This window comes from Serinus canaria, chromosome 1A, assembly GCF_022539315.1.
Source record: "Serinus canaria isolate serCan28SL12 chromosome 1A, serCan2020, whole genome shotgun sequence".
Lineage (NCBI taxonomy): Eukaryota > Metazoa > Chordata > Aves > Passeriformes > Fringillidae > Serinus > Serinus canaria.
Window position 1 is genome coordinate 62,062,452 of NC_066314.1, and position 144,179 is coordinate 62,206,630.

Below are 144,179 nucleotides of genomic sequence, written 5' to 3' on the forward strand. Positions count from 1 at the left end.
CCCCTCCAATCTCAATAATCTCAGTGTGCCAGAATTTGTGCAATTCTTGCAAACAGTTTAGAGAATTATCAACCCTTCACAGTTAAATAGACTGAGAAATACAAATGTTAGGTATTATATAGGTTTCTTATAGAAAAAAAAAAAAAAAAAGAAAATGGAAACTAAATGATAAATGTTTTGGTTCTCTGAAAATGGTTTGTCAAGTTTCAGTTTTCCAAGTACTGTGCTGAGGTAACATGAGAGGATTAACTAATTATTTTGTTCTGTACAAAAGAGCATGGAGAACATGCTAAAAACATTAGCTGTTCTCTTATTTATTTATTTATATTTATTTAAATATCCATATTACTTCTTTCCAGTATAAAATGAAGAGCCTTGAACTTGGCAAGATCATGCCTGGGTAAACAGTTTTAAGTAGTCCTTAAAAACAGAGTATGAAAAGCAAACATCCTGGTTTCTGAATTAACTACAGAACAAAAGAATTTCTGTTCTTTGCCCTCTTGGGGCTTAAGCAATTCTAAACCAAAAAAGTCTCACTCAAGAGTGCACCTGCACATACCCTTGCATATTGCATGGGTCCCGAGTACAGTGGATATATTCTGCATAGGCAGGAGCTGTGTGAAGTTTGCTCTGAGGACAGAAAACCCATGTCTGTTTCAGTTCCACTACACACCAAAAGAAGAACAGTGCCTCAGGCCAATTCTTCCTCCCAGAGTCACAAAGATTTTTAGCTACAAGTGAATGAAACCTTCCCTTAGGGCTGCAGTCTCTGATCAGACAATGGGTACAAGATAAACACAGCACTGTTACATTGAAACAACTGCTTATTTTACAGTTTAGGCACACACCAGTCCACTGGAACTTATAAGGAACTTTCTATTTGTTTTAGATAAATTTTGGTGCCAGCTGGAAAGCAAAAGTTCTCAAGTATAAAAGATTATGAGAAATATAATATGGTCATAGGTTTCAAAAGGTGACTGTAATTTCACTTATTGATGTCGTACTTCTGAACGGGTTTTATGTGTCCCACATAAATAGGGACAAACAAATGAATATTTTAAAATCTCCAGCTAATAAAGAGGGATACGAAGCTGTTACACTAGTGAAACATCCTGACATCCCTTCACTTGCAAAAGTATGCAAAAAAGATATTTAAGACAGGAGTTATCTTTGTCTTCTTCTTTTACTTTTTGCTCTGGGTCTTGTATGGGAATGATAGGAAAAATATGTTTCTAGAAAGCAGAATGCTTTTGATTTTCTTGTAAATACTGGAAGTAAGCAGAAAAAAACCTCTCACTATGTTGTTTGTCAGGCCTAAAGTAAATCCCTCTGTCCTCTTTAGAGAAATAAAACTGCTTCAAATTATTATTCTGATTTTACCATTAGCTTCTTCACTGGTACTGGTAACTAGTTTATTCAAAAATGTCCAGGAACAACATTTTATCACAGTACATCATTGCACTTTTGTTCTTATAAGATAGTCATGGTTGGCAAAGTTAACATTGAGAGAGGTGTTCTTTCTGTAGGTACACTGCACAATATCAGGTATTTGAGCTCTATTAACTGAGTGAGACTGACATGCTGGGACACAAAATCTCTTTAAAAGCTCCTGAAAAAAATTAATTTCACACCAAATACCATGTTTAAAAAGCAAGGGTTTTTTTATTTTATTCTAATAGAAATAACCAAGATTATAATAACAAATTTTTCAAAAGCTCTTGTACTTGCAAGCTAAAAATCAAACAGAAGTGATTTATATCTTGCCTTCTTCTTTCTTCTGTTGTCCAAGTGAAAAACCATCACAAAGAGTAAATTTCTTCATTTTACTAGAAAAAAAAGGCATTATGCTGTCAAGCTTCATATTGAAGGCAAATGCTTATTTTACATTTCAGTAACCCAGAAGAAAATTTTATGGTCTCCTCCAACTGCACATAATGGAAGAGTTCTGTGCCATGTCAAACCAGATCCTACAGCTGCAGTTCCAGTAAGAATGGGCTGTAAAATCAAAGTGAGAGAGAGAGAAAAATATCAATACAACTTTCCTTATAAATGATTTCTAAACTGCAGATAACAAGTTGCATAGACAAATAAACACCACAGATTAAATACTCCTTAACAAATATAGTTAAAATACAACAGAAATTCTACTGAAAAATGTGATTCTCTGCTACATAGTTCCAGTAGCTGCTTACTACATTTAAGTAACATACAGCAAAGTATTCCATAATAAGAAATAGTTTCAACTCTTTACATTAGCATAAACACTATTATTATAAAGGCATGATATCAAATTTAGAAACCTTTTAAAATGAAATTACTTCTGTTATTTCAATGTATTCATAACTAGTGTGTTTGGAAGTAATATTTTTACTGTAAGCATTACAAATATATACTGACTGCAGAAAAAATATTTCCTATGAATTGCATTTTTATGAATGATTTAAAATATAATTAGTTAAAACCAGAAAAAATATACCACAAGGTGTTTTAAGCCTCCTAAGAACTAGAAATATTGCCAGATTAATTAAATATCAGGTTAAAGGTGTTTTTCTTCCCCTTAGAAATGATATGGGAAACCAAACTAAAACATATAGATCCAGTAGCTTCTAAAATAGCAGTTTAAGTATGCACCCAATTTTTTTTCCTTAGCATGAGTGCCACAAACCAAAATAAAATGAAATGGGTATACCAAGTAACAGTTCTGAACGGTTTGGGCTAGATTTTAATTTTAGCTTTTAAGTAACATGAGTCTGATCTGAGGAGAACAGATGCAACTCGAGTCAAAAATTTACCTGGGGGTGTCCTAAATGATGAACCAGCAATTGAGTAGTTGTCTTTCCTGGATATCCAGTGGTTGCAAACAGATTTTCATTCACTCGGGACCACCTATGAATAAAATGAATCCATCCATGAATAAAATGAATGTTCTTTCCAAATACCCCTGTGGAGTTCTCTCCTTTGGGAATAACTGTGAAGATGTCATGTATTCTACTAACAGCAGAGAAACAGATTTAGTGAATTAGCCTGTAAATGATTCCCTACCCACAGCCCCATATGCACAGTGCTGTAAAACATACAAAAAAAAGTACCACATGAATGCTACTCATATATACTAAATGTGGGTCATTCAGAAATTTCAGAAAGTTTATACAACCAGTCCCCCTAAAAATGACTTAGTGAGATACAACCAGGTTACTAAACTCACAACTGTTTGTATAGATATCGACTTCAACAGATAAACCCCATAAAATCAAAACATTTATACCTGAATAATCTGGCTCGGTCAACATGGACAGGTCTCTTATCCTGTGGATAACTAAAACAGACATTCAGGGTAAAAAACTGTTCTGTAAACAACTATAGCTCATACTATAAGTACTAAAATTACAGTGAAGGGGGGACACATTGTCTACTCTCCGTGAAGCAGCTGAGAGAAAACCAGAGCATTTCTGCAGCTTTAATCTCAATTTGGAGTAGGAAAACTGAAGTAGTTGTCCAGTTCATTATGGATCAATAGGTATCCGCTTATCACTTGGAATGAAATTTTAACAAACACATAGAGTGAGAGGCAAACAGTAGTGAGATGCTATCTCAAATGGACAAAAAGACAATGTTACATTTTTTACACAAAATATTGATAAAGATGAAACAAAGAATACCAGGGAGTGGTTTGTATCAATATCATAGTTCCTGATGATTGTTCATTTATTTAGCTTTTGCATTGGGCCTACAAAGATGAGTAAGGGGCTAAAGCATCTTTTACAAGGAAAGGCTGGAGGAGCTGTGTCTGTTCAGCCTCGAGACGAGATGACTGAGAAGGGACCTCATCAAGGTCCATCAGTATCTGGGGCAGGGGGGTCAAAGGGATGGAGCCAGGTTCTGCTCTGTGCTGCAAGCAATAGGATGAGAGGCAGTGGCACAAACTGATGCACAGGAAGTTCCTGAACATGAGGAAGAAATTTTTACTCTGCAAGTGACCAGGCACTGGAATAGGTTTCCCAGAAGGGGGTGTGGAGTCTCCCTCCCTGAATATATTCACAACCCTGTGCCTTGTGCTCTAGGATGACCCTGCTTGAGCAGGAAGGTCGGACCAGCTGACACACTGTGGTTCCTTCCAACTGACCCATTTGTGATTCTGTGACAGCCATGCTTTATTAGCCAAGTAGTACCTGCATTTCCCCAAGAAGAGAATAAAGACACCTATGCCATGGGCATAAAAATACCTGGAGCGAGTGATATCCCAGATCAGCCAATCACTTCCAGCAACTGCTCCAATTTTAAAAGTATTTTTTAAACACCAGTCTGCTGACATCAGTGGTGTTTGTTCACACTCCAGGGAGAGAATGGCCTGCTGTGTAATCAGGTCATAGAATCGTATTGTCCCATTCTTCTCAGCCACCATCAGCTGTTAAAAGAAATTCATAGAATGTGGTAAACTTAGCATGTAATGGAAATTAAATTTTTTCTACTCTATAGAAAACCTAGAATACATTCAAACAAATATTAATAATATTAAATGAATTACAGTTCTTCATACCAGAAAACTTTCTCTTGGACACTCTGTAACCAATAAATAAAAAACACTTTATACTATTGCTACACTGTTATACATAGTGATTACATTATTTTATTTCTATATGTCTATAGCTATCTATGTGTATAATTTTGCTGGTTCGAAACACCAGTTCACAACCACCAAAGCACTGTGCTTTCACACAGAAAAAAGTTATTATTTTAACATTTAGCAGCTTCTGTTCTGAGAACAAAGAACCAACTGACACACAGTGCTGCAAAAAACAAAGGGTTATCAAGCACTGGAACAGAGCTGCCCAGGGAAGTGGTGGAGTCACCATCCCTGGAGGTGTTCAATTACTGTATATGGCACTTAGTGCTATGGTTTATTTGATATGATGGTGTTCAATCAAAGGTTGGACTCGAGCATGTTAGAGGTCTTGTCCAACCTAAATGATTCTATCATTCTAAGCAAAGTATTAATTAGTGTGGCTGTAGAATCTATAGAACCACTCTTACTGATTTTATATGACATCTCTTACTTCATCCTATAATAATTTGCAACATATTTTTTCTAAACTTTTTCCATTACAGCAGTACACTCAAACAGTTGTTTTTTAAGTATTGTAGAAAAAGCTTCCTGATTAAATTATAGACTCATAGAAGGGAAATTAAAAATCCTCTAGTTCCAATTCTCTGCCATGGGCAGGGACACTCTCTACTAGGCCAGATCACTCAAGGCTCCATCCAACCTGCTCTTGAACACTTTGGGCCACCCATTCCAATGCCCAGATGATGACATGAGATTCTTCTTAATGAGGAGAAATGGTTTGCAGATAGTCATGAACAATTAATTAAGAAAAGCAAAGCAACATAAAAAAATACTCCAGTGATACCAGTTTGTTTGGAAAAACAGAACTGTCACCAAAACACGCTTTCCTGCAAACTAAAGGTCATGGTGCAGTAAGCATTTTGACCTGCAATAAGCTTTTCAGCAAGAACTAAATCTAGCAAGTTTTATGAGCATTTGGAATGGGCTTTTCTTTAAAAAAAAAAAACAAAAAAAAACCCAAAAAAACCCAACCAAAAAAACCATGTGCCTGTCTCTGATAATAATCAAAGAAAGACGTGCTAATAATATCTAAGACTGGCATACTATTGCAGTATTTTTGGGAAAATCTATTAATTTTGTTGTGCTAACAAAGTCGCTCAGTAGCAAACAGCAGCTAACCCATTAAATTCTGATGCCACCTGAATCAACAGTTTTCTAGTTAACAGTTTCCTTTCTTAGTAAGGGTGGATATTGATATTGGTGGAAAGTGTTGATGAGATTAGAGATCCTCCTTCCCTACTGCTGTGTAAATATTTTGGTATCTTATTTGACTGCTTTTCTCTGTTTTAAGTATGTGTTTTTGTGGTAACCCGAACAACCATTTGTAGCTGCTTAAGGCAGTTATTGATAGGCACAATAGGAATAATAAATCCAAGACTGCAGGGACTAGACCATTAATGAAACTGGATATTTGGGTACTTACCAGCTGATTAATCCTCCTCAGTACAATAACGAGATAAGTATAAAATCACAGTCTATTGATTTGATTTTTCAGAACACATTTCATACACTTTAAACAAGAACAACAACAAAAATGTCTCACTAACTTCAAACAGATACTTTTCAAAGCTTGGCATGTTCTATAAAGAGTCTGTATTATTGGTGAACTGTGTTACCATGACTGAGAAAACTCGAGCTCTTCTCTGGTCAGTTAATAAGCAATCAGCAGAATAGTTATCAACAACTGATGTACCTAATCAAGAAGGACTATTTCTGATGGGAGGAGTAAGGGACTGAGGGTAAAATGACAAGAATGGCAATGAGAATTCTTTCACAGTCCCTTCACATTAGTAGATCCAACCAATATCCAGTTACAGTGTAAACTAGGTCCTCAATCTTTAATGTCACTACAACATCAAAGGTGCACTTTAGGTGTGTCCCCCTTCCTGTTATTTTAAAGGTGGTGAGGGAGAAAACCACAACCTTAAAAGCCTCCTCAGGATGCCAGCAAACACTCATTCCAGAAGAACGTAAAACAAAATGGGCCTTCTCATTTCCTTCCAAATCCCAGACCCTGGGGAGAAAAGAAAGACAGACAAAAAAGTAAAGTACTAAACTATTGCCATTTGACTGCAAACACATTAACTTTCAGTGCCTCAATATGTTCACAGAGGAAGTGACCAAATGAAATAGTGTTCATGCTGTATCATTTGAAGAAGTCATTGAAAGTGGCTAGTGCTGCAGATAATATATTTTAACACTGATGAGTGAGGCAAAGCCTCTATTTAACTATTCAAATGATGTGACATTTTAAGTTATCTAGACATTAAATTTCAGTGAGATGTTCCCATTTTTTCATAAGTCAACACTACAGCCTTTGTACTATACCATAAATAGAAGTGAGCCAGTACAAAGCACAAAAGTCAGTGTTGGCCCAGTTGATACAAGGACCCTAAAATGAGGTACCAAACAACTTAAATCATCCATGTTGCCATGTAAAGGGCAAGACCCTTAATTAAAGTATTTTGGCTGCCTAATATAAGAGTTTCCAGTATTTCCTGGTAAGACAAGATTGAGTAATGGAAATATAAGAAACCAGAATTTAAGCAAAGACAAACAGAAGGATCGATGGCAGAGGTAACACTAACCAAGAAAGGGTCTTGGAGAGCTTTCAACAGGTAAATTGCATGTGCCAGTTTTACCTTTTCCTTTGGAAACACCTACAGTACATATCCGGCAGCTATTAAAAAATTAAATAATCAACAGTATGTGGTCACGGTGGATGGACAGGAAAGTGTAATGCTGAAACACCAAAACTAGGTTAGGTGATGGGTGAGTTTTCTTTGGATGTGTTCAGTAAGAGTGGTAATGAGCCATAGAGCTACTTTGTTTCTAAAATGCAACAAAACCAAAACTGAGACTATTTTACCTCCCAACCACTGCTCAACTCCCTCTTTTCCTACAAAATCAATAGCTCAGTTGTAGGACAAAGACATCACAGTTGTGAACATCAGTCTGAACCACAAGGCTACATGTTATTTATATACATTTGGACACTGAAACATACACATATATCCTTCCTCTCTGACATGCAAAACCTGAGAAACGGCCAATTTTTAAAGTAGTGTTCTGCCCAGTCTTTTGAGCTAGATGAGTGGCTACGTACTATTATTGTTTATTCTAGAGGATTTTTGCTGACTTCCTCCAGACTTTTTCAGTTTATATCTCACCAGGGTGCTTAGAGCCTTATATTTAAGAGATTTAAAAGAACTCTTAACCAATACATCATAAGTCTAGACAAAATATATGGGAATAAAGTAAATATATTTAATGAACAATGTTGTTTTCTTATGCCAAACCACAATAGATCAAATATTTGTTCTCCCCGTAGAAAACACAGGGTCTCTAATCTTGAAGAATCAGTGTGCTTACTAAAAAAAGTCAAAACAAAAACCTGACAAGTGTTTAAAAAATGAAATATCTACTTGATTAGGTAATTTAGAAACATACAATACTTTCTTCTACTGCCAAAAATTTTGCCTTGTAGATTTGTCCAAGTCAAATCAACACTCCCCATGTGTATTTACTGTGCAGGGAGAAAATTATGATACAAGAGAAGATGGTGAATCATTTTGGCAAAAAGAATGTGCCATTATGTTTCCTTCCCTGAAGTGAGTGATGTTAATAGGTGTTGAGACAGAAATTTATGCTTTTTACCTCCGTAACTGTTATTTATAAAGTTACCAAATTTGTATTTTTTACTTTGTAAGAATGGCCAGACTGTTAGTAACAAACATTATAGGGAGGAGAAGGGCTAAAAGCCTCTTTTATATTTTATTTATTGATACCAAAGATAATATTTTTAGTTTTGGGGAAGAAAACCCCAAAACCCCCAAAACACAAACCAGGCAGTACATATCAAGATAGATCCTTGTGTGAATGCATCCTGTCTATACAATTACATATGTGTTCAATTAACTCTTTTCAGTATTTCTTTGTGGAAAACCCAAGTAAAAAACTTGCAAACCCCAAAAATTTAGCCAAACTGATTTTCAATTCCTAAATTACTCAGTAATCATAACCAAATCAGCTACAGATGCTGCCTCCCCATTTTTGTTCACATTCCTATCAAGTAAATCAATCCAAAAAGACTGAGAATTTTGTCTCCCATTTCAAAGCTCTTGAAACTTTACTAATACTACCATGATTTTATACCAAACTAAAATAACTGTATGTTTCTCTCCAAACATCCTTATCTTTTTTAACCCTGCAATGTGTCACTCTCTTAGTTCTTCTCTTCCAACCATCATGGCATAGACTTGTCACCGAGCTTGTGGCATTTTTTTCCTGATATTTAAAAAAAATCCCCAAAAAATTTATTGGAGAAAAGTTTGAATAAACACAGTTGAAATAAGTGCCCAAGTTTGATTAATGTGTAGTCTCAAAAATAACATCTTACCTTCTCAGTAAAATAATTTTTTTAAGTAATAAGAACTGAGAAATTATTTACTGCAATACTCAGAAAACTTTAACTAACTCAAATACAGATAGTTGCAAATGCTGTTAAAGAAAATTCTTGAGATACTAGTATCTTTCTCTTGTCACTCAAATCCTGTAACTAACCAACAAATAAAAACTGCAGTTATCTCACAGCTTGAAGATCTAACTTTAATACATTTCTTTCTAACTCCATCAGACATATTCCATGTGAGAGTAAAATCCTATCACTCTTGAAAAACCTAGAGAACTACAGAGAAGGGCAAGATTCTTGTTGCTGAGATCACACAAAGGTGAAGTTGTTCCTCACTGAGCACAAGGAGTGAGAAGATCTCAGAAAAGAAACATGAAAGTGCAGAGATTAGGAAATACTGCAGAGAATACAACCAAGACTGGCTTTCTCTAAGGTCTGCCAACTCCATATGGATTTGGCTATCACAGATCTGGAGGGTACCAGGCAGGACATGAAAGGCTGAAGTGGAACTGTAGAGATTCCTCTGTCTGGTCAGAACAAGAGAAAAGTATAATATTTAACTTTTTATCAAGTCTTTTCACAGAGGAAATGTACAAATATTCCTTCAGAAAGCTGACCCATGTTCACCATTTTCTTTTGGTGATCAAAGGAAATGTCACTGTTTCTAAAGAATTAGTGATTAGAGTATTTCAGATCTTGGCATTAAAAAACATGTTATCTCTAGCTTCTTGTAATATCTACTTGGATATGCAATCAATAGATTGATATATTTCTCACTGCTGACTGTGGGCTGCAATTATACCCTGTAGTGTTGGTAGAGGCAGGAGATGCAGTGCAGTATCTCCACTAATACACATTTCAGGCCATGCACACTTACAAGTAAGTCCAAGAAATACACATTTCTACTACTACTACTACTGAAATATATTTAAAGTTATCTAATGCAAAACCAGAGACCATGCAGCATTTTTGGAAAAAAGGTGACATTTCAGTTCTGTCCTTTCAACCAGAGCAAAAAATGGCTGTTAAGAGCTATCAGCTTATTATTCCCAGTGTGGATATAACACTAAATGCTTCTGTGGTATGACTGCTACTGAGAAACTCAACTGCCAACTCTGCTGATGGCTTTCTAAAATATAAAACTTCTAAACAAATCTAATGCAATGATTTTTATTTAAAAACAATTTATAGGCTAGACTACATTCTAGGGCTGTGTTACTCTTAACAGAAGCTATTATGTGTCACAAAGAAAATTACTCCATCATCTTCATAGTTTGAAGACTTCATAACAAAAAGTTTATTAAGGTCGCACTGAAATAATGTTCCAAACATTTGATCCAGAAAGCTTTTGCTTGTTTTTTTTTTTTTGGTTTTTTTTTTTTTTTTAGCTGACAGGAGACCAGTTAATTCTTGCACTGTCCAAAACCAGTTGGTTAATGCATCGTGGCTGTACAATGTAACAGAATTGTGTAAGACTACATACAGGGATGCATACAAGTGTGCAAATTCAAAGACTGGACTCTGAAAACAATTCAAGACTTCTTTATTTTCATAAATTATAATGCAAAACTAGCTTGATAAAATGTAACCAGTATACATCAGAAAGAAGAAGTATTTTGGCATGACAACTTTTATAAAAATTTTGACAGAAATCCATACTTGACTGCACTAGGAATGGGAAGACGCAAATAGAACATGGTTTTGGAGGTAGAAATAAGTGATAATGACAACTTTTCAACATAGCCAAAAACTGAAATATTTATTGAATAATCAAGGTAAGATTCAAGTGCAATGTGTGCTGGCAATACATTAAAGAAAACAAGAACCAAAAAACCCCAAAACCCCAAAAAACCCATTAGCTTTCCTTCATATTGTCTAGAGAAAAATCTATACAAAATACCTAGGGCATGAGAGTACCATGTAAAAAATATGCTACAGATAAATCCCCTTAAAACCAGATGAAACACTACAAAGCATTCTAAAACTATAGTTAATTTAGCTTTCAGTGACATCAAACCTTGCCCCCTAATCCCTGGTTAGAGAACAAAACTAATCCTCTCATGATCTGGCATTTATTCTACATACAACAGAGAAGGCTGAATTCAGAGTGACTGATGAATTCACAATGAATTCACTTCTCTATGAAGTGATGTGAGCCATGGCTTAAGGAAATGAACAGAACTCAGAAAGGAATCAAAAAGCAAGTACAGTCACAGATAACGTGGAAGATAATTCAACTATACATTCTTTTGCATTCAAAAAGAGAGCAAGAGGATGTAGTTTAAGAAATGGTTAAAAGAAAAAGAGAGAGTGAGGGAGAGAAAGGGATGGATGAGTCTTTTGCAGCTTTTCAAAATAAAAGCCATTCCAGCACTCGATGACCAGAAGAAATTGCCATGCTAGTATTTTTAAGGGTCTGACACTGTCAGATCTTTCAGTTCCACCTGAGGAGGGAATATGAGGTGATTACCAATCAGATTGAATTAACCTTTTGATAGTCAAGAGGTTCATTTTTAGCATGGATATGAGATTAGAGGGTTTTGATAGGATGGTATTTTGCATTAAGTAATTCCAGAAACACCAGGTTTTAACCACCAATAGTGGAGGGTTCCAGTTGAACTTGTGGTGTTTTCCAAACATTTCCCACAAATTTTTTGGCTTTGTTAAGTATCAGAACAAAATAATTTTTACATCTGAATCTGTGCAGACTCCAGGACTGTGTTTCATTTTTAAAATGAAAAGCCAGTAGTAATTTTTTTTTTAAGAGCGGTACACAGGGAGTCGCACTCACACACACACAAATCCCATTAACAAAGTGGGATGCACACATTCCTACACTTGATGCAAATGTTCAAAGAAGTGTATACTGCCTTACCATTTCAAGGAATTAAATGAAATATCCCTTAAAGCCATCATAACACAGATGACCACTGCAATTATTTTTAGTGCACTTCTACTTCACAGCTGCAAAAAAGAGTTGTGAGATCAATGCCAATAAAGACCATGTGCAAGAAACAAGACTTCCTGAGTGACACAGCAGCAACTTAAAGGTAACAACTTTGGATATAACCAGTATCCAACTTACTCTGTCTGTCCTCCAGCCAAAACAACTGAACTCCACTCTGAGATGTCAGTTGCACCAGCTTGTGGCAAGACTATTTAGTGGATGAAAACTGAAAATCTCACTTTCCTAGATGAACTTAAACCTAAACTTTCTCCTGAGTGAAAACCAGGGAAGACCTAACCATGCTTGTATATAGTCAGTACATACTAAAAAGTTGTTTTAAAACTTTATTAAGTCTTAAAAGTGGAACTCAAGACTTGCACTAATTGTTCTAGTACTTTATTCCACAGGCATTAGCAGATTTTGTATCCTAAGAACAATTTCAGGAGAGAAATTCAGTACAGACAGAAGAATTATTCCTCTTCTTACATTACTAGTGAAGCAAATTACAGAGTAAGTAAAGAATGATTTTGGTAAGTCCCAAGGAATGCATTTTCCATTAGTTTTGAAAGTGTAACCTTTAAATTCAATAGAAAAACTCTTCATGCCCCACATGCATGAATGGAAAAAATACGAACTCAAGTAGCCAAAAAAAATCCTACTTATTTCCCATGGCTTTTAACCAAAGACTTTATGGTTTATGGCATAAAATGTCTTTCATAGGTACTAAGCTGCAATCTCGTTAGTATATACTAATTACATGCATTTTATTTCCCTTTAAAATAGTATCAATTAGATAGACAACTGGTTTTAAAACAGTTTTCTTTCATCCCAGTAAAGCTGAGCGTTTCATAAAAAAACAGGAAAAGGCCATAGAGTCAAACAGGTTTTTACTGAATAAGCCAAATATAAATTTAGATTTAACAAAGAAATCAAGGATAGGAAATAAATCAGAAGAAGATACAGCTAAGTCATACATTTCTACTAGTTATTCCTAATGCTTTTGTTGGAAATACTGACTAGACATCTATGAAAAAGCTGCCAACTAATCAGAGTAAAGAGAGTCAAAGATGGTGCTTTCCCAACTCTCTTGCTGCCCTACTGCAATGACCTGAAAATCCTGCATAGCCCTCCTGCTCTCTCCAACTGCACTGGAGGGGTAAGAGGAGCAGCTTAACACATTCTTGCACACTACTAGAGGATGGGTGACCTTTTGACAAGGACCAACTCCTGAATCAAAAACCTTCACCCAGTAGGCTTCAAAGCATTCAACCATGCTTCTCTTCTACTTCCAGTAATAAGTATCCAAACAGCTGGGTTTGAAGCAGCTGTAATCATGGTATTTTGAGCTGCCAGTACCACTGTATTAGGATGGTGCTGTCTTCAGGCTATGTCATCCCACCCCCTGGTAAGGCTAATACATTTGGCTTGATGGACAAGTTCACATACTGACTTTCACTGACTTTAAACTTGACCCACCTGTTGACAGAATACATAGAGAAGGTCTGTAGAATTCAGCACTGAGCTGTACGTGTCTGCTCTCTCCTATTCTCATTTTATTCTTGTCCCAGAAGGGGGAAAATAGTGTATGCAAATCTAAGACAAAAGTTTTCTTAATTTTGAATCTAGCTGATTCAAAATATTGCTTTGAAAAAAGACAACCCACAAGTCACAACAAAAAGCCAGTCCACAATCCAAATTAACAAGAATAGTCCATTTCTTATCTTGTTAGTGAACTAGTCTTTTTAAAGGACCATGAAGGCACACTAAAAATAAAAATATAAATGCTTATTAATTTAAGTGGACATATAAAACATTCACAGATAGAAGAAGTCCAATACTAGTTTTTCAATAGTGTTTTGAACAAAATGCATACCTGCAGGTGTGATCATCACTTACACTTGCAATTTCTTGTCCTTCGTTGGGAGCAAAGACCAGATCATTAATGTAATCTGAGTGGCCATCAAATGTCTGCCAAGCAGAAAAGAGAAATACTTTTACCTTAGAGCTGACTGTTCCACCAATGTATTTAAATGACCTGCTAATGGAAAGATGTGTGTTAAGATAAAACAATAATTTTAATAGAAGGTAAAAATTTTAATAATAAAATTTTTTTATCAGTAACTGGATTTCTTTAAAGTATCTAATTCACGTGCAGATTCATACTGCAGGTGAAAAGATCCCTCCCACTACTCCTTGTAGTTAGCACAGAGGTCAGTTTGATGCTTTTGCTTGACAGATCTGTGAATCACACTAAAGCTTTTTATCATTTTTTCAACCACTGAATTTAGAAGGTAGAAGATAACAAATCTCAGAAAGGAAGAGGAGAATGATCAGGCAATGAATGCATGATCTACTTACATTAAAGAACACTGATCACTGGTAAGTCACTCTGATCTCTGAATCTCTCATTAAATACACTTATTTTTGTGTTTTTGAAAGAAATCTCACAAAATTTTAAGCCAGGCAAATTTCCATGTGTAGATGTATCTGTTACTGTTCCACCTTCTTCTATTCAGTCTCTCAAGGCACAGCTGCTTTTGTTTTGCCCAGCAAGGTATCATAAAAATGAGACAAAAATATCCTCTCAATAACAGCATGAGACTGAGAGATTGCAGAGGTAAACAAGGTCGAATGAAAACAAGTTCCACAGTCTTCTCAAAGAAAAACACATCACCTTTAAGTGTAGCTATTCTGAGGAACAAATGCAGAACAGATAAAAAAAAAAGAAAAACTCAAGCACGCATAATAACTAAATTCTCCTCTCTAAAAGTTTTAAGAATGCCTCATCAATTCAATACAGAAACATTTTCAGCAGCCAACTGATTTTTTTCCAATACTTTTTTCCATTATTTTATTAAAGCCTAATGGATTATACTAGAACTAATAGGCCCTAAGATGATGCTAAACTATTTAGACAGAATGCCAAGTCTTTTGACAATTTTCAGCATTCTGAATTCAAATATCCTGCCTCATTTTACTTCTACAGTTCTGATGAAATATGCTTTTTATTAAGCAAAATTTGAAACAGGACAAGGAAGCCATAATTCATTTCCAAATGAAAACCTCAAAAGAAGAAAAAGGTTTCACGAAGATCCATCAGTCATATTTTACCTTTTGTTTTTTTGTTCTGGGCTTGATCCAACCCATAAATTTTGGATTAGTTGTGTCGACAGAGTAATGGAAAACTCAAGTGTGCTTCAAGTTCCTTGTTGATAATTACATCAAGACAGTCTTTCCATGGGGAAACCAGAGTAAGGTTACTCTGTCTATCCCTCCAGAAGCAACACGTACTAATTGTTTACTATAGGAGACAAAATGTTCAGAGATTACATCCTGAACGTAGTCACATACTTCCTTCAGCTTTGTTTCCATAGTCTGGACCTCTCCTGAAGATCCCATGTGTCAAGTTTGCACTGTATAATAGATCAAAATTTTCCACATGTTCATCATAAGTTCAACCTCAGGTTTATGAAATAGGTTTTCTGAGGTATCAGTTAACTGTTAATAAGAAACCACTGTATCAAACATTATTGAAAGCCAGATCAGCATAGCTCACTCAGAATTTGTGAACATCTGGAATTTTGCATGTACTTTAAATCACAGTTAAGTGTTACTTTTCTTGACAAGAAATCTCGAGTATATTAATTGTCCAGATATAAGAAATTAATTGATTGCCAGGAAGAGTTTTCCACACTTTGTATTAAAAAAAACCCCAGAAGACAGTCTCAAAGACAACTTTTACTGACGTAAACACAGTAGCCCACATTCTTTCTTTCTGTTACTGAGTTCCTCACCAATAGGTAAAAATATGTATTCTTAGCTGTTTTCTGATTATTTTTAACATTAGACCAAGCCTGACCCATATTAAATACAGTATGTATTTTTACTTTTTCTTCAGCCAGAGTACATCCTTAATAAAGTTCTTGGACAGCTAATTTCAGTGGTGGAGCTGGCATAAACAAAGCTAATAGTTTTACTGTTAAATTCAAGCCAACACTTCTCATTTGTATTGCATATGCACCAAACAATCATAGAATCATTAAGGTTGGAAAAGACCTCTGAGATCACTGAGTCCAAACACAAATTCAACACTGCCAGGTCCATTCCTAAGCACCACATCTATAAGGTGAACACAGAGATCACACTGCTTCCCTGGGCAGCCTGTTCCAATGCTAGATCACCCTTTCACAGAAGAATTTTTTCCTAATATCCAATCTGAACCTCCTCTGGCACGACTTGGGACCATTTCTTCTTGTCCTATCACCTGTTGGCTGGGAGACTTGTAGGCTGACCCCCACCTGGCTACAGCCTCCTTTCAGGTGGTTGTAGAGGTTGTAAGCTCCCTCCCAAGCCTTCTTTTCTGCAGGATGAACAACCTCAGTTCCCTCAGCTGGACTTTCCCTCCCGACCCCTCACCAGCTCCACTGCCTTCTCTGGACATGCTCCAGCACCTCAATATCTTCCTTGTCCTGAGTGGCACAAAACTGAAGAGAGGATTCAAGGTGTCAAGTACAGAGGGATAAACACTTCCTTCCTCCTTCTGACCACTCTATTTCTTGTGGCCTTATTAAATTTAAAAGCTAGAACTTAGACGTTGAATTTAGCTCACTAGAGTCTGTACTACCAAATTTATCCCATTGTTTCATTATTTCAACTAATTATCAATCCATTAGCTAATATTAAAGACACTTTACATTCTGCTAAGTTAAAAGATTTCATTCACAGCTTAACATTAAAGCTTCTTGTCTGAAATTCACAAAACTGCAGATATTACACAAATAGATAACTTTAATATGGAATGACAAAGGTCAACTCACAAGATGAACATAAAGAACTTTTAGAACTAATTTGTCAGAAATCCCACCAAGCTGACTAACTATGCCAGTCATCCCACTGCTCAGTGGCAAAATCATGTATGACCAACACTCAAAGAAGGAAATTAAAAATATGTGCATGTATGAAGCAACACAAAAAGCATTTTCTTTCAAGACATTTCAAGACATTCTTTCACGACATTCAAGACACAGCATCCATCTTTACTTCTTATACCCTACCTTTACTCATTCTATTATCAGTATGGCCACATAACTGACATCCACAATTCACTTAATTTGACAAACGAGTATGAGTATGACAAATCTCATTGTCTTACTAATATAAATTAACACACCAAAAATAAAAGTTTATTTTTTCTCCTATATACCCACTAAGCCACTCTCATCAAAAGAAGCAATATCATATTCTGAAGCAGTAAAAGCCAAGGAATACGCTCTCACAATCTTTTTTTTTTAATTATTATTAATTAGCTTTGCTTATGGTTAGCTAAGACCTCACAAAAATCTTTATACTGGATAGCACAAACACCTAATTAACAGTAGTACCTGGATTGGGACATTGTTTCAAAGGAAGAATTTTGAAGAAAATCAGAAGATCATGTAGGTGATAATTACAGTTATTCCCACTTTAAAGACAGAAAGGTATTTACAATACAATATTATCCCTAGAGATGATGGACCTAAGATCTGCCACAAGTGGAGCAGAAGGATAGTTAAAGATTAGACTTCAATAAAAACTAAATAATCTTTTAAAAATCACATTAGCTGCCCTTACCTTAAATTCATTCTTGTCCTGCAGGTCTGAAGTAAAGAGCCTTAACTTCCTATCAGAAGCTGCAGTACAAAACCTATACTCAACAGACAAAAAAAAAAGCATTGTCAGTCAATCAACATTGCAATAGTTGCCTTTTGATCAGTGTTCCTTCATCTTAAAAAATGCAAAGAAAAAAACAGATTTTGAAAAAACCCAAAAGCATCTATTTTAACTTTTCTGCTTTGGCCACAAGCAGAATTATAACTGGAGCTTATCTGCAAAATAGTGTGCATCAAGTGCCAAGAATACTTATTCAGATATTTTTACAAAGCTAAATCTGGATAAATTACCAATTACCTGAAATATCTATCATAAATGTTGCTGAAACTTTTCTTGGAAGTTAAGTGGTAAGGCACAAAAAACAACCCTCGTTATGAGTGTCTTTAAATACTGAAATATAAAATTCAGAAACCAATTTAACATATTTTAACCTAAAAGACACATTTTGACTGTACGAAAATTGAGCAGTAAGCAACTATGATAATTTTGAAGAATCAAACAAACTACTGAGTACATTTTAATTCAGAAATTTACACTTAATAGCTAACTATCTTTCTAGATTTTCTAGATTTACACCTTAGAGGCTCTTACAAATAGTATCTAACCTACACTGAAACACAGCACATATGCAAATCAGTGCAAATAGCTTTATAAAGGGGGCCATTCAAATGATCTCACATTTACTAAAGCTCTTAAAAGAAAGAGATGCATGAAGAAAGAAACTATATCTGGGTCCATAAAAATAATGAAAAAGATATTATTTACAGCTTTTTCAGTAGTGAGAGGGTCAAGGGGGATAACAAGGAGGACAAGCAAATGAACAACAAAAAAAAGATTATAAGAATAAATACTCTCCTGAAAAATTCAGAGATTCATCAGTGATTTCTAAGGAGTTAGATTTCACTCATAAGCTTTGAACAGTCCAATATTAAGGACTTAGGGAAAACAGGTAAGAGACAAGGATTCACTGTAGTTTTTTATTGTTAAGTACCTTATCTGGGGAGGTATAGCATCAAGTCTAGTTTCAGGACTCCATGCTATGGCATCAACTCTGATTCCATGGTGAAATGTTCTTAGTGTCTTATATTGCATGCCTTCCACTTCTGCATCCTCCTCCTATAGAAATATTGCAGTTAGCTGATTCAGAACAAGGTCTTGGTGACTTCTAACAAATCAGATTGCTACAAAATGAAAAGGCTTTCAAAATTACACATATTGGGATCTTTTTAGATCATAACACCTTCAAAGTGAAAACCTGGGGAAAAAAAAAGCATTAACTTGAAAGCATTAACTTGAAATATTTAAGTACTTAGAAATGCATTAAAGTATGAGTAAATTATGACTGATTGCAGTCTCCAGCCAGAGGCCAGTGAAGAGCAGAAAAATCAGAACCGAGCTATGAAGATGTTGAGCTCATTCCCTGTACAAGCATTATCTTCACTGATACAACGAAGGCCACTTAAAGCAGCGTGGCAATTTAGCACACACTGCAGTGAGAAGAAGCTATGGGAACAAAAGCAAACATGTAATTTAATCTGTCTTCTCTCTGAATTGTTTTTACACCATGGAAAAGTGCTGTGACTTCCAGAGCATTGCTCTTCAAACAGCAGGAGATAAAAAGGTGCCCTCTGTCATCTAATCCTAAATACAAGCTTGCTTATTCTTACCACTGGTCAGGACACCAGATAGCAGGAAAACTGAAACAAGAGTTGGGATTATGGACTCTGTCAGTAAGCTGACCTCTGAAAAGCTTTTAAAAGTTTTCAGAACATCCAATGGAGCACCTCAAAGGATATTCTTAAACAATTTTCTCTATGTGACAATTCTGCTTTAACATAAAGAACCTCTCTGTACACCCTCTACATAATGTAGAGGCCAAGCAGAACCCAGCTGAGGATGCATGAAATTACCCACAGTTTTTCAATGCTTCTCAACAGGAAGAAAGAATAACATTTTCCTCTCCTACTCTGAAATACTCATTGATTCCACATGTGGAAGGGAAGGGAGGATATGAAAATTATAAAAAAAACACCTTGTGTCAGTGGTTGTCAAAAGTTTTAATTACTTCCTTTTCAAGACCTACACCAGAAATAAGGTAGTGAGCAACACAAATGTCAGTATGTTTTTGTGGTTAGCACTAGGTCCTCTTCAGAAAATTTCCAACAGTAAAACCATGGGGAATAACAATAATAATAAAAATATCAGCTACACTATTAATCATAGTAGACAAATTACAAAAATAATAATGTATAATAAAGAAGCAAGATGAAGGAAAAAAGCTTAGAAATTCCAAGCAATTGTCTTCAATTGATTGTCAAGCATCTAGGCAAAAAACCCCATCTAACGAAAATCATTTAATCCAGTATAAAAATATACAATACTCACTATTTTCCATTTTAAAATTTTTCACAATATAACTGTAAGTAACTTGAAGGTAAGAAATGTTACTGTTTCCAACAGTCTCTGAGGGTGATCCAGTAAAAACAATTGTGTGAAAAAAAAATTAGGTAAGTAAGTCTTTCTACAGTTCATCCCTAAAAAAGAAATACCAGCAAAAGCAGCACAGATATATCAGTGTGTATTTAACATTTATTTATTTATTTATTTATATTTTCCTGAAAAACACGTATCCTAGAATTGTTAGTGTAATAAAAAAGTACAATTCTCCCTTGTTTACCACAGGGAGAGGAAGAACAGGAAAGTGACCAGAGTCTTCCTGCAGTAGAGGTGCTGGCAAAGTCAGTTTCAGGGGCATCTAATAAAAACAACTAACCTGAAATCTGCAAGTCCCAACAACCACGTAATTGTTGCCACCATAAGCAATAAGGGAAGATGAATCTCCACTGTCAAATGGATTGAATTTTACCACGTGCACATAATCCTCACAATCCACAGTGTAAGAAGTGTTTCTAGTAGAATCTTGCTTCATTTTCAGCGACCTAAGTCAAGGTATCACGGAACTGATGTCTTCTCCAGGATGAAAATCCACATTCCTACACAAAAATTTTAAAAAACACAGATGACTCATTCCATGAATAAAAAACGTAAAGTATTCGTGGCAGAGCAAATAAAAATTCCCTATATTGTGTTCAAGAACTCAAAAGTTGCACTTAAGCTTATTAGATATAGCCTGTTTGTTTTGTCATTCAAAATATTTACTACACTAACATACATTCAAAACTGTCTCACAGACTTCAGCAATAACTGCAGATCTTGTGCCCCCTTGCCAACCCAACACCAATACAAGAAACCAAGTAACCGCACACACTCCAGAAGAGTAACACACAGCATTTTAGCATTTTCAACCAAAGGAGAAGAAACAGTATGTCACTACCTTCAAATTCTCTTTACAGAGTGTGAGTCTAAAAACCGAGTTAACCAAGGCTGCAAAACTGTAAATGAAAATACTGTCACGCATTCAACCAGTTTTCATGAAAACCAGGTTTCTGGGCTAGAACACAAGAGGCCAAGATACACAATTGATTTCAGAATCAATTCCTTTTAGTCCCAGTACAGATTTGACATTAGTTTATGTCTTTTTGGGAAATCAGACATTTAACTACACACCATGTGAAAAACCAGCTTGAAATCTCAGACCTTTGACAGATTTTGGTGTGTAAATGATCAGAAGGTCTCAGCATCCAAGACTGAATGCTTTGCTTGGGAGCCAGCCAGGTCTGACAGAGGCATCACTCAAACACAGGGAAGGTCTCCCTAGTTGTGTGTTTGTGTATTAATTCCTACAATAGTCCACTATATTACTGTAAATACTTTAGCAATTTATCTTGCATAGCTTTGCTCCTAAAGCCAAATGCAAGTTTTAATTCTATCAAAAGTTTTCTTCCTCCAAGGCTTCCCATGAACACAAGCCATTATAGAATCATAGAATGTTAAGGGGTTGGAATTTAAGATCATGTAGTCCCAAACCCTGCTGCCACAGGGATATCTTCCAATAGACCAGGCTGTCAATGCCTCATCCAACCTGGCCTTGAACACTGCCAGGACTGGGACATTCACATCCTTCTCCGGCAACCTGTTCCAGTGGCTAACCATTCTCACCGCGAAGATTTTCTTCCTCTCATGTAACTAAAGCTTTCCCTCTCTCAGTTTGTCCTACCACTACAGTTCCTGACAAAGTCCCTCTCACGCTTTCCTGCAGTGCCACCTGAGATGCTGGAAGGTGCTATGAGATCTCCACTCCAACTCCTCTTCTCCAGCTTGAACAACTCCACCTTTCTCAGCCTGAATTATCGGCCACCAGACCAGCTTGAAAACACCAGAAGTATTATTACTTTCATTTCTTTAGGCAGCACGATTAGGGCAAACGCACCGCGTGGATGCGCGTTACCTTCCCCCATCCATGCACATCCTTTGCCCTCCTACTCCCTCCTTTTCCCTTCGGGGCCCAGAGGCTACTCCCCAGCCAGGCTGCCCGAGTTCCCCCGGGCCGGGGGTGCCCCAACCCCGCTTCACACGAACCTCCGCGTCCCCGGCTCCCGTTCCCGCACGGCCCCGCCGTTCCCCAGCAGCGTCCGCCCCGAACAGCGGCAGCGGCGCGGCTGCTTCCGGGGCAGCGGCCCCGCGCCCATTGGGCCGCGCGGCGGATTTGAACGCGGCCACCGCGCCCCGGCCCAGCCCAGCCCCGCTGCAGCGGCAGCGCTCGGCCCCGCGCTGAGGGCACCGCGGCGCTGAGGGCACCGCGGCGCTGAGGGCACGGCTGCGGGGCCTGGGGCGGCCCAGCCAGACTGCTCGGCTGCAATGGTAATGCCAAAGCCAAATCCGGCTTCTGGGTGTTAGGGGCGGCTCCGCAGGGGTTTTGGCTTGTTCGGGCTGTTTCGCTGGGATCGACGGGTATGGTCCCTTGGAAAGCTCGCAGGGTAGGGAGTAAGGAAAGCCTTCGGAGAGGTTTTACTCTGCCCCATGCTGACTTGCAACCCACCTGTTTCATCCTCTGTGACCCCCATGTCATGTTCGCATTGTCGGGTGGGTTGTCCCCTTCAAACGTTTTGGAGAAGTTGCTGTTGCAGTCGTGCTTGTTTCCCCATGTCTCCTGTCCTCCCTGCCCCTTGGCCACACTTCCTCATTTTGTTACAGTCGTGCCAATAACCAAAAACCAAACGGGCTGTGGGCTCTGCCTCAGCTGTATGGGAAAAGGTCAAAGGTTGAGTTTTGTCTTCTGGAAGTAAATAGGATGGGTTTTGCTCCTGTACTGTCACTGTAGTGTGAACTTTGTTTCAGAAAATAACAAGTTTAAAGGCAAACTTCTGCTACATTGTCATGTACCTTGTCTTGACGAGTGTAAGAAGGTGAGAGAGACCAAAGCATGAAGCAGTCCAATTATTGCTAGAGAAGAATTAAAAAACCCCAATTTAAAAAAAACAGGGAAAAAACTATACTGGTAACAAAAGTATTTAGAGTCGTCTGTGTTAGTAACTCTTAGAAATATTAAATCTCTTTTTTTCCAGGTTTAAAACATCCTCATAGACACTCATCTGTATGTATAGCAAATGCAGAAAGTACTGAAGACACTCTGAGGCTGCTTTTGAAGACAAAGACTCATATTTGCGATAACATTCCTTTATGTTGGCATAATATACAAGGAAAGTAAGGGCTTCATGAAGGCGTGACATGCATAAGCACTTTTAACCCCTTAACTTCATAGTTGCTCTGTCACAGTAAGGCAAGTCTGGTTTAGTTGGAAGAGTTTATTCTGGGAACTTGGTCTTTAAGAAGATACAACAGGGTTTGCACAGCTTGTAGGGAGGTGAAGACCTGCATATTCCTCTGGCATAGTTATATTTGTTTTTCTTTTGATTGTATCTATCTTCTAGTCTGGACAATGGTTACTTTCCAGCAAAAGATTTTACACTTGGTCAAGTGTTTCAGAAGACAATGGCCTTTATTTTCCAACTCTGAAAGGACTACTGTATGTGGAGCAGACTGCATGTTGATGGCATTACAACTGTCCATGGCTGAAGTCAATAAACAGGTTAGCATTCTTTTCAGTATGTTCTTGGTGCTTGGCACACCTCAGACTTGGTTCTCTGGCTGCACTTAGTGCTTAGGCACCAACTTGAAATGACTTTTTTTTGTTTCCTTGCTGTATGTTAAAACAAGGTGTATCTAAGGGCCAGATGCAGCGAGGCAAGAAAATTATTATGGTTAAGTGCACTATTGAAGCAGGGCTTAGAAAAAGGATCTGCAAGACAGATGGGAGGATGGAAGTGCTTTATGTGTATATTTGAGCTCCAAACAGAAATACACAAACTAGTGTATTTCTGCTGACCACATCACTTCTGTTTATTTCCATCTTTTATTTCTTTAGTGCTATAGATCAGGGTGGGAGAACTATGGCATTTGGGGTGCATTTTTTTTCTGAGTGCTCCAAAAATATTTTTGAATGACATATGAAGAAGATGATTCCAAAACTGATTTGGTATAGTTTGTGTGAGTTGCACTTGCCACAGTATGTTCTTGACTGCTGCTTTTCCTGGCACTTGTCAGGTGAAGACCTATATGTACCTGTAAGGAGGTGTAGCCCTAAAGTGTCTCTGAAAGAAGCATGGCTTGTCAGAGCTGGAGGATGTCTGAAACATACTAGAAACAGTTGCAATATACAATCAGGCCTTTGCCTGTGTCTCATCTAAGGAGACCTATTGCAATAATTTTTTTAACAACCTAAAGATACCTTTTTAGGTTAATTAACCTAATTATTGATGGAAACAATACTGGTTTTGGAAGACTTACTCGAGTGTTGCATGGTAAGTCAAGCTCGTAGCACAAAGCTTTAGTGTAAGAAAACCAAAACAAGCATTTCAAATCAGTAAACATACCAGAAATAAGAGAACCACATCAATGTGAAATCCCTAAGCCAATAAAAAACCCAAACAAACAGAAAACCTGTTCAGTTTGGGTATCAGAAAAAGTTTTGAAGTCTGAAATGTGCAGACTGGGGGTATCTCTTGTCTAAACATTAAGTATAAAACTGGTTGTCATCCCCCATTGTTAGAAACATTACAGTAAGGATACTAGAATGCCAAGATACTACATTTGTACTTGTTGGAATGTAATATATTCCAGCCAGGAGCCTGGTGTCCTCACAATACCTGTGTAGGTTAAAATGAGAAAATCAGTGTGCATCAAAATTAACTCTTGGAAAACTGGTGAAAGACATTAATGCAAAACTACATATGGAGGTGATAGCTGTTTGTCATGTTTGTTGTGATTCTCAATGGAAAACTGCAAACAGTTTTCCAAAGCCACCTCTGGAAACTAAAATGTGGTGTTCTACTGTATGCCAAAGCTTACAGACATGAAAAGGTTATGGTTCATTGCTCCCTGCTTTCCTCACAATAAGTTTTTTTCTTCCACTAGAGGTAATTAGCTTATTCTACTTCATCCTTTTTTTTCCTCTTCCAGAAAATATTCCTCTCTTCCAGAAATATCTTTTCTTTCAGAGATGCTCTAAGAAAAATTATAGCAGTTATTTTCAACTAATTAAATTTTGAAATGTTTAGCTTCTCCTTCAGATCTGAGGAAAGAACAACTTTTCAAAACCCTGATATGTTTTTTCTGGTTATACTAGTTGGTCTAATAAGACACACCTTAGCTTGCATATGTGGATTAAAATTGTTTTAGCATTTGCATGTTCTGCCTCTGAAGCACAATTTCTTTAGATGGTATCCATTTTGAAGTTCACAATCTTAAAGCAAAATCTATCTGGTTTATTTTGTCCAGCATTGAAACTTCAAACTAAGATGCAGAGTATTACAGTTGTAGGCATGTCCCTTGTTAGGTTTCTGATTTAAATACAATAATTTTGAATTGTTAGCACCTGTAGAATGGAAATTTATTTAAGGAATGTCAATTGCTTCAATAAAAATAATTTCATTAGCAGGTTATTGAGTGGCTGTATTGAGAAAAACCCAACACATCCAACCTATCACAAACAACCAAAATGCACTTCTCTTCCTTTAGGAGCCTGGACCATTTTAATGGATTTGGTATTTTAACTGGCACCTGTATTTGCAGTGGAAATGAAAATTACAAAGCTTTTAGGAGAACTCTAGGGAAGCTTAAAAGCTTTATAATTTATTTCTTAAATTTCAGCAGAATAAGGGTAAGGGTAAAAAGTGTGATAAACCCTGATCAAACAGCAGGGATGAAAGAAAAAAAAATATCTATGCTCTGAATCCCTCTGAAAATACTTTGGTTTGTAGCACAGTTGCAGCCATGTGGCATAAAGACAAGTGTCATAAGGTCTGTGATGGAAAAAAATACTTTTTACCTAGATTGATTGGTATAGATCTAAAATCTAGGAACATTTCCAAGAAGAACCTTCCTCAAGGTCTGAAATAGTACAAACAGTTTTGAAGATGAAGTTCAGCTGAGAGTAATTGCTTTAAGTTGACTGTTTGTACCTGTGGATCAGCAGGGGTAAAAGATGAGTTATTAGGTCAAATATTCACCTGTCATTTTTAGACTATGTCTGTTTAGCTAGTGGGATGGGAAACTGAAATGTATCAAACAATTATTTTTCCAGAATCTGTGAGCTTAAGTTGTCAGACTTAAATGTGTTGTAAATCTCTTCTAGAATGAGAACTTAGATACTGGAGGAAAAACTGCTTCATTGTTGATTTTAGAAATATATCTTCCCTTTTGAAATTTGTGTTTGTATCTTTCAGATTTTGCATAAAAGCAGTTGTGGTATGTGGTTTAGTTCTATTCTGTGCTTCCATGAGTGCATTTTGCATGCTGACTGAAGAATGTTGTGTTCTGTTTGGTGTCTTGTATTTCTTCAAATGATTTCCCCAATTATCCTGTTTCCATGTTGGCAAATGAAGAAAAATTTGGAGTTTTACAGTGTTACTCCCTTAAAACTGTTCTATTTGTCTCCCTTTTGACAATGAGATACTCCTGACTAACTTTGTAGCAATTTTATGTGATATATTGCTTGTAATATTTGTGATGATTCTGCTAAGAGAAGTTGTCTTGGCCATTCTTCAGCATGATTAATTATTCACAGAATCACAGAAGTGTTGAAGTTGGAAGGGAGCTCTGGAGGTCATCTTATCCAGCCTCCCTCAAGCAGGGCACCTTCCAGGTGTCTTTCAAATTGTGTCTGAGGATGGAGACTCCATAACCTTCCTGGACAACCTGTGCCAGTACTCAGGCATCCTCAGAGTAAAAAGGTGGTTCCTGATGTTCAGAGGGAACCTTCTCTGTGTGTTTCAGTTTGCGCCCATTGCCTCTGCTCCTACCACCTGGGCATCTCCTGGCTCTGTCCTCTTTGCACCCTCCCTTCAGATATTGGTATGTATTGAGGAGATATTCCCTGAGCCTTCTTTTTTCCAGACTAAACAGCCACAGCTTTCTCAGCCTTTCGTCATGAGTGCTCCTGTCCCTTAATGATGTCTGTGAACTTTGTTGGACTTCTCTCCAGTGTTTCTCTGTGCCTCCCTCATACTGAGAGCCCAGAACTGGACACAGTACTTAAATTTGGTCTCAGCAGTGCTGAGTAGCCTTCTTTACAAAGGACAGGCTCTTCTTTAGGAAAGAATTTGAAGTAACAAATATTTCCATGGATTTTTTTTTAGAAGAAATTATATATTGAGCCTGTTCTACAGCCTTTCCTTATCTCTGTGTAATCAAATCCTATCTGTAAGTTACTTTCATGTATTTTTGTTTTGCTTAACAATTGAGGTTGTTTTAACTGTATTAAAACTCTTGCTACCTAAGTGTTGATGCATCTTTCCTAGCTTATCAATAGGACTTTTTCTTCCCCCTCCCACCCCTCTCTCTGTAGTATTACAGGTGTCTGTTTTGAGGAGTAAAAGAAGAAGCAAGGATGTGTGGAGTTTTGTTTTTGTTTGTTTGTTTGTTTGTTTCTAACCAGCAGGGTTCTAAATTGTCAGTCTTTTGTTTTTATTGCCACTATAATTGATGGGGTTGGCTTTAGAAAGTGTTGGTTTGTTGTTTGGGTGAGTACAGTTTTTGCTTTGCCTATTCTGTGATTTTGCTGTTGCAACTACTGCTCCACTGTCCCATATGTGCAATAGCTCTATAAACAGAGTATCTACTCTCTTAGGCCCTGGTGCTTTGTCCCTGAACACTTCTCCTCACCCACTAAAGAAAAAAAGTGTTCAGTGCCCATGCCATTGTCATTTTATTTATTATTATTTTATAATATTGCCATTTCTCTAAGCTTGGGCTATTGACCCGTAACTTTACTGATTCTGCACTTTGCAACCTCATGATTGTCTGATGTCTAAGTGTTTGTGTTCACATGACCCAGTTTCTCAGTCTGTGCACAGTACTATCAGCATGATGTGGAACTTGTTAAAATGCTGCTTTTTCCTACCCTAATGTGCTTTCTGTACCTCAGTTTGTCAACTCTGCTGGGTGAGAGTGTAGGGGAAGCAGGGAAGGCTGAGCAGGACTAGAAGTGACAAGAGTGCAGAATTGCCCAATGTCTTGGTTTGGAAATGCAGGTGTCTGCTAAGAAAGGCAGGAGCCTCCCCTGAACTGGAAACTGTAAACCCCCTCCAAATTGTTATAAATTTGAAATTAGGGGCGGGCTCTCAGGCAAAGATATGGGAGCAGGAATAACAGTTCCTTTATTAGGGAAGAAAATAAAAAAATAAAATAAGCAATGCAGTAATACAAAACAACACTGACAGAGTCAGAACACAACCTGACACCCTGTTGGTCAGGGTGCTGGTAGCAGTCCAATTGGAATTGTGGCTGCAGTCCTCCTGGAGTGTCAGGTGTGGTTCTGTTGGAGCAGGGATCCTGTAGAAGGGTGGAGTCTTCTTCTGAAGATCCAGTGGAAGAGGTAGGTGTTCTTTTGGGAAATCCAGTGGAAATGCTGTTCTGGTGTTCCAGAATCTCCAGATTATATCCAGGTAGGAATGCATGGCTCCTCCCACTGGGTGGGGCATCTCACAGTGGGTTGCTGTAATTCTTATCAGCCCTGCAGTGACATTCAATAGCCTGTTATCAGCAGATGTCTCCCTGGAGAGAGGATTGGTTGTGGAAGAGATAAGGAAAACTGCTCACTTAACAGAAGACAACTGCCATACGTCTAACAGATGGTAAATGGAATACAAATTGCTTGACAATCTTGGACATCCAACTGAAGGACAAAGCCAGAAAACAATGTTGCAGTCTGGGAGTGTGCCTGGAAAGAATAGACCCAACACAGAGATGGTGCTTAAGCACAGCAGTCTTTTACACACATATTCCTAAAAGTGTTGGTGAGCCTTTGTTTGGGAAAGGTGGAAGCCAAAATTTTGATACTGAAATGCACAGCTTTCTGTTTTTTGAAAAAAAATTGCTGTCAAAATAGATATTAATTTGCTATGTAGTTAGCACTAGAAAACTTACAATACCTTCAAAATAGTAAAAAATGGTGTCTTTAAGCATGAAATGCTGCTAGTGGATTTCAGACATTCTAAAACCAGAGTCCCCAGGTAACTTAATATGATGTATTACCAGGAAGTGAGGGTACTTTATAATACTGTATTGGTTCTATTCCTATGAAATGAAATACTTGCTCTGCCTATAACAGAATGAAAATATGGGACTTTTTAAACTTCCTTAAGCTATTAGCCAGTTAACAAATGCTTACTGCAAAACACCACAGTATTTTTAAAATTAATTTTAAAACCAGAGACTTGACAAAATGACTGTGTAAGTAATGGAATATGCCATCACAGTAAATGCTTGATCACAAAGGTTAATATCTGGAATGCAATATTTGGATTTAAAATATTTTTGCAGTGCTAACATAAACTTTGCTAATCTCTGCAGCCCCTTGATCCGGTGAGGAAAGGTTTTGATTTATTAGATACCTTATGAGGTTGTACTTTAACTTGGTACTCTAGAAGGATTTTGATTCAAAATAAAGTGAGAAAACAACATTTTTTCCCCATCAACTGCTGCCTTGATCTGTTTAAATTGAGTTATAATATGATTATATGTTTAATTTTTTGAGGGGCTGAAATGAAAATCAGGTGCTTTTCAGAAAACACATGCAGTTTTAACATTCTGGTGATATGTAGAATAATATGTAAGTTCATAGTGCTGATTTGTCATAACCTATGCACAAATAAGAAGGCAGAAAAGTGCTCTGAAGCTAATATATTTGAGTGTTCTTTTGTTTTCTCTTCTTGGTCTTTGCCTAGGCAACATCAAAATAGTTGACTTTCAGGATTTTGGAATTGTGTTTTTACTGAGGTCTATTGAGAAAGTTGTGCTAAATGTGTTAGAACCCAAAGGAGGGATAATTTGGGCTGGAACAACATAAATTTTTAGAATTTCTCATGTTTTCTTATTTCATGTGTTCTGTTGCTGATGGTATTTATAAGTAATTATTTTTGCTTAATGTGGAAATGTCATGAAATAGCTCCTAAACAGCAAAGGTTTAACTCTGTCACTATGGACAGGCAAAACAAGGCTTGTTACTTGGTCACAGGGCATTTATCTCACCTTACATGGTGAAAACCACGTTTTTTTAGCTGCCATGTATTGGGGAGTGCTTTAGATACCAGAAGTGTGGAGAAAAGTTTACCAGCAGGAGCTGGGAAGTGGTACTCAGTTTAAAGAGCAGGGTGTAGACAAAAATGAGGAGGACAAGCTGTGAAAGAGAAGGTGGTAAGAGCAAGTGGTTGGATGAGATGGCAGAGGGGCACATGGAACAAAATCTGATAATTTTCACTGAAAGAGTGTAGTCTATACTGCATAGTTAATGTTAATTACAGTAGTAGTAACAGAGGGATGTGCATGGCTTTCATGTTTTATTAGAACTGTGTTGCAGCACTGTCAGTGTTATGATAAAGTATAACTATTAGCACAAGAAAGAAAACCTCCTTTTTTAAAATTGACGTATGTTTTCCCAGTTTACTGCTTGAAACAAAGTAAGGGAGCCATATTTACTCCCTTTGGGAAGTAAATGCCTGCCATGCTGAAAGGTATTTCTGCAAATAAAGAACTTCGTGCAAAAAGTAGTCCTGCAACATTCACTGTATTTTCTCATGAGTGAAGTTTAATATATATACCTGGTAGTTTAAAGATCAGGAACAAATACCGACAGAATATGACAAAATTCAACTGTCAATGTGAAGCTATAAGTAAGACTTCATTTCTGATCAATTTGAATTGTAATAATTTTCAAATTTATGTTTGTTGTTTATATATTTGCAGCTTGCTTTAAATTTCTTTTCAAAACTATGCTGAATATGCAACCTTTTTTTTTTCCCCTTTTTTTTGTTCTGTTAGCACCATGGAGACTTCACAGTATCACTTAGTGATGTGTTGGAAACGTGGAACTATTTGTTACATGACAAACTGGGATTCTATGAAAACATGAAAGAACCTGAAAATTATGCTGATGTGAAAAAAGCCTATCATGCCTTCTTAGCAAGAAGCAATATGTTAGATTTAATAGACATATATCAGAAGTGCTGTAGTCTTGGACTTTTAGCTGAAGATGAAAGCATAAACCCTGTAAGTATTATGTTTGTTTGACCTCCTATGTTGTTTTGACATATTTCTGGTTCCAGGTATGGATTTACGACACTTCTAATTATATACAGGAGCTCTGGATTATTCACAACTTTGGGGAAGCCCTAGAGTTTAAATTCCCAAGTTCTGTGAAGGGATTTTAAATTGACTCAAAAATTATTTCTTTATTGTCCTTCTGGATAGTGAGGTCCCACAACTCTTCTATGAATAAATGACTCCTTGTCATAAATTGGATTGAGAAAGAAACAGTAGAGATTTGATAAAACTGGAACAAAGCTTAGTAAATTAACATGTCATGGAGTTTTGGTTGTATGTTGATGTGCAGCCAAAATATTTTTAATGATTACTGTTTTGAAAACACCATGCTCTTTAAACAAAACTTCTGTATAATATATGTATTTGCATGTTAGGGGTTTTTTTTCAGAAGTTCCAGTTCAGCCGCTCAGTTATAGCTCTGTTGTAGTTTATTGCAGGTCTTTTGTTTATCTGGGAGTTTTAAAGTGTTTTTCTTTTCCTCCCGCTTTTCATGGGGAAGATAGAGAACTTAGATGGGTTAATGAGCTCTTCCTGAACTCAGCATAACATATTAATGTTCTCCAAAATATAAGCAGTGCATTTTAGTGCAAGTGTAGAACATAACTGTTTGAGATAATTTCTAAGTTATTTTTAATCTTGCACTTCATTTCTCTAATTGAACAGTTGTACTTCAAAAGACTAAAACTAAAAGTAGACTGTAAGGGCTGTGGTAACCTCAAACACTAGCAAAGTGATGGATAGGTATATACCAGGTTTTAAACCCACTTTTCCTTTCTAGTCATCTTCATGTTTAAGTTTATTATGATCTTTTTATTAAAGGTTCAGCTGTTGGAATTTATTTCTGGTGTAATGAATGCACAAGAAAATAATGGTTCTGTTCTTTCTACTCCTACACAAATCAACAGACAGGGCCGGGAGCATGTGAAGGTAAAAATTATTTTTGTCTCTTGTAATGGTCTGTATCTATTGAAAAGATGAAATATAACATTGTTTTATTTTCCCATGATTGCTATTCAAATGTGGCTGCATTGAAAAAAACCAACCTGCATATCCAAACTCTGTATCACTTGAGTATATTATAGGTGTGTATGGGGCTATGTGCTGAAATTTATGTTCTGGAGGGCAGTCCAGCATGACAGGCACTTGATGTAGAACAAATTTTTCTACAAATACACCATCACTCCAACATTGTTTTGACTGCCCATTAAATAACTGAAGTACTCTCCTTCGATTTCATTTTATTAGCTTGTAGTCCCTTACATATGGAAGAAATCTGAACAGCCACTGTAGTGGTAGCTGGAGCAAAGCAAACAAAATTTGGCTGTTCCAATAGAGGACTTGAGGACTCTTTCCCTTTACCCTTTCAACCACCAAAATAAGAATCTCTGGGTACTTTCTAGCATTAGCATTAGAAACTTTCTAGCATTCTAGCAGTGTTTGAAATGCTGGAGCTTTAGTCATTTCCAAACTTGCTTTCCTCATAATAAATAGCAATTTCAAAGCAATCTTTGGGTATAACTCAAAATATTTTTGGACAAGGAAATATTTTCTGAAATGAGGTTCTCCTATAAACAGCACTTCTACCACTAACACAGTGGATTTCTTCCTGCTTTGACTTGTGCAAGAAAAATATTCTTTGCTCTTTTTTCCTCCTCTGAGGACTGTCTTTGCAGAATGTCACACGGACATGTGGTTTTGTAAATATATATTTTGTTGTATATGTACTGTGGTTGAGAAGATATTCCATAGCAGGTATACATTTTCTTGTTATATGTTCTTCTTTTAATGGCCTCTTTTTTTGATTTTTTTTTTCTTTGCTTGCAAAAGAACTGCAAATTCTTCTGTTCTGGGGCTGTTGTTCTCACAGGGTCTCAAACAGTACTGCAATGTTATATATTGGTTATGTGGGTGAGGCTGGATCACAATTTATGTCCAAACTCAATCAGTGGAGTTTCTTTGGTTGAAATTCCCTAGAAGCCAAAATAAAAAATTACTGAATCTGTGGCAGAGCTGGCAAGTAGCTTAAAATCTTGGTATTTTTGAAGTTAATGACAAATTCTTGCATGGTTTCATGGTGCTAGTATTTGCTTTGAGGTAGAAAAGGGATCTCTGTGGGGAGGTTTCTAAACAGAAGTTTATAACCAATTTTAATAACCCTCTAACACCTTGTGACCATTCAATTACCTTGTATGCAATTCTAACTTACCATGTTTGATTTCATCAAGACTTTCAGAATCCTCATGCATAAAGTAGCATTTTGAAATTATGCAAGGTGAATTCTTACTCTTCCAAAAACTACATCAGTACGTGTCTAATTAACTTTAAAATAAAATGAAACATTGTTTACAGCAGCAGGAGGACCAATTTGTGTGATGTTTTCTCATGCAGGTGACAATCATGGCAAAGAAGTCTGTCTGTTCATACTTAAGCCTTTTGGTGAATTCTAAGGACGATCTGGCATTGGCTCATATTCTAAATGTTCCTGACAGAGGACTTGGTAGAGAAGCCTTCACTAACCTGAAACATGCCTCACAGGAGAGAAACATGTCCATTTTTCTGGTATGTGTGTCAAATTACTCTTCCTGGAAGTCAGGACTAATAAATTAGATCTCTAAACAGAGAATGTGGCTTTAATCTAATAGGCAACACTGATGTTTGCAAGCTGAGTCAAGTGCCACCATAAACAGGATTTTAAAGCCAAAGAGACAATAGATTCTGTGGGGAGAAATGGTTTCTTGTTTGGCCCTGGGATCCTCGAGGTGGACAGAAAAAATAGTTTCTGTGTGTATCTCAAGAGTTCTAAAATGGGATCTTGCAGTAGTTGTCAGCACAGAACCATCTCAAAAATAGTTGAAACAAGATAAATAAGAATTCTTTCTCCAAAGAACCACTGTAGTCTTATACTCAAAATAGTCATTAAATTTTGCAGTGTGACCTCAGTACAGACAACAGCAGTCTGAGTTAAAGACAGTATGGGTATGTAGTCACTGAAGCAGCTGCATTCTCAAACTTTTATGGTTGAATGGATATGGAAAAGTTGTGAAATCTCACTTGCAGTTTTAATTATTTTAGCTCCTGATGCTCTGTTAACATTGCATATAAAACTGTATATGTTTGGACTGGATTTACCAGGTCTTCTTCACAGTTGCCAGAGAGGAAACTTCTTTACTGTGTAAAGAAGTCATCTTTTCTGGCATATGTGTCTTGTAGAAATCCTGAAAATGAGAGTATTTTCTATTGGGAAGGCAAAGTCCTATGAACTGTGTACTCGATCCATAGGAAATCTTTAACACAATGACAGGAATACTGGCAGGTTTACATTCTGTGCAAGAGTAATTCCAGTTTTTTTCTTTCCAGCCCTAAAAGCTTTATGATTTAGCTCTGTACTCTGAAATTAAAATTTATGTGTAGAATTAACATTACTGCATCTGTGTCAAGTGCATTGGATTGTTATCGTTACTTTCACCTTCCTGGACAACTGCCAGGGGTTTTGTTCTTACTGTTGCCTTAAAATTTTGGGGGTTGTACTCTGAGGTATGTCTTTGGCACATCTTTGATTTACTGCATATAAAAATATATGGACACTTTCAGAATGACAGAAGTGTTAACTGTCATTATTTTTGATAAGACTTGAATATACATTATTTGCATCTCTGAAAATTGTTATAAACTGAAGTCAATGTTTACATGCTAATGTTAAAATTGTCCTTGGGTCATAGAGAGCCCTTTGAATATAAGAGCAGTTTTTGTGAGGCCAGCAGGAGCATTTGAACAGCCACAACAAAAAAAAAGCTTTGTTTGATTTAATAAGCTTTTGGTCCTAAGCTTTGAAAGGCTAATGTAAACATCAAAGTAGTTTGGGTTATTTTTACTTTGGCTTGTGTTTTTTTTTTAATACTATTATTCTATTTAGTTATTGATCTTGCAAATATTGAGATGTACAGAGCTTGCAATTAGGAGCTGTTGTTTGATTTCAGGGAAGCTATTTCTGCTATCAACCAGCTTTTACACAATTTGCAGACCTGTAGGAAAGGCTCATTTCAATGTATGTACAGTCCATGGCTGTCTATAGTTTGATATTTCTGGCTATTTCTCCTAATAGATGGCAACATCTTTTATCCGGACCATAGAACTTGGAGGAAGAGACTCTGCATCTTCTTTGTATGGTCCTTTAAGAGCCCATGTAAAAGGGCTTTCCAACTTTGTTAATTTCATTGACAAGCTGCAGGAAATTGTTGGTGAAATCTTAAATACAAGGTAATAAATTTTTGCCTGGGTGAGCCCTTCCTTTTCTTGTGCTTGAATAAAAAGAACAAAAGCAAATCAAATAATGTACTTATTAAAGAATCCAGAGTAAATTTTTAAAAATTAAACCTTATTTGAAAATGTAAATGAAAAAAAATGGGGGTAAGCTTATGAATTTTTGAGGGTTTTTTTTTTGTATTGAATTTTTACCAAATCTTTGTATGTATGGTGGTTTGGTTACTTCCCTAGCTGTAAATGAAGTTACAAAGATTTCCAGCTTGTGAGTCTGGTAAGTACATAAACTGATATGTGCTTTACTTCTTGCTACTTAATTCCTTCCTTTTGGCCATTTCATTCTGTTTGCCCTTATGTAAAGGAGTCTTTATTGCTGCTAACAAACGACAGTGTTGGTTATTTAGCCTTTTCTTTCTTTCATTTTAGCTATATAAATGAAGCATAAGAATTATTTCTTAGGGAGTCTCTGGTGGAGTTGCTGATTTTGATTGTGTTTGAAGAACTGAAGTTAGTCTTTTGGGCAGGCTTATAAATTTGTGATTAATTAGAGAAGTGTAAATGTTACACAGGGGTTTGAATTGGTAAGTACTGGCATTGTTACAGAGAGAAGAGCTATTTTCTTAAGTTTCATAGAAAATAATTTTGTCATTTATAATCAGTAATTTTTCCATACAAAACTTTGGCAAATCAGCTATAATGGTTCTGTCCTTGATACTGAGGAGTCTTTTTTTTTTTTTAAGTTTGAATTACATCTAATCCTCACAGTGGAAAACAAAATGTTATAAGTAAGCATTATTTAAGTTAATGTTCAGTTTCCATTGAAGCTGGAAGTGGGAAGTATTTCTGAAGTTGTTTTGCAGTTTTGTCTTACTTTTTTGTTCTGCTTTTTATTCTTTCATTTCAACATCCTGGATGCCAGGGACATACTGTCTGTGCTGGTGATTAAAGAAAACTATTTGCTCAACATATAGTATATTCTATTTTTCCTTTGGTTAAAACATATCTGGCACTGTATATTGATAAAAAATGAGAAATGGAAAAATATATATGCATGAACTTTTTAGGATGAAAAGACTATCAAGTGAATACAGTTCAGAAAAGTGTAGCATAAAATGCTGTATCTTATTAATTACTCCTCTGTTTAAAAGAGAATGTTTAAATGTGAGAAAAATTGGAGTAGGATAGTTGCTGGGAGTTATCAGCTTCTCACTGCGTGAATTCTCTAGAGCTTGGAAATGCTTTTTAACATTCAGATATTTATTGTGTAGCTTTCCCTGCAGCACCTGCTGTGCCATTTATTGTGGGGTATAAATCTTGTTAGTGTCAGATTCTGTGCATTAAATTGGCTGTATGAATGTAAGTATTGCTGTTGGTCTTGCTGACCAGGAGTGGAAGGTGGCTGTGCTGTGTTGTTTATAGCACCTCTTGAGCTACACATGGCCTTTATAACCTCACATTGTAAAATATGTTTTTCATCTGTGTATCTATAGATGTGTTCAAGTATTTGGTATGTCACATGGATGAGAACTGTCTGTGTGTCCTGCCTGTCATGTACCAGTTTTTGGGAGTTCCAGAGGATGCAGTTCTGTGCAAAAAATTTTCTCTACTTCTGTTGCTGCTGCAAGTAAAGACCAGATTAGGGGAAAAGGCAGCAATGCAGCACAATCCTGAGTTACTTAATCTATAGAAGCCTGCTGAGAAATCCAAGAGCAAACTAGACAACCTGTCTGTAGCATTGCTCTTTCCCTGATGCAGAGATTAGCCAACCTGCATTAAGCAGGTTTCTGTATTGGCTACGCCACAAGAAAAATGTTGTGTTTTTTTATTAAATGATTAGAAATCCGTTATTTTGTTTTAATTTTGTTTCCAGAGTGGACATCTAATGAAACTTGTAATTGCCCAAAATACAAAGTAACCAAATAAATGGTGGGTCACTGTGGGATGCATGTTGAAAAGAGGATTTCTTCATCTGCCTGACTCCTTTTCTTTGGGAATCTAGAAACCAATTTGAAGGGCTTGGATTGTGGTGGGAAGTGTTTAAGAATATTTTGAATTTAGGAGATGTTGTGCAACCAAGTATCTGCTAATCTGCAGAGAGTAACAAAAATGTATTTCTCATCTCCCCATCATTCAGCTAAGAAAGTGAACGGTAGATGGAATGAACAAAGGGAAATCTGTCAAACAGAGTGGAAGTTTAATGAAACTATGATGGTTTGGTTCAAATATGGCACTCCTGATAGCAGGAGAAATGGAAAGACAAAATGAAATTTGGTAGTTTCAAGGTGTAGTCACTGAAGACAATATTCCTACAAATCTCTAGCATGTGGGAACTGTTTGCCTCTCTTCATTCTCTAGAGGTCTAATATTAGAAGACATCACTAATCTTTCAAGAATCAATAGCATGAATATTCGTTAGCATTTGGGAGTGCTGTAAAACTTGTAATGCTAAAACTATTTATAGATTTTTCCATATAAGACTTGGACAATGTTAATACAGTAAATGGAGAACTTGGATATTCTACTTTTTTACACCTACTTCTTGACAAGGAGCATATCAATGTTGTATTTGTCAGCAAAGTGGATGATTATTATACACCTAAAGATCTGAAAATTCTTTCCTGCTGGTATAAATGAAAAGCTGCACTTTCAATCCATTATTCTGGAAACCCTTTTCTTTTAGACCAGAAGAACTCCTGAAATTACTTTTCCCAAGTTTGTTTAAAAAGTGTGACTTAAAATTGGAGGACAGGCGCTTATTTGTCACGTTGGTTACTGTGCTTGATGGTTAGTACAGGGGAATGTGTGTACATATACATACACGTTAAAAATCCTCGCTAATTTTGTGGAGTAGCAAAGTTGGGAGGTTGGCAGCATGTTTTCCCCTCAGCTGGGCGCTGCCCTCGGCGCAGGCAGCGGCCGCTGGGTGTCACCATCGCCCAGCGCACACCGGAGCCGGGTCGCCCTCACCGTGTCCCGCTCGCTCAGGAGCGGCTCCGTATCGCGGGCCCCTGCAGCCTCCGCAGCCTGCTGGAGCTTTACACAGCTCGCCTCCTCCGTGTGGATTTGTGCTCTCTGCTTCCCCTCGACAGGGAAAATGCTGTTTCTTATATGCTTCCTTTGGGAAGGTGATTGCATCTCGAGGCGCAGTAGAGAAAGCACATTGGACTCTATCTAGGCTTGTGCTGGATGTTTGAGTTAATTGGAGTGTGTTCACACAGCCCTGGAGGTTTGTGGTCTAAAATTGCTGGAAAGTTGTGCAAACACATGCAAAACATTGTATATAGGATTGCTTAAACTTAGGATTATAGAATAATTCAGGTTGGAAGGAACATCAGAAAGTTTTTGATCCAACATCCCTCTCAAAGCAGGGTCAATTATGGAGTCAGCTCAGGTTAATCAGGGCTTTATCCAGACAAGTTTTGTACAGTCTCTATCCTTGGAGGTTTTTAATCTCCCTCTTGGCAGCCTATTCCAACTGCTTTTGTCCTTATGGTGAGAAGTTGTGGGGTTTTTTCCTTATATTGAGTTGGGACCTCTCTTGTTTCAGTTTATGCCTATTGTCTTTTTTCATTGTCTGTCAACATGAGTCTGGTTCCATCTTCTTGCTTGCCACCCCGTAGGTATTGGAAAGCTGTTAGTAAATCCCCTGAAGCCTTCTCTTCTGCAGCCTGAACAAGCTGTTCCCAAAGCTGCTTCTCACAGGGCATGTCTGCCTGACCAGCTTGGCAGCCCTCTGCTGAACTTGCTCCAGTTTATCAGTGTCTTTCCTGGACTGGGGGCCCAAAACTGGACACAGTATTCTAAATTTGGTCCAACGAGTGCTGATTAGAGAGGGATAATCACATTCCTCAGACTACTGGCTACGCTACTGTTGATGCAGCCAAGGATACTGTAGGTCTTTTTTGCTGCCAAGGCATGCTCCTGGCTTGAAGCTTGCTTGCTGAACATGCACCAAGGTTTTTTACACAGAGCTGCTCCCCAGCCTGTATCATTGCAAGGGGTTATTCCTTTCCAAGACTTTGCATGTCTTGTTGAATTTCATATGGTTCCTGTCCACCCATTCCTCTTGTCTGTTTAGGTATCCTTGTGTGGCAGCTCTGCCCTCGAGAGCATTGACTGTACCATCCAATTTGGTGTCATCTGCAAACTCGATGAGCATGTAATTTTAGAGAGTCACTGCCAAAGATAATAGGAAAAAAACAAGTTTCAGGATAGGCCCCTATGTTACTCCATTGCTACAACATTTTTGCTACCTTCTGAGCATGATGATCCAACCAGTTGTTAACTCCTCTAATTGTCCATCCATCCAGACTGTAACATCATGAGAGTATTCTCTGAGAGTATTGATAAGCTTTGCTACAGTCAAGGGAAATGGCACCCACCATTCTCCCCTGGTCTGCAAATCCAGTCATTTTGTTAAAGGGAAAAACAGATTGGTCTGGCATAATTTACATTTGATAACTGCATGCTTATAGTTACTAGCTACCATAATCCTTCATATGCCCAGATATGTGTTCTTAGAAGACTTTGCATTATTTTCTTGAGGAACATAGTGAGTCTGATGAACTTGTGGTCTCTCAAACTGTCCTCATGGGTTTAGGTTTTAGGTTTGTTTGGTTTTGCTTTTGTTTTTCAATTATTTTCTTTTCTCCATTTGTCAGGGACCTTACCTGGTCACCCTGACTTTTCAAAGGTGATATCAAGTTGTCTTATAAGGGCATTTGCCAGTTCTATTAAAGCTCTTGGATACAATCCAATCCATTTGGTTCAATGTTTTTGAACATACTCAGTACTGTCAAGTGAAGCCTGATTTGATCTTTATCCACTGCTGGCAGCTCTTTTCTGAAAAATTTCTCTAATCAGTGTTGGTAAAGACTGAGGCAAAGAAGGCACAGAGTACTTGTGTTTTATCTGAGCCCACACTGTTGTAAAATCTGCCTTTCAGCAAAGGTCCCTCATTTTCTTAGTTCAGCAGGTGAAGCTCCTTTACATTCCTTGTAATTGTCAATTCTAGCTGAGCTTTGGTTTTCCTGATAACATCCCTAAATGCCCAGGTGATGTTTCTAGATCATTGTAATGTGTCCCTTCTTCACCATTGTTTGTGAAGCCCTTTTACATTCAAGCTCTGTCATCAGTTCACTGTTTAGCCAAGCTGGTCTGCTGATATTTCTGCATATTTTCCTAAGTGTTGTGATGGAATGGTCCTGTGCTCATAATATTATTATAGTATAATATAATTTATGTTATTATAATTAATAACAGCTTGCCTGAGCGCCTTTGCCTTTTAGAACTTTCTCACAGGAAATTCAATGGCTGCTCATCAAGATTTATTCTAAAAAGCATACTTGTTTACTTTTATAGCAACTTTGTCACCAGACTTGGGTAGCAAAGCTTGGGATGGAGAATATGAAGAGTCACTCTAATTTCTTCCAATGAGCTGAATGAGAAATTTTAGCCAATACAGCAAAAATAGCAGTAGCATGATGGAAAAATACTCTGCAACAGGTTTCTTTTCTTGCGTGTTTTTGTTATGAATATAATAACCTGTAAAGCTCCAAAGGTTCTAAGGAAGAGTCTTCACTTAATTTTGATATCTGTTAGAAAATTAGATTAATAATCATACATGCATTACTGGAGGTGGAATTTTTGAGTACTCTGAGTGCTCTGATATAGTTTTTTCCTTTACAGATGTTTGAAATCTAGATAAGTTTAGTGGTATGATCTAAATTAACATGGTGTGCCAATTTATTTAAAATTTATGCTTATAAGAAATAAGCCTTTAGATTTGCTTTAAAAGCACATTTACTGCTCTGTTAAAAACATTTGTATAGTATTTCTTCCTAGACACATTTTGTCTCATTCTTCTACCTAGTTAGATTGGGCTCTAGTTGACATCTTGCTGACTTGTTTTGAGAATGGAATTACTGCTACTCTCTTTCTATAGCTCTAAATTAACAATTGCTCAGTTACCCAATTTTTTATGTTCTAAAGCTTCTTTTAAATCCATAACAAGGAAAAAAGGCTGTGATCTCTTCCCACCCTGTGATTACTGGGTGTTTGTGATTTCTTTTAAGACACTTGCTCCCACTACCTATGTCAGATTGCTATATAGTTGTCATCTATTTTTTATCTCTGTTGAAGTTGAAATGAATGAATGACAATGTTGACCTTAATATAATAGAATTTTGACATGTTCTTTTCTGTTCTTGGAATAGACTTCAGGACTCTGTTCTGTTTTTTATCAGGTTTTGAATATTGTCCATATCCTCAACATTTCTTTCCCTTGTTTTAGCTATTTTAGTATTTTCCAAAAAAGATGTATTTTCAGAAAATAAAAAATTGCTTCTGCATCATAACTTTTCACACCAAGGCCTGAGTTCTGAAGAAAGAGCTCTTGCCAATGTAATTTAGATTTTTGGTAAGCAGAGGAGCTTGTTGATATGACAATCTCAGTGAGAACAAAATAGACAAGGTGTGCTAATTACTTCTACATAAGAAAAGATGGTTTGATAAGGAAAATGAGATAGAAAAAAGTAAGGTTGGGACTCAGATGATGTAAGGCAAAAAGGGTTCAAGGGGGTACAAGATCTGGCAATATTTTTAGTAGAAGAAACCAGTGACAGAAGATCAGATTTGCTAGTGCCTGAGTAACAAGTGGAGTTTTTACATTGCACTATTTTTTTTAAAACTCTTTAGAAGCCCTAGTGCAAATAAGGCATTTCTAACATATGATTAATTTTATCTATATGTAGACATTTGTTTTTCTTTAGCTATGAGACAGGTGAATTCTGCTTGAGTTGTCTACCGTTTTAGTGCTCAAAAAGCTGAAGAAGGTAAGCTACTCCTTCTGTCAGTTGGTCAAAAATAGTTGTGAATTTTCATGCTGATGGTCACATTTGGACTTGACTGGATCCATTCATTTGACAGTTGCCACTGTACTACTGACTTCAGGAATCTGTGTTTAAACATTCTGTTGGATGGTGGAAGGTGGTTGTTTCTAAAGTGTTTGGGTTTTTCTTCCATTTGTAATTACACTGATGAATTTCATTTTCTATTTCTATCATAGAAAAAGAATTTGGTTTTCTGGTTGAGTTTTCTTTCAGTTCATACCTTTTGAACAAAGAAATGTTGCATCTGACTGAACAGAATCATATTACTAGCTTTTAAAAAATTGCTCTTTTACAGCCTCTTCCATAGTGGCAATTGATGACTACATTTGGTGACTGGATTTGATAAGAGTCCTCCTTCAGTTTAGACTATGGATGTGTTACTGAAGCACTTTATCCTGCAGTAGCTTGTATCAGTAGCCTGTGATCTGAATGGAACATTACAGAAAACCTTTTAGCAGGAGCACTGACTAGAAGGGATAAGGTCTTTCCAGTTGCCTTAGACAAATGGCAGTGCTTGTTTAATATATCAACTTCATTCTTGAATTCAACTAGTTTTTTTGCTTCTCCTTCAGAATCAAAAAGAATGAAAGTTCTTTTTCTGCTGTAAAAATTATCTTAAGAGATGCCCATGTAATTTTCTATTAAAAACAAACCTTTGTGGTCCTTCAAACTGTTAGGAGCTGCAAAGTGGATAACAGTTTCCAACTTTATTTTATTCCTATAAATATTTTTTAAGTTCATTCAAATTCAACTGATTTTCTGAGTAATACAAATCTATGAAAGAGTAATATCAGAGCAAACTGGAAAAGGATGTCATCTTTGTAAAATAAACAAAACCCCAAACACTCCAGGTGCTTATTTACCACATTTTCTTTTTATCATCATGCTTTCAGTTAATCTTTTTGAACCTCACTAGAAATGGATCTAATAACTAGATCCAGCATTTTATATGTATGTCTATATGAATATATATTTACACAAATATATATGCCTAATGACACAACACAACTTATGTTCTGGTGTAAAATGGCATAAGCCTGTGGCAGGGCATTTCAGTGCTAATCCACACACATTGAATCAGCATTTTATGTCTTGGCCTGTTGATATAAATCCTACTTGAAGTATAAATAAACTTTTCCTTGCTCCAGTTAGTACTCTGTATATCTGATAGGAGACTGGAGCTCATTCCTGGAAAAGAAGGAATATGGGGAGAAGAAGAGATTAAATGAACTTTATTTCTACTAGCTAATATCTTTAGTTAGCATTGGGAAATAGAGGCAAAAAAATAAACATAGAAAATATTTTTGTGAAAGGTTTGTTGTTTTTTCCCATTGAAAATCTATGAATCTATAATTGAGTAACATGCAGAGCAAAGCCTTTAAATTAAGGGCATACTTATGTTAATTAACTATGCTAGTGTCCAGTACTAGTTGTATAATAATACTTTTTCTTCCAGCATACATATGAGTATATATGTTAAATGTGTGGAAATGTTAAGTTTATTGCTTATTTACAAATAAGTTCAACATATCTGTAGACAGAAATAACTGAACCTGGTTTTCAACTGAACCTGGAATTTTAGTCAGTCCCTTCACCTGCTTATTTGTCTTGAAGTTCTAGGTTTAGTTCTCATTAAATACAATACTTTTCTCATTTGAGGATATGATTATGGAAAATATAAGTTTAGGATTGAGGAAAACAGATCAGTCTGGCAAGAATCATTGGGAGACTTGGCTGCAGTTCCTATATGAGTCTCTGAAACAGGGCTCTTCTTCAACAATTCTCTCCCCTTACTTCTTGACAACTTGCAGTGGATTTTTTTTCCCTCCCTTTGAACTTTTCATTCTTGTGTGGTTAGATTGAATTGTGGGGTTTGGAGAAGTGGTACAATAGATTTTTTTTTTTAAACTGGATCGTTTCTAAAATCTGGATGGGTCTTGACCTGTCTACAGAGAGACTGGACATGGTGATTTTTCTACTGGCCAAGTGCATACACTGTGCTTAAATTTCTTCAAAGCATAAGTTTTTCTGTTTAATGAAGGCTGAAAAGCTAATGTGAATTGTATAATCTTGAGTCTGTAAAAGTTGAAGTTAAGAATTGTGTGGAAATATTTGTTTCTTTCCTGTTTAAAAAACCCCCCAACAACAATTCCCACCCAAAGTTTCATATTAATGTCAGGTTTTTCAAGTTATTTAGAGGAGTCTTTTTCAGCCAGAATAAGCCAAACAGTAAGGTCTCTGGCCCAGTTCCTTCCATGTATTTTAAGTGGAAACAATATAAGTAAACTATTTTTCCTCTGACTCAATTCCTATTCTTATCTAAGTCTGCCCAATTATTTTGTATTTTATATGAATGTAGACATGCAGAGTTTCATTTGATGAAGGTTCTCCCAACTGGAATTCTAAAATTTATCTTCAGAATCTAATGTGTACAAAATACATCTTTATTTGCAGTTGTAAGGTCTCCTTTTAGGGCAAGCTGGCAGGAGCATGAAGGAAACCAGTAAGGATGGAGGAAGCTGAATACTGGGTCATGTCATGGTTGGCTAAATGACCTGGAATAATGAAGCCATTGCTTTGGGGTATTGACAGAACTGTCATTTGCAGCATCATAAATGTACTAATGTACATAAATGTACTAAAAATTCTACTGTAGGTGCCAATAACAGCTCAGGATGCTGCATTTCTGCTTTGATGTGAACTGCAAACCTAATTTAGGAAAAAAAGCAGCTTTTGGGAAGAGATGATTATTATATAGGAGAGCTGACTGGTTCTTGTAATGCTTTATTTTCTTTGCCCAAGACAAAGCAGTGGTAGAACATATATTTGTTTAGGTACAAACATATATTTGTTTAGGTTTTTTTTTAGGAAAAAAATTAAGCTTTTAACTCAAGGAGCTTATTCTCTTTTTCACAAAATCCTAATTAAAGTAGTCAGACACATGTGCTGAAGAAAGAGATTAATAGAGTGTGCCTTTATAGCTAATAGGGAAGTTCATGTGGTCTAATTACTATTTATTTAAATAAAACTGAAAGAAGATTGGGATTTTGAAGCACCTTCACACAGCACAAAAGACTCAAATCTAATGGGGTATTAAACAGGAATGCATGTTTGAGTGAAAAATTTTGTTTATACTTAACAGTTTGAGCAAAACTGTACGTACAGGTTTAGAGAAAGTACTTTTCTTTGAATCGCTAAGGAGACATTAGTTTTGTATTGCAGCTCAGAGTATTACTAAATGCTGAATTCATTACCTTATAATTATTTTTTTTTTAGCAAACTATTGTGTTGGACAATACATCTACTCTGCTGTTTGATTTGAAAGATCAAAGCTGTTCTCTCTGATGAGCAGGGAAGGCTGGCTATGTTCAGCATTAATAGGTGTACTCAAGTGTTGCCAAGATTAATGTGGAGATGACCCTGTGCCTATTTTCAGAATCGCAGGGGGGCGAATTCTGTCAACAGTGAAGATGCATTTGATAAAAGGCCGAAGCAATGGGGATCCTTTCTGCCAGGCAGTAGAGGAAGCTGTACAAGACTTGGATTTGAAGATTAAAAATATTATCGATTCACAACAGGAAACCTCGACTGCTAGCACTACTGGAGTCAGTCCAGCACGGGTAATGGGACTTCTTTTGTTCTTTTTACTGTTTAGCTTTATAAGAAAGCAAAAGTCTTTTGCCTGTTTTGTTTCTTTTACATTTTTAAAGGATTATCTATAATCTTTTTCCTAACTGTATAAAAGTAGTCATTTCCTCTACGCTGTGATTTTAAACTTGTTGAAAGACTTATACTTGAGGATTACACTGTGGATATCAAAGAACTAATTTACATAAACTAAATTTCTTACCTTAAGATTGCAAATAAAATACTCTTCAAAGCTTAGTTTGGTTGTGCAATTATTAAAAATGTAGATACTTAGAAGTGTCAGATTTGCCATTAATTTCAAAGCAGTAAATCTATAACAAATCTCCAAACAAAAGAACCTCATGAAAGTAGAATTAAGATTTGAGAACATGTATCAGTAATTTTGTATTAAAATACACAGGTTTTATTAGCACAGCATCAAGTATTTCAAAGGGTAGGCCTTCAAATTAAGGTTAAATATGTAAGAAATCTAAGGCATGGTAAAATGTGGAGTGGGAAGGGAATTAAAGCCCCAAATAATCATGTGTAATCTTTTCTCTTTTAGTGTTTCAAGACACTAATGAAACTATTAATGACTTTGTTTTCATGGAAGGAATCAGGATATTAAAGTTCTGTAAGTCAGGTGTTGAGGGCATAATACAAGATTTCTATTTGTGGTTCATGTACCGTGAATCTACTCAGGCTTAGATTATAATCTTTTTGTGATGAAAAAAATCAACCAACTTTATTTATTTTACATCGTTGATGTATAAGCTCTCAAATGTCATTTGTTTTTCTAGCAAATTAAAAAAAAAAAATATAGACACCTTCAATGTTTTTAGGATTGTTAGGATGCTTTGTTTTGTGAAGTCATAGGATTTATGCCATGGTAGCAAAAGATTTTTAACAAATTTTAATCAAACCTTCAGTATCCTTTTTCTTTAAAACAGGTAAAACCAGACAGACCCTACTGGCTAGTTAAGCTGGTTTAAATGTGTGTTTCCACTGAGTATGCTGGATATATATTTCATCCTCATTTTCCTGCTTGCTATAAATATTTGTTCAGTGTATCGCTGTGTTTCCCTTTCATGTCCTTCCATTTGTTTCTCTTTCCCATCTGAGAAAATTATAGCTATCATCAGTTCTGTCTTTACTTAGCTACTTGTGTTACCAACAAAATTTTAAAAAATCATGTAGATCATTATAAGCCAAGTAAAAGCATTTTATTAAAACGTAATTCTTCAGAGAAATTCACCATTGCTTTTCCAAAATATTTGTTTCTTACTGTTCTCCAGAAGTTCATAGTCTGATGACTCTGTAGAAATATTTAGCAGTATCCTTGTTGAGGCAGAAGATGCCAAAGATGGTTGTATCCTGATGATGTGGGAAGGACCTACAGTGGAGAAGTTCACAAAGGGCTGTATCCCATGGGAGGTATTCCACATGGAGAAGAGGAAGAGAGTAAGGTGCAGGAAGAGAGTAAGCAGCAGGTGTTAGGAACTGGCTGCAATCCTCATTCCCCATCCCCCTGTGCTATTTGAGGGAAGGAGGTAGAAAAGTTTGGAGTGAAGTTGAGTCCGGGAAGAAGAAAGGGATCTCATTATGGTTAAATGTCAATAAATTAGATTAATTTCATAAAGTCAAATCTCTTTTGCCTATAATTTGTAAGTGAACAATCTGTCCTCATCTTAGTCCCATCACCTTTCTCAAGATTTTTTTCACTTCCTATTCTGTTTAGGAGGAGGAAGGATAGAGCAGCTTGGTGAGCACCTGGCAACTAACCAGGGTCAACCAGCACAGTCCTTTGTGGGGCCTGAGGAATTAGAGATAAGGACAGTAGTTGAGAGAGGTAATGGGCAAATGTGGACTGAACATTGGTAGAGAACAGACTAAGTGTGGGGAAACTTCCTATTTTGTAATTGTGGAGGGATGAGGGGCAGAATGTGTGTAAATTGTTTGCCTTTGACAGCTTTGTGTTTGTTATTTTGATGTGGGGAATTCTTTTTGTTGATGTAAGTGAAGTCTGTGGTGAATTTCTATTTTAACAATTATCCTTAAGCATATGATTCATAGAGCTGAGGAGTGGAAAAGGGAGCTTAGGCAAATGCTAAGATAGTGATACCAAGTGGCGTATTTTAGTGAAACTTGGTATGGAGGAACCACTTGGTGTGAATGTTGCTAAACATATTGAGGGGAAGGTTGCCTTTTGTAATGAAAAGAAAAAGCAAAATTTAAAAAGTCCTATAAGTTTTCCAAATTAATTCAAGCTCTATTAGAAATTAGAGCATCTGTATTGTTCTATTAAGATCTCAGAACAGCAAAGAATAATGTATTGTTCTTATTCTTACATAGAGCTTGGGGGTTTTGTTTTGATTTCACTTAAAGAAAGCTCCCTGATGCTATAATTTTTCAGAAAAAATTATTTATATTCAATTTAAGTTTTGGTTTGATAAGCTGTTAGGCTTTTTTTCCTATGCAAGAGAATGAATAATTTCTTTGAGGGAAAATTTAAAATAGGATCTTAAGTATAGAGGTGAAAATATGCTTCCACTAGCTCCTGGTAAAGCTGCTTCCTCATAAAATGTACCTGAAAAGTGTAGCTTTGTTAGAAAAATATTTGCAACTCCTGGCAGTGGCAGTTTCCTTCCATCATTCCTCAGTTTTCCTGCAAATACCTGGTTGATAAGAATCTAGAGTTCGAGGAGAAGTTATTACTATATGTAGCAGGAAGCACTATTTTGTGTTGAAGCGTGCATGAGTGATTAATAGGAATTGTGATTTATTTCCTTCTAAAAGAATTATTACTGTAAATGGAATCTGGCTGTAAATATTTTATTTTAAAAAATAATGATTCATGATTAGGCTTATTTATAAGCATAATTTTTTTGTCTTGCTAAGATTTTTTTGTTGTCTTACCTAGAATTCTTATTTTGCCTTGGACTTTTGTCCATGGTTAGTACAGAGAGTGAACCTCTAGTGTTGTAGTACTTGAGATTTCTGAAAGTTGTTTCTAAAGTTTCTTTTTCTTTGTGTATTATCAGTCAAGATGATGCCAAGTTTGTACTTCTTTCATTAAGACAAATTCACAATGGCACACATGACATTTAATAAAAATCTATGTTATGGTGATATAATGACTGAAGAGGTTCAGAATAAATGTTGAGGAAATTAAATGTACTGAAATAGGCAAATTCTGCAAAGCCAAGTAACAACCATTTCTGTAATTGCTATTTCTAGCTATTGATTATAACTTATAGTAGCTGACTGACATGTGTTGCTATGGTTTCTTGAAAGCTACATACACTAATTGATATAATCAAATAGAGAGAAAAATAGAATTTGATCTTTTCAAGACTGTGTTTAAAAGCAGTTAGCTGATTAGATAAATGCAGTTCATTGCTTGTCTTGCCCTTCAGAATAAAGTCAGAGTATTCAGTGTTTCTGTGTATTAGTGAGTAAGAGAGCCTATAGTTTTTAAATAACTGCCACTGTGTATTAAGCCCTAAATTTCTCTGTGGAATTCCTAGTACCTTTAAAGAAAAATATAGCAACTTTCAAGATACTTTAAGTCCCACAGTGGCTATGGATTTCTCCATCTGTACTGCTGACTGTTGCACTGAGCACTTCCAGATGCGCATTGGTTTTTTTTCTTTAAGGAATTCTTTATTCTTGTGGAAAATCATGGGGAATTCACCCAAACAACAGGAAACTGTGCCACGTACCTCTGTTGTCAAATCTTGATGGAAATCTCACTTTTAACAAACTGCTATAGTAGATTGTTAGTCTGAGTGGTTGGACTTCACCAGAATGTGTTTGTTGTACCACAAAGTAGAAGGTTCATTTCTGCTGCACAGTTTCAGCATAGATTTATATATTTTTCTGTGTGACTTGCTCATCAGTGTATACATGTAGCTGTCAGTGATCTAAACTCCACTAACTACTTGGGATGAGAAAAATTTTCTCATGGGGAAATTCTGCATAAATTCCCCTTACTGCAAAACGGAAGGACGGCATTCTCGCACCTTGTGCTGACGTAGATTGATTTTGGAGGTGAGCTATTGGTCTGGCTTGCTGAACTTTGCTGTTTTATGTTCTTTTTTTATTTACTTTCAGCCAAAATTGCATTCCATAAATCATGCCACTGCATATTGTGGCAGAGATACTGTAAAGGTCTTGCTAGTTCTTCTGGATGAAGAAGCTGTCAGTCCTCCTACCCAGAACAAAGCGGATCTGTTGTGCGACAATGAAAGCTTAGATTTGTGTGGCATCACCTCTGTTTTGACACTGTTCAGGTGAGTATTTAGAGGTTGCTTTTGTTATGTTACTTTGTTTGTGCTTTTTTTAAGCATCTGAGTCTAACAAAGCATTGATGTTATTTACACAGAGCAAATAACCAATGTGCAGTCTGCTGTGAAATTTGGTGTAAAGGGAAAGCAATTTTAGAATAGCTTTGAGTTCTCAAAAATTTTCTAAGTCTTCATTTGTATTTTCTGTTTTTTCAAGATACTTTTGTAACATGGATTTTTTGATTTAGTACATTTTTGGGTTGCACAAACTCTATGAAGGACACTCAAAAACCCATTTCTGTGGGCACTGACAAGGAAACTCACCTATCCATGCACTGAAGAAGCAGTGATGATTGATTTGGCCACAGGTCCGGAGGAGTCATCAGTTTTTGAAAAAACAGGATGCTATGAATTTGGTTGCAAAGAGGATTGGTTACAAAGAGGATTCATGAACCAGAACAATAGTGTAGACAGTAACATGATGAAGCTATTTTGAAGCTATGTTTTTTGGCAATTAAAATAGCCATAGAACCATTGCAAGGCTGGCAGAAATTTTGCACCACAGACAACTAGAAATAAATAAAATGAACCAGCTAAGCAAACCAAATTTTATTTATGAAAAATTGGATAAAATGAGCTAAATAAATAATGAATTATTATTGAAGAACATGTCCTCATATGCACATTGATCTGCCATGGCCTTAAGTAGAGAATTACTTACAAATGCATAGATTAGTTCTTAACTCAAGACCAAAAAATTCCCCTGTATATGCCTCATTAATTTTTTTCATTATAGGCATCAAATTTTTTCCTTGATGTATGTAACTACTTAGATAATGGCATGTAAGAGAGTGGAAACATTTTGTGTTAAATATGTGGAAAACTATATTGAATGTCAACCAGATGCTATTCAGGAGGGTGTAAATAGAATGGTGGCTTAGAAGATCATCACTAGCATTACAAATAATAATAATAATAATAATACTGTGTCTGCAGAGCTACAATCTAGGAAACACACTGGAAAATGAGTACCAGAAATTTGAACTGTAGGTTTGGTTTCTTTGTGCTCTCTTCAGTTGTCACAGTGCATGTGGCTCCATAGGAAGGTAGAAAATAAGTTAAAGCTTGGAGAGTAAAGGTATTTGCCTTCCTGTTTGTGAGGAACTTGGTTTGGCAACAGTTTTTATTAATGAATTGCTTTTACATGTTCTAAATACTTATCTCTTTTTAATATAGATCTCCTGCACGATCCAGTGGCTCTTCTCCAAAACCTCTTAGACAACGTATTCTGAAATCTATGGATGAAAAAGTAATTAAGGTACTCGGTAGGAATTGCTATGCGAATATAGAGGCATTGTAATAATAGTGATAAAATAATATTAGCAGTATTAGAATTCAGCCAGGTATCTGAGATTTTCATCCCATAGCTAAAGAAATGTAATTGTGGATTAACCTGTGGAAATTGGCCCAACTAGAGCAGTATTGTAACATTAATAGAAATATCTAAAACTCCAGAAGGGAGAGGCTCTAAACTTAGGAGTACTTCCTAATGAAGATTTCTTAGTGAAGGTGTACTGAATTAATCTCTCATCATTTACCTATCTGTGTATTTCAGGACCATAGAAATGAACCAAGCTATCTGAAAACAGATAAAACTGAACACAGGCACCTAATTTTAGTTCTGATAAAATAGACATTGAAAAAGTGTAATAGTGATGGTTTCATTGCTTTTTTCTTTTGATGCTTTTTATTTGTACCAATCTGAGGACATTTCTATAACATTTCTTTGTGAACAATAAATAGATGCTAATGTTTGCTTTTATAGGTGAAATGGAACTTTACAAGGTAAACAATTGGTATTGTGAGGGACTCTATTCAAAAGAACAAGGTTTCTGAAAATTGCTGTCTTTCAGTGCACTGCATTTTCCTTAAAATTGGCAAACTTGAATGTTGGGACTATGGATGGAGGCAGAGTTTGTCTTCTGCAGTATTTCAACAGAAAGCTAAATAAAAGTAGTGGCATAGTATTTTTTACAGACTTAGTCCTGACAATATGTAAAAACACAAATCTAATTAGCATGTTAGGAAGAGGTGTTCTAAGCCATCAGAACTGGTTCTAGAACAGCACAATGAAAAATATCTTTCACTGGACATTAGATAAACTTGAACAATAGTGCATATCTAAGAAGTATAAAGACATCAAAATGAAAAGCACTGTCAGTATTTTCAGCATGCATTTTAAATATGCTCCAAGTTCATGCTGTGTCCTTTTTTCTGGAATGGGTCAATGACAAGCATTTTGGACACATGCACTAAGTAGGGTGAAATTTAATTTAAAACTTATAGGCAAATTATGAAAAAATTGATAAAGGATCTTCTTTATTTTATGTAAACAACATTTAAATTGCAGCTTTAGTCATCAAATAGCAAAAATGTGTCATGATGTTTGCATAAAATATTGAAATACATCATTCTCTGTATGAAACTTTTCTAATTGGATACACAAACAGTTGTGTTCAATATCAAAGTGCAAAAATTATCTAAAAGTAATTACCTGTCACATTTGAGACGTTTGCTGGTTTGGCATGTTTTTGACAGAAACAAGCAAAAATATGAGTCAACTAAAATGCTTATTGCTGAACAATTAATGACTTTAATAACTAAGATTCACTTCTCTGCCATTCATTTTTGATCTCCTCCCTCTCACATAAAATCCTACTTCTTTCTTAAAATGTTGATCTTTTATTTTTTGGCTTTTTTTCTCTCTTCCTCTCTAACAATTTCTCCAGTTTCTTTTGCATGTTTCTACTCCTCCATATTCTAAGTTTGTATTTTTCTCTTCTTTCTCTTTCTGTATTTTCTTTGTGGCTGCGTACATCTACAAACAAAACTTCAGCTATCAGCAATTCACAGACTGAGTGACCTAAGTGTCCCTTTTATCAAAACTGGTATCTTCTGTTAGTTCTACACTATCCTGTGGATGCCTAGCTCTTGATCTTGATGGTAGGTCTGTCTTTCCTTGTGTGTTTCTCTAACACTGAAGAAGGTATTGTACATGTTTTATTTTCACTTTGTGGCATTTCTGGAATATTTTTCTCTTACCTGTCTACTCAAGTGTAATTTACTAGGTGTTCATTTTACTTTTTCATGTGCTACTGTATGTTTTTCTTGGACTTGATAGTTGCAGCTTTAGTCTACATTTCTTCACTGAGATTACTGCTTAAAAGAGTGTTATCCAAGTGATTAGACACTAGGTGCCATCCTACTGTTTGCATCTCAGTCTGTTCCTTTAAATTGTGGTACATATAAACTGCTTGTTTTAGCTGTCTGAATCCATTGATTGGATTTGCTGCTTTGCTCTGTCCTTGCTTATATTCAGCCTACAGTACCGGTCTTTGTTGTTCATTTGTTAATTTTCAGCTGAACCCTTTTAGCTTTTACACTGTTTCGTATAGCTGAAGGGATTTCCTATAGATATCTGCAGAAATCATTATACTCCTTTCAAACCTTTTTCAGTACCTTTAAATCAACCTCTCCCCACATCTTAGTAGTACTTTTTATTGAGATAAATGCCCATTACAGTGACTAATTTCATTTCCTTTCACTTGAATCCATGTATTTGTCTAGGATTAGAAATAAATTTTGCTCTCTCCTTACTGTACAGCACATAGCACAAAGAATTCCTTCTCCATAGCTATAGATCTCAAGTGCTGTAGTAATTTTTACCACCTTCTTACACTGAGTGTCAGTCTCCATTATTATTCCATGCAAACATATTGAAATGTGTACAGGTTGCTTGTAAAATTCACAGTTACAAATTTTGTTATGCATAGTGTATTCAAGTTAGCAATTGATTCTGGAGATACCAGATATATTTTTTTTTAATAAGGGAGTAGCAATATGATGTTTCTTCTCAATATCTGTGATCCTTCAGAGAAGTTTCTTTGGCCATATGTGTGATGGTAACTTTAGTTCCAAAAGACTGCCCTAAGTGCCTTTTTGCCATGCTGTCTCTGATGGGTGTTAGGTGGTTAGTCTACAGTATAAGTAAGGATGTCTCATTAGGACTTACTCCATAAAAGTTACCTTTTCCATGATATTTGAGAAGGGAAGAAAAACACAGTAATGGTGATTAGTTTGGTTGTATGCCAAGCCCCTATATCTAAATGAAGAAATTAATGAAAATTTAGAAAGAAAAAAGAGAAACACCTTAATTAAAAATAAAATTTTAAAGAAGCGAGAGATAAAAAGTTGTTTTGCCCTCTTTCCTTAAGAGGATCTGAGTTCTCAGCTTCTGTGGAATTATGTGGAGGAATGCAAATTGATAATATTTAGACCTAGGGCACATCATCACTATGTATTTTAGTATCTAAAAATAAGGACAGTGGATAAAATAAACAGGTAGCTATGAACTGGAATTGGTGTTCAGAAATAAAATAAATCTTGTGGATGTTTCCATTGTGCCAAAACAAATTGTTGGCAACAGTGATGAATGACAAAGAAATATTTTTTGTCTTTCAATCCTCATTAAATACTGGAAGAAACACAGAAATATCACCTAACTATATTGGCATTTGTTCGGAAGCAAAGCTGTTGCTCTTATTACTTGATGAGAAAGAAGTCTGGGGAACAAGCATGTTGCATTGTTTCATTTCCTCTAGCAGAATTAGGTAAGAATAAGAATATGAAACTTGGTTTTTCCTTTGGGAGCCAATTTAGTTTCTAGTTTATCTGTTGTTTAAGTGAAGTGTCTTCTGGTGAATGGTATTCTGTAGAAGGAGACTTTAATTCGGAAAGGTCTGTGGAACATGTGTTGAGTTATGTCTCTTGTCAGCTGTCCTTGTTATGTCACTTGTCTGCTTTATTGAAGTACATAAGAAGCTTAATTGGACAGGAGAGAGTTGTTTTATCTGAAAAGAGTTCATCCAGCCTTATGACTGCTTTTTTGAATCATATTTCTGTTTATGTGAAATACTAGAAACCCTGTTGTTGACTAGTTATTTTGTAGATTTCAATGGGTTATTAAAGCTCTGCTTAGTGGTGTGAGAGGGGAATGAACAGGCTGTTACAATAACCTGCTTTGTTTAGGCTGAGGAGGAACTTAGGACAACAAAAACGCTGTATTAGATTTTCATCTTTGTTCTGCACTGCAAAATATTGAGACTTTCAAGCTGTAGGTGAAATCCTGTTCCTGAACTAATGGGACTAAGTGGAGCTGAGAACTTCAGAAATGAGAACTGAAGAATCAAAGTTATTAGGGTGTAAGCATGCAATATATGAGAGTGTAACAGATCTTTTTTGTAAAGTTAAGATTGTTTTGGCCTTTTGATATATTGTTTTAGAAATCCTGCTGCATTGTTAGCAGACTTACCCTGAAACAGCTGCAAGGACTTTCAGTAGTTTGGTGTGGTTTTTTTCTTAATGTAACCGGAGACAACCTTTCCTATATGAGGCACTATTTCCCTCCAGTTGGGAACATAGCTGCAGATCTAGTTTTAAGAAGAATTTGTGGCTTAAGAACTCTAACAAATCTTGGCATGCTTGAAGTTCATTGTAATTTTACTGTGTATAGAAATCCTTCCAAGAAAAAAGCAAAAAATCTTGGTCTGCCTTTCTCATGTGACTTTTTCATGTCTCTATAAAATGACTTAATATCTAGCTTCATGCACTGCTGTTATTTTTCATAGCTTAGTTCCCTAAATGCTGTTACTTGAGAGAATTGTTTTGGCTATTTGTGATTCCAGTACAAATAAACTGTGACTTGGAAAACTATTAACAGGAAGTTATCAAGAGTTTTCTTGTATGCCCACTGTAATTGTGAACAGAAGAGTCATAGTAATAGAGAAAACAATCTTCTTCAGGTAGTAGTCTCATCTATTGTTGCAAGAAATGTTTATTTCCTAAGTGCAATATAATTATGAAGAACACCAAATTGATTGGTAGTTTAGTAGAGCAGAGAAGTGAAGAGAATGAAAAGGTTATATATTCAGCACAAAATCTGAGGAAAGACTTGGTTGATAAAGCACGTTTGTGTAGTAAATACCATTTTTATTTCTACAAGACCCCTAAATGACTTTGTTTAGTATCCATAGCTGTGAGTTTTGTTTAAAAGCCAATAATGAAATGATTTGGGGTTTATGTTCTCAAAACAGTAGCAGGTTATTTTGGGATAGCAAAAGGCTGGTACAATATCGTGCTATTAAAATAAATTGATTGTTTCAGTAAAATGACAGCTTGCTACTACCTGAGATATCCAGGATATTTTTAAATAACATGCCTTGGTTTGGCAAAGATATAATTTATTATTTTGTTACTTGTCCCTTTGTACTCCTTTCCCTTTGTACTCCTTTCCCTTTGTACTCCTTTCCCTTTGTACTCCTTTCCCTTTGTACTCCTTTCCCTTTGTACTCCTTTCCCTTTGTACTCCTTTCCCTTTGTACTCCTTTCCCTTTGTACTCCTTTCCCTTTGTACTCCTTTCCCTTTGTACTCCTTTCCCTTGTACTCCTTTCCCTTTGTACTCCTTTCCCTTTGTACTCCTTTCCCTTTGTACTCCTTTCCCTTTGTACTCCTTTCCCTTTGTACTCCTTTCCCTTTGTACTCCTTTCCCTTTGTACTCCTTTCCCTTTGTACTCCTTTCCCTTTGTACTCCTTTCCCTTTGTACTCCTTTCCCTTTGTACTCCTTTCCCTTTGTACTCCTTTCCCTTTGTACTCCTTTCCCTTTGTACTCCTTTCCCTTTGTACTTCCTTTCCCTTTGTACTCCTTTCCCTTTGTACTCCTTTCCCTTTGTACTCCTTTCCCTTTGTACTCCTTTCCCTTTGTACTCCTTTCCCTTTGTACTCCTTTCCCTTTGTACTCCTTTCCCTTTGTACTCCTTTCCCTTTGTACTCCTTTCCCTTTGTTCACTTCCTTTTCACTTCCTTTGTCACTCCTTTCCCTTTTTCACTTTCCCTTTGTACTCCGTTCCCTTTGTTCACTTCCTTTTTCAACTTCCTTTTTCAACTTCCTTTTCAACTCCTTTTTCAACTTCCTTTTCAACTTCCTTTTTCAACTTCCTTTGTCAACTCCTTTCCCTTTTTCAACTTCCTTTTTCAACTTCCTTTTTCAACTTCCTTTTCAACTTCCTTTTTCAACTTCCTTTTTCAACTTCCTTTTTCAACGTCCTTTTTCAACTTCCTTTTTCAACTTCCTTTTTCAACTTCCTTTTCAACTTCCTTTTTCAACTTCCTTTTTCAACTTCCTTTTTCAACTTCCTTTTTCAACTTCCTTTTTCAACTTCCTTTTTCAACTTCCTTTTTCAACTTCCTTTTCAACTTCCTTTTTCAACTTCCTTTTTCAACTTCCTTTTTCAACTTCCTTTTTCAACTTCCTTTTTCAACTTCCCTTGAATATTTTTTTTTCTCAAAGGCCAAGGGTAAGGATGGAGAAAATAAATGTTCTTTTTATCTCTTTTTCCTTTCCAAATAGTACTCTAGTTGTTTGGCTAGAAAATAAAAACATGTGTTTGTTGTTACTGATGTAGGTTTTCAAATTCTATTATGCCATTCCAGTGCATAAAAACCAAATCTCAACATTCTTAGTGACTAAATATTGGCAGTACTGTCTGTATGCAGATGCTGGAAGGAGATCTGGAACAGATTATAATCTAACTTTTAGAAATAAATAGAGCATGCACCATTAATATTTCACATAAAAGCGAATGTTTTGTATGGGCATCTTGGACAACTGAAACATTTCTCTAGATACAGATGTCAAGGTGGGAGAATGTACTGCTTTATCTTCTTATTAGGACTTCTAATTGACCTACCTGTGCTGAAACAGTTGTAAATTCTATCCTACTTTCTCCCAGCTGAAGAGTGGTAACAGTGAGCCTTTTTTTCTGAAATGCAGCAGAACTTTCCTTTGTATGGAGATAAGAGCAACATCTGACTTGCTTGTGAAGAGGAGAAGGAATAGTAAGGCTGAGTTCATTGTGTGCCATTTGTGTGCAGCTACTCAGTTAGCAAACTGATCTCCCAACATTTTTTCTCTCCCAGAGCTGTGGGTCATTGGAGTGGTGCTCTTAATGCAGTGAATTTTAGGGAATTTAATATAAAAGAACTCTAAGGGCTTTTTTTTTTCTATGAGCTTTTTCAAGCTGTTGACAGGTTTCATTGTGCACTTCAAGTAAATTTTAGGTTGATCTTTCTTCTTAAAAACATTCCAGTGAAGCTCTACTTTCTAATTCAGTGCTAGACTTGGGCTCCTTTTTGCTGCCTTCAGGCTGTTAAAATGTGCTTATTGCTGCTTCAACCAATGTAATGCAGTATAGAACTGTGGTACAGTTCTTTATATTAATGAATATATGTTCCTAGACTAGGTGAAAAGTTTGACTGCTTCATCAAGTTGTCTTACACTATATATAAAACCTCTAGATTAGTTCTAGCATCCACAGTCTGATTTGGTAGAGCTTTGTGTCCTGTTTGCAAATGCCTGACTGGTATGTGATGCAATAGACATATTTCAAGCTTCAGTGAAGTTGAATCACAGATGGGTTTATGTTGTGAGTTTTTCAGTGTTTGAGCTTGACTTCTGCCTGTTGACTCCACATATTCTATCCCTGCAAACTGAATTAGTGAAGTGAAAGATGGGAGTAGTAAAAGAAACACTGTTATTTATAAAAAAATTAGTGCATTTATTGTTAGTTATCAGATGGTAACTATCAGGCTTTCTTGCTCAAATGTTCTTCATGCTGTATTTATTATAGATTGATCAGCTTTGCAAAATTGTAGCTTATTTGCCTCTTGCAATATAAATGAGATAAAAAGCTGTTCAAGTTGCATAATTTTTGATGCATGTAATTTACTGAACAATAATTGAGAATTGAGGAATTTTTAAAGGATTAAGATGGAGTTTTTCAGAAACATATCAAGTACTGGAAAGTATTTTTCAATAATATTACAGTAACCTGGAAAGGAAAAGCAAGCCCTGTATCTCCTTAATATTGTAATTGTACAATATGATGTTCATTAAATTTAAATTAGATAGCTGCTCTATCCTTCAAAACACTTTCTGAAAAAGGTATAATGACATATACAATCTACAGCTTCCTCACAAGAGGAAGAGAAGGTGCAGACTCTGATCTCCACTCTCAAGTGGCCAGTAATAGGACAGAAGGGAATGGCATGAAGCTTTTTGAGGGGTTTAGGTTGGATATTGTGAAAAAGATGTTCACCTTAAAGTTCATTGGGCACTGGAACAGGCTCTCCAGGGTAATGGTTGCACTATCAAGCCTGACAGAATTCAAGAAGTGTTTGGACAATGCTCTCTGGCACCTGGTGTGATTCTTGGGGTGTCCTGTGCAGGGGCAGGAGTTGGACTTGATGGTCCTTGTGGGTCCCTTCCAACTCAGCATATTCTATAATTCTACTTACAGTCAGTGAGCTGAGGCATAATCTTGAAGCATACAAACCTTGTAAATGTCTATGTATGTAGTCATATTTTGTTGTAAATATTTCAAAGTACAAAGTAGATTAACACTAGAAAGATTTGAGTTTTTGAGAGTCAGGCTTGCTACTTTGCCCTGTTAAATCTCCTTTTCTTTCCCAGTCTTTTATCTGGGCCAAATAAATTGTAGTTTGGGAGTGATAGACAACAGTGAAGACTTGTTATTTTTGACTCTTGAAGGGAATACTGATGATTAGGGTAAAACTATGTATGTCCAGGCAGATTGAACCAGAAAGAACAACTGTGTTTCTGTAAATGAATGAGGTATTTTTTTCTCAAATACTCAGAGTATTCTCTTGGCCAACGGCAGTACCATGAAGAGATATCTAGGTTATGTTGCAGTGATAAGCTTGAGTCTGTTATCCTCTACGTAGGAAAGCAGGATCTGATCAAAGTGGCATCAATTATGACTGAATTTTGTGGATGGTGTCCTCTGTGAAAGGCTGTTTCTGGGAACATTATTCTCTTTCCTTCTGACTAAATCTGAGAATTTAAGTTAGAATAAAAGTATATCCCTAAGGGTCAAATCTGAACTGCAAGGTTTAATCTTGCTTGTGCTGAGAAGTAGACTTGCATAATGCAAACCTTTTAATCAGAAAAGTGTCTGTAAACCTCTTATTCAACAAATCATTCCTGCTATCTATTTGTGTAGTAATACTTATTTTCTAACAGTGTTTATTACTTGTTCTTTTCTCTGATTTTACTGAAGCACCTGTTCAACTCAAATTACTTTAAATTTGCCTGTGCTGTTGAGATGGAATTATTAGCTAAAAATCAAGTTGTATTGTACTTATCTGTTCTGTGCTACATCTTTCAATATAGTTCATATAATCCAGTGCACTTTCAAATGGAAGTGAGGGCAGAATCTGTCTTGCAGAACCTATGCCATTTATGGTCAATTGCACAGAAAGTACAATGCTTGACCTGAAATTCTCAGCTGATGTGAAGCTGTGTAACTTGAGAATAAGCTGAGGAAATTTTACCTGTGGCTTGAGCTAAATGGGTATGTTTTGGCAAATGAGGACTTAGACATTGGCATTCAATGGTGAAGTGGCTTTGTTTTGTGAATAAATGGGAAGTCTGAAATAGCACTTGATATTTTCATATAGAAGTATAGGTGATGAGCTGCAGAAGTAAGAAAAGTGACCCTAGTAGCTGCAACACCTACTCAAAACAGTAGAGTCTGTTAGAACACAGGGCTAACTTAAGGCAGAAAACTTTCATTTGAAGCTCTAAGAGTTAATGTGTACCTTTCTGAAAGAGCTGAAAAAAAATATTTTGGAATTATTTTTAATAGAATAATTAATTATTATTCTTGAAAGTCCTTATGCTTTGTAAATTAATATCTTTAATTTTTAATTTTTAAATCTTTAATATCTGTAATTTTTCTTTTAGTGTGAGCATATCCATTTTTCTGGTATTGTATGTGAAAAGAATGGGAAGGCTCATTATTATACAAGTCTTGCTGGTGTTGTCTTTCACTTTTTTAAATTATAGAAGCTAATAGCAGATTGTTATTTGCAGATGAAACAATCTTCAATTAAATCTCAGTTTGCCTGTACGTATAAAAATGATTTGAGTCAGATGAGTGATCAGCATTCCCATGGAATTCCAACCTGCAAACATCCTGTTCCAAAGCAACATTTAAAAGCTGGAAAGCCCACAGGTAAGCTGTGGTAGGATTGAATAAATAAATGCAATGGGGAATACTTTAAATGCTATCCAAAAAGCTTTTAGTATAACTCAAATGCTTTCAAGAAAAGGAACAAAAATGTCTCATTGTTCTCAATGTCTCATATGCTAGTTAAATCTTTTTGCAATAAAATTGTAGTGCCAATGCTTTGAAAATATAAATGTTTGAAAAGTGTGTTGATACTATCTTGCAGTAAAAAAGTGATTTATGTTGCATATATGACATATTTGTTCTTGTTCTACAAAAGTAAGCCAAGTGCATTTTATATTTTTGCCATTAAAAGGAGGGAAAATTTGTTTTACTGCACTACTACCTATATAATATATAAAATTTCTATGCCCTTTAACCCTCTCTTCCAATATCTTAAAGTTATAAATCCACTTCCCTAAGTTAGTTCTTACATGTTCTTGAGCAATGTAATTTTAAATTGGCAATGCACTTAGGAACACATAGCAAATTTAATAGCAATGACAAGCATAACTTTGTTTTATTGGTAATACATTATTTTTTATTAAAAAAAATAACATGGCAGTTCTTATAGAAAAAGGATGTATGTTCCCAGGTAACTTTTTATTTCTTCACATATGTTTTTGATATTCTTACATGACAGAAGGTCCAAATTCATGTCTTGATGTACCAGGGCTTGGAACTATTTCTGAAAGTGTTCACCAGACTAGAAGTTATACAGAAATGGGAAAGCTGAGTTGTCAGCCAAGGAACAAGAATTCTGAGAATGAACAGATGGATTTGAATAATGACAAAATAATCTGTGACAAGGAAAGTGAACCATCTTTGCAAAAAAATACTAAAAGACTTAAGACTTCAAGCAGCTCTAAGAAGGAATTGGACAGCAAAATTGGTGGAAAAAGAAAGCAGACCAAAACTGCAAGTAAGAATAAGTTGATTGCTGGTCAGGCAAAATTAACTCGCTTTTTTCAACTCTAAGTTTTTGTTTTCACATGCATGGTATGTTGACAGTTGTAAAAGTTTGCAAGAAAACAGGTGTAATTTATGAACTATTTCCTTTCATATGTAAATAATTGAAAGTAGCTTGTGTATTATAGTAGACAATTACAAGTCTGGATTATGCTGAAGTATTTTATTTTTTAATAACAGTACATTGTTAATAATTACACTGTTATTTTTGATAATGACTTATGTATCCCTCTACAATGCAGTGGGAAATTATTTTTGGATGAGTATGTAAAGTTATACAAATAATCAGTAACTTCAAATTACATTAAATTCAGAATAAAATGTTTAATCTTCAGAGAAGGTGGTGGAGATAAGTAGTTTTCACACTTGCCAACAAGGTCGGTAGACTCTTCCCAGCATACACCTGAGGACTACAGGAGAGAAAGAGCTTAAAAGTTTAAATCATCAAAGAACCAGAATTCTTATGGCTTCTGGAAATATTAATTTAACAAATGCTCCCTCCCCTGTGCAACAAATCATAAGTCATGGAGTCTCTAAATGAACCTTTACCAAATTGCTATATTGACATTGCAGTATACTTTACCAGAATGAAATAATTTTCTGTGTAAAAATAAAATATATTTACTGTCAAAATCTCTTCTTCCTATAGGAAATTTAGCTGAATTTTCTTCATCTGTAGTCTCTCTTTCCTGTATTGACTCAGTATTTTGAATTTCAGTGTCAGCTGGAAAAGCCATGGCTCCCTTCAGTGCAGGATAAGGTAGTTGCTTTCTACCTAAGTTGATTGGCATAACATGATTGAAGAAATCATGTCTGGAACCTCTGTCCTGTTTTAAGGGAAGACAAGTGGTTTATCTTTAAATAAAGTCAGTTGTATCACACTTTGTTCCTTATATTCCAACAGTGCAGTTATTTTATGTTTCAAAATCATACCTTAATAGTAATGACCTGTATTGCATCTTTGGCCAAAATGGCTTAATTGACATAATTAAATAATGAGTCTTGTGTATGACAAAGTTAAAAACCTGTTGCTGCATATAGGGACATCAAATATAAATACAGGTTTCTTCTTACCACACAACACCCCCCACCCCCCAGTCCTCCAAATTTTGGCTACTGTCTGTGAAAATCAGATTTAATTCAACTCTCCAAGTTACACATTTAGAATCTTGGCATAAGAAATATAGAGTTGAATTTTTTTTCTTGACTATGTTATGTTAAACTAGTATTTTTTATATATTTACCTGGTTATAGAATTAAATTGTTGTACTTGTTTTTTAAAGGGGCAGAAATGAATTTCAATTTTACAATTAAGCCAAAATTTAAAACTGAACTCACCAAAAACTTCATGTTTCCAGCATTCTTATCATTGAAAACACTGCTGTCTTCAGTCTTGTAGTACTTCAGCAAAGGTATAGCTCCTCTGTTCATACCTTTATCTCCATTTTGTGGAGTTTTTCCTAGATTTAATGCAGCAAGCAACATATCTTCATCTTCTTCCTCTTGCAGAGACTTTGAAACTGAGACTAGAAAACCTTGAGAAAAAAGAGAGAGAAGGGAGAGAATTAGGATATATGATGAGATGCACATTTTTTAATCGTCTAGCGCTTGCATAGAGGTTTGGCTTCTCAAATTCTAAGAAATATTTTCCAGTGGTAAATAATTGTTTTCCATTTCTGGAATGGCACTCTTTATATATTTTACAGGTTGAATGGAAACTACTTCAGTAGCTGATGAGTTCATGCTTTTAAAATGACTCATATCAAGGGGTAACCTTTTCTATAATCCTTCTAATCCCACCTGTTTAGAACTAAAACATTTCTTTGTCATACCTAATTTGTTTCTTTGTATGTTTTTAGAACAGAATAGTTCCTTTTGGTGGATCAATATAGCAAAGTTCACAGAAAAAGTGATGTCCATTTGTGTTGTTTATAAAGCCTTAGCTTTGGTTAAGGCAATTTAAGAAGAGGAACTAATCTACATAAGTAAGATGGATTGTTGTGTGATGCATCATAGTTTTGAAACTGGTTTCATGAAAGAGCTGAAATTCTGGAAATTTGATAATGGCTTAGACTGCTACCATGTTAAAGCTGAAATACTTACTTTGTGTTTTGATTTCTATTATGTCAGGTTGCATTATACAGACCTAATGGCTAGAAATATTTATTAGTACCTAATTAACTATGTATTAGTACCTAATTAACTATGTTTGTGTTTTCTTACTGAAAGTGGACCTTTCTCTGCTGCAAATAAAACAGTGAAATATGCTTGCTAAGAATGTAGAAAGAAAAGTAAACTTCAGTTTTTCCTTTAAAATGTCTTTGAAATGTATCTATTACCATGTAGAAGGAAATATAAAAGTTTCTGCATACTACTGTTGCATTGTTGTTGTGTGGGGCTGGTTGTTGTTGGCTGTTTTTGTTTGGTTTGGGGTTTTCTGCCTTATCTGGAAAGCAGATAGGGTCAGCTGAAATTTAGGTAATCTCTTAATGTCAGTGATAGAAACCACACATTCATTGGCCATGTGCCTCTTAGCTAGTGCTTCTTGTTTTATCCTTTAGCTTAGTGCAGGGAACCATGCTGCTATTCAAGGCAAAGCACTAGGAAATTGGCCACTGTTCCCTGCTAAACTTCCTGGAAAAGCACCTGCCTTGCCAAAGTAACTTCTTGGTAAGATATTTCATGGGAAAATATGTCATGCTGGACTAAGTAGATTTTGAATAAGAAACATGTTTGGTACACCATCTTTTCTCCAAATGAGAAAAGTTCATTTAATCCTTTCTGGGCAAAGTGTCTCTCACAAACAGAATTGTTCTTCTCATTGTTTTCATTTCCTTGCTGTAGAGCCTGTATTTGCCTTTGGGTAATTGAAATGTTTTTTTTCCTTTGACTTTAACTGTCTGGCTACAGAGGAGACAAATTTCAGAGTTGATTGTATGTGGTTTAATACTTATCATCCAATAATTATTTTTCCCCTCACATTAAGTATTTATACAGTTTTGTTCAATTAATAAAGCAAAAGCCATGTATGCTCTCTTGCAGGTACTTTTCATTTAGCTCAGCCTTGACAGAACAGGAGTGCTTTAGAGCTGTGCTGGCAGCAAGCTGTTCTTTTTCCTATGTTGGTCTGTCAGTTAAGAGTTGGAAAACACACTATCAACCCAGTAATTGGGTAGGTGGCAGGAGCTTCTGCTCCTCTGAAGCTCTGGCACCCACAGGTATGCAGCATCTCACACAGGGCTCACTTTCTAGTGCTTCTGTCCTTTAGTACAAAGCACAGCTCCAAGGAGTACAGCTGACCTGGATAATTCAGTTTGTCTGTCTACAGCATCTGGCTGGTTTTTTACTGTGAGACACCGGCTGATGTCTGTGAAGGAATATGTTTGTCAGGGCAAACTTATGGTACTTGCCCCAGGATCTTCTACTGCTTCCTGAAGTAGTTGTTAATTTGTAAGGTTTGTTGAAGAGCCAAGGTATTGTGAGTGATAATGAGTAGAAACTTCTAACTAGGCTGCCAAGAAATCCAGAGCACATGTCTGTAGGTTCAATAACTTACCAACTGCTCTGAACAGGCAGAAAACATTTGTACACCTGCAGATACCCAATGTGTGTGTTGTGTAGAGCTTTTCATAATGCCTTGGGGAATCGTAGCACTCTGACATCTCCAGTTATATTTCTTCCTCCTGCAACTTTGAATTTTAGTAAAAATGTAAAATGTTTTAATACATCACCTTCTATGTTTTACTATTACTTGGACTTAAAAAAATTATAAATAGTATTATTAACCCAGTAATGCTTTCAGAACAATAAAAATTTGAGAAATTCTTCTGGCTTTTGCTTTATTATAACAAAATATGAACTCTTAACATCAGAAATCTCATGTGGTATATGTAAGTAAATAAAATCTAGGTGATAACATGCCTGGACTTTCTCTGTACTCATTTTGAATTCTAGGAACAGGTTATAAAACAATGGCAATAGTTTCATTTGGTCTTGTAACTACTGCAATTGCTGTGTACAAGTGCTTGAACCTAATTAACTGAAGAATAAATCAAACAGGTATGTGTTGTATAATGTCAATTATTTTCTATTATCAGGATTGAAAAACTTCACAGTGCAAGAGAAACTATTTAAGCAACCTTAATAATCATTTTAGTCAGTCTTAAAATAGCACAAAACCAATTGGTCAATGTTAATTTGCCCAGTGGCTCACTACTTCCGGTTTTAAAAGGTGGTTGGGATTTGTTTTCTTGTTTCATTTTTAGTTTGGATCTTGTACATTTTATCCTAACAGCTGTATTTTAGTCTGATTTGTGGAAATACTAATCCCTTTTTGTGTATTGTTCTATCTAAATACCTCAGTGTTTTAGCTCCACACCCTTCCCACCAAACCAAACAAGCAGGTGTTAAAGTGGAGATTCTCTGTGCTAAAAATGGACAGAGTGTTATCAGCAGCTCACAGGACAGATAAGAGGTAATTAGCACACTTCATTATTGACTGTAGGAAATTAAGACTCTTGCCTAGCACTGTTTTGTTGTTCCTCCTGCTGAATTGGTAGTCACCTGGAACCATTAAATTGACTTTGCATGAAATAGGCACAATGTTACATACAGGAGATCAGGTCTGGATTTGTGCAGGAGCACAGCTCTAACTATTTGGAGAATCTAAAAGTCATTTTCTATAAATGTGTCAGGAGAATGTACAAAAAAAGGGTGGGAGTGAAACCCCATAAACTAAATAATTTTTACCAAATTTCTGCCCAAGATCCAGGGTATCCATTTCAGTTCTCTGTTGAATTATAGTCTGTGTATTTATAGAATGAAATGTTAGATTTGTTTGTGTTACAAATTAATTTCACAGTTGGGAAGACTTTAAAAATATTTTCTGCTGTTTGTTTTGAAAGGCATTTCAGAATTTCATTTGAAGCAAGTACATAAAAATGTGAATATTTCTTAAGGAATTGTGCAGCAGCAGCAGAGAACAATTTATGCATAGTTTCTTTTAGCAAAGTTAGTGATAAGCATATTGGTCACTGTCTGTCCTTTTTTAGAATTATTTCTATTCTGTAAAATAGTCTGTTCTTGTAGGAAAGATTTGCCAATACACTATGTTTAGAATTAACTGATTCACTGCTTAAGAACAAATTAGTCCCCCCCCCAAATGTATCCCTGCCTCCCAACAGCTAAGTTTCTTCTTCTGAAGGACCTTTTGCAAAGCAGTCCATATGTAAATCTGTTAAGGATGCCCAATTAATCAATGAAGGGAAAAGAGGGAGATGGCTCAAGCCATCGTAGCTTCTTAGTTAAGAAAAAAACAGTGGTGATAGTGAAATACTCTGTTTTCATGTAAAAATCTGCATTTCTGAGAGAACTGACTGTGGACAAGGCATACTCAATTATTCTGTAACCAACCAGCAACAGAAACTTCCTTATGAGAACAATAAAGAAGATAAGAAAGACTAGGCCCCTTTGCTTTGCAGGCAGATGAGACAATTTCAGCCAAGAAAAAAATACAGGAAAAAGCAGGAGGTGCAACTGCAATTTTGAGCTTCATTTGAGCACAGGACGTCCATGAGAGGCTTTGAAGCTGGCTATCCAGTGCAAACCTGCTAAAATTGCTGTGATTTCCACTCTTCACCATTACTGTTCATGTGGTTTTGATAGTGCTAAATGGAGTAATTTATTTTGCATAGCTAACATGAAGGCAGGAAAGCTTATTTAGGAATATTGATTCTTAACAGGTCTTTTCCAATGGTACAGGAACCACTGGTGGATTAAGTCCCCTAAAGGGCAGTGAATGTTCTTGCTGGTACACAGTGATGGTAAAACTGACCACAGCTGGCATTTGAGAGGAGCAGAGCAGCAGTTCTTTTTTTTGCCATTATCTCAAAGGGGTCTGGGTAAAGTAAATGAATGTTGCTATCAATATTGTTCCTTTATCCATGGATCCATAATGGATAATTGATTCATTATCCATGAATCCTGTTGATGATGATGTTGTGTCCTACACGTATCAGTCCAGGTTCTCTTACTGAGCTGGATCCTCTGAGTCAGTTTGCGTGATAAGATGCAGCTCTCGTGTAGATAGAAGAATGAATCCAACTCTGCTCAATTTCTTTTTTAGCAGAGCAATTGTTCAGTAAATTGGCACTTCATCAAAATCAAAGTTATTTACTGTTTTTCACCTGGAGTTTTTTACCAAAAAGGTCAAATGTTTTTGTTTAGGTTTGGGGTTATTTTTGGTTTTGTTTATTTTTATTTTTACATTTCAGTCTCTTTTAAAAACAATTGCATTTTCATCTGAATTGTTCCTACTAATGCTTTTTTCTTATGTCAGAGTATAAGCCTCAGTTGTTTGGAATTTTGGTAGTTATGGAACAATAATGCTGCATTATGAGTCCGTGAAATATTTTTACACCTTTTTGGATGTCAGGTACATTTTTGAGATACGCTATTTTGTAAGATGTTCCTTAAATAAACACAGAAGTCAGAGGTGTTTACACACAGAAATGCTCTAGTATAGTTTTCACATGGTAAGCTGAGCCACATACCTAAGGTGTGGGTCTGGGTTCCTCCTCATGAATTCTGGAAAAAGAATCAGTTATCTTTTAATTCTGTTATTGTGGAGTAAAATTTTAAACCTACAAGGACTCACTCTCTCTCTCTGCTTTGCCATACCAGTCTGTGATTTTGGCTCTTCTACAGTTTACTTTAGCAGCAAGGGGTTGGAACCAGATAATCTTTGAGGCCCTTTCCAAACCATTCTGTGATGCTGCTCCTGCCATTCATATGGTATTTGCACAATGGTGTAGAGAATGGTACAATATGTGTGTTCTCTTAATTGTTGCAATGCTTGTGGTTGTTATCAAAGGACTAGGAGTCACGCTATAATTTAGTGACTCTTGTATCTTTGAACGTATTTTCTTCATTATCTATCCTAGCAGTCTAACCAAATTCTACCTGCTTCTGTTATATCAATTCCAGTCATGTCTTTTTCATCCCAAGTATGTGAACTTTGTGTATGATTGAAACATCTGTCTCACAGACTCTGAGGAAGAGGAATTGCAGGCTATTAATCATACAGTTTCTACTGTGTATTAACTTTGTCTGCAGAAGAGACTGTGCTACCATTGATACTCAAAAGTACAGCCAGATACTTATGAAAGCTCTCAAGAGTTCCTGCACAGAATGGCAGTCACACTGGAGATTCTGATGGAAGCTGTCCAGGAGAAATCAACTAAGTTTCTGGACATACCACGTCCCTCTATGCCAGCATGCCTGGTAATTCCCATAAATGAGGACCTGTTGGAGTCAGCCAAATTACTCTGGCAGATGTCTGCTTCTTTAGTGTTGACAATCCAGATGGGTGGATTGTTGTTATCCAGTGCTTTCTGCAGGCTCTGAACAAGTCTATGTACACTGGCGCCAGGACTGCTGGCTGTGGCAGCAGTCCACTGGACAGACGAGCATCCAGGTCTACAAAGAACAATGCCACAAGGTAAAGAATTACACCAGATGTTATTTAATTAGAAGCAAAACCCACCTGCTTTGAATTATCTTATTCTAGCTATGATCTGGTGCTGTTTTAATCAGATGTCTTTTATGGAAGATAACACTGCTGTCAGTGAAATATCAATCATCATTTGCATTGATATAGGATCATGAAAGGTTTACCTAAGCCACAGTTTTGTATTTTACAAGACTCAGTTATTTCCAAGCAAAAAATTAAAATGGTTAGACTAGGAAATCCCTGTGTTTAGCACTTGTTTTACATGCCCCATATTTTGAATATTAAGTGTCATTTTCCCAAAGGTAATCAACAAGAACTACCTTCTTTGATAAATGTAGTGCTGCAATGACCTTTTCCAAACATTGACTTCAACTTGGTCATTCATTTAGTAGCCAGGTTTTACTTAGGAGTATTATTTGCAGCAGAAATTATTCTGTCTCACTGTTTTAGAGGATGCTGTTTGCCATTCATTGTTGTATCCACATTTACTCACATTCAAAGAATAATCATTTGCTGACAGCATGTCTGATCATCTGAAATATTATCAGCACACTTCCCATATCATACTCTTGTTCTCATTTCTGCTGGCACTGCCTGCTGTGGACACTGAGTTGTGAGTGATTTTTAAGTGAGCAAGGGTTCCTGCCCCTTATGCTCTGCTTTACCAGTATGAGGCAGCTGAGTGCTTATGATGATTATGATCATCTATGCAAGATGATGATTTTTATAAATGGAAGTGCTACATGTATGCAAAGAATAGAACTAATGAGGATTAAAGCTTCAGCCATGAGACTTCTTGCTACTTTGCATGGATATCAGATCCTTCTGGATCTATTGTGATTTGCCAGTGTTGTTGTACTTAGGGTCTGAATGTTCCTTGCCATGTATTGAAGACTTGTTTACAGTATCACACTGCAACCAGCTAGCCCTTCAAAATAATGGGACTATTGAGGGAAAAAACCTATCCCACCACTGTCTTAACTATGTAGGGATATATTATGTAGTTACACTCTTGAAATCTCATGTATGTTTTTGACAAATGTTTTTCTTGACCAAAACATGAGGCAGAGATTACATTCATGCATTGCTTACCCATGCCAAAGTAAAAAAATGTATAAACTTGAGCTACTAATAATTTCATAAATTTTGTGCATAAATATTGGTATTTATTGAATCTTCAGCTCTTAGCTATTTTTCTGAACTGCTAAGGCTCTATTCAGTTGAATTACAATTTCTAAGATACTACTTATATGCAGTCACAATCAAGTTTGGTGACCACTACCTGTTGGTTCAGAGTTGCCATCTATAATGACAAATATTAATTTTAATTTTTGATTTTATTCTTTACGTGTTAGGCAATTTTTGGCAAGCAACAATCAGGTTTTAAGATTGGATTTTATGTAAAATTATACATTTCTTCCTACTGGAAGGACAACAGAGCAAGTCACACTCATTCCAGGAGACATTTGGAGTTCAGGAGGATGACTTGACGCAAGCTGACTTAAGGCCTGATGAGGCAAAGCACTCTAATGGACTTGGTGCCAAAAATTAGGAACTGGGTATGAAGATTGTCTTAGTTTTGTCTGCAGTGACCATAAAATGATGGTGTTCAGGACCCTGGAAGAAAAGAACAGGGCAAATAAGATCACAACTTCGAATTTCAGAGGAATAAACTTTGCTCTGGTTACTGTTCTTCTTGGGACAAACCCATGTGATAGTCTGGGTGAGAAGAGGGATCCAGAATTGCTGAATTCACTTTTCCACCACAGTGGATATGTTTGTTAAATTTAGATTTTCCTTAACATTAGTATGTCATTAGTTTAACATTCATGTATGTCTCCTGTTTCAGCAGATACCTATTTAACCTGCACTGTCTACCTGATTTATTACTTCATCTGGCAAATAATCTATAATATTCAGCAAAAACACTTCAGGGTGTAAAAGTGAGTAGAAACAAGTTTAATAACATTATCTGTAAGTGATCAGAATGAATTGGTTTTCTTTCTGATATTTTGTAGTGAATATTATTCTAGTTCATTTAATAAATGTCTGAGTTTAACATTTAGTATAAGTATTTTTAACCTGAAGTGATAAACTTGTACATTTTCTTGCAAGTAAAAAAAATCTGTCTTGCAATATCACCACTTTCTGCACAAATAGTTTTAACCATTTACAACTTCTCAGTATTTATATTTGTGGGTTCTAATTAATACATATTTATCATGTTTATATTTAAATGTAATTGCATTATTTACTATATTTAATAAAGCCATAGAACATTCCAGAAAATGTAACGTGAGACTTTTGACTGTGGAAACATATTTGTTAGTGGGAAATGCAGTGCCACATATTTAGCCATATATTCATTGGTGGAAAGTGGTGAGGAGTGTTTTTAAAATTTATTTTATATTTAATGAATGTGCAAAAAGTTCATATTCATTACATTCTGTAGAGTTGTTGAGCATGAATAGAAACAAGTTGAAGAAAATGAAGAGAATTTAATTAATGTCGTATAGTTCTATGCTTCTGGGCAATTTTGTATGAAGAATATGCCATAATTGACTTCTGAATCTGACTTTATTTCTGATTTATGTATAATATGTAATATTGTCTCTAAACTGAATATTTTTGTTCTAAAGATCATGGGGTAATATGTTAAAAACTTTGCGTTAAGATATGAAAATGTCCAGGTTAGATGCCAAGCTGTTTTATTTACCTCCTCCTTGCATATATAAGTTGAAAGAGGAAAAAAGGTTTCTAACCATTATTGTGATACTTTGATAGTGAGCTGCTGCTCAAGCACAATTACATATTAGTCCTTTTCTGGCACTCTCCTTGCACTGTTATTTCTGATTACATAATCTCTTGAATATTTTTGTAGATGAAGTCACAGATAATCCAAAAAACCAACAGTGTTTTTATGTTAGGAAAATGTGTCAGTTGCAATCATCTAGATTTTTTCCTGTTGTCGAATTTTCTTTCATAAACGGGCAAACATTTCTAGAATGGTAAGGAAATTGTTTATCATCAGCATCCTAAAATGGGTACAAAAGCTAAACAGTTACATATGACATTGATTATATTGAATAAGATAATCCCTGCAGTATTTTCCACATGATGATTATGCAAAATCATGCTTCCGATGATTTAATTGCAGTTCTTTACATAATTTTTCATTAGAAATAATCGTGCTCCACATTTTGCTAGGTATTGTCATTAACTTTACATATTTTTGTGAGAGCTGTAGTGCTTAATGAAAAATTTGTTTTAATAATCAAGAGGAGCTGAGTAACATTTCCTTCCAATTTTAAACAGTAACTTCTTTCTTCTTGTAATAATTTAGAAATGAAGCTTGTCAAATCAGTTTGCATTTTGTCAACCAGAAGAGATGACTGAAGTTAAACTTGCAATTAGACCTAGACATATACCTGTTCTAGGAAACAGTAGAATTTGACCATCGTGTATTGAACTAGAATAGTAAAAAGGCAGAGAAATAGTAGGGACTATTAATGTTAAAAGTAATTGTGAATGATAGTTTAAAATACAAATATAAGAAATGTATGTGAATGATGTTATTTCATGGTTTACTTTGAAAAATATGATAAATGTTGAATTAAGTCTGCAAATGAAAATGCAGTGTTTTGTAACCTCTGTGTCTGTGCCAAGATTTACAATAATTTGCAAACATTGGGGGTCTCTGTCATATAGAAATTTCATGTGTTGGAGGCTGAGGTCTTAGGGTCTCACAAAAGTCAAATCCATGACATACATAAGTTGGGTGACAGAATGCATTCCCTAAATACATCTGCTATAGAACAATTGTTCTAAGAATTAAAAGGTCTGAATGCATCTTTCTTCCATTCTTTGGTCAAAGAGCTGACAGAATATTTAGTAGTGGGCCAAAAGACCTCATAGGTAGAAAATGAATATAAATCCAAAATACTTCTCATACTGACCAGCAATAGTTTTTCATTAAAGTAGAACCATCTGTGTACAAGTACATGTATTAAAAAACATAATAACATTAGTGTTCTTTGAGTATTCTGGGACTGAAAAATGAGTCTCATTGAGATTTTTTGCCCTGACATTTCTAGCTTAGCCAGACAATGAAATATCTCATCTTGCATGTTAAAATGTTGCAGACTTAATAAACAAATGTTGTTGGCATGTGATGGAATAGAGCTCAGGCTCGAGTCAGAGTATTTGGGGGGAAATTAACATGGAGAATTGTCATGTAGTTTATGAAATTAATAACAGCAATTATTGGAATCCCCAAAGGTTGAGCACATTAGTGTTGACAAAGGGTGTCCAAAGGTAGATAATGCAGTCAAAGGTCAGTAATCAATTTTGTTATATTGCATCTCCTGTGAGTGTCTGGCAATACTGGATCTTGGAGACAGCTGGCTGCTTTTCTAAAAGACAAGATACCAGGTAAGTGTTTAAGTGCTGAGTGTAATTGTGAACACTCTGGTTTGTAGGAAGGGGTTATATTCACTACTCTGGACACAAGAACACATGTCCTTGTGGGCTTCAAAAGGGAAGGCTCAGTTCTGGCAGCTGTTGCTGAGTGAAAGCACCAAGTCAGGAGCTTGTAAGGTTAGTTTGAGACTTAGAGAAGCTTGTAGACCTTGCTGATGAGGAAAGGCTATAGTGTGAAGTAAATGTAGCTTTTTCCCTTTCAAGCTGATCATATGCAATGTCCTATTTGAAGAAGAGTGCCTATTTTTTTTTGTTTGTATGAGTGGTTCTTTTCATTACTGCTAATTTTTTGTTGTTCATCTTTAAGTCCTTTCTTGATGGGACCCTTGCATGCTGAGCAAACAGAACCCCTCTGTACTTACCAATGGTATTTTGTGCCTGCATATCTGACGTTATTTTTGCAGGTGCAAAGAGGACCATGGCTTCTTTCTTCTTCACCTTTGCAAAAATTGTCCTCCTCCTTAATTTTTATGTGATCTTTTCTTATGAACCCTTGTTTTTTTTTCAACAGCTTGCTTTTAAATGGTGTGCCATTCTAATATTTCTGGTTAGTCTGTATATTAAAATCAAGAATGCTGGAACTGTATCATCTTTAATGATAACTTGTTTGCAGAATCTAGGAAAGAGATGCACTTTTCAAATTGACATTAAATTGAAAATGCAAGTCTGGAAGTCCATGGAAGTGAACTCAGGAAGTTCATGGCCCTGTGCTTCTGGGAATAAGTGATATATCAATGCTTTCTTTAATAGATAAGTCAAAGTTTAATCAGAGGTCCATATAAACACCTATGGTAAATGACTTTCTTTCTCTTCCTGTAGATTTTCCAGTTAGGAAGGAGATTTCAATTGCAAATCAATTTCAGCACCTAAGATAAAAGTAAATGCAGAAATATTTTTTTTCTCTATTTTGCCATATAAAGCTTGGGTCAGCATGAAGTATGTCACATAGTTTATCAAGTGGTGCTTGATATTCACAAAACTAATGAGAAATCAACCCTCTGCAGTCTGTGCAGTCCCTCCATTTGTCTGGTGAAGTGTCCCAATGGCTGCACTAAAGCAAGAAGCTGAGCTGCACATTAACTGCCTGACAATCCTCTTTTAGCAGGACTGGCTGCATATTCACCCACTGGAAAACGTATCCTGTAAACAGAAGAAGTACCTGCAAAGGCAATTGGGTGCATGAACAACATATTTAAGAGTGTGACTGCAGGCCAGTATTTGATTTTTTTTGTATATAAGCAAAACTCCTTGGAGTGAAGAGAGGCTATATTTTAAAATTTCAACTGTAATAACTAGAACTCTGCTGTTTTTTCATTTGCCATACGTAGGTATGCTAGAGGTATTACATTTGATTTTGTTTCTGGCATACAACATACAAAATTATATTTCCAGATGTTATGAACCATTCTTTCACTTCTACAGCCTAGTCTTTCTTAATGTCTATTGTCATTTTTTTCATTAGTGTAACAAGTTCCACTGCTTGTGTATTGTTTATTCCTAGAATTGGGATGTTCTCTTCAATACAGCATTCTTATTTTCGTAGTCTGTTTCCTGATAATTTCTGGCAGTTTTGTTTGGTTTTTTTTTCTCTGTATGTGCAATAAAGCTTATAAATTCTCTGTGTAATTTCTGTATCTGTTCTAGTAATTTGTCATTATTCTACTATATTTCAAATTCACTTTCAAAAATGTTAAAATGGAGGTGAGATTGTTTTAGTTTTAGGCTACTGAAGAAACACTGGGTTTTATAGTTGCCCATATGTACAATACCTATTTTTAAGTTAAAGGAAAACAGGTTACAAACACTAAGATAGTTTTAAAATTATTGATTAAAAAAGATTAAAAAAAGATAGGGGAGGATAATTTTGAAAAGAAGAAACACTAGGGAATTATAGAATGCATTTTATTCTTTTGAAATTCATTTCTCTACCACATAATGTATCTGAAGTCCTTAAAATATTATGAGTTTGGAGAATTATGCCTTCTAAACTAATAAAGCAATGTGTAATTCAGTAGTAGGAGTTTAAACTATGAATGGAAAATTTTAAAATAGGAACTGTGCCTGTATTTAGCTAGTAAGAGAGGCTTTGAGGTAAATAATGTAATTTAATTCTTATATTCTTTACTTTCCTGATGTGTACAGTGGCTTGGGTGAGGTAAATAAGGTAACTGGATTTTGTGTAATTTACTCATGGGGTTCATTTGTCACTTTGAGAAGTGAAATGTGTTAGGTAAGCACTAAGTAAAAATCAAAATCAGGTCTGTCTGAAGCATTCACAGATATACAATTATCGCTTTTTGAACTAGAACACTTGCTACAGTGTAATCTTTCATGTAAAATACATATAAACACAGCCATAAAAATAATTTTTGTCAAGATTTTTTTTCTGTATTTGTGCTAACTGCTTCTGAAAGTGAGAAACTACAGTAGCAGAAATACTGTTTATGAAAGGGGTGACAAAGAACTGCTGCAAATGAGATGGTAAATAATCACATTTGTTTCATCCTGTTTAGAGAATAAAAAGTGAAGTGGATTTATAACAAAGCATTTAACCCCACTTCTACCTTACTCCTATCAACAGTAGAGCCAGTGATTAACTCTGGTAATTCCTGCCTTTTGCAGCAGTGGTGCTGTGTTAAACACACTCCATGTTAGAAGGATTACACTGTTTTATTGCCATCAAGGTCCCTAAAAATGTTTTTTAATGTCAGTGTATATCTATCTGCTCATCAACTGCTCTTTTGTAGCTGGGACGGGTAGTATACTACAGTGGTATTGCCAGCAATATTATAACAGGCTTTTCCTATTCCAGTTTAATAATTTCATATGTAATCAGGGAAATTTAGTAGAATGATGGTGAATAGTAGTTCTTGTCACTGGCATTTAATTTTACCCTCAAAAGAAAAAAATTGCATTAATGTAATACTATCTAACACTAATATGAAAAAAACCCACTATTATTTAGCAGAAGGCTGGGGAACAAGTACTTCTCTCTGGCACCTACCATCCTGTTCAGTTCTTAGGTTTATATCTGTCTGGCTCCAAAAACTGATGAGAAGAGAGCACATTTGCACTGCATATTTTACATGTGCCTCTCTAGACGGAAGTAATTTATTCACCTGTAGATTATTCACTGAGAAATGTACTTGTGGTTTAACATTGTATCTAAATAGAAACTGAATCCATTACCTAACCTTGTCTGATCTGAAAATGATGGGGAGAAGGTAGAAAATTAGTGGGATGCTAGTCTTTTGCCTGTGGCCTAAGGGTGAGGTGATCTGCATGCTTTTTAGTTTTGTTGGATTATCTTTTACTTTTCACTGATTGAAAATAGTACCCCTGATCAGAGTTCTTGTTTTAGCTGTCAGCAGAAGGTCTCATGTGCTTGTTTTTCCTTGCCAGGTAGCCTGGAGCAGAAATCCAATGCAATGTAACCCATGGGCTGCCCTTTAATGCTCTCAGTTGCCTCCATGCATTCCAAATGTTCTGTCACATAAAGGACATCTCCACTGCATCATCTTCATGGCTTGTCCTTTGTAAAGAGCCTGTTTCCATCTGTTTCACTGCTGTGAATGTATGAGCCATCATACCATGTCTCCATGAGCATTGCAATATCAAGGTCCTGTAACTGCACACAGATCTCTTAATTCCTCCTGTTTATTCCCAATTCAACAGGTATCAGGTATTCTGGCTGATTTCCCAGAAATTGTTGCTCACAATAAGGCAAATACTCTAAAATGGTTGAGTCTTAAAAGTAATAGAAAACTATATAGAAAGGGAAAGCATTTGTTGTGTTCTACTGATACCCATTTAAGTATTTAAAAGGTATGTTGACTCTGTGAAGCAGTGTGCCTTATGAAAGAATGCTAATGCTCTTTTCCAAAGATTATTGTCAGTATGACAATAGCCTTAGGCATGAGACAAAACTTTGAGTGCCATTAGCTTAAACTATTGTGCAAAGATGTTTATGGCACTGCTGGAAATACTGCATTGAATTGCACTTGTTTCCTAGGTTTGTATTGGGCTAAAAGAAGTCATTAGCAATTTGCATTTTGAGAGCATTTTTGGTACAATATGGTGGTGTGAGTCACCAGAAGCTTAGTGGCATAAAGAATTGCAGCCTGAAGGCAAAAATAATAGTTGGCCTAGAGTACTGCCTCTCATTTAGCATATTATAGTCATTGCCTTTTTATGGGTTGTTTTTTCCAAATATGAATTTAGTGCTGGTAAAAGGTACTGAGTCAGTTCTGAAACTTTTCCTCTGTCCTTGAACAGACACAGCACAGGCAGCAGAACTGTGACCTTCCCCCCACAGTTCAGCCCTATACCTTGAATATGACTTTAGGTTGGTGATAAATGCACATCTGCTTCTGGGCTGGCTTACAAGTCAAAGTTGTCATGTGTTCCCATAGTAAACAGGATCAAATGATGCCTCTGCTGCTGCTGTGTCAGAGTCCACTTTTTCATTTTCTGTTGCTTTATAGGCTAAATGGACTGCTGTGATCATGGAGGCAATATTGGCAGGTGGTTCAATAAAGTTAGTCCTCAGTTAACCCTGAGTTCTTTTATGTGGCAAGGTACCATTTTAAGGAGACTGGGCATACCTCCATTTCTGACTTGCTGTTTGCTTTTTTAGGCAGCCTTAACCGGGAATGTGAGAAGTGTGACCTCGTCTTTGATATACACAGGTCTTTCCCTAAAATTCACTATTCATTTTACAGTTTTTCACATGAGATTATTTAAAAGAAAGCAAGCATTAATTTGGAAGTGAAGAAGTGTAAGACTGTGCTTTCATTTATAGGGAGCAAAAAATGAAAAATAAAAAATTAGGGTCCATCCTGTGGAAATATAGTTTTTGTAAATTGTGTAAGTTACGATACTCTGGCCAAATACAGATAAAAATTCTTTGTGCCAAGTTGTAAGTTTTGATTATCCTACACTGAAATTGATGCAACAGCCCCATATATTATGTTTTTTTTCTTGATGGGGAATATGAAATATAAATATATTACTTATATATTTAAAATACTTATATATACTTATATAAAATATTTATTTTATATATAATATATATATATACAATAATCAGTATAAATAGATGTGAGCCTGATTTAGCATAATCAGTATAAATAGATGTGAACCTGATTTAGCAGCTGATAGTTCAGGATCTTGAATCTAGATAAAGTTGCATCTAGAGTTTTGTTTACTGAAGGCTGTTACATATGAATATATTTCAGATTCATGTCTTGTGAAAAACTGAAAGGATATCCGCCACACTGATTTTAACCTCTCAGTTCTTTCTATTCTAAACTTCATAAGCTGTTATTCTACCCAGTGTTTATAATACTACCATGGTTATTTTTTTTTTTTCCAGACTTCTTGTGCTTGCAGTCATATAGAACATGAAATAAGGACTATGCCAGGCCTTTTACCTTAGCCTAGACACTTAAAACACAAGAAGTTATACTATTCTAACATCTCTTATAACATGCTTATGTGCTGATTTATTTTAAAAGCTCTTTTAATTTGTTAAATAGGGAAAAAAAAATTGTGATCTAACCCCCAAAAACACAACCTTTACTACATCAGCTTGAATCAGTGTAGCTTGGGTAGGCCAGAGCCACTTAAATCTAAATTTAGACTGGATCAAAACTGGGCTCCAAGTCTTGTTTAAAAGTGCTCAAGTATAGTCCAAAAATATGTCTTTGTAACTTGAGTAAACTCACAGTACTTGGAAGCATAAATAATTACTCCTACTGAAGTTACTATGAGTTTTAAATATATTATTTTTACAAGAAAGGATATGAACGTCTCTGTAGCTACTTGCTGCTGCTATGTACTGGTGAGTTTGGATGACTCTCAAAAATCTAGAAAGTTACTAGAAGTCTAAGAAAGAAAAAAGCATTCTTAAAATACTGAGTTTTTCAGAAGAAGAACTGCTGAAACAGAAACCCACACCAGTTTTTTTGTAGGTTCTAAGTGTGACTTATGACTATGAGACTACTTGATCTCAGTGATGAAACTAATTTTCTTCATGGACTGGTTTTTTAGCTTCTTATCACTTAAGTTTATTTGTCATGGTAGCATTTTGATAGCAAAAAAGATTAGCATTTTATTTATTTATTGATGATGAAAAAATTATTTAGTATGGTAATTTAAAGTATTTTCTTCCCAACTTTTTTTGTTGCGATCTAAACTCTTTTCCTATTTAACCACAAAGAGCTAGTCAGAAGAGCTGACATTTGCACTGAGTATGGCTATTTTGTACTTAGTAGAATAATATATTTGTTTTCTTGCAGTAATGTGGATTTCAGTGTGATGGAAAAACACTGAAAAAGATTGTAGGGGAAGGATTGTCTGAGATTTTGAATTTTTTGTGCCAGAGACATTAATATCTCTTTTCCAGATGAATGCATAGTTATGACAAATAATAAATAATATATTTAGCCATATTTTGTGCCAAAATAATTCAAATAACTCTAGTTAGAATGTAGACCCAGCTACTAGATTTAGTTTCTTGCATTATTCCATAATTCTGACTCATTACATCCTCCTTTTTTAAATCTTGGATGCAGGCATTAGAGGTCTGTCTTGTCTGCCCATAATAACCTTTGCTAAGCAAATGTTTTAAAATTTAAAAAATCGATTGCAGCAGCAAACAATTCCAGATACAGTAAGAATTAATCTTGGTGTGTGTGTGTGTGTGTGTGTGTGTGTGTGTGTATATATATATATATATATATATATATGTAAAGAGTGAAATTTTGTTATTGAAATCTTGACTTTTCTGAAAATGTACTAAGGAACTTGCAGTTGGGGAAGTATTTTAAAGCATTTTAAATCTGACCATCATAAGGAAAAAAACTACCTTTGGAAGTTTCTTTTAGAGTTGCTGTGTGTGACTTTGTCAGAGCAGTTCTTTGTTTCTGCTGAGAGCCACCTGCTTCAACTGCCTGGTCTGGTTCTGGATGGTAGCATGGGAATTTGGGTCCCCAGGAGGCAGGACCTGCAGTTATAATACATGTTAAAAAGAATTCTATGGAAATGGCAATTAAATAATGGAAAGCAGGTAGAGGGTTTGAAAAACAAAGTTAATTTTTTAAAATCAGCCTATTTTCCTTTTAGAATTTAGGAAGCAACTTCCCCTGTGATCAGCTAAGTCAGTAAGAATGAGCTTGTGCTTTGGAACCCTTCAGCTGGTGGGTGTTTGTAGCTACCAAGGTGGAATTTTTCTGAGAAAAGCAAAATTATTTACGGTCACTGAAGTTTTATTTCATCTCATATGCAATCAGCAAATGGAAAAAAAAAAGTTTGTCAGGAAAAGAGGTCAAGTGACCCCCTTAAAGAGTATCTAGAACAGTGTGACAGCCAAGTACAGTCCTTGCTACTAAGAGGCAGAAGAAAGTTAAAAGACTTTAAATCAAGCCTCAGATTCTGTCTGCATCTGTCAAGGTCTTTATAAACTCTGGCAGCACCTTTGGCCTTAGTGATAATGGAAAAATAGCTGCAGAACCACCAAACTGATCTAATTTTGGGAGGTTCTAATTTTGGGAGGTTCATTTTGACCTATCCAAAACCAGGCACAGACAGCACAGAGAGCTGATGTTTCTTTCAGGGATAAAGAGTAGAGTTTCAGCCCAAAGGTTCACCCTGATCATTACCTGTTGTCAGAGTCAGTGAATTAAGAGATTGAAACTGCCCCAGCTGTGGCATAACTCAGCTGAACAAGGTTGAGGAGTTCTTTTCTTGATTTGTCATTCAACTACTACAATAACTGCATCTTGGACTCCAATAAGCTCCAAAAAGACAACCTGTCAGGTTTGTCACTAATCTTAAAAATGTTTTGTTTTTTTTTTACAGAAAATGTTGCTCTTCCCTTCTTATCAGATTGATTCCTCTTGAATAGGTTAGACCTAGTGAGGATGTTGCTCACTCTTGCAGCTGATTCCATCAGGTTTGTGCAATATCAACTGCATTAACTATACATTCAGAAATGAAAAATTCCAATTGTAGTTTGTATTAGGGTTCCAGGAGCCCAAGAGATAGGCAGATAAATTCTTTACATGCCCTTTGGTGACATAATTTTGTTCTTGGTATTTAAATATGTCTGAAGTAAGTGTTCACTTATTCCCACTTTTTTCCTTCCCATTTTGTTATTAAATGTGTTCCTTTGTAGTTTAGCCAATGGTCCTTGACTGTTCAGAAAAGGTATAAACTTTGTCATGGTCTCTCACCATGGAAAGTTAATTTCTCTTCTATAAAACAATTTACCTACCCACTCAATTCCAAAACTTCATTTTCCTTTTTACAGAATATAAGTTATATCTGTGTTTGTTAACAAGTCATCATTCCCAGTTTGTTATATATTTCTTCAGAGAACTGTCACTTAGGTAGTAACCCTTTGCATGTTTATCTTTGTTGTACAAATTTAATAAATTTTGAAAGGCTTCACAAAAAGAGTTAGTGAAAATAATGTTTTTTAAAATATGTTAAGTGTTATTGTCAGTGTTAGTATTTCCAAGTGCCTTAAATTTGACAAAGAGATTAAATTACTTGGTTCTCCTAAGGTGGCTAACATCTTGTATTTCCTCTAAGGTTTTAGGATGACTTCATTCTTCACCATTTCAAATTATCTTTTTAGTCTGGGCCAACAAACAGTCTGTAAGAACACTTTTTTCTTTACTGAAAAACTGAAATATTGTGTAATTAATTATTGATTGGTATTTATATTTTTATATTGTTCTTACCTGAATTTTTATTTTCCTGGCTTTTTTGGTTTGGTGGTTTGATTTTTTTTTTTTTTTTTTTTTTTTTTTTTTTTTTTTGATGTTGGCATTTTCTGGGCAGCAGAAAACCTCCAGTTTTCAATCAAATGTCCTTTAATGTTAATTTTTATGTTTTAATGTTTTAATAGAAATTAATATCTTTTAGGACAAGAAAAGTAAGTAAGAGATTTGTAGCTGTCAGCAGAAATTAATCTCAAGCAAAAGTTAAGGAAAATAAAATAACTTTAGTAAATTCACTTAAATTTAAGAAATCTGTACTTGGATGTTGTCAATTCCCATGTCCTACTAGCTAACTGAAAGCTTTATATAATTTGCACTAACACTGGAGTCTCAGCTCATATTGTTTGGCCCTTAGCTGGATTTCTAATTTCTTTTCAATTTTAGTCAGAAACCCTGTTGGCTTTTTAAGAGATTTGCAATCTGTAGCAGTCATATTGTACAGAACAAGAGGAAGAGTCTGTGCTTGGTCTTCTGTTTAACAGGAAGGCTGTCTTCAACAGAAGTGCTCCACTGCTATTGCTTTTGCAACATATCATTACAATCAGTATCATTTGTTCCATGCTTTTTCAGCATCTGTGAAGCAGCAGCTGGTAACTGCTTTCTTCATCACCAAAGTGCTTTCAAGGACATTGGACTAGAAACTTCCAGGAGAATTTTATTAATTTGCAAACACGGAAATATGAGTATTGCAATGTTGGTTTTAAATGTAGGTCAAGTAAGATGTTAAAAACTATTGGGAAAGGCTCATCCACAGAGGGAATCTGTATGTCAATCACAATATGAAGCATCCCCTTGGAAGCAATGGAATATTCTTCTTGTTATTTTGATGATTCTCCGTTATTTTGATAGTTTTAGTTTTCTTCTTTATAATTACCTTTTATTTTGCTAGGGATACCAGAAATAATACTAGTTCCTTTAAATCTTTGTGTTGACATAAAATGTCAACATTTTATACACTTCACTCTGGGGATTTAGATGGATCTAACACAAGTAAATATTCTTTAAAGAGACATCTTGGCAAATTTTAGCCACCTGTAATTCTTCTGCAATATTGAACACCTACAAATTGTGCTTAATTGATAGCGACCCATCTACATTTCTGTGAAGTTTGATGAAAAACCCAAAAAGATGTGGATGTTCCCATTTAGAAGGCATCATGCTGTTGGCATTTCCTTTGCTTATTTGTTCTTATGTTAGAGTGGAATTCCACTTTTATGGCAAAGCTATCAAGATATGGATCATGAAGAGGCAGTTGCTGTCTTAGCTAATCAGCAATCTCTTTTTAATAATAATCCACCATAAACTTGGGGAAGTTCAGATACAGAATGGTCAAAAGTTAATGCTTAAAATAGCTAAGAAACTGTAATAGAGACCTTATGGGACAGAGAAATGTTAGATTATCTCAATGCTCTGTCATATTCTTCATTTAGCTAAGGCAAACCCTTTGCAGATAGCGTTGAATAACACCATCGAATGTAGTGAAATTGCTATATCTTATATACTGTAAGATGACATCTCTGTGCAACTTGTTGGACCTAGAAATTATTTTTAATTCTTGCTTTCATAGTTCTCTTAGAATGAGTGAGGCTGGTCATTTTGGAAAGAAGCACAGCAAGCTTTCTTTGTTCTATGCACTGTCTTTCAGTAAAGGTCAGTGAGGGACAAGAAATGTGACTTCAAATAAAACAGATCAGCACAATTCTTTTCATGGAGCTTACATAGAGTAACAAGTGCTAAATGTTTAGGTTTTCTGCTCTAGTTCAAATTCTTTCCTACTTGGAGGCATCTCACTCTGGTCAAGCATCTTAGAATCCCATCCTGCAGAAATGTGTGTAAGGCTTTGAGTTTCTTTCTTGCAAAATTTTATACAAATGAAAACAGCAAAAAAGTCTTTAGTAGCACACTTTTCCACCCATTGAAGTATGATTTAAAATACTAATAATTTCATACAAATGGCAGGATTTAAAAATAAGTAATAAAACACCTTACTCTGAAATATATCAGGGTATCAATCAAGTACTCAGGATGGGGGATACAGCATCCTTGCTGTTTTTCTAGATTGAGTTGAAAGTGAAGAGACATGAATTCCATTTAGATGTTAAGAAGAACTTCACTGTGAGAATGGTGAGGCACTGGAAGAGGTTGTCCAGAGAAGCTGTGGATGTCTCATGCCTGGAGGGGTTCAAGGTCAGGTTGGATTGGGCCCTGATCTACCTGGTTTAGTGGAAGGTATCCCTGCCTTTGGACAGGAACCAGATCATCTTTAAGGTCCCTTCCAACGCAAACCATTTTAGGATTAGCTATGGAAATAGAGGGTTTTTTTTCCTGTCTTATTTTTTGGTCCCATCTGCTCTTATTATTAACTTTTAAGTAACATTTTCATTTATCAAATACAGCTTCAATTCAAAACCCACTTAAGTTAATGGTTAAAATCCTAAAATCCCTTTTTGCTCCCCTTTTCTTTTCCCATTCCCTATGTGTTAATGAGCTTACTCATTGTGAAAAATGTTTTGATATCCATATAAAATTTTAATTAACTGTATGATACTACAGGTTTTGTCTTGCACCAATCATATTGAGCCAAAATCTATGATTTATAATCAGTAAATTTCTTGACTATAGTGAGATTTTTGTTTACTTTAAGACCTTCAGAATTTGGTCTGTAGTTTTGTCTGTACTAAAAGAACTTGATCATGTTTTCATGAAATAAATCTAGTATATTTTTCTATTGGTATCTCCCTTCCAGGATCTCATTTCCTCTAAGACATTTGGCATGTAAAATTGGCTGACAGGAATGTTGCCTGGTGCATGAGCCCTGGAATGTTAGCACTCTAAAGCTCAGTGCCATATCATGAGTGTGTTTTTCATAATGTTGGGAAGGATAAGTTTCCAGTTTATTCTTGTGCACAGACTCAGGAATTTTCTTTTGACAGTGCCTTCACCAGTTGTTATATGTAGGAGCTAAGCCTGTAGCTGGTATTGTACAGAGCCACTATGTGTTCAATTAACTAGTCTCAAAACAAGACATCAAAGCTGAAAAGCTTGATTTCTCTCTAAATTGAATGTCCTGAATGCATGCACAAGCATTTTAGATGTTTTTTTCCCCAACTTGTTTTTTTACTTATCTGTTACAAGGTTGATGGACTGTAAAAATATTTGCTTTACAAGAACAGTCATGCTCTATGTCTTTCTAGTAAAACAAACAGAACCAAACACACAGTCAACCCAAAATCATTCTTTGGCTCCACTAATACGAGGGGTTTCAACTGATCGTACTTTATTTTGGACGGGGCTTTTGGGAGGGCTTATAGCTGAATTACTGTTAGTTTTTTAATATAATAAATGTATAATTGAATTATTCTGAGCTGCTGTCATCTACTGCACATAACATATGAGTGGTATTATTCCATTAGTCAGAATTGCATCACATTTGAGCTGTCATATACTCAGCTATACTGAAGTCAGGGAGCTGCAGCTTCTCTCCAAACCTTCTTAAGGCTCTGTGTCTGTCACTTTAAACCATCAGGTGAGTGCCAAATTTAACTAAGCTCGACTAAGCTCATTGAATATACTGAGGCTAAAATTGCTGCAAGAAGTTTTAGGGAAGTAAAGCTAAGGAGCAAACAGGGGTGGTGGGAGCTAGAAGGGGAATAAAAAGGCAGGGCTGAAAGCAAGGAAGCAAAAAAAGACTTTGTTAAAATCAAGGCTTAGAGAAACCAAATGTGCACTGCATAAGTTTCCTTAGAGATAGCCTGGTCAGTCATCCCTGGCAAATGTTCCCTATACTTCAGTTTCTCAGTCTGTTTTCTCCCTGGTGTCACTGCTCCTCTTTCTTGCTCAGAGCAGGCTGAAACTTTCTAATTTTTAGGTTTCCACTCAGCATATTTGATTTTCCTTTCCCATTTGATTTTCCTTAATTCTGTATTATATAAAAATTTTCTCTTTTGGCTGCTTTACATCTGTGGAATTCCAAGGGGAGAAATCAGATTCTTTTTTTTTTTTCTAGTAAATAACAATATAACAGTGAAATACCCTATTAACTGCCCTACAAACTGTAAATATTTTCACACTGGCACTGTAATAAATGTGTATAAACTCCTAGGATTTCCATTGCTGGTGAGGTAGGGAACTTGCCTTGGTTTTTGTGTTATTGAAAGATAAGTCACCAAAACCATGCATTTTTTTAAGAAAAAAATGTATTTTAGGGAGCAAAAAATTTTGCAGGATGTGCACAGCCCTGAGTCTATGCTGAGAATTTGCTCCAGAGACAGAACCTAAAATAATATAGCCATAGAAAGGGTATTGCATGAATCTGAAATCTATGCCTCCTTCAAATTTCAGCTATTGGTCTTGCATAAAGGAAAAATAGTTTCTTGTTTTTCAGATCTAAAATAAACATTTCTGTCACATACATTTACGGTTTAGAGGAACATTTTTTAAAAAAAATTATAGGTAGATTATTTCTAATTTCCAGTAAATTATGTTGCATAATGCTGGATTTCAAAATTTACACCAGAAGAAGATGTCAAAAAGAAATGTGCATAATCTTGAATTTTCAACTCAAGTTTATGCATATCTGTAATGTTTTGCTAAATGTTTAATAATTCATCTGTGCTGTATAGATTCATTGATATCACCTGCCTGTCAGACAATGCAGTTAATGGAAGGCAATAGTCTTTTTATGTGTTTCATTTACTCTGCCATCTTTTTCCAAGACTGAAAGAGAACCCAATCTTTTGATGTTTTCTTCTATGTCATGTTTCCCAGACCAGTGGTTATTTTTGCATCCCTTTGGTACTTTCCATTCAAGACCATTTATGAACTTTGATGCAAAAACTGAGTACAGCATTCCAGTGGAAGCCTTAATGCTTCTGAAGTTCCTGTATTTTCTTTCCATCTTCTATTCTTTCTCCCCTATTTTGAATGTGCATTTTACTATGAATTGGCTCCATTGGAAATGAAATAAATAGTTAAGTAAATTTAGTTTGCTAAAGGTGAAGAATACTTCTCCTTGCTTAATGAAATTTATGTGCAAAATATAAAAGCCTTCTTCATTTTTTTCTCTACTGTGGTGATTTTGTATTAGGATGTGACATATTTAGGGGATTGTAATTTTGAATCTATAGCATGATGCTACATGAGTGATAAGGTGTTCTAAATTGCTGTATGAGAAGTCTTGTTATGATTTCTCAGTCCTAGAATTTGTGCTAATAGGGAGATAAAGCATTGTTATTTAAAATAGCTCATCATATCTAAGGCAGGATAAATTTGGCACTTCCAGTGGACATTTTCTTCCACTGCCTAAGAGCCAGGCCTGAAAACTAGAGTTTTCAGAGTTACACCTAGTTGTTCTTTTGCACTCATTTGCCACAGTGGAGAAAGAAATTTCTTGAGAATTCCTCTTACTTTTTTTCTATAGTGAATCAAGCAGATGCTAAGCTAAAGCTGGAAGCTAAAGTTAGCAGAAATCAGAAATCACTTGCTCAGTGTTTCATGATATCTAAAATTCTATGGAGATAGGTGCATGTATTTGTTTGTATAGATAACCAAATTTAGGTGTTTTATCACAAAGCTGCAACGGGGTCAGCTGGCATTCTTTTTCCAAATTTCTGCCCTTGATGAACTCTTCTGCATCCTCTAGAACAATGAAACAAGGAGTTTGAAAGAAGTGTTTACTCCTCAGAATGCTGCTTTGCTAATACATAAAACATACACACTTGATCTTCTGTATCAAAAGATTTTGTTACAAGGACAAGTTTAAATTCTTGAAATGTTCCATAGCATATTTTCCAAGTATAAGTTGGCAGTCATCTGAAAACTGGGACTATAATTTCTTAGTTATAAATTTGATCTTCTTCAGATCTTGAATTTAAGGTGAGATGAATCACCTTAAAATGAAAGAGGGATTTAGATTTGGTTTTAGGAAGAAGTTCTTTCCTGTGAGGGTGGTGAGGCACTGGCACAGGTTGCCCAAAGAAGCTGTGGAGATGCCTTGTCCTTGAAAGTGTTCAAGGCCAGACTTGATGGGGCTTTGAGCATCCTGGTGTAATGGAAGGTGTCCTTGCCTATGGCAGGGTGGTTGGGACTAAATGATTTGTAAAGTCCCAACCCAAAGCATTTCATGATTCTGTGAATGTTTCTCTCCTATCAACAATGATATGCTTCCATATTCTTACTGCTTTCTTCTTGACCCAGTATGGAAACAGAGGTGTCTTTACTAGGCCTTTAAAATTAGCAAAATCTTGGTCCTCTTCTGAGCAGAGAGAATGACAAATAATTATGTGAATTTAGTATATTGACTTTTCTGTATTCAAAACCTGCCCAAATCTCATTTGATTAAGCATAAAAACACTCTGTGAATGTCATTAGGAATATTAATGAATATTCAAATTTTGATTGCCTCCATTTGATTTTGAAAAGTCCTTTTTGAATTGCCTGTTAATCTTTCTTCTTATATGAGTAAAGTTTTATTCTCCAGAGACTGAAGGAATTGTATTCATGATATGATTTTATTTAAGAATTCTCTTTTTTAATTGAAGTTGAAAACTTTAATTAGCTGGTAAATTAGAGTGTACTTGTTACAGCCAGCTTGTCTAAGGATCTTGCTTCCCTTGAGATTGTTAAATCTTACTGGCCAGATGGTGGTCAGAAGAGGGGTCTCTTTAGCAATTCAAAAAGTATTGGTTTATTTTCTTGGACTATCTCAGGTTTTTTGTCCCTTTTGAAGTTTTTGCCATTTTGACAGCATAATCTCTGTTGTGCAGCCCTACTGACAAAGAAAGGGTTGAGAAACATGTAGCCATTGCTGATTTCTCCTAATTCAATATCACTTGATTACTTTCATGATTTAAGTTCCTGTTTTGATCCCATCTAGACATAGATCTCTCAAGTGATTATTAGAGAGAGACAAAATCCCCTTACTATTTCTCTTGGCAGCTGAATGACTATGTTTTTTCAGGAAACCAATGAAACTCTGTTTTGACAGAATAATAATAAAAATAAACTTGTTATTGATGGGTATATAGTTCAGATTGCAGTTGAAACTAGTGCATGGTAAGTATTGGCAATGGTTGTAGAAAACTGTATTTGTTTTAGTTTACAGGCCTGTTCAGAAAGACTCTGATATCTGAGGATAGTATTAAGGGGTTTCAGTATAATTTCTAGCCTGATGTTAGAATAACAGCTTCCTTCACCTTCCGAAATTGCAGTCTTGTAGATTCCAATGGTTGAGACTTTCATACTTAACTTGTACAGCATTATAAGTGAGATAAATATATTATATATATATATATATATATATATATATATATATATATACACATATCTTATATGTATATCTAACACTATGTTCAAATGAATGCAACAGCTTAATTTTTTTAGAATTTACTCTGAAAAGCCTGGGTTGAGTTTTATGAGTGTGTTTTAGCATACAGATTAATTTCTTTGGCAAATAAAGAGTTTAAAACAGTGATTAATGGTGACAAAGGCAAACCTAAAGACATAAGCAACAGATTTAAATGAGTGAATTGGCATTATCCCATTATATATAAATATAGATAATCTCTTTGTAACTGGATAAGGACATTGTATAAGTGCTTGTATAAGTGCCTGACAGCACTTCCCCTTGGTGTCAATTCTTTTCTCATAAGGTCTATCCTACACTTGATGCTCTGTTTTCTGACTAGAATAATAGAATGGCTGCAGCAAAGTATTTGGTTGTAACAGTGAATATAAAACCAGTCCTGGAATTCTTGAGTGCTGCTCTTGTTTTTGTTGTGAATTATCTGATTTTTAGCAAATTAGCTAGAATTCATTCTTTTACTTTTGTTTGATGCAAAAAGAAGATAATTCTGCCTATTTTTCTTCTGAAAAACACTGTGGTATGTTCCAGAAGTAAAAAGAATTATTCCTCCATGATCTCATAACATAATTATCTGTACTAGTTACTGTCAACTTTTTTGTTATGTTCAAATTATATGGCATATCACCTTGATAATGTGTTCAGGCTTCAGTAATCTGAGGTACCACACAACACATTTCTAAACTGAGAGTATTAGAGGGGCTTTTGTCATATATTGTCATATATTTACTATTATGTTTTAGCTTTTACATTTTTGCATTTGTCCTTTCAGCTCCATGAAACTTTTTAGGTTAAAATTTCACAGATTTATTCTCTTCCTGAGCAGTATCTGTAATTGTAAGAACATTCTAAAATTCAACAAATAACAGACATTTCTGGGTAAGGGGACAAACTGCATAGGAAAGAATCCACTGTATTGCATGCTACAATAAATGATCGTGGATTCTTTTTAGCCAAATAATGAAAAATTTTTTAGAATAGAAGAGACATTCCAAATAAAATTTGCATTTGTTTGTTGCACTGATAGATTGATAACCATTTTCAAATTGTATATTGCACATTAGGTCAGCTTTTTGTGCAGCTGGAGAATCTCTCATCTGCACAAGCATGTGCTGCATGCATCTAAGGATTCTTGCTTTTTCTAAAGCTTGAGCGAGTTTAAGAAACTGTTATAACAAGAAGGAAGAAATCACAAGATACTAGAAAAGCACAGTGTTGTCATGGATTAATTCTGATTTTTTTAATCAAGGTCCCAAGGACAATTTACCTGTATCTGACACTGTTGTGCTGACTGATATTGGGAAGTTATTCTGTCCAATCCATAATGAAATAAAAACAGTGTGATTCATTTATCACATTTGGGAATGTAAAAGCTATAATGAAGGCGGTTTTTAAAATATTCTTTGGAAATTTTCAGCTTTAAGTAAATAAGTTACTGTGTGTATTTGCTGCTTGGAAGCCTAAAGAAATAGTCTCTTCTTTGCAGTGCTTTCTAAGTTTCTTTCTCATGGCCTAGGTTTACTCTCACACAAGAAGGCATACAGTGTGAAAAATATTTTATGAGATTCTCTGGATGAATAATTATTAGAATCTGGGGGATGGGAAAGAATGTTTAGTGCTGATACTTTTTGTATGAAGAAACTTGTTCTCACAGAGCACAACAGTTGAAAAAGGAGCAGAGAGCAGAAAGGGAAGTGCTTCCAGTACTGATGAATGCTAAAGATAATGCCAGCAAGGATAGTTTTAGGACAGGATATATGATAATTCTCATTTTCTGAAGCAAAGGTTTGTCAAGGTACTGGAAAATTACTTTCAGATGAAAATTCAATCACACATTTACAGAATGTTCTTTTCTTACAGTCTACAGCTTCCTCAGGAGGGGAAGAGGAGGGACAGGCACTGATCTCTTCTCTCTGGGCCTGAGGGAACTCCATGAAGTTGTGCCAAGAGGGGATTAGGCTGGATATCAGCAAAGGTTCATCACCCAGAGGGTGGTTGGGCCCTGGAACAGGCTCCCCAGGGCAGTGGTCATTGGAGTTAAAAAGCAATTGTTCAATGCTGTCAGGCACATGTTGTGATTCTTGGTGCTGTCCTGTGCAGGGCCAGGAGCTGACACAATATTACAATATTACCTGAAAAGTAAAGATCTGCTTGCATAAAGAAAACAGAAGGTGTAAGGAAATTAAAAATCTTCATGTTGCTAGGAGTCGGTGAATAACCTTACTCTTTGAGAATGCTCCTTCAAAAATCAAAGAAAAAATATGTTGACTTGGTTTTTGTTTTTTTTTTTTACTGGACAAAGGAGTAGAAGAAAGTAAAGGAAAGGAGAAAAGTAAGACAGCATAAATGGAAACTAGCCAAACAAAATCTAGTCAAGGGAGCTTTACTCTGGCAGGGGAAGAAGTTTGAGCTGTATGAAATATAGGAAGCCTGAAGTTTATAATTTGTAATTTATCTGAAAGACATATAGTAATTTAAAATCCTTAAATGAAATGCAGTTGAAATATACCATGTATTAAAAATTGTTGAAGAATGTCAGTGAAAGAAAAAGAAGAGAGCGAAATTAAAAAGAATAAAAACTCATTGCAACGCCTTCTGTTGAAGTAGCAAGAGGCATATAATGAGTTCATAAAGGAAAAATATAATATATCTATATTAATAAACTTACAGGGAAAATATTTCTGGAGTAAGAGTTTTAATAACTGTATCAATATCAATTTCATTATTGAGAAAGATTTTTTTTTTTTTAATGGACCTACTTATGGTATATATTTATGTACTGATTAAAATAACTTACTCAATCTTGGCCCAAGACTTGGATGGCATTTCATCCTGGTAATTCTGTTACTGCAACTGGAACTTCGAATAAGTAAATTTAAAGAACCAGTCTGTTTCCTTTTAGAAAGGAAATAGAAATGCAGAAAGACTAGAAGACAAATCATTGAAACCAGATATTTTCCTTATTTAGTGCCCAGGAAAGTTTCAGTCTGTCTCAGAATAGAATGGTTAAAAAGAAGATTGACTTTATCCTCAAAATTACAGAAGTGTTTACAGCCGGACTTGCTGGACTCTGGCATTCTACTGGGCATAAAAGCACAAGCTGTAAACTTGGAAAGTTTAAAACCACTGGATGTCAGAGGTTACCTCTGAGGGCAGTAGAAGTGTCCATATTTGAATGTGAGATCTAAGTTTGTAAGGTGCTGGGGAAATTCCTTTACTCACTGGAGGCCTTCGATGCAGTTAGCATGCTGCAAGTTCAGCCTTAAATTATCTTGATTTTGGGGTTCAGAACAGAATGGATGGTAAGATAGGTAGGGCAAAAAGTGATATTAAGTATAGGAAGGCATGTTTTAATATTAACTGGTGCAGTGGTTCTGGCTGGCATGGCAGAGAACATACAATATTTGAATGAAGTTTAAAACATGGGTAAAAAAAGATAAATGCTGTTTAAACAAAACATGAGCAGCAGGAAATATGTTTGATAGTAAGATTTATTTGCATAAAAGGCTTCTTGAAGTGTTTTGTCTGAAGTGAATTGCTTATTTATTGATTACTAAACAACAACAGAATGTGCATGAAGCAGTGCAGGATTGTTTTCAGCATGTTAAATTACCAAGAAATTTACTGACTGATCTGGCTCTAGAAGTTATGTGTACAAAAAATATTTGAAAATGGGAAGTACCAACAGCGATAACAATATCCAGATGAAGATCTGCAGGAAAAGCAATGATATAAAGCATTGTTTGGAAAGCGAGGCTTTGAAGAATGTGAAATGAATAAAACTCTCCCCCTTGCACAGTATGAATACCAATTCTGGTGGGGATTCTGCAGGCAGGTAGTTTTAATAAAAACCATATGAATTCAAACACAGGTAAGAGTCTGATTTTCTGTAATTTGATTTAGAATAAAAATTATAAATGTGGAAGAAACTTAAATAATTAAGGAAAAATGTATCTGAAATACTAAAGCCTAGAAAAAAAAATGAAAAAAAAATGGCAGTTTTCCTGTGGTCTGTTTATGGTGGAAACAACTGGTTTTCCCTGCTCTATCTGCTTTTGAACCCAAAAAATCTTAAAGTGATTATAATTATTTTGTGTGCCATGAGAGGCTGAGGGCATTGGTGTAGCATTGGGCACCCCAAAAATTCTGGCATTGTGGCTATCCCTCTTCCCCTGGCAAATTTTAAGCTAATTGAGGTATGTGCAGAATCAGTGGGAGATCTGATTTCATTCCATGTTTAGCCTGATGGCATTCAATCCTTCATCTCTCAGCATGCCCAAATCAGTAGACTTTATCAGGTTTTTTTGTTTCAGAGGTTGGGAAGACATTTGCCACTTTTCCTGTTGCATCAGGTCACCATGTAGCAAGAATAGGTGGTACGTGGAACAGAAGGAAAAAGCAAACAAAAAGAGTGAAAACATTACTTAGAGGAGAGAGCACATGCTGAGAAGCAAGTCCTGGAGAGCTTGGAGTCTGATACAAAGACTGTGCATTTTAATTGAAATGGTTGTTTTATTAAAGATTAAGTCCAAATATTCCCCAAACAAACAAAACCAGCCCAGTGGTAATCTGAAAATCCAGCTTTAATCTTTGTTTTATCTCAGTTTGACTAACACTTCTCTTCCTGATCTGTTCAATTTCTTCTCAGTGTTTTGGTTGTCAAAATACAGAGATGACAAATGACTTCTTTGCAGAACGCCGAGAGAAAATCTGTGTACGACTGATGCATCAAGCAACATGTGGGGAATGTTAATAGCTTTGTCACCCTCTCAGTTGGGAAAATACTGCTCAGAGGTACCTCCTTTTCACAGAGATGAAACATTGGCTTAAAACCACCACTAATCCACTTCATATTTTTACTTGTTATATCTCTTGAACACACTTTTATCTAAAAAGTTGTAAGAGGCAAAATTTGGGCAATAATGTAAGAATAATGAGTATTTTAATCAAGTAAAGCTGTATGAAAATATAGGATAAAACCACACATAGCTTAATGAAGTTGTCCATATATATATATATATATATATATATATATATTCAGTCTAGTTCTCTCTAGTATTCAGTATAAAATTTGCACTAATAAAATAAGAACGTCTTCCATGACATTATTAGCTGCTGTTGTTGATAGCCCTGATTTTCACTAAGCTTCCACAAATCCTGCTGGCCTTCACATAGCAATGGTTTTCTAGACTGATTCTTTTTCTTGAGTTGTGATCCAAAACTTGTTTCCAAAACCTGTTAATTTATTTGGGATAATAGATAAGATGATTTCCAAGTAAGTCACCATCCAGGTTTGATTAATATGGAGCAACTCCTAGATCAAAATTCTTATAGATTAAATTCTCTGTGTCTGAGGAAGCACACAACTGACGAAAGAGGCTGAACACAGAAGTTGTTTTTTATTTTTCTCAACTGTTAGTAATTTTTTGTACAGATTTCTTCAATCTGTGTTCTTATTTTGTGTGTGTTAGCATAGCCTATCATCCAGTTGTATTTATTAACAAGCTGTTCATGTAAGATTAAAAACCTGTGGTAATGCAATACATATGATTAACAACTTAAAAAATCCTGTGATTAAGATTAAAAAAAATGGGTTTTTACACTTTTCTTTGGCTGCATTGCCAAACTCTCTATTTGTGATCTCTGTTGATTGAATCTTGTCATGAGAATGTAAGAATGAAAATGTGTTGAATATTGCTGAGTAATTATTTTTAAACCAAAATGTCCCTAAATTGCTCTGTATTAGGATAAAACAGTATGGTTTTAAGCATTATTGTCTGTAAATGTTTAAATACAGAGAATTTTGTATGAAGGGTATCACTTCAAGGATTGTAGCCTTAGAGATTTTGCATTTGGAATCTGGAATGTCTACTATGGCTGCAAGATAAAAACACAAGGAGTCAGAGTAGAAGGAAAATGGGGTAACCAGTCCAGGAAACTGTTTTGCCCTTTAGCCTAAATCAATAGCTAGGGAAAAATACTAGAACAAGTCAACATGCAGTGAAACTCCTACCCTCCACTGATTCACTACTTTGGGACTTCCAGGACCAGAAGCATTTTTTGGTCAGTTTTTTGCCGTGGAAAGGCTGTCCTCAGGCCTGCCAGCACCAGAGTTCACTGGCAGAGAGAAGCATTTCCCACAACTAAAGTAGATGTAATTATGAAGCACTTCAGCCAAATGGAGACACACAAGTGTTTGGGACCACGTGCGATACATAGGAGGGTGGAAAGGGAGCTGGACTGTGGTGTTGTGAGGCTGTTCTCAATCATATTGGAAAGATTAAGGAAAGTGTGTGAGTTTAGTGGCTTAAAAAGGCAAATAGTGCACCCATCTGAGAGCTCCATGAGCTGTGGAAATGCACATTGAACGACAAGTTGACAACTGGGAACAGTTTGCATAGATTTACCATCATCATGCCTGATCAGTCTGATTGCCTTAATATCACCTATAAACTGTGTTCTTACTGTCCACCCTTCTCCTGCTCCTTTAGGGAAAGGTTGAACACTGAGGGTGTTGGAACAGATTGCATCAAGGTTTCACATATGGTGTCACTCCACTATCAGCTGGGCATTCCTGCTGATGCCCCTCTTCTGCTTTTTAATTAGCAGTGTGCAGGTATGAAGAACTTGCCTCTCTTTCCATGGCAGTTGAGTGTTTAAAGAACTTTGGATGAGGGACCTAATTTACAAACATTTACTAAATACCAGGTCACCTTTTTTCCTTGACTAAGTTCTTGTCTTTTTTTAAAAAAAGGTCTCCCAATAGCTTTCTGAAGCTTACCTCACAACAATTTTCCTTTTCCTGCAAGATACCATATTTTTCATGTATTATTTATTCACCTACCCACAGATTCTGTTCTTCAGAACAGAAATGATAGAGATACAAGCCAGATACTGGCCAGCACTTAGCTCAATTGTAGTGAGGAGCTTTTGAGAGACTCTGTAAACCAGAGTTCAGTCATGTTTCTCTGTGTGTGAACACAGTCAGTTCCTGGTCATTCACTTCTATCAATTTTATCTATAGGTTCCAAAATTTCATCTGCTGACACTTCCTTTCATCAAGGCTCTTGAGCCACTTTCCATGCCAGCTCTATTTTAGGATGAATGGAGCCTGATCACCCTGCTAAGGTATGTCCTGATTTTGGTGTATTCTGAGAAAATTGAAATGTATATGTCAGGGAAGAGAAAGGAAAAATGCAAATTGCTGCAAAATCTGCATGGATGATGAATTTTCAACACATTTTTTATTAACCATAATCCTTTATTAGACCTCACAGAGGTGTAAACTATACATACAAATACATTAGAAAGATACCCTCTTAACAGTAATGCTTCACATTTTGGACCTGATACCAAGAGGGTTCAAACATTTCAGTACATTCTACAAACCAAAGGGTGCATTAGCCTTTATGTATACAGAGTGACAAAGCCCTTTACTGAAATCAAAGTAGATAAAAGTGAAAATCAGTCAACTACCTTCCAACCTTTACCTACCATAAATGCATATAAAAGCCTTTAAAAGCATGAATACACTATTATTTATGGAGCAAAGTTTACTGTTCTAGACAGCTCAGAGAGAGAGGGGAAGAGAATGATCAAGATGGCATTACATGAACTGCAAACTAGCAAAACTTCTTGATTTTTTTTTTTTTAATATTTGTACATATCAAGAGCTCCATTTTTTTGATTTATTGGTTGTTACTAGAAAAGCTTACAAGTGCTAGATGGGGAGAATAGCGCAACAAAGACATTGTTGAGGTATTTGGGGGATTCTGCAACACAATGATGTTACATACACAGTATGAAATATTATTTGTCATCAAGTAGTGACATTGTATTATGAGTAAGCACGAGAAAATAAAAAAGAAAGAATAAATCCAGTTAGAACTTTAATCGATATTTAAATGGTTTCTAGTAAATGAACACTTAACACTTGTCACTGTTTGGTTATAAAGACTTGAAATGTTAATAGTAGGATTATTCAGTAGTGAAATCAGAAACTCATGTATCCACATTCATGCTTTGCATCATGGAAACCCCAGTTTTAGTCAGGATACCAATTGAGGTTCAACACTGAAGAAAGAGAGGACAGTTACTCCTTATGAAAAGGCTGTCCTGAAAAGCAAGTGTTGCTAATCTCTGTTTAGCATTCTAGGTGGCTTTGCAGTAATTTGGGAGAAAAGGAAGCTTAGACACGATTTGATTATCAGCAGCAGGTGGTGCTGCTTCTTCTACTTTGATTTTGTTTCCTGACATCCTTGATAAACATGTTTAATATTCAACCCTAAAACTCCAAGGATTAAGAAACTGTGAAAGAGAACCATCACGTTCTGACAAAAGCAATGAGAGGTGTCTGACCACAGGTGAAGCTGTTCAGAATATAATGAAGTACCAATCTGCTTTCAGTGGAGCATTTCATGACTCATGTCTGATGAGACTTAGATTAATCAGGCAACTATTATCTTTATACACTTCTGAGAATCATTTTTTACAATTTGCTCAGGATTTCTATAGAATTCTGCTGGACTAATTCCTTAGAAATAGTAATAAATGAAAAGATATGAGTTATACACTGTATCATGTGCTCTCACTTGCATGTGCTGTATTATATTCAAACTTGTCTCTACGTGGAAATAATGGAGAGAACCATAATTCTTATGCAGTATTTATATCATTACATTTCAAATTCTAGTGTAAAAAAAAAAGATGGAATTCATTGCTGTGCACAAAATAAAGACATTTTACCTCTTGATAACACTTTAGTCTGTTGGTTTTGGATCCTTTGTCTTTGATCATTGTTAGAGTGAGGATTTTTTTCACACCATAAGTCAGGTTAATGCCAGTAAACCAGGAGGAGTGGAACATTCATTTGATTTTTAAATTTATGAAGTTAAATATTTCACTACAAAATATGAGTTTCATTTAATCAGTTTTTTTCTTTTTCTTTAATTTTCTGAAGTACGTGAAGCATGACCCAATTTGTCAGGATAGAGTCCTTTTTGTTCTGCAAGTATTTTGTTGCTGCTTTAGAGGAATGAAATTATACAAATCAATGGAAAATACAATAAAATGCAATGCCTATGATTAAGTTAAAAAATGGTGTGAAAAATAACCTCTCAACTGCATTTGTTTTGTTTCTTAAGAACTTCAATAAAGTTGTGAATATGTAGATATTTTAGGTGGGTGTATGTTTAATACTTGTAGGAAAGAATGTTTAGCAGCAGAATTATCACATTGGTGCTTTTTATGACTTTTGTGAGCCAAGCTGGCAAAATAAAAAGTTACTGAAGAACAAAGAGAACTCAAGAATTATAAATAATTTGGGATATAAGAAATTGCTAAACCTTTTTCTATTTCTGATATAGTTAAGAGTGCTGTAGAGGGGGATGAATTATTCCCACAAAAAACATATAAATGACAAATTAATAGTTGAGGTGATGACAGAAATTATCATTCTGCTTTGTTTATGTTACCTGTTTTTTGTACTTTGAAGAGATGCTTACACTTAAAAAAATCAAATGTGGTGGAAGTTTTATGGCGAAAAATGAAATAGAAGATTAAATTTTAATAAAGGTTTTTAGAACATGACCCTCAGAGTTAGTATTTTATATCTGCATCTAAGCAGATAAATATATTTGCCTGATGATAATGAAGAGGTGTCTTATGGTTTAAATATCTGGTCATTTCTTTAGGTATGAAAAACAAAGACAGGACCTAAATTGTGACATTGATATTACACAATGGTCTTCTAAAATTAGATTCCAACTTGGATTACTGAATGTAATCCATAATATCTAAAGAGAAAAAAGCAAGCATTTCAAATTTTACTTGACAGGAAAAGGAAAGCGTAATATACACATGCACACACACATGCACATAGACATGCACACGCTGTAGCATTGTCTATATATACCCATATATATGTACATGTGTCTGTATATGTGTATATATACACACTACACCCTTTATGCAGCTAGTGTAAGATTTCCTAATGTAACCATCAGGGAGGTCCATCCTATTTTGGCCTATGCCACAATGGCATCTCTATAGTACATGACGTGTAATCAAATTTATGGCATTCCCATAATATCCTTTTTGTTAAAAAAAAGTCAAAGAAGATTTCTATGTATCAGATTCTGTGTGTTTGGGCATTTATAGTCCAGTAGAATATTCCAATGCTGTCAGAAGCAACATGTTTAGTGTAGGAGTAGAACGGGTAACAACTTTGTGTTGAAATCTTTCTTTCCTTCTTTCAAGACAAATTTAATCTAGCTGCTTTACTGAATGCCACTTCCACACATGAATTAGATAATTAGGAATCTCATTAAGAAAAATTCTTTATTTTATGCGGATTGTACCCAAGAGAAAAAAATATCACTCATCTCCTCCTCTTTACCCTTAACCCCAGAATCAAAACAAAGTGAATCAAAGCAAAACAACCCTCCCAAACAAACAGACAAACAATAAAATTATGTTGCAATAGTCTTTTAACTAAGTTTGCTGGGCAGAGCAGGAGGAAGGAAAAACGTTGGTTTTGATTAGAAGCTGGGTGTTTGGAAGACTAAATTCCACTGACCAGTATCCTAAAAAGAGGGACCAGTATAAGTAGACCCTCCCAAATAAATTATTACTATTCCTTTTCAGACTAAAAATAAAGCATTTAAAATATATTGATTATACCTTCATCAGAACAACATAAGTATTCTTTTTGGCCTATAGGTTCCAAGAATCTCTTTTTGGGCTTAACTTAGGATAATTTCAAAACAAAAAAATGAAATGTGAAATTTTGCACATAAGGTTGTTCATAGTGACCACATAAAGTAATAAAAGAAAAACAATTCACAGACTCTTAGCCATATATTTCAACTTTTTCTCACAATTTGGAACTGGTGAGACTTAAAAAAACCAACAATTTCCTGATAGGAATAATTTTTTTCATTCCTTGTTAAATTCAGATGTGCTTGAATCTTTTGTAGGTTTTAAGAACATTGTTTTCAATTATGTGCCATGAGTAAGCAAGTAATCAGGTAAAAGTAAAAATGTGTGCACAGTGAAAATCTCAATCATATCATGCCACTGACCAAGCCAAACTCTACACTGATTTCAGACTAGAGGTGGCTTAAAAATCTCTGGTACAGTATAGACCCGCACAATCTGAAAAGCTTTCAGTCACATCAAGGCTTTCATTTCCCTGACTTCTAACACTTTTCTTCATGTGAATTTCTGGCTTGGAATAAGGATTCAGAATTTCATTTAAAGTCTATGAATTTTTGTGGTACTTTGACTCTTATTCCTGCCCCACCTGCATTGATACAAGATTACTTTGCTGTATTTTGAGTGACAAAAAGTTGAAAAGTTATGGCTAGTTTTATTTCTATTTTAATAATCATACCTATGTAATTGTCATTTTCATACATTAAAAAAATATTTATGCTTTCTTTTATATTTTAGTCAAGTACTTTCTTAAACAAAACAATAGCACCACTTTGGCATTGTTGGCCAAATCAGTAACAGGTAAAGCAAATATGCAAATACACTTTTCTGATCTTGTCATATCATGCACTTGCTTGCTGAATGGAGAGCCAAGAAGACACAGTGCTTGGCCTGAAGTCTTCATTAATCAGCTCTAACCATTGGTACTGAGAGAACAAGGAGCTCAGGGGCAACTGAGCATGGCTCCTAGCTGTGTGTGGAATTCACTTCTGTAAACAAAGCTTGCCACTAATTCGTCCTTCAGTCTTACCAAAGGGATCAGCAGGGTAAGCTGCCTTGGGAAAAAAAGGGGGCCATTTTCATGTATCTACCAGGACTGGATGCAACATCCCAGGCTTTGATTTTCTGTCTCTCTTAGCTGAATGGTGTAAATAAGCTCATACAAGTCCTTCATGGAAATGTGGGTTTATAACTACATTTTGAGCAAAATAATGAATTTATTGATTTTCCATTTAAACTCTTAATGACTAATATTGTTTACTATGGAGATGAGACTTAAATTTTGCTACCTTGGTGAGAGATAATATCTGAAGTGGATTTAGATCTGCAATGCTTTTTGGACTGACTGAAAATAATGAGGCTTAATTCACTTTTTAAATTATGCATTTCAGTGAAATTCTGTGTAATAGTTGGAATTTTAAGTCTATTCTAGAAAGCAGAGATCTGTGATCTCTGTCATGTGACTTACACAATAGGGAAGGATGAGAAATTGGCTTTTGTTTACCACTTCAGTGATTTATGAGAATCAATAGCATCTGGTGAGAGCCCTATTTCTAAATATCTGGAGTGCTTTTAAAAATCCAGCTAAAGCTTTCAATTTCTGTAATTAGAATTTTCTCAAGACAGACTGCTTTGTACTTTTGGGAGGGAGATGCTTTGGCTCATGCTTCAACTTCTTTAAGTAGTGGATTTATTGTGATTACTAAGCTAATGCAGCCCTTTATCTTTCAAACTAACTGGTTTACCATGTGCTCTCTGCCATATGATTGTAGATTTCTTATACAAAGTGCCTTCCTCACCCATGCATTTCTCACCTCTGTGGGGCTGGAGCTACTTCCCATTTTGTGATATCATTTATTCTCTAGTAAAGCAAAGTGTTGCCTTTGAAGTTTGCAGCTATTCAGTATTTATTTTAGTTGCTTTCAAGAATTGTTCCAATTTGTTTAGACAGTTGTCAAATGGTGATAAATATTGCTGTCTCTGAGTGACATTTTCTAATTATGGTTTTTCAACGCGAGAAATATGGTGGCATGAATGTGAGTGTGTGAATCCCAAGATAAGACCGAAAATTTGAATTAATTTGCAGGAATTGATGCCAAATGATGTATAGTTAGTCAGTTAAAAGCACATCAATAAAAAAGTTATCTACAAAGAAACTTCCTGCCACAGATATCTCAAATTGCTTCTTACCCTCACACCTTTCTTCCCTCTTCCCCTTAGAACTTCAGAAGAGACAGGGGACAGAAACGGTCAGGGGCTTGAAATGGAAATATGTATTCTGTCTGTGACATCAAAATAATGGCTTGTTCTTAGACTGCGTTGCAGAATTCTTACAGCCACTGAAGTAAAAGTCCTTCCCTCTCCATCCCCCCTGCCAAAAAAAGGCCTGTAGGAGCTGTGACAGATATCAGAATTGCTAACTCTATTTATTGAATTGGTGGTAAATAATTTAGGTTAGTTTCCCCATCTGTTTCTCTTTACTTTCTTCCTTTTTGAACATAACTATCTCAGTCAGTGAGAGCTGTGACATATTCTTTTTATTCATTTACTGTTCTACTTTTACATTGCTATGTCAGCTTATTGTGCATATAGACATCCATCTCACAGAAAGCAGAGGGTTTAAAGAGCTGTATAGGAATACATTGCACTTGTTAAAAATACAAACCACAAATTTTCTATGGGAATAGAAAAGGAACTACAATAATTTGTTAGACTTTTATGACCTTTCCTGCTTGTTTCACAAGGGACTATTGAGGACCTGTACATATGCAGTCTAGAGAGAACCTTCTCTTGTGTTTAAGTCAATAGTTATCCACTCCCTCTTTTGCTTTTAGAACCCTTCCTTCCCCAGAAGGGATACTGCAGTAGAAAGTAAGGCAAATTTGAGCAGCCTTCAGAAGGAGATTATTCCTTTACAGATCTAATCTGCCACCTCCCTAACTGCTCCCTTCATACACTGTTTTCCAGGCCCTCTTTGGAGCTGACCAAGAAATGCTTCATCCCTTGCCTGAGCCTACCACATGCAGCATGGTGAGGTGAAAAAGTTGAATGGGACCACATCAGAGTTCTTGGACAGGGTGGAACAGTGCCTTCCTCCTCCCTCCCTCTTCCTCTGCCTTCCCTTCTCTCACAGACAGGTTTAATGCTCACCTTGGGACACTGTTGGCTGCTTATCCCCTTCACTGCTTGGCCAGTCTACACTGGGCTGATTTACAAAACTGCAGCAGAGGTGTTATTCAAGGAAGAACCACTGCAGGGCCTATCAGAGTTACATGGCAGGGATTATCTGGGCATCTCTGACTCCCACAAGAGCACAGGAATGGCACTTGTAAGTGAGGGTGTAAGGATGTTATGGTTAATCTCTCCTCAAGGACTCATTCTACACTGGTAATTTGGTGATTAGACCAGCTTTTCTGATTTACAGAGAGATGCACCCCAACTCACAGTCAGGTAAACCACATCTGATTGTGGGAGGAATTTAAATGGAGTGGGGCTTGAGTACCCCTTTATGATTGAACAGAATGCTGATATTTCAGCAATATTTAGGCTCTGGGGGACTCCTCTTTGAAGTCACTTGTTTTTCAAATTATTTTTCCAATTATCTTTGGGCCTACACATGAGTTTGAGTTCCACATAATCAGATATCAAAACACCACCCTTCAAGTATCTAAGAGCAAACAAGTATTTTGATTTGAAGATGGTAAAGTTATTTTCATGTTGAAATCTGAAGCCATTTCAATTGATTTAAGCTGAATATTTTTGAAAGTAATTTATCATTTAATCTTTGGCTTGGTCTTTCCATATTTGCTTTTACCTATTACCGTTTTGGCCAGACCCTTTCATGTAACAAACTATAAAATAGCACCGTTGTACTATAAAACAGAGATTTTTTACATACTGTTTGATATATGTGTATTGTTGATATGCTAAATTTTACATACTGCATTATATGGAGGAAGAAAGAAGTTACCTATACTGTTACAAAATAATTACCTGGAAGAATCATTACTGGTTCAAGAGCCTATGTATGCTTTAACTGCTTTTAAAAATCTTTTGTCTCACAAATTGCAAAAAAAATTTTGCATGTTTGCAAGAGAAGGAAGAATAAAACTGTCTTGAAACAAATGCATCTATAACCCATATTTTGTCGAAATGCCACAGATGGAATTAATGGATGTTTAAAACTGTATATGTTACCTTACTGCTGCTGTTACTGGGAATGTCAAACTGTGCAAATATGAAGGGGTAGACAAACAATGTTTTCAGACACTGTAAAACAAACAGCCTGTTGCTTGTAAAGAAGTGCAAATAAAAAAAACCACCACTTAGACAAGGCTGATGAATGACTCCAGCAGCCAGTGTTCATAGGTTAATTTAGTGCAATTGGATCCATCAAAGGCCCAAAATTTGTAGGCTTTTGAGGGGCACAGGACTTTAAGAGTTTTCGTGCAGGACATTTAAAACAGGTTAACAAACAGCAATGTATCAACCACAGAATTTTTTAGCTCTGGTCTGGTTAAAATGTTCTGTTCTCTAAAGACTTAATATTGGAATGTTTAGTTGTATTGTTCACTGGGAGAATGCCCATTGGTTGAAATTGCATCAAGCTTTTTAAAACAAAGGTTTTTTTTAAGTCTTCCAATGTTTAACAAATAATTTATTTACAGCAAAGTATCCTGCAGATGGCACATTCATTCTTCATTCTTGTGGATGGCATGTTCTTACATTCTGTAGTTTCTGTTTCCTGTGTTCCCTCTACTTGTGTTCTTCAAATGCACTTCCTGAAAGTTTAGAAAGAAAAGTTTATTATAGATGTGTATTATCATACATTGTATGACCACAAAACTTATATTAGTAAGAAAACAGTTGTCCTGAGTGCTGGAACTGCTAGATAATTTTTAATCAATAATTCAGTTATCTACAGAGAATTTAACTATGCAGAACTTCTGTATAGTTCCCTGTTCTGAAATTCCCTGTTCTCCTAGACATAAACACTTTGACTGTTGTCATTCTTGGTCTTGGCAGAGGAGACATCTACTGCTGGAACCTGGATGGACTTAGGGATAGCGCAGGTACCAAAGATCCCTTTTCTTTCCCAAAGATATTTGCAGAAGGAGGATGTAGAGGGGCCAGGGAACTTTCAAGTTGTAACTGCAGGATTTATGGAATTTCTTGGGCTTTGGTACCAGGTATTTTCAAAATTGCTCTGCTAACTACATGTTGTATAGATGGCATAATAGGTTTGTTGGATAAGACCTTGAGGAGGAAAAATTTGTGGGTTTGCTGTAGGAGCTGCAGCCATATAATTTGTATTTTCAAAACAGACAGGGTGATGTGCCAGGCAAATCAAGGGAGCTTTGGACTGAATAATGCCCTCAGTTCCCTGTCATTCCACACACAGGCCAGCATCAGCAGCAGTGATGGGGTGGTGTATACATTTCAATTTGATCTCCTTGTTTGCCACTCTAGAAAATATTAGCCAGGCCCAAGACTGTGTATTCTGTATCAGACCAAAGCCAGAATTTTTAAGTGACTCCCCATATTTGTAATACTCATCAGAATACTTAGTTCAGTGAAATTGCTGTATTTTTCCTAAGAAAAGCAAATAAACAAAATCTCTGTAAAAGGTGAAGCCATGTGTGTATGCAGCTCTACCACTGCATTAGCTGTTATTTATGCCCTAAAAATAAGGAGCCTCTAAAATTTAAAGTAATAACATTTTCTTGCTTTTCTAATAGACAGAAATAAAATGGAAGCTAATTTGGTGCATTAGTTTTGTGGGGGTTTTTAGTGATTTCACATAAAAAATACTATTCTACATATAACCTTTCCATTTCTCTTCAGTATCTATTAAAAATAAAATCTGAAATTAAATTAAAAATAAAGCAAATCATAAACTTTCAAAGGATCACAAAATTTGAACTCATAGAGAGCTTATTAATTTTCACTGGATTTGTATTGGCTTCTGATGGATATGAGAGGAATTATTATTTTAGGTATGTAAAACAAAAATTAGGCCCTACTAGTAATTCTTAATTAATTACACCACCACCAAGTATTAAACATTAAGCCAAACTAGGATTTATCCACACTGACAAGCCAAAGTTGTTAACAGCAAAATAGTCATAATGAAGAAATGTTTTTGTTAGGAACATGCCATTATAGACTAGATTAATCATCTAGTCACTATTTCTGTGAACAGTTCAGAAGGATATTGGCTGGTCCTCATCCAGTTTTTCTAATATTGCTGTAGAATAGCATCAATCAAATACAGAATCAGAAATGTCAACAGAATTCTGCTTATCCTTAAATAAGAATGTATTTTGCTTTTCATTGCCTGTTTCTCCTCCAACTTTTCCAAAATGACCCTTGCTGCCTTCACTTTTTCCTAAATTATACATGAGTTTTCTCCCTGAAAAGCTCATTCTGGGTGAGCCCTTAAATTTTCACTGATTAAAATAATCATGGCAGCATTTCACAGGAGTCTGCCAACACGAAGGATCCTGCCTTATTCTACAAGTGCTTATATTGGTTACAATGAGCTAAGAAAACAGGAATTTCTCTACTCATATGCCCAGGTTTTTTTTTCTACACAGCAACAAAACAAAATATTCTCTTCAGTGCTGACCCTAGGTGCTCCTCCTTGAAGAGCGTTTACCAGCATGTAGGAAAAGTTCTATGTTTCATTTTATCTGCCAAAAGTCATATATTCTTAGAGATTACAAACTCTTGATCTATAAAATAGACAGTGAGAGCCTTAAAGTGAAACAACAGCCATTTTGCATTGCAGTGACTTTCAAAGTCTATTTAGATTTAAAATTAACTGGATGTTTCTGACGTGAAAATATAAATTCTCTCCTGCTTTTGTTGTCTGACTTTAATATGGTTTTATCATTCAAATAAAGCAGGTACTAGGGTGCAGGAGTGTTTCACTTACAGATTTTAATAAAGACATGCAGGTGGAAAAAGAGTTGTCGTGATACAGCTAGCTTTGAAATTGAAGGAAGATGGCAGCTTGCTTTTAGAACACTTCCTTCTCCAGAATCAGCATTTTGGATACATAACTTCCAATAAGTGTACTGGTGGTAGCATGCATGCTAGAAAATGCTTTTACCCACACAACACATTCTTTTCAAGTATGAAATACTGAGACCACTGGGGGGAAAAAAACCAGGGACACCAAAACCGGGTGTGGATGCCTGAATTAGATTATCAGGCCTGCTTTTGTATTGGTGTAGAAAAGTTTGGTTTGTTTCTCAAGTCTTTGAGAAGAAGGTAATTGGAAATAAAACTGCTCTGAGCTGATATTCAGACCCACACAAAGACAATCATAATTTTAAGATGAGAGATGCAAATTGTGATCAATTTATAAGTCAGCTAAAGGACAGGAAAGCAAACTTCTAGCCTATCACCTTCAGCATGGATCTTTGGAGATAAGGCATTGTTAGCAGTTGGATAACAACTATCTCAGTAATGGTCATTTGACTGAGCTGGAAGGGTACTGGGAAGCAAGCAGCAGCATTCTTATCCCATTAGGGCAGACATTCAAACCTCATATTGGCATTGAAAGTTCTCTTGCTCTATTGGTAATAAACGGAAAGTCTAATGTTTGTAGTAACAGGCATGATACCTTAGCTATGAATTCTCTGGGGTCTCTGAAAGCTTTCTAGCTCTGTGGGCAGTGTGATCACTGACATAAAAACAGGACTGCAAAGCAAGCAATGGGAGAAAATAATTCTCTGAAAAGGCCAAGTCCTTCTATCTGTTACACCTAAAAGTTCACTCATTGGCTTGGTAACGTGGTGTGGCTTCAACAGAAATTAGGATTGGTGCCGTGGTGCATATTTTGGCCTGTGAATGTATCTGAGTTGATACTGAGCCAATTACAAAAGAATCTGCCAGTCTTAGAAAAATTAATGAGAAATATTGCCATACTTTTTCTGTTTTCTTAATGGCATTTTCTTAAAATAAAAATACTAGTATCTTTTCCCTTTCTCTCTTAGTCCCACTCAGTAATTATTAAAATTTTGAAGATTAGATAAAATATGAAAAGTATTTTTGAGAAAACCCACCTCCTATTCATACCTAGTTGGTATATTTATGTGCATTTTTCACATATGAGGCCTAAAGAAGAAAAAGGACTGCAAATCTGGGGAAGAGTAAAATTCTCTCTAGATATGCACTTCTTTGGCCATTTTGCTCAGGTTGCAAGGGTATGACATGGCACAATGTTCATGAACAAGATCAGGTTGAGCCAGGGCTGGTACAGATGGGATGGCAGGAAAACTTTTTTCTCAGAAAACATTGTCAAGCACTGTAAAAGGCTGCCTAAGGAAGTTGTGGAGTCATTATCCCTGCAGTTATTTAAAATATATGTAGATGTGGCACTTACAGACAGGATTTACTGCTGGACTTGGCAGTGCTGAGTTAATGGCTGGACTCAATGTTCTTAGAGTTCTTTTCCTATCTAAATGATTGTATGGTTCTTTTTAACTGGATTTTAAAATCAGCCTCACCAGCCTTCACATTCAGTAGTAATTTTCAAGGTACCTCATGATCTTGAACTTAGAAGAGCTTTGTGACATTGTTTCTGTGACACTGCTTCATTTGAAAAGGTCACAATCTTCCCTCATGTGTACACTTTTAGAAATTGCTCAGCTGTTTCCTTTGGTAGGGCAGTTGTTTTTCAAAGAGCTACTCAATAGTTTTCCAAATATCTGTAAAAATTTAATTCATTTAAGGATAATTGACTAAACTTTAAGCATTTTTCAGAAGAGAAACAAACAAAAGAAAAGCTAGATTGTACCGTGACACCGAAGACAGGACTTAAACTCCCCCTCTTGCTCTTGTTTTTCACTTTAAAACTCTAAATGTAGTGTAAAACTGGGAGAAACCATTACTTTGTTTTCCAGCAGAAATGCTAAAACTGGAAATAAGGGAAGATCCCTACTTCACTGAACTAAGATCATCTACCAAATTGTGCCTCGCAGGAAACATCTGCACAAGGAACTGGGGAAATAGACCACTTGTTTAAGCACTAGAAACACTAAACCAAAACCCCAATCCTGGATTTGCCATTTAAAAAGATTGAGGAGATGCTGAACAAAGATTATCCAATGTATGAAATGCACAAGAAACTGATTCTCCATGAAATCTGAGAGGAACTGAACAGCCTCCTATATATTGCACCTAGTCCTACCTTACATCTTGCATCGAAATATGAAAATTTTGAAGAGGTGGTATATATATAATCATAGGTGTGTGTATATATATATATATATATATATATTACTTTCTATGAAGAAGATATGGATCTCATATATATCATATCATATTGAAGGAAACATTGTTTAACAGAAAAATAATTTGACTTAAGCATATCTATTGTATTAGTTAAAATCAGTGGCATATCAACACTATGAGCTAGCTAAATACATTCATCCTGGGAGAGTGTGTCAAAAAAATTTGAAAACAGTTGCCTTACTTAATGGTGGCATGTACAACTGACTGCAAAAAGAAAACAGAAAGAAAAAACTTAAAGGAGGATATTTACTGGTTTTTAATACTGAATTCTGCTTCTCTTCCCTCCAGTATACTTTCCTTTTATCTATCAGAAATCTGAATGTTTCTCCTACCTGTTCTGTATTTTCTTTTCCTCAAACTAATATACTTCATCCACAGATAAAAATGAAAATTTGTTTGTATTTCCCATCAGATTTGTTATTTTATTACAGAGTTCCTATGGAGAGAAGCATTTATGATTTCTTTTATTCTGTTCAAAATGGTCCTTTACATTTGCAGTTTCCTTAAAGGTGTTTTCTTTAGTATTAATTTATCTTTAATTTAATTTTCTCTCACATTTTCTAAAAATTCCATCCTTTATTTGGGATGCATGTTGCTTCATTCTGTTTTGCAAATTTTTATCTTCTTGACCTCTTTGATCTAATTCCCTCGCCCTTTTATTTTCTCTTTTGCTCCCCATTGTCCTTTTACTGTCCTTTTCACTTCTTGATTTTTTTTTCCTTTTTCAATTTCTGGGATGATTTCTTAGCAGCTATGCTCTCTCAATTTCTCAATTACATACTCCCTATTATTTTTTTTCTTCTTCCAGTACCCCTCCTGAGTGCTTCCTCCCCTGATGCTGCAGAGAGATACAAGGTCTTTCCTGTCCGTAAAAGACAGTGCTCTCCTGGCTATGTTTTAAACTGGGAAGATGACAGCTGCCTAAAGATGACATCATTCATTAGTCCTCCAAGGAAAGTGGTGTGGTGATTCATCAAAGACCTGGCAGGTATCTTGTCTCCTTTACTCCAATGTTTTATTCATCTCCTTAGCAACAAGCATGGGAAGGAGCACACTGATTCCTGGCCAAGCCTGTTTTCTTCTCTCCAGCTTTCCTTAAGTTTATGTGTGCCCAGACAGGAACAAACCTAAACCAAGGGTTTCTTGTCTGCAGTTGAGTTCCACCTGAAGAAGTCTTCACTTGTTGTCCTGTGTGCCCTTTGAGGTCTCAAGGTGACACTTCCCAGGAAGGATCATACATACACTGGTTTTTGGAAAACTCTTAAGGAAGGAAGGGGAAAGGATTCCATTCTATGAATTGACTTATGGAAAAGAATGGATGCTGGAATTATTACAATAGTTCTTTTCATAAAGTTGATATTAAAGATTTTAATATACAGCACTGGTTTCCTGACTTCCTATGAAATCTTAGGTTCCAGGTCTTGTAAGCAAAAATTTTCAGATAACTGCAGGAGTGGTGCCAACATGTGTGTAGGACAGACAGGGTCAACTGTAATAAAATAAATCATGAAGGACTTAAAGCAGAAGACAGATAATATGTAAAACAGATGTTCAGACCTCAAACAGGAGAGACAATTGAACATGAGCTTAACAACTGAACATGAACATTATAGCCTAGTTTAAGATGGGTTTTCTGAACTATAGGCTGTGTTGATACATACAGTATACATATGTACAGTATATCTGGTATCAGAGGAACAAAAATCTGGATACTCCACAACTCTATAAATAATACCAATCAATATTGGAACTGGCTTGGAGAATATATAAATATTGAATTTTAAATAGTTAAAATGAAGTTTGCAATGATTTCAATGACTATCCATTTAATTTAGTTCTGATAAATAAAAAAAATGGGGGAAAATAATGAAGATAAAAAATTTTCATTTAAATGTAAAATGAATGGCAGAATGTCTGATTTCCTTCTGATTTCCACTCTATCTCTACCTAAAAGGGAAGGATAAGTGAAGAGATTTGGGATAGATGAGTTGTTAAACATTCAGTGTTTAGTTTCTCTTTTGAAAGAAGTCTTAGGTGGTATTTATGATTGATGATGTAGATTCTTGTCACTTACTACCCTATGGCAGGATAAGACCTCACAACTACTGGTTTAGAAATTCCATGTTTTATTCAGTATTCTAAGAGATGAGAGGAAACACACCACTTCCCACTTATTTCCCACCTTGGCAACTGTTTTCCAAAGTTCCACTTAATCTAGCAGGCAGAACACACCAATTGTTTAGTATGTTACCAGCCTTGATTATTGAATTTGCTGGGAAATGTCCCGATGAAGGCAGGAATGATGAATCTGACTCCATGTTCTCAGAAGGCTAATTTATTATTTTAAAATACTCTATTATATTAAAGAATACTATACTATACTAAAGAAAACAGAAAACTTACTAAATGCTAAAAAGCTAATAATGAAAACTCATGACTCTCTCCAGAGTCTTGATGCAGCTTGGCCCTGATTGGCCAAAGAGTCAAACAGCTCACACCAGAATCCAATGAAACAATCACCTGTGGTAAACAATCTCTAAACACATTCCAAAGGAGCAAAACAGAGGAGAAGCAAATGAGATAAGAATTGTTTTCCTTTTCTCTGAGGCTTCTCAGCTTCCCAGGAGAAAAATCCTGGGTGAAGGGATTTTTTCAGAGAATGTGAACGGTATGCTTGATAGAATTTTCCTTCCCTAAAATACATAGGGTTTTTTTTGGTTGGCTCTTTTCTTTGTTGGTCTGGTTTGGTTGCTGGTTGGGAATTTTTGCCAGCCTGACCTACCTTTTGTGCTTTTGGCATGTCGGTGTGGCGCTGGGCGCGTACGGACCGCGCGGATTTGGGCGGTTTTATTGGAGCACAATACATCTCCAGCCTCCTCAGGTCACAGCTCTGGAAGCAGCATTCATCCACTATTCCCTTGTGGTGTAAGCGTCTACTGCTGGATCCATACCCCGTGGGCTTGCCTGTTCAAAACACAAAGGGGAAGTTTTTGGGTTAGAAAGGAAATGCAAAGGTCTCAGGAGCAGTCATATTACTGAGGTGTATTATGTTAACTGAATCACCAATGGCCATTGTAGAGGCTGCCTTTGAATATTCCTTTCCAGATATTCCTGGAAATGGACAGCTTTGATCTCTTTGTGTGGTTGTTATTAAAGCATTTGAGCAAATCTATGCCTTCTTAGAAAAGTATTATTAAAATATTTTACTGAACTGCATTACCTCAAAAATGGAGAGGAAGGAAGCTGAAATCTTACATCTGGACACCTTACAAAGGAAATTTACCTTTTAGCTTCTGTATGAAAAATGATTGTTGAGCCAGCTCTTGTTTTTAGCTGGTGTGTAAAAACCATGGATCACAACTGTGTTTTAGGCAAGTATTTCCTAACAAAAAAGGCTACACCGAGGTACTGTGTGCAAAGTGTTTTCCAAAGGGGAAATACTGTGTACCACTGCACAGGCTGTAAGGTCTGCCATCTCTAAAGTAGGAAGCGGGAATCAAAGTAACAAAGTCAGCAATGAAATAGGAAGGTTGTTGGAACAGATAAAAGTGGAAGATTTTTATTTTCCATAGATTTGCACAAGATGAGAGATGGGACTGATATTGCATAGCTTTCCTGTGCTTTGCATTTGTACCAGCTATCTATGGAAAACACTTAATTAGCAAATATTTTGCATTTTTCACTCAGCTGCAGTAAAGGCCAACATTTTCATTCATACAACTCTTACACATTTATATTTTGTCTTTTTTCCTCCTGTGGTTTATGATTTCCTTTGTAACTGCTAAATGTTCTGCTGTCCTACAGAGAGATTAAAGACCCATTATTTCCTGGGATTGTTTGTACATGACCAAGTCGGATGTGCAGTTACCCTTTTATGACTAACTAGAAATGAAGGAACAGTAAATTCACAAAAAGTAAGTAGTTGCTTACTTGTTACATCTATTTTAAAATTCTGATAGAATTTGATTTTAGACAGTAAAATTCTGAAAAGATTAAGTGTTTTGTTTTGACATTTTCAGCATTAAATGTTTCCATTTACAGAATGATCCACTTTTGTTAAAAAATGAAAAATATGGAAAAAAAGGCAAGTGTGCCAAGAGCCAAAATATGAAGTAACTCAATTCAGTCAGCTCTACCAATTTCTTTTCTTGCCTTTTTTTTTTCTCTTCTCCTTCTCAGTTATATCACTGAGACCAAAAATCTGTTATTTCAAAGAGTTTGGCAGTAGTTTACATTTGAAGAATTACTCAAGTTAAGTAAAGGTTTAGGACATCAAAAAAGATGAATATTCAGTTTCTCTTTGGGAACTTATTACCCCCAATGCTTATACAGCAAAGTCTAGGTTGAAATCCCTATGTTTGTCCTGCAGTTGTCAATTTGAAAAGACAGCACTACATTTTACTGTTCCCTGTGATTTAAATATGTGTCCACTGATGAAGAACCCTTGAGGCCTTAGAATGTTAGCAAATGAAAAGACCTCTGGTGGTACAGTGAGTCTCACATTTTAGCCAGCAACTCAGCCAGTTAAGAACTAACTATCCCTATGAGCTTTGTAAACCAGGAAACAGGGTTTTAAAATGCCTTTTTTTTTTCCTCCAGGGACTATAAATTAAACAAAAAGAAAAACATGCTTACTTAGTATATTGCAATCCACTGGAGGCCTCTATATTGTACATTGCCTGCTAAATTATTTGTTTCATAAGACTAAACATTACAGCAAGCCTGGAGTAGATTACAGTAATATTTTGGTTTGTATCTATCTGTGTGTGTTGTTTTATATGTATCACTGAAAAGAACTACAAATACTAAGATGTGGAGTTTGGTTTGGTGGGTTTTTCTTTTTTTTTTTTTTTTTTTTCCCCAAATTATTTTCCCTCACTGAATTATAATCTGAAATACAAGCTTTTCCCTGGAGATGTTTCCTGAAATCTGCCAATCTGGTTGTTTCAGCCTAATAATTCTAAAATTGAGTGCTCCTGATAAAGTGTAGAGTATCATGACTTTGCAGTATACCTAGAGGTGTGCCACATTTGGTCTTGTTCCCATTTAAAACATGGAAGGGCAAATTCTGTCCCTAGATATGCAGGTGCCAGATCCAGCTGAACTGTAGGTACAAGAACTGATTAGTTAACCTTCCCTTTCTTTTATCAGTCTGTCATTTTTTCACAAGTAAGTAAACCCTTAAAGCTTCTGCTCAAGTTATTTTACCCTTCAATGTCTTAATTTAATCAATTATAAAGTTGATAAGTACCTTTACTAGCCTATTCCTACTGCCTGCTTTATTTAGTAATCAGTAGCAACATTTTTCCACACCACCATAAATATGCATAAATAGTTAATAAAATCCTGAACCCTGGAATCTTTCTAGTGAAAATCTCAGACTACTTCAAAATCATTTTTAGAGTAGCCAGACCAAAGACATCTATGTATTTTTCTTACAGAATAATAATTTTATGGATTATATAATGTCTGATATCTCTTCTAAGACCTTGTTTGGGAAATGTAACAAGATGGGAATAGAATCTCTATCACATCAATGATGATGAAACATGACATTAACTTATTTGCAGGCTTAAATATTTGTGCATCTCATGGCATAATAAATGCTCATCCTTTATATAAAGATAACATTAGTATTGAGAAGTTGGAATTTTTTATTCCAATAAATATTTTCCCAAGGCTTTCAAAAGACCAAAGCAATCAAGTATACTTAAAATTTGTGTGATGTAGAAAGTGATATCGCCTAAAGTGCTGTACAACAGAGAGAGCAAATTAGCAGAAAAAATACTTCTTTTCAGTAATCATGATCCACAATCATAAATGAGAAGTGTCTGATGACTAAAGTAATTTTTAGGCAATAGATTTTAAATTGCTGCTGACCTCTCAAGTGTTGCAGTCTACAAAGATGCTATCACAGGGAAAGATGAGATAAAGAATTACAGGGAGATACCACCACTTCTACAGATGTTATCACTGTTGAGCCCATCTGTTCTGGCAGGACTGCAGGGTCAGATGGTCCCAGTTCATCAAGTTAACAAAGTATGCACTTAGATCTAGGCAAATGTTCAAGCTCCTACGTGGTGTGTTGGATTAAATCACATATTAGACAGTGAGCACATGCCTGACTGCTCTCCTGCATAGGGGCTGATATAACTGAGCACTTCAGTTGCTTTCTAGACAGGACTCCATCCTGGTAAATAAATGGCAGGTGGTTCTGCACTTTTAATGTAATTTCTCCTCCTTATGTTTGTTGTAATAGTATTACCTTCAGTATGGACTGCACCTTCTGTGTCGCTACACTGGGAACCCACATAGTTCTTTCTCATCTTTCTGACATAATTTGAGTGCTGCCTTCCAGCTGTTATCAAAAGTCCCTTCTATTTACTCAACCTTCAAAGTGCTGCCTGTGGACATACAACAGTCCTAGGCATTCCTTTTTGCTGATGTACACTGATTTCCTTGGAGGTTTCTTTCCTTTTTTGTCAGTGGCTAGATCAAAAGGATTTCATATCATGTAGGTCAAAGTTTGCTTAATAGAATATTTGGCTCTTATTTAATCTGCTTTATCAAATCTGTGGATGTCTCCTTCAGTGCATGACAAGAAGATATCAAGTCCAGTCACAGTGATGTCTCCTGAAAGCAGTCCAAGGTATAGGATTCCAATAGTTAAACAGCTGGCTTCTTCTCTAACAGCACTTCCCTTTAAATGATGCAAAGTTACTGAAGTAATTCAGCAGGACTTGTTTACACTTGGTTTCTTTCTGCTCCTCCTCATCCCTCCAAAATATCTTCCTGTTGCTGCCACTGGATCTGCTCTACCACTGGTTTCTATGTGAGAAGAGCTGGTGTAGGTGGACTGCAGAAGTTTCAAATGCCAGGTTATCTAGGCAATCTGTGTAGAACCATAATCTGCTGTTGTAGTATTATTATCAGCAATTACATGAGAAATAGCCCAGGATAAATGCAAAACTAATCTAATCTAGGACTCTAGGAAAGGGGGTTTATGTGTTCTGGAACTTTTATGTGACTCTTTATATTTGCTGTTGTGTCTTTTTAGCCAAACAGTAGAACTCGAGTGCCCTGCAGACTGTAATTCAGAAATATATCATAAATCTGAAAAACAGTGCACTTAGTCCTAATCTAGTATTAGAGTCAATCTTCAGCTGCAGCTTTTAAAGTATGGTGAAAGACCATTGACCTATTATAGTGCTGTAGTCTTGCAGCAAGAAACTCAAAATGTTTCCATCAAAACGTTAGGGTCAGGTGCAATTTGGAAGCATTGATAGCAGTTTACAGCATCAGGAGGTATGGGAGCATCCTGTAAGGCAGCAGGTCAGTGAGACAAGATTTTTCTGTGGCCTGAACAACATGTTGAGAGTTTGTGTTGCTGTATTACAGCACAGTAATTGAACAAGAACCTCCTGTGTGCTAGGTCCAGATTGGGAGCTGGTGGTTGGAAAGGTTTTGAGTTGAATGTGCTGTGTGTCTTATGGTGGCACAGAAGGCTAGGGATGCTGAGCTTGAGATTCATCTTGCTCATCTTTGGTCTCTGAAAATTGGGGATCTAGTTTAAGACAGTGGAATCAACAGGCAGGTGTGTATTGAGAGTGAATTTTTTCTGTATTGACTGCTTTGCATAAAATTAAATTCATTCTTGTCTTCTGAAGGAAACAGTGTTCTTTCATCAGCTATGGATAAATCTAATTGACCTAGTCTTAGCATACATGCACAGCTTCTTCTAGGAAACTGAACTCAAGGAAAATGAATGAAATTAAAAATTATTTGTCCTAAATCACAGAATGTTTGCACTCCTGGTGGAGTACAAACCTATTTGCTTTCATTTTCAATTTAACAATTAAATATGGCAAATTGTTCTAAAGAACATGCCAGCCAGTGTGCTGTTTAATTATGTATCTCTGTACCTCTTTGACTAAATTCTGTATCTTAGTCTAGTACTGTCTATTTTTGCATTATAAATGCCTTCATATGCAAAATAAGAGACTGTTGATATCACTTTTCATCTCCTTGTAATCTTGAACACATGGATTAGTGTTATATTGGTAATACTTCTTGAGAGTACTCTGGAATTTCTCATCTGTATTTGTAAAATTATGAGTCAATGTTCAATCAGCAGGAAATGCCTGGGTTTTGATACTTCTATGAAGTGTTAAAACAAACAAACAAGCAAATAAACAAACAAGCAAATAAATCTTGGGGATTGTTGTAAAGTCCCCTACCAGGAATACCTCAAGGTTTAAATGTGCAAAGTAGGCAATCTGATTTTCATGTAAATAAGTTGCAAGCATTTTGAAGTGACAATATTTAATATTTAGTTTCCATTTTCCTTCAATGTTTTGTTAATGCAAAAAATTATTATGCTTAGACTGATTTTTGTTTGTATTCATCAAAATGAGCATATATTAGCATTTATAAATGCTCAATGAATGGATGCCCTAGCTCTGAAATCTAATTTAATATGCATGAGAATAGAGGATAAGCTTTATCAGTATGCACAAGTAAAATCTTTATGAAAGCATCTGCATTTGTGAATATTGAGATATTGCACTACAGCTACTGCTTTGTGGAATTCTAGATTGTATTAACTACTGAGTCCAATGCAATAAGATGTTTGCTCTTTGCTCTGAAATCCTAGCAAGTAAGACTTGGAAAACATGGACTCTCAGTATTGATTTATAAGAGAACTCTATCAGGACTTCACAGAGTGTTTTTCCTGAATAAGTGAGATTTATGAGCTTCATCTTTTGAAAAGAAGATAGCTCTTTGATATTTCAAATGCAGAGTAAAATAACTATTTAACTTCTTTAAAGTCAGTGAGACAAGTGTAGCTTTTTTCCAGAAGATCTTAATCTGTAATTTGTGTGACTGTGTTTATTTAGTCTGTCCCAGAGTTAAATGAGTTTTTGCTTATAGAAATATCCTTCTGAAACTTTTTTCCTCTTCATTGTAGCATTGGGAAGGAGTTCTTGTCTTCCCCTTAACTTATTTCCAAAGTACAGCACTTGTAACATTTTCTTCTCACACACAGGATTGCTGTACTCTGCTCTTGCTATGGAATAGCTGTTTTGGAGGCCATCAAATGTATTAAGCATGTGATAGAGCCTCTATGCTTCACACAGTAATTCCCAAGCCATTTGCAATATGTGAAGAGAAAGCACTACAGTTTTGAGTGTTGTGCTGGGATATGAAGCAGAAATTTCTGTGTTTAGATATTTTTGAGGAAAAAAAAAAAACAACTGAAAAAAGAACGGGTAACAATATGATGTTTTATTTTGCACCAAATCAGTGCTCTGGAGGGTGAAAACCTTGCAGACCTAGCACAATTTACAAGCCTACATCAGATTCCAGGGCTGGAAAGTGCCAGATGCTGCCAAAAAATATATACTTTGGCGAGGGAAATGCTTTGCTGACGAGAAATTCACTATTGCAAGAATAGCCAGCTTGATCAGGGTTTAGGACAAGATAATTAGAAGCCAGTAGGTCATTGCTACATTTGAATATTGCCCCTAAAAGTGCATTGAGGAGGGCAATGATAATACAGACATCCATCCATAATGAAAATACATCCTCTCCCTTTCTTACATATGCTCTCACAGGAAATAATTATTGCTTAGCATTGTGTGTGGTGGAAGGAGGAACTGTCATGATATCCTTCATGACTTTCCTGCATTTTATTTGGATTACCAAACTAATAATGAAACGGTATAACCAGGTGAAATTGTAACATTGCTGAAGTCACTGGTAAATTAGTGCAGTCAGGATTATGTCTTGATGAATCACATGCCAGAAGTTACATATAACCTGATCCAAGCCCTGCTAAAATCAGTGGAAAGATTTCCACTGTCCTTAGCGGGCTTTTCAATATGCTGGTATTGAACACTTGCTTTTCCTTCCAGCTTTAAAGTTCAGTAAGTAAATATTGTCTTAGTGGCATCTAGAGAGACTGCAGGGAATGGATGTGCTGAGATTCCTTGAAGGAGGTAAGAAGAAGAGGATACTGACGTTCAGTGTGGAGCAGAATGACTGATATGTGGTTAATGCCACTGACCACATAACATGCAGTACATTGCTTTGCACTTTGTAATCAGAATTTTTAGCTCTGTAGTTACTCTTTCTCAGCTTTAGGCTGAGAAATGAAAGCAAATAGCAAAAGCCAAGCATGATACTCCAGCTTTTGCATTTTGGCACCATCATCTAATTAGAGGCAGAAGGTGGGAATGGCTGTTCCAAGTCCAATCCAATACATTTCCCATTGTCCAGGAGTGCACATATTGGCACACATTACAGTCTTAATTTTTATTTCTACAGAATAGTCCTTACAGGAGGATTAAGTAGGTGGTCACAGGCCAATGTCACCTACCAGAGACATAGGCAATTTTCATTTCCTTATTAGAAACAAGTACTGGTTGACAGCAGCTGAACATGAGCCAGCAGTGGGCCCAGGTGGCCAAGAAGGCCAGTGACATCCTGGCTTCTATCAGCAATGATGTGGCCAGCAGGACCAGGGCAGTGATGATCCCTCTGTTCCTGGTTCTGGTGAGGTCACATTTGGAGTGCTGTGCTCAGTTTGGGGCCCCTCACTACAAGAAAGGCATTGAGGTTGTGTCCAGAGAAGGGCACGGAGCTGGGGAAGGGTTTGGGACACCAGACTGATAAGGAGCCAGCTGAGGGAGAGAGCTGGGAATGTTTAGCAGGGAGAAAAGGAGACTCAGGGGAGACCTTCTGACTCTCTACAACCACGTGTAATGAGGCTGTAGGGAGATGAGGGTTGGTCGATTTTTATTTCTTCCAAGTAGAATGTGATAGGAAAAGGGGAAATGGCCTCAAGTGGTGCCAAGGGAGGTTCAGGTGGGATGTCAGGAAAAATTTCTTCACTAAAAGGGTGGTCAAGTGTTAGAACAGACTGATCAGGGGAGGATGGAGTCACCACCCCTGGAAGTGCTCAAAAAACCTGTAGGCACTTTGTGATATGGTTTAGTGGGCAAGGTGGTATGCAGTCAAAGGCTGGACTTGATGATCTTGAAGGTGTTTTCCAACCTTAATGGTTCTGAAGGTATGGCAATAGAAGAGAAAGAGGGAGGGGAAAAGAAGGTAAGGTCAGTAAGGACCTGGCTCACTCCTGACTGACACCATTAACTTGGTGTGGGTTTGCCCTAATGGGCTCTGGGCTCTGTCTAGTAAGATCTCACACCATTGCCAGGGGCTTTGCCAGGGAGAAGCATCCAACCTTGTGCAATGATGCAGCAACAGAGCCTAAGGAATGAACAAGATTCAGTTTTGTACCTATGAAGTCCTGAATCTTCTTTAGACTTTCAGTTACTGAACTTTTCTGTACAACAACATGAATTACTCCAGAAGTTACTTTAAGCATGGTCAGATGACTTAATGCTTTTGGTGAAAGTCCAGCATGTAGTTTTCTTACAGCCAACACTTCAGATGTGAAGCATTTCCCAAAAAACTAATTTTTTTATTGTCAGCTACTTTTTTCCATGTTGGGATGTTTTTACCTGTGAAGACTGACTTGCAAGATTCCTGATTAGAAAGTACAAATTAACCACTACATTCAGAAGGGAAATTAAGACAGAAAGATTTAGACAGATTCTTTTATCTTCCGTGATGCTAAACAGTACTGTATCCTAAATTACAAGAGCTCTTTGCAGAGAAAGATAAGGACTTAATTTGATTGATATTTATGGAATCTAACTATCAATTATTTGCACAAGAGAAGGCTGTGTCACTGCCAGGAACTGAACCTACATCAACATAAGCACCAGGCTTTAACTATATACCTGTCTTTCTTTAACCATATTTTTGAGTCAGTTGGACGTGTAAAAATATAATCTTGAAGTGAAACATTCATTTGAGGTCATGATGCTCCTGTTAAATTTGTCAAAGGAGATAAAAGTGAAACTTTCCAGAGGAGTACATAGTCATTAGGGAGTGAGGATGAGGTCATTGGGATGAGAAAGGGACAGTCCATTGTGGCTGGAAACAAAACCAGAACTAAAACTAGCTAAAATACGATTACTTTTGGTTCATCTTTCACTCACACTACCAGTTGTAGCTCCATCCTTTAGTGATTTAGTTTTGCAAGTAGAAGCTAGGAAAATCAATTTTAGTGAAAGGAACATAAAGAAAAAGAAGTCAGTGCTGAATAAGAGATTAAACTACTCTTGCTCTCCTTGTCTTTCAGCTCACCCTGTTATTGCTGAAGGCATGCAGGGGGATTATAGCGGAACACTGGTATAGTGCAGGCAGAAATCAGTTCCAGTATAAAACCTTAAGTACCAAAACTACAGTTTCTGTAGGGTCCTTGAAAATAGAAGTGCTTGTAAGCAGTAAAGCTCTTTTATGAAACCAAGAGGATGCAATCCTTCTTTTAGGGGGCTGACAATGACTTCTGTGGTCACGCTTCCTAAAAGGGAATGTAGTTTTTGAATAAATTATTTTTCTGTTCTCACTTGTTAAATTTCAGTGGTCTTCTCAGGGAAGTTCATAGGTTTTGAGAGCTAATTTCCATTAAAAGAGAAGTTCTTATAAGTAACCAGAATTATTCCTTTCTTTTATTATTTTCTTTCCAACTGAAGTTTGATTAATGATTGAAAGTTTTACATCAGTTAAAGATGTTTTTGAATGACTTCTCTTATTTTGCAATCCTGTTGTCCTTTTTCCTCACTAGATTTCTCTGGGTCATATGGGAATACTATAAATTTTAAAAGGGCTGCAGCAATGTTGATCTGGCCTTTACATTTTAGGTACTCACTGACTTTTTTTGATCCACAACAACCATAATTATTTAAGCAAGTGACTCCAGTACAGCAGAAAAGCAGTAAGATGAATAAGTATTCTTATAAGTGTGTAGAGTTTAGAATTTCTCTTATAGGTGCCATAATGTGTAAGCTTAATGGTGACTCTGTAAATCCTGTTAAATGTACTTTGTCTGCAAAATCATTTTTCCTAGTGCTGGGCCAGTGTTTTTCACATCATGTCATCCACTTTGTCAGTCTGAGCCTAGCCCTGCTCAGGATCTATGGTGGTTATTTAAAAAAAACTATTGTAGAAAAAACGTTGTCTTAGGCATCATTGGCCAGTGGGGGGCTTACACAGTGTCAGAGCAAATGAGAAAGTAGAACCAAGTAATTCCTATAAAATGCATTTCTAAAGGATCTCTTGTTGGTTATTAAAAATCACAGCCCTTTTTAATTCTCAGGTTTTCAACACCTTTCACTCATTTTTTATTCCTTTACACGCTAATAAATCTCAAAGCTTGGAGGACTTTGAAGAAATCTTTTGATCACCTGAAAGCAGAGATTCAGTTTTGTCTTGGACGTAGACATCAGTATGAATATCTTTGTTGTGAAGCTTTAGATATTTAGTTCTGAGGTTACAAGTTATTTAGCTGTATTTGAGATTAAGAACCCAATTAAGAATTCCAATTAAGAGTTAAGATGTATGAAGGAAAATGATGTTCAGGCATACCCTGTTGGTACCCAGAATTTGAATTAATAAAATCATAAATATTTCCAGATAGCTAGCCTAAAGTAGTTAATTGTAGTTACTCCTACAATTAAATCTGGTACAGATATACATAAACTGAATCAAATGGCATAGAAAACAAAGTTTCCACACAGGAAAGCCACCTAAACACCAACATTCTTGAAATTTTTTTCCTCTTTACTACTTCTATCTGGTTGGGTACAAGGAAGGAATTGGAGAATGTCCAGGTGAGATTAAAAAATTTTTCAGGTATTAGATGTGCAGTTGATTTTTATTTAATAACATATCCAAATCAACTTTGTCATTATCCACTCAAATGTCATTGAAAAAATGAAAAAATACCTGCAACCTCCTGCACTATTATTATTTATACAGTTTTAGTGAGTATATAGATGCCAGCATACAATGTTTCTTTCTTTCAGGTCTTCTGTAGCAAAACCTTTTAGGGTTCTTTCCATTGAGAGTGAGTTTTTGGATAAAATATGACCACTGCTCTCACTGAAAATTTGGGCAAAATGTATCCCAAATTAAATTGAATTTTTTGTGGTTTGGGAAAGTTGGATTAATTTTTTCCTTTGTTTTTTTTTCTTCTAAATTCCTCTAAACTCCTCATTGCTTGCCAGAAAAGGAGGTGCCAAAATAACCCAAGGAGGCTGTGCAGCCTCTCCAGAAGTGAGAAGTACAGCAAGTTTAGTGAACATGGCTGTTCACTCATTTCCCCCATCTGTGAAATTCAGAAAAGTTTCATGTCTGCATCCAGGATAAAATCCTAAATGGAAGTACAATGAAGTCACTTCCACAATGCTTCTTGTCTAAAACTGGTCTGAATTTTCTCTTCTTTGTTTTCAAATGATTACCTAAACCGAATCTCTGGTGATTTGGCTTAATTATTTGCAATTTCTCATCATCTGTTAATTGGTTATGTCTCTCATGTGTTCTTTCTTGACTTCTTCTTATACCACTTCAAAACTTTTCTAATGAATTTCCTAAACTCATTCCAGAATTCTAGGTGTTCTTTGTTTATCCCTCTAGCAGTTAGACAGCAGGGCATTAAATACATTGCTATCAATTTAAACTTCATAGTTGGTTTGACTTTCCATTCAGCATCATAAAACTGCTATGCAATCAACTGTGATCACTCTAAAGACAAAACCCACAAAAAATAAATTATTGCATATGGCTTTTTCTGTGCAGCTTCATAACAGTATTGCTTTAAAGCAGATATATTTAATGTATGTCTCCTTTAGAATTGGGGACAATAAAATAAACAAGATCCTTGCTGGTTTTTTCCCCTAATCTTAGTGATAAAAAGCATAAACCAAAAACTTTTTTATACAGAAATAGCTGCACATTATGGACCTGTGTGGGAAGGAATATCTTCATGTCTTTGTCTGTCTTCCTCTACTTGCATGGCTGTGATCTTTTGCCATATCACTGCTTGCAAATAGATCTGAGCACTAGAATCTCCTGGGTATGGTTATATGATTGTGCAAACTGGCTATGTCTCTAGAAGATTTGAATTATTCTGTGATAACTGATTAATTTTACCCTAGTACATAGGGTTTAAAAAAGGCTTTCTGTCATTTTAATTGTTCATATTAATTGTTCTTAAGGTCACAGTCTATTGAAAAATTTAAACAAAATATTTATCTGACAAGGGCTGCAGTTTATTTCTACATTATTCTCAAGTTTTTGGATTTTTTTTTCAATTAAGACTGTCTTTATGGTCAGCCATATATTATGACATATTTGTTTGTTTGTTTGTTTTTGACTTCAGAGTTGAGATCTAGGAGGCTTTTTAATTGTTGAATCTCCTGGGCAGTGTGTCCTGTTGAAATGCCTGAAGACTGGCAGTGACATTATTCATAGGTGCTGTTCTCCTGTGTTTTTGTGTACAAATTATGGGTTGTAGGTCCATTTCTTATTCACACTAGAGGGCCCCTTCACACTTGCTTAGCAGTGTGGCAGCATCTACAAGCCAGAGCCATGGAAACATGCTGCAGTGCAAGGGTTTTCCTGCATTTCAGGACATAACAGGCTCCTGTGTCTTCCCCTCACAGAAATTGCTTCTGCATGCTGTAACTCTGGCACCTCCTGAGCAGTGTCAGATTGGCCTGTGGTAATTTTCTCTCCTTCCTACCACATAAGGTGGGAAGAACAGAAACACTACAGAACTATTTCTGAGCAAAGAGAAGTTAAGATTTGTTCACTTTTCAGCCTAAAGGTACTCATGAGAATCATAAATGTCATCATCAAGCCAGCTGATAAACTGCAAATCTTACCTTGAATGTTTCCTAAAATTAGGTAAGATAGCTGGAGACTATTGAAAATAATTTGGACTTGTCTTTGTGCATTTGGAGTGGAGGAATTAATTTAATTTCGATACTGGGAACTGGTGTTTTTGCAGGTTGAGGAAATTGCTTGTACTAACTCTGCATGTTGCAGTAGTCTTTCCTGTCAGTATTTGTATTTTGGACTACAGTAGATCAGATAAAAGAAAATAACTAGAAAATTAGAAGAAAGCTTAACTGTTGGAAGAAGGCAGCCCCATGTGATAACTATTCTTGACCTTTTTTTTAGACTAGAATGTCAGGTCATTTTGGCTTGTAAATGCAGCTCTGAAATTTGAAAACTAAGTTGGTAGTGAAGATGTGAAAATCAGGAAGCAAAACACTTCTCAAATATCTGTCCTCTCCTCTGTTATCTGTCCTCTTTGTCACAATATTAATATTTTTCTTAATTTTCTGTACAGAAATTTCTTAGTATTAACCAGATTCGGCTTTCTTAATGTCTAATTTAAATGAAGTGTTATGGCAGAAAAACCTGAAATTTACTGACAAAACATCAGTGTGCTATGGTTCAGTAAGCTTTTCATTTTCTAAAATAACTGAATTCTCTTCAGTGTGAGTGGCTGTGTAGAAAACAGCATCTATTCAAGTAACAATATCGGAAATTGTTCCCAAAACACTGAGTTGTGTTGATATTTTAAAATACTGCTACTGTTTTCCACAGCTTCTGCACTCAAGCTCTGCCCTGCTCTATGTCAGCTTCATGCTTGGGAAATGTCACTGGAGTGACAGCTGGTGAAATGAAGGCAAAGAGCAGAGAAGCAGCACTGGAAAAGGCAAAGAGCAGAGACAGAGCACTGAAAAAAAACACTTGGAACATATTCCTGTGTTGTAGGGAGAAAGGATGCCAGAAATAAAGAAAGCAGCACATGGGTTTTAATATGCACAATGTGTTCCATCCTATGTAAAAGACTGTTCAGTGCTGGTTGCATTTAAACATCCCTGCACAATGGGCAGCACATTTGTCAGGACTCCTTGCCATTCTTCAATAAAGCAGCAACAAGGAAGATTATCTTTCTCCTACTCCAAGATGACGTCACTGCACCGATAAGTAGGACTTAGAAAAGGTTTATGTTCTTAGCACTAGATTTAAAGAATATAATGCTCCTTTTAATATAGTAATTTCTAGCTCTACTAGTTTTCAATGTTTATCTTGTGAGATCATTAGGAAATTCAGAAATCATTTCTTTGGTTGGAGAGGAAAAGAGTGAGGTGATCTAAGGATAAATAAGCTTTTTGCTGTGGAGTTCCTCTACCACTGTATCACATCTGGCAAATATCCACAAGGTCTTCCAAAGTGATAGGCTGTAAAATTGCAAAAGATGTAGTCTTTAAAAACTCAATATTGTCAAATTTTTTGTGTTGAAATTGGTAGTAGTTATTGAGTACTTGTTTTCTAATAGAACAGACATTTTAAATTTATTATTTCACATTTTGTATTTTCACATTAGACACCATACTGGATTAAGAGAAAGTATCAGTGACAGAACACTTGTTCTTTCCTTTTAATCAAAAGAAAACAGATATTATTGTACCATATCCTGCATCTAGCTCAGATTAATTTTGCCTCATTTCCTTACAGAAATTGCTGAAAACGCTCCAGAGTTCTTCATGGACAATTCATTCATTATTGTCTCATTGCTCTGGCACAATTATATTAAGTTGTATTTAGTGGATGGAGAAAAGAAAGATGAAGAGTTAGCTTTTCTGGATGGGCTATATGGCATCTGCTATAGCTCAAACTGGAGTCAGTGGGGGGCAGCCCAATCCCTAAAGAGCAATTCCTCCTGATTTACTGCACAAAGTGCATATAAGTGTTTGAGAATTAAATACTTCTGCAAAAGCAAACTAAATATCCACTATCATCATCTGAGCAACAGAACACAAAGTTTGGTAATCGTACACATAAATTCTGACTGTTTGGCATGGTAATATTGGCACTAATTGTAATGACACCTAATCTCCAGATTGCCTGACATTTGCTAATTTTAATCTCTGCCTTAACCCTGTTATAACTTAACCAAACCTTAACTTGTCTGGATTTCAGGTTTTGTGAATTGTGCACATTCTATAGGTTCATGAGGTGTTTTGTTTTCTTCTTGTAGAGGAGTTGGAAAGAAAAAGGTGCAGCTAAAACCATTGAGTCATTTCTGACATTAAGATTGGAAGCTATATGATTTTGCCCCTGTTAAAATGTAACCCCCTCCTCCCTGAAGTGTGGGCCTGTTTTACTGAATGACCACGTGAAGGTGGAATTTGGGGAAGAGGCAAAAAGGAATCATGGTTTAGGTTGGAGGAGACCTTAAAGATCATCTGGTTCCAACCCCCCTGGTGATTAATTTGGTTTTTCTTGTTATTCTTCCCTCATGATAATTTCAAGGAATTATCATCTAGCAACTTTCCTGCTGTTTAGAGTGGCTTCTGTCGTTTGTTACTGTTGCCATAGGTGAACCTGCTGTCTGATATTGACATTTCCCCATCTGAACATTGACGTGAGGTTTCTCTTAAAAATATTTTTTCTTGGAATCTACTAGTACAGGAGTTAAACAAGGTGTGGCTGCTCTGTGGTCAGGTGGGTTGGTGTGGGTGTTTCTGTAGAGATGCTTCACAGTCTGCACCAACCAGAGCTGCAAAATCGATATTTGTGTATCTGTCCACTGATGTGCAATGGCTACTACAGGGGAGTCACTGCCCAACCCAGACCTGGGAAGGAAAATGTGACAAGGTTGCATGTGCTGCTCGTTTGTGAGAGCAGAACTGTCCTTGAAACCTGGTTCAAACATGATTCACCCTCAAAGGAGTCAAAGTCCTAGTTCAGGTAAGGTAGCTGCCAAACACAGAACTTTGTTAGCAACTTTTAAAGGCTCCTCTGTCTTAAATTACATTTTGTTCTGATTCATTGCTGTCACCTCTTTCTAGATGAGGTTTTTCTGCCTTTTTTGTAACACCTTTCTCTTATTGCTAATTCTCACCTTCTTTTCTCCCTGATGCAATTCTGTTGTATAATGGAAGTTTTTAAAAGAAATCTACTAGAGTATTGACTCCTTTAAATTCATGATGGATACCTCAAATCTCAGACTAAGACTTTTTTTCCTTTTGTTTCTACATTAAGAATACTGGAAACTTTTGAAAAGAGTTTCTGTTAAATTTGAAACAGTAAAAATTTTCTCATGTGATTTTTCCAAGTCAAAATTATTTAGCAATTCTGAAAAATAATGGCTTCACAGCTCATCAGCATTGACCCAGAACCAACAGATATCCTTACTACAGGGAAGTCACTGACTTGGGAAAATTAATCTCGTGGGAATATTGATAGAAATGGGACTAGGAAAATAGCATGCAAGGCAAGTGTGCTCTTCTCTGAGGTAGTTCTTTTGATTTATTGGCAGAATGTTGTGGAAAATAAAAGAAATTGCTTACCAGGCTCTACCACTTTATTGAGAGGATGCAAAGGAAATGTGAAAAGTGGGATGTGTGGGGGAATTAGAGTGAGAGCTCAGTATTTTGTTGCTGGCAGATGTGTGCTAGGCTTCACCATTTTACTGGGATGGTACAATTTAGTTGTTATGACACATCCAGGAAGAAAAACAGAAAACACAAGCTGGAGGCTTGGAGAAAATTAAATGATGATGACTCAGAACTTACACCCCAAAGTAAAATGAAGATTGAAACACTGCACCAATTTGTTTAGAAGAGAAATCTGATGCAAACATGAAAAACTGAGCTTCCTTCAAGTTATTGAAGCTTTGCACTGATCTTCAAATGAGGAGGGTAATATTAGAAAGTTAGCATCAAGGTGAAAGGTAAAGATGATTAAGGATAAACTGCAAACTGAGTTTATGTTTTTGGTGTCATTTTCTTTTCAAAGTATTCTTTTTGTCCATTGTGCAGTCAGTCCCACATCTGCTTCTGCTGAAAACTGAGGAAAAGTGTTTCGGTGCCTAAAAGTGTTATTGTTTGACTCGTTTGGCTGGGAGAATGAGTCTCAAGTAACCTATGAACTCTGCGCCATATTCCTGCAGTAAGCAGAGGGCCTGCTGGGGTGATCTACTTAACTTGCCATTAAGTTTTATGTAAACTGTTATAACATTGTTTTAAAAGGGTTTGCAGGATTCTCTGCAGTAATATGGCATATATTAACTTCTAGACTGAAAGTAGTAGCCAATTTGTATCCCTTATGTAAACAGACCTATTTTTTTTTGTATTTACTGAACTGTCTTCCTAAGTTTGATAGGATATTACCTATAATTTATCATCAGTGCTGCAATGTGACACTTAGCTTAAAACTTTAACCCTTGCAGTATTTAGGTTATATGTGGGTGAGCTTCTAAAAAGTAGTGTTTTGTTGGACCTGAATAGTTACCTGACTCAGGGGATTTCAAAAGCAGCTTTAAAAGGTGAATAAACATCATTGCCTCATTTTCACACGTGGTGAAAGCTAGACAAATACAGATAAAATTAGTTGGTTCAAGGTTATGCAAACCAGTTAGTCCCATAGCCAGAAATAGTCCTAGCCCTCCCACCTGCTTACTCTTATCTATTTTTTATCTAAAGAAACACTTTGTCTGTTCTCTGAAATATGGAAGATGGTTTACACCAATTAGGCTTCTCATGTTAGAAAGTCTAATTTCTGGATTCTTGGAATGCACAGAAAGAATCCAGAAAGGGACTGAAAGTCACAGAAAGGGACTGTGCTGGTCACAACTGCATACTGCTGGACTCCTACATTTTAACATCTCATAATTTCTTTTTCATGATTGCAAAATTTATAATTAAATTTTCTGTACATTTAAGAAATTGGCTAGGAACAAGATCATCTTATGCAACATATCAGTCAAGTGACTGTGGGTTTGATTCTGTAAGTAATCTGTGTCCAGAAGTCTTGTGCACTGGAAGAAGCATTTATGATTACCTGGTGTTGAAAGGCAAGATGGTGGTCTGGTTACTAGAGAAATTCAGGTATTTTTATCTCTGCCAAAGAAGCTGTAATATTGACTACCTGAGATGATGATGTTGCATGGAACACATCATCCCTTATCTTCTGAATGAATAGCCTCAAATCTCACTGAAAACAGGCCAGCCTAAGGGGCACAGTGAGCTTTTATTTCATATTTTTATGCGTCATAAACACAGTGCTGGTGTTTTCCTTGATGGATTATCAGGAGGGCAAAGGCTACATCACACCACTGCTGCTGACTGTGGTCACAGAAAGGCACAATCAAACTGACATTAGTTCCTCTGGTTTATAGTTCCAACATGCTGATATTCCAAAAGGACAGATAATAGATAACACCAGCTACTCCATACCACATGTCACCAGAGGCAAGGGGTACGTGTCATTCCCTTTACTAGTACCTGGCAGTGCTGAGCTCTGTTTATCACCAGCCACTTGGCAAGAAGGACTATTCTTGGTCAGGGCTTTGCTGTTGCCCTGCAGAGCAGCTACTCTGGAATTTCTGCAGCTCACAGGAATGAGGCAATTTCTGTTGTTCCAGCGAGAAGATAATGTTTCTCTGGAAGGCCACTTAGGGTTGAAATAAAGGAGAGGAGGATTACATTCCCAATTTCTGTTACATGTTTTTCTCCATTGCTTGTAGTTGTTGGACCAAACCCGTATTAAACTCACTTGGGCTGGTACCTGGACCATTTACTCAGCAATTTGGGTATGCTATGGGGTTTTTTTTTTCTTTTTTTTTTCTTTTTTTTTTTTTTTTTTTTTTAATTGACTGCATATATTTTGGTGCATTTTGGCCCATTTGTAATGTAAAAGCCAAAGTGTATTGCTGTCCATTAATATTATCACTATTAGCTGTCTTACTAGACTATATAACTGTGAATTAGATTGGTGATGAAACCTCGTCTGTGTCTGTTGTCTGAATCCAAACTTCTACTTTTAACACTGGCTTAACAAGCTTTATATTTTCTGTTTCCTTTATACAAAATACAAAGAGCTCATATTTCAAAATAGATCTCCTGAACTGTACTTTATTTAATAGCTGACACAGCTGAGATTTTAAGAAGCTGAATGCACATATAATGCATTTTAAGAAGTGACATTGCTATGGTTATGAGTTACACAACAATATGATGTCAGCCCTCTGATTGGTGCCATGGTATTTAGCAATGCCACTTGGACAGGAAAGTTCCCACACAGAAGCCTGTCCAACAGTTCTAAGAATTTTATATCTTTTGAAGTATTCAATATATTTCTTTATGTGTTGAAGCACTGGCCTTCCAAAACCCTTGTTTTCATTTTCCAGCAATCTCAGTGAACTTGGGGTCATTGGATTGTTTGCTTTCTCACTGGCTACACTGAAATCAAGCAGCCATCAGCTAAATTAGTATAGCTTGAATGTGTCTAGAAAGAATTCAAAGCAGACCTTTACAACAGCATTACAACTGTGCTTTTAACTTAGCACGAGGATATAATACAAACTTTAGAGGTAGAGGCAGTTGAAAGGAAAGGTGAATTTTTAGTACTGGCTCAAAATGAGGAATGATGGGACTTTCAGATTTCAGCTGCATGTTTCAGTTTTCTGTGATTGTAGCTGTTCCAGAAAAAAAACCAATCTACTTTTCATACAAATTAAGTTTTAGTTTTCCAAGCCATCTCTCCATCTTCTGAGACTATAGGGAAACACTAAAATTAATACTTTAGCAAGATATTATCAATCTATACTGGCATTTTGGCAACTATAACTTATCAATTTCTTTGTCTGGAGGGGAAAAAAAAAAGTCAAATTGAGGCCAGTTCACTTGACAAAAAAAAATCATATTTATCTGTTTAGATTGCTCAGAACCACCAGTCTTCCAAGTGTTGTGTACAATATAGTGATGCAGAATGGAAAAAGTTGGAAGGAAATCAGGTGACATACCAAGTGGCTTTTTATTTAGTAGATTACTGTTCAAACAAGGCTTGGTCTGTGAAAAACACTGAATTTTTATGGTGGCTGTTGAGAAATGCATTGGTGGTCTGTGCTAAACACTCACATCATAAAATCACTTGAATGGATGACATGAATTAGTCATCCACACAGGTAGTCAGTTGGTAGTTTCAACTGACTACCTGTGTGGATGACTAATTCATGTCACTACAGAAGACAGGAAATTGCTGAAGGTTTAGAAAGAAACTCTGAGCTGGCAGTGAGGGCCGATGGTATCCTGGGGTACCTTGGGAAGAGCGTGGCCAGCAGGTTGAGGAGCAGATCTTCCCCCTCTGCTCGGCCCTGGTGAGGCACATTTGGAGCGCTGGGTCTGATTCTGGGGTTCTCAGCACAAGAGAGACCAGGAGCTACTGGAGAGGGGGCAGTGGAGGGTGACAAAGATGATGCAGGATCTGGAGCATCTCTCTTATGAGACACTTTGGGGGAACTGGGTCTATTTATTCTAGAGAAGACTGAGAGGGAGTCTCATTAATCTAATCATAGAATACCTCAGAGGTCAGTTCCAAGAGGTCAGTTCCAGAGTCTTTTCACTGGTGGCCAGTGACAGGATGAGGAGCAAAGGCCATAAACTGAAACACAAGAAGTTCCATCTCAACGTGAGGAAGAGCTTCTTTCCATTGAGCATAGCAGAGCACAGGAACAGTCTGCCTAGGGAGGTTGTGGAATCTCCCTCTTTGGAGACATTCCAAACCCATCTGGACTCGTTCCTGTGTCACCTGCTCTAGGTGACCTTGCCTTGGCAGGGGGCTTGGATTACATCATTTCCAGAGGTCCTGTCCAACCCTAACAATTCTGTGAATTCTGAGAAGTTTTAACACAACTACAGTACTTGATGAACTTTTAGTAAAGAGATTTAGAGGTTTTCTGCTCCACCTTTCATGGGGTCCTTCATTAGCTGAAAAGGAAATTTAATTATTTTATGTTTTCTCTTAATTGCTTTTAACTTGTTCATCTAAAAAACAGATCTCTTGACTAAGAGATTTCAATAATTTAAAACTTTAAACATTTTTGCATTAACTTCTGTTTGTCATCCCACACTTGGCAGCAAATCTTGCTCTTGGTCAGAGCATTGCTGCTGTCCTTCACATGAGGTGCTCTGGAATTTCTGCAGCTCACAGGAATGAGGCAATTTCTGTACTCCAATGAAAGTAGAAGGAAGTTAATGGGCCTTTGAAAAGGTGTTTAGATTTAACAAAACCAGAGGAGGATTATGTTGCTTTTTTTTCCAGATCTTTTGGCAAAAGTGCTTTGTTAGTTCAGGTAGGATAGAGTATATGCTGAAGCTGCTTTCAAGGCAGGGGCACACTTGCAGATTTGGTTTTGCCTTTATCCTTCATTGTTCCCTGTATAAAGGGAAAGTACTACTTCACTCTATCGCTAGGGTAAATTCATTGACATTTGTATTCTATTTTGAACCTGCAAAGTTCTAGCAGAAGTACAAAAATTCTTTAGGAAATCAAAGTTTTTCCATCTCCAGATGGATATGCAGTCACTAGGGCAAAAAAGTCCTTAGACGTATTAGGAGGAGTAGATGATTTCCTGGGATAATGTAGTGTACAATGTATTTGTCTGAAGGTTGCAATCAAACACTTCTATGCTGAGCACTTAAAAGGAGTTTATGAGGAAAGTATTGTCTGTAATGTTTGGATCTTGGAAGTCAATAAGGCATGAGACCACTTATTACATAATGAAGACACTGATTCTTTTCCTTCTCTCAAGAAGTGTGTGTTCTGCATAACTATGGATACAATTTTTTTGTTAAATGCTTTAGTCATTTAATGACAGGCTGTGCATAATACTGTGAAATTCATAGGCCTGTGACCAAAATTAAGACTAATATTCTCTGATTTTAAGGAATTCCTAGACACATCTTCAGTCACTGGTTCTTCCATTAAACTCTGTTTGCATTGCAGCATGCTTACAAGTGAGTTTAATTTACATATTCCTGTATTATTTGTTGTTACATAAAGTAATATTTTTAAATAATACTTATTCCTTATATTACAATGTACTTTGAATTATTGCAGTAAATTTAGGTGCAGTCAGTCTCATTTCAGTGGAGACAAGGTCTAAGCCACAAGTAAGACATCCTAAAGAATTTTGTGAGAATTTAAATTAAATTTTCCTGGTTAGAAGACAAATAAAATGATAAGATATGCATTGTCTCCGACTTTCTGCAGTGATTATAATTTTTCTCATGTTTGGTTTTCATCCAGTATTGTTTGTGGTGCGTGTTTAGGCTTTGGCATCTTGCAAATGAGGTTAATAGAAAGGTAGAATTTACAGTACTTATTATCCACTGTCTGTTTCAGAATGCCTCTTAGAATATTTATTCAAATTCAGCCATCATTATTTTTAGCCTGCTTGGGAAATTATTAGCTTTCATCTGATGCCTCACATATTTATGCTAGAAATAAGAAGATTTCATACTAAGCGTATTAGTGTGTTTAACGTCAGAGGGGAAGCCAAGTCATTATGCCAATTCTCATTTTGAAGAGCTTTTAATAGTGATAACTTTTTCACAAGTAGTCAATAAGGTCCGTAAGCAAAACTTATACAAGTAACTAAGGACCCTGACTTGTATTTCCAAAGATGCTGAGGTAACTAAAAACACAGGCATATTCCTGGAAGGATAAAAAAGCCAAATCAAACAAAAACCAAACCAAACCAAAAAAACCCACCAAAACCAAAAAAACCTGCCTAGATTCACCTATCATTGATTTTAGTGGAAATTAGATACATAACTGCTTTTGAAAAATCTCCTAAGTGTCCCTCTGCCTCTTCAATACCTAAAAACCTGACTCATATGCCTTTAGGATCTTCAAAAATCTCACTGGCTATTCATGAGACTCCTGCTGCTTTTTGAAAATAGAGTTACACTCTATTACTCAAAAGTTAGTTTTCAATCTTTTACACATAGCCATCTTGCTGCCACAAAATCGAGACTAATTTAGGCATTTTTGCAAACAATTATGTGTGAATTTGGACAAATTACAGAGATGGGCAATCATCAGCTACATGAAGCTTAACAAGTCAGTGCTGGAGTGCGTACCTGGGATGGGACAACCCTGGTTGTGTGAACAGACTGAGAGAGGCTGGAGAGGAGAGAGGGAGCTGGGGGTCCTGGTCAATGGCAAGTTCAACATGAGCCAGCAGTGCCCTGGCAGCCAGGAGGGCCAGTCCTGTCCTGGGGGCATTAGGCATAGCATGGCCAACAGGGCAAGAGAGGGATTGTCCTGCTCTGCTCTGGGCTGGGGTGGCCTCTCCTCCAGTGCTGGGGCACTTTTGGGTGCCACAATGTAAAACAGACATGAAGCTCTTAGAGAGTGTTCAGAGTAGGCCATGGGGATGGCGAAGGGCCTTGGGGAAGCTGTATGAGGAATGGCTGAGGGCACTTTGCTCAGCCTGGAGAGGAGAAGCCTGACAGGAGACCTCATTTCCCTACAATGCCCTTGTGAGGGGAAGAGGAGGGGCAGGCACTGATCCCTTCTCCATAGTGACCAGCGACAGGACTTGAGGAAACAACGTCAAGATGAGTAAAGGGAGGTTCTGGATAGATATTAGGGAAAGATTCTTCATCCAGTGGGTGATTGGGCACTGTAACAGGCTCCCCAGAGAAGTGGGCACAGCACCCTGCCTGACAGAGTTTAAGTATTTGGACAGTGCTCTCAGGCACATGGTGTGACTCTTGGAGTGTCCTCTGCAGGGTCAGGAGTTGGATTCAATGATCCTGAAGGTGTTGTTCCAACTCAGCACATTCTATGATCCTATGAAGAACTGAATGGTAGATCTTAAAAATTACACTACAAACCTTTCAGGATGGTCTGAATAATGTTAAAAAAGGGGAGTTTTTTGATGTGCATGTATCCTTTTCAAATCGGGAACAAACAGTATCTATTGATTGCTCAAAAGAGCCTTTATTTGCTGTATTTATACACAGAAAGAAAAATATTAGAAGTTCAGCGGGTAGTGCTTAGGAAAAACAGGTGACTAGTAGGAAAGCAATGGGAATCCAGTCAAGGGAAAATATTTGTGGTGTAATGACACTTATGGCCAAAAGACCTAGGAAAATCGATGATCAATGTTTTCTTTAGTGAGCCTAGCACAGAGAGCTCATGAAATAGAATTCCTCAGACTAACCATACTATCGTCAATGAACTGAACTAAAGCCATTTGAAGTTAACAGATAACCATGAGTGAGTATCCATGGAATCATAATTTTGGATTATGAAGGAACTTCTGGACAGGGCCAGCCTTGCTTATTAACATTACTATTTTCTCCTTCTCTGGCATTGGCTTTGTCCCTTCTTTATTATACTACATATCAGATTTTCCTTGACATTTTCTCTTTGCCACATGAAAAAGTAGAAATACACCTTAAAAATATTAGGTCCTAAAATAAGAAATAAGCAAGATATTTCCACCTGTTTCATAATTCAAATATAATCATTTTGCATTCAGAATCTGTTGCAGGTTATTTGATTCTTGATGGGGGCAGAGAAAGTCTTATTTATTAAAGAAGTTTTGTCCTTTTTCACAGATCTGAATTTCGTCTGTTTCATATCAGAGTATAAACTTCTATTTGAAAAGAACAGCAGACAGTAAGAATATCACCACTTACGAATTCTGCTCATTTTATTAGTCTTCATTTTAGTGATAACAGGAAATAGTTGTACTTTATTGCATCAAGTCCTATTGCTTTCAAAAACTAAAATGAAATGACTATGAAAGAAAAATTAGGGGAGTTGACTTAATGCCATTGTAGCTGCAGTTGTAGAATTTCATTCTATTTTTTTTCAAAAAGAAAAGGGTGAAATTCTGCAAAATGTCTTCCTTTTTTATTTATTTATTTTTCTTAATTCAACAGGTTTTCTTGACCATTCTACCTTTTAAAATGTTTTTATCTTGGAATAGCTATAGTAAATCTAGTGTTTGTGATTCCTGAAATAGTGGTGGAATTCTTTAAGCATATGAAATAATTTTTGTTCCTCATATGAGAACACCCTTTATGTCTTTTAAATGCAGAAGGAAATGTGAAGTGACAGCATCATTTCTACCCCATTTTCCTCAAGCCAAACTAGCTGGGAATAGTACAATGCACAATACTAAGAACACCCTGAAATAAGCTAAGTCATATACATATTTATTCATAGCAAGTATAAATAATTCTTTCTTGATTTTCGTGCTTGTTTTTTACTCTGCTTCAAAAAAATACGTGTACTGAAAAAGGACTATCAATGTCCAAACAACCTAAAGAACAGTTCCTGTGCCCAGAGATGTTTTGGCAATTTTAACTACTGTAACTACTGCTCCCTGCAAAGGGATCACTTTTGAGAAGATCATGAAATGCCAATGTCTTTGAAGTGGTTCTGTGCTTTTCTATATTGCCTTGGATGAAGAGGGGTACTGGAGTGAGGAAGGTAGAGATGCTTTGTGTTGTTTCAACTCACTGAATGGTTTACTGCCTCAGTGGGATTCTTTCTTAGCTCAGACACATTACTGCTTTTAGAGGTGAGCTCATTAGGTCAGCAGTAGCTATGTTTTAAATCTTCCAAGTGATAGAATAGTTTGGGTTGAAAGAGACCTTTAAAGCTCACGTAATCCAGCCCCCTGCAATTAGCAAGAACATCTTCAACTAGATCAGGTTTCTCAGAGCCCCATCCAACCTGACTTTGAATGTTTCATTGCCTGAGTATCTCCAAACTGTATTTGAGCATCATTCTGTGTCTTTCTCCATGATGATACCATGATAGAAGGCACTGCCCTCTAACAGAGAAAATCCTTCTTTAATGACATCTGATATTACCTGACTCTGTAGGTTGTAATTATTAGTGTTTTCTCAATATCTTTAAAACTGTTGGGAAATGAATACTCATAGGAATAGAAACGATCTTGTCTGAACAGCAGTGTAAAAAACTGCTTCATTACTTATGCATGGAAAAGTTCACCTTGTTTTGCAGGAATGAAACACCAAGGAGTTTTACTTGCTATAATACGTAAGAGTATATTCTATCTGTTCTATCAAGAAGGAAAAGATAGTTAAGCTTTTCCCTTGCACTTTTACTCTGTCCAACTGGAGTGCTTTCTCCAACAGGATTCACACTTAGTCAGACTAAAGCCTGGGAGTTTTTAAGTGCTAGAGGAGCAGCTCTAACTGGTGTTACCTGCATAAGGCACTTTCTGGGTCTTTGCTTAACTGCACTATACCATAGCAGCTAAATTAAGCTTGGATTTGCTTTGATCTAAAATGGGATCTGTATGAGTGCATTCTTACCTCTGCATGGAAGTTCATTGTATGGTTTTAAACAGATTATTTCTACCAAAATTTAGGCTCCCAATGGAAGGTCCTTACTCAACAGATTTAACGAGCATAGGAGTACAATTGCTACAGCTCCCTTGCCTAATTTAGTGGAGAAAGAAAAGTGTGTCCTAGAGAAAATTCATAACTTAATGAGAGCTCTGAAAGTTTTTTAGTCCTCTCAGTGACTGCAGGATGAGCTTGAGTAGACTCCTAACTCAGAATCTTCATTTAAGTGACCAAAAATAGATGGACTGAATCTGAACCAGAATTTCCTTATTTCAGGTCACAATCTCTTCAGTGTAAATCATTCAGCAAGTTCATTCTGTAGTGAACAAATTAAATGTTCACATACATTAAATGTTTTATGTCTAGGCAGGTCTGAATTTAGAAGTCTTTTGTCTGAAAAGACATGAAAGGAACAGTACAGTCAATAACATAAAATATAGATGAAATCTCTCTGAATACATCTATTTTTCTGTATATAAATCATGGAGGTATAATAACATCACCTATGCTTCCTACACCTCTATCCTCTCTTGAAAATATGACCAAAACCCCAAAAAACCACCACCAAAAACCATCATAAGTAATGCTTTTACATTACTGAATTCCAAAATATAAGTAGGATTGTAATGCAAATTGTCTCAACTAGTGCCTCTGTTTTTCATTCAGTGCCCATTGATTTGGAGAAAAATGCCAGAAACAATTAGAAAAAACACCCAAGAAGTGTTCTAAAAGCAAATATATATGGTGTTTTTGCATTTAATCTTAGCTATATATTTCAGAAATAAACATGGCTTTTATTCAGGACATGTATTTGCCAATAATACATTTGATTAAACTAGGAAAATTAGACATACTATCAGTAGCTTGCTCCCAAATTACACAAGAAGAAATTAGATACATTTTCAGTAGCTTGCTCTCAAATTTCTACAGTCTATGAGTCACCAGATTCTTCCTGCCAAACTAAATATGTCTGTAAAAGGCTGGAAACTTTAATGGAAAGAAACCTAAAACTTGAAATACGTAGGAAAAACTAAGTTTTTTTCATGGAAGACCTGTTGACTAGTAATTCAGGAATTTGGGGGATATAGAAACAAATTATTGCAACAATATTATTATTTATCCACAGAAGTTTAAGAAGCGTGTTCAATTTAAACCTGCTATGTTAACCAAAAATAATTGTCCTTATTAGCTTTTATGCAATCTGAAGTAATCAATGAAGACTTACAAAAAGAAGCTGTAAAGCTTTAATTATAAGAGTAGAAGTTCATATCCAGTAATTTTCACGGGGCTGACTTAAAAGAAACCTTCAGTATAGGTAATGGAAGTCCGAAAAACATCCCTCTTGTAAATTGGATTTATTATGTGTGGTCTGGAACAGCCTTCAAAGATAATTAGGAATGTACTCATCTTTTTCACATCCACAAGCAGAATGACATCTTCCCTACAATATTCTCCATGACACTTAGACATTTTATACCTTTGCATAAACCATACATTTTATAATTTTCTTTAGAATACAGAGTTTGTGTGTGTAATTTAAGATTTCATCCATTGCCTTAGAAGGATATGGCTGTTAATGAACCTTCTTTTGAAGTCAAACCAATTTTCAGTTGGATTTGTTTTACTTAGAACCTACTGTTTATAAGATTTGGGGGTATTAAGTGTTTACTTTTTTGGAGATAGAAATAGTGTTCCTAGAATATTTATTTTCAGAAAGAAAACAGTCCACTGAGCTGGATTGAATAAGAATGGTCTGAGCCAAACCCTTCTTTTTTCTGCATACTCAGCCTTGTGTAAATTTCTGCACAATACACAAAGACACAAACAATATAAACAAATAGTTCTGTATAAAAAAATCATATAATTTTGTATAAGTCATATAGGTTTGTGTAAGTCATAATTTCCCAAAGGAAGTGTTTTAACAGGACACTTTTTCCCTACTTCCACACTTTTATGGGCACATAAGGAAGCAGAAGGCCCTGCTGTCTGGAAGCATCCTCTTGCTCTAGAAGAGATATATTACATAAATGGGAAGACTGGGATCACAGCTGAATTTCAGAAAAGGTTTGGGAAATATTTAAATATGCTGTAGACTCAAGGAAAAAAAAAGAGGCAAGAGACACATGAGCCCTAGAAAGTTTCTTTGATAAAAGGAAGCCATTCAAGTTTTCACTATTAAAGGATTTAACATGAGATAAGCAAATGCATTCTGCTCTGCCTAGTAAGAGTAAGGACATTGAAAACATAAAATTTCTCTGCATATGGGATTCAATCAGAAAACACAGAAAGTATCTCAGACTAGGGCTGGATTTTTGTAAGTATTTAAGTAACTTTCCTCCAGCTGGACTCACCCACAAGTCATTATATAGTATGCCCCTCCAAAGACTGTGGATGTGTTAGAATTTTTTTCTCAGAACCCCATTTACTGATGCAAACTTGAAATATGGCCATCATTACTTAAATGTTGGACCCAGCATTGGGGCTTTATCTTTCATAATGGTTTTGCACTGAATGCACCACATAGAAAGTAGGCATTAATGGCTTTTCCTTCCTCTCGACATTGAAGTTCCTGTGGTTATTACCAGAGATAAATTTAGCATAATTTCTTCACTAAGTATACATTTGTGGTACTTGTCTTGATTTCTGGACTGAGAAATTACTAACTGTTGGTTATTTCTTGCATTTGTTGTCATATTTTTGGACAATTAAGCTTGGATATGGTTTAATAAGCAAGCCCAGATCCATCCTTTGTTAGCAAAGCTCCGAGGTGACTTCAAGTCTCTATTTGATTTTCAGTGATGTGAAAGGGTTTGAAACGTGCCTAAGAGCTAAAGTGCTGAATAAACCCTAGAGAAATGGCTCTGTGAATTCCTGCCTTTGGAATGAGCACTGTGCATGGAATGCCCTCCATGCACAGGTAGTAAATGCAAAAGGTTTTCTTTAACCTTTTGTGTGTGGTTCTGCTGGACGGAACGATTTGCTCTGTGACTCCTGCAGCTGTTGATTGAGGATCACAAATGCTTTATTGATACCAGAACAAACAAGGAGGTCCATATGCAAAGGTTTTGGCTGATTTCACAGAGCATGTGCCAGGAGCTGAAGTCAGGGAAGGGTTTTTCTCAGTATTTAAGATTCAGTGGAAAAGTAAGAGGGGCAGCTATGCCAAGAATTAATGTTGATCGTGCCAAACGCTTCTTTGAGTGACTTTATCCAACATGAGACTAAACAGTGTATTAAATACACATCTAGCAGTTAGGGAATCAAATGTCAAGTAACAGCTTTCTGTTATTTGAGACCAAATTTGAAGCTTGGTCTAGTGCATAAAAAAAGGTAAACATCATAAAAAGCATTAGCAACTAACATCTACCCTCTAAAAAGGACATATATAAATTGAATTTCTGGAGAAAATGTACTTATTTGGTTTTGATAATAGGCACTTTTTACAGAGAGGTTTCTTCTTGAAATTTTGATCAATGATTTGTTTCCAGTCACTTCTTTAAAATTTTCATCATTAGTGCATTCCCTCTTAAGGAAAAGTTTGAAAAATTATAAAATCCTTGGAGACCTGAGAAACTAGCTGTAGAGACCTGTTTGCAGGGACTAAATTTAGTGTCTATCAGAGGCTATCTCCTCCTAGACTTTGCAATCCATTGAGAAAGAAGACAGAACCTCTCTCTCTGTTATTAAGAAGGTAACTTAAGGAGATTAACCTCACTAAACTAAGGCTAATCTTTATGAAAAACTCCTTACCCTTTCTTAATGTGGTAAAAAATGAGAAAATTCTTTCAAAGACTGGCTTATTTTCAGAGATCTTCCTCAATGTTTACTACCAAGGGCAACAGAGCACACACCAAACTTGTGTCAGCTCTTTGACTATACAGTGATATCATTCCAGAAGCCAGAACTGTTTTCTTTCTTATACAGATCTATCAGTAGGTGTGCCTATAGTTCTGGTTCCTGAGCACTGACCCTGCAGATCTGGATAAAGCACACCTGAGCTCCTTTCCAGGTTAGCTTTCTTGTAAGAGGTAGGAAACCTAGGGATAGTTAGAGGAATACACTCAAATCTTCCATAGATACAATATTTGGACATGAATGGGGCATGTAGCCAGACCAAGGAACTTGAAAACACTCTCAGATCTTGCTGTGTGAACACAGCCAAGATGACCAGCATATGTTTGCAAAGATTTGTAAGACTGTCAGTGACACCAGAGTCTGTGTGTGTCCATGGCAGCTTTTCAGCATGCCTCTGCTGGGCTTCTAACATTAACATTCCTTTCAATCAGGGATGCAGAGAGGAGCTAATGACTCATAGCTCCTACAGGTATGGAGTACTTAAAGAACTGAGTGCCATGCCATCTCTTGTAATTATGCTGATAGGTTTGACAGGCCTAGAAACTTTAATAACATCTTAAAAGCAGACTTCCTGAAGTAAACAAGAAGCTCTTAACTAGAGGGAAATGGGAGAAGCAAAACATAATTGCCTATTGCTCTCCTACTTGTTTCCTCTTTTCTAAGGCAGCAATTCCTCCCCATATACCTTAG

At 36.1% G+C, this 144,179-nt stretch overlaps 4 protein-coding genes across 10 annotated transcripts in view; 1 reads left to right on the forward strand and 3 right to left on the reverse strand.

Moving 5' to 3' along the window:
• Positions 1 to 1,638: 1,638 nt before the first annotated feature.
• On the reverse strand, positions 1,639 to 22,212 carry NUP37 (nucleoporin 37). The gene is made up of 10 exons (XM_009094193.4): positions 22,111 to 22,212; positions 20,405 to 20,624; positions 18,623 to 18,747; positions 17,593 to 17,665; positions 13,856 to 13,950; positions 6,548 to 6,638; positions 4,224 to 4,405; positions 3,266 to 3,316; positions 2,793 to 2,886; positions 1,639 to 1,995 (listed from the first exon to the last, which is right to left on the reverse strand). Exons 2-10 carry the CDS (start codon positions 20,558 to 20,560, stop codon positions 1,882 to 1,884), a joined length of 981 nt encoding a protein of 326 aa, XP_009092441.1. The 5' UTR covers positions 20,561 to 20,624; positions 22,111 to 22,212; the 3' UTR covers positions 1,639 to 1,881.
• Positions 22,213 to 22,256: 44 nt separating this feature from the next.
• Positions 22,257 to 63,250, forward strand: PARPBP (PARP1 binding protein). 6 transcript variants are annotated; one of them, XM_030237846.2, is made up of 12 exons: positions 22,260 to 22,392; positions 23,097 to 23,311; positions 23,463 to 23,620; positions 30,910 to 31,137; positions 32,011 to 32,118; positions 33,580 to 33,750; positions 35,294 to 35,448; positions 45,778 to 45,961; positions 50,082 to 50,260; positions 51,491 to 51,572; positions 61,265 to 61,406; positions 62,044 to 63,250. In XM_030237846.2, exons 3-12 carry the CDS (start codon positions 23,471 to 23,473, stop codon positions 62,376 to 62,378), a joined length of 1,734 nt encoding a protein of 577 aa, XP_030093706.2. In that variant the 5' UTR covers positions 22,260 to 22,392; positions 23,097 to 23,311; positions 23,463 to 23,470; the 3' UTR covers positions 62,379 to 63,250. The 6 variants fall into 6 exon arrangements, 5 of the variants coding, with proteins under 5 accessions (XP_050825653.1, XP_030093706.2, XP_009092443.2 ...); XM_009094195.4 differs by having other exon boundaries at positions 23,097 to 23,235; XM_018918727.3 differs by having other exon boundaries at positions 22,261 to 22,392; positions 23,097 to 23,620; positions 62,074 to 63,250.
• PMCH (pro-melanin concentrating hormone) lies at positions 62,915 to 66,463 on the reverse strand. Its single transcript, XM_018918731.3, has 2 exons — positions 63,708 to 66,463; positions 62,915 to 63,196 (listed from the first exon to the last, which is right to left on the reverse strand). Exons 1-2 carry the CDS (start codon positions 63,957 to 63,959, stop codon positions 62,915 to 62,917), a joined length of 534 nt encoding a protein of 177 aa, XP_018774276.1. The 5' UTR covers positions 63,960 to 66,463.
• Positions 66,464 to 100,823: 34,360 nt separating this feature from the next.
• The window catches only part of IGF1 (insulin like growth factor 1), a 52,195-nt gene continuing 8,839 nt past the window's right edge, over positions 100,824 to 144,179 (reverse strand). For both annotated transcript variants that reach the window (XM_009094196.4, XM_018918732.3), the window contains exons 3-4: positions 113,303 to 113,484; positions 100,824 to 105,998 (exon numbers count right to left, since the gene is read on the reverse strand). In XM_009094196.4, the coding sequence (XP_009092444.1) occupies positions 105,939 to 105,998; positions 113,303 to 113,484 (242 nt within the window). In that variant the 3' untranslated portion in view covers positions 100,824 to 105,938. The remainder of the gene's footprint in view (positions 105,999 to 113,302; positions 113,485 to 144,179) is intronic.

Bases quoted from the DNA above. Each gene is read 5' to 3' on its own strand.
- NUP37 (XM_009094193.4), bottom strand. From the start codon at position 20,560: ATGAAGCAAGATTCTACTAGAAACACTTCTTACACTGTGGATTGTGAG. The intron at 18,748-20,404 runs GTTAGTTGTTTT...ATATTTCTATAG, and splicing joins TTGGGACTTGCAGATTTCAG to GAGGAGGATGCAGAAGTGGA. The intron at 2,887-3,265 runs GTATAAATGTTT...TTTTATTCATAG, and splicing joins GACCGAGCCAGATTATTCAG to GTGGTCCCGAGTGAATGAAA.
- PARPBP (XM_030237846.2), top strand. From the start codon at position 23,471: ATGGTTACTTTCCAGCAAAAGATTTTACACTTGGTCAAGTGTTTCAGA. The intron at 23,621-30,909 runs GTTAGCATTCTT...TTGTTCTGTTAG, and splicing joins TGGCTGAAGTCAATAAACAG to CACCATGGAGACTTCACAGT. The intron at 45,962-50,081 runs GTAATGGGACTT...ATTTACTTTCAG, and splicing joins CTGGAGTCAGTCCAGCACGG to CCAAAATTGCATTCCATAAA.
- PMCH (XM_018918731.3), bottom strand. From the start codon at position 63,959: ATGTGCATCTCATCATATATCCTAATTCTCTCCCTTCTCTCTCTTTTT. The intron at 63,197-63,707 runs GTGAGTTCAGTT...CCCTTAAAACAG, and splicing joins CTGGAAACATGAAGTTTTTG to GACAGAGGTTCCAGACATGA.